General features: G+C 32.8%; 20 protein-coding genes, 1 non-coding gene and 1 pseudogene across 30 annotated transcripts in view; 9 read left to right on the plus strand and 13 right to left on the minus strand.

Annotated features, from left to right (window-relative positions):
• Window positions 1-1,867: 1,867 nt before the first annotated feature.
• On the plus strand, window positions 1,868-3,276 carry LOC100816169 (extensin-2). Its single transcript, XM_041010090.1, is given in 3 exon segments — window positions 1,868-2,650; window positions 2,708-2,885; window positions 2,888-3,276. Coding segments are annotated over 3 exon segments (1,092 nt in total). The 5' UTR covers window positions 1,868-2,125.
• Window positions 3,277-5,075: 1,799 nt separating this feature from the next.
• LOC100816689 (xanthine dehydrogenase 1) lies at window positions 5,076-16,461 on the minus strand. 2 transcript variants are annotated; one of them, XM_041009834.1, is made up of 15 exons: window positions 16,347-16,461; window positions 16,055-16,271; window positions 15,643-15,742; window positions 15,407-15,515; window positions 13,725-15,212; window positions 13,242-13,484; window positions 12,422-12,736; window positions 11,106-11,345; window positions 9,230-9,514; window positions 8,891-9,112; window positions 8,184-8,345; window positions 7,507-7,641; window positions 6,808-7,044; window positions 6,051-6,224; window positions 5,076-5,478 (listed from the first exon to the last, which is right to left on the minus strand). In XM_041009834.1, the coding sequence occupies exons 2-15, from the start codon at window positions 16,149-16,151 to the stop codon at window positions 5,236-5,238; spliced, it is 4,050 nt and encodes a 1,349-aa protein (XP_040865768.1). In that variant the 5' UTR covers window positions 16,152-16,271; window positions 16,347-16,461; the 3' UTR covers window positions 5,076-5,235. The 2 variants fall into 2 exon arrangements, with proteins under 2 accessions (XP_040865768.1, XP_040865769.1); XM_041009835.1 differs by lacking the exon at window positions 16,347-16,461 and having other exon boundaries at window positions 15,407-15,471; window positions 16,055-16,074.
• A 2,062-nt stretch (window positions 16,462-18,523) lies between these two features.
• LOC100817230 (1-acyl-sn-glycerol-3-phosphate acyltransferase 3) lies at window positions 18,524-24,116 on the minus strand. 2 transcript variants are annotated; one of them, XM_006597195.4, is made up of 11 exons: window positions 23,829-24,116; window positions 21,846-21,968; window positions 21,647-21,686; window positions 21,387-21,460; window positions 21,113-21,172; window positions 20,581-20,658; window positions 20,335-20,493; window positions 19,994-20,119; window positions 19,391-19,483; window positions 19,115-19,201; window positions 18,524-18,923 (listed from the first exon to the last, which is right to left on the minus strand). In XM_006597195.4, exons 1-11 carry the CDS (start codon window positions 24,114-24,116, stop codon window positions 18,699-18,701), a joined length of 1,353 nt encoding a protein of 450 aa, XP_006597258.1. In that variant the 3' UTR covers window positions 18,524-18,698. The 2 variants fall into 2 exon arrangements, with proteins under 2 accessions (XP_006597258.1, XP_003547001.1); XM_003546953.5 differs by lacking the exon at window positions 23,829-24,116 and adding an exon at window positions 22,495-22,823 and having other exon boundaries at window positions 18,531-18,923.
• Window positions 24,102-26,193, plus strand: LOC100818294 (polyadenylate-binding protein RBP47B'). 2 transcript variants are annotated; one of them, XM_014768046.3, is made up of 6 exons: window positions 24,102-24,410; window positions 24,528-24,658; window positions 24,817-24,916; window positions 25,445-25,603; window positions 25,703-25,797; window positions 25,896-26,193. In XM_014768046.3, exons 1-6 carry the CDS (start codon window positions 24,102-24,104, stop codon window positions 25,987-25,989), a joined length of 888 nt encoding a protein of 295 aa, XP_014623532.1. In that variant the 3' UTR covers window positions 25,990-26,193. The 2 variants fall into 2 exon arrangements, with proteins under 2 accessions (XP_014623532.1, XP_014623533.1); XM_014768047.3 differs by having other exon boundaries at window positions 24,820-24,916.
• A 914-nt stretch (window positions 26,194-27,107) lies between these two features.
• LOC100814940 (origin of replication complex subunit 1A) lies at window positions 27,108-34,174 on the minus strand. Its single transcript, XM_006597196.4, has 16 exons — window positions 33,187-34,174; window positions 32,965-33,100; window positions 32,125-32,277; window positions 31,887-32,027; window positions 31,649-31,800; window positions 31,469-31,568; window positions 31,230-31,352; window positions 30,981-31,142; window positions 30,830-30,887; window positions 30,495-30,673; window positions 30,265-30,379; window positions 29,487-29,557; window positions 28,875-28,970; window positions 28,326-28,402; window positions 28,088-28,171; window positions 27,108-27,501 (listed from the first exon to the last, which is right to left on the minus strand). The coding sequence occupies exons 1-16, from the start codon at window positions 34,035-34,037 to the stop codon at window positions 27,435-27,437; spliced, it is 2,565 nt and encodes an 854-aa protein (XP_006597259.1). The 5' UTR covers window positions 34,038-34,174; the 3' UTR covers window positions 27,108-27,434.
• LOC112999660 (small nucleolar RNA snoR28) lies at window positions 32,140-32,217 on the minus strand. The gene has a single exon (XR_003264870.1). It is a non-coding gene; the product is annotated as a small nucleolar RNA snoR28 (small nucleolar RNA).
• A 3,323-nt stretch (window positions 34,175-37,497) lies between the features above and the next one.
• Window positions 37,498-41,844, minus strand: ALDH3J4 (aldehyde dehydrogenase family 3 member J4). The gene is made up of 10 exons (NM_001367175.1): window positions 41,615-41,844; window positions 41,422-41,490; window positions 41,253-41,349; window positions 40,896-41,102; window positions 40,669-40,793; window positions 39,365-39,469; window positions 39,114-39,286; window positions 38,842-38,932; window positions 38,597-38,746; window positions 37,498-38,245 (listed from the first exon to the last, which is right to left on the minus strand). Exons 1-10 carry the CDS (start codon window positions 41,813-41,815, stop codon window positions 37,979-37,981), a joined length of 1,485 nt encoding a protein of 494 aa, NP_001354104.1. The 5' UTR covers window positions 41,816-41,844; the 3' UTR covers window positions 37,498-37,978.
• Window positions 41,845-50,823: 8,979 nt separating this feature from the next.
• MYB82 (MYB transcription factor MYB82) lies at window positions 50,824-53,397 on the plus strand. Its single transcript, NM_001248846.1, is given in 3 exon segments — window positions 50,824-50,893; window positions 50,895-51,038; window positions 52,507-53,397. Coding segments are annotated over 3 exon segments (903 nt in total). The 5' UTR covers window positions 50,824-50,849; the 3' UTR covers window positions 53,222-53,397.
• Window positions 53,398-61,289: 7,892 nt separating this feature from the next.
• On the plus strand, window positions 61,290-66,371 carry LOC100780165 (protein DETOXIFICATION 42). Of its 2 annotated transcripts, none has more exons than XM_003547114.5 (13): window positions 61,290-62,081; window positions 62,481-62,602; window positions 63,012-63,221; window positions 63,377-63,561; window positions 63,692-63,827; window positions 63,920-64,016; window positions 64,127-64,227; window positions 64,613-64,776; window positions 65,216-65,287; window positions 65,372-65,488; window positions 65,597-65,692; window positions 65,799-65,920; window positions 66,056-66,371. In XM_003547114.5, exons 1-13 carry the CDS (start codon window positions 61,891-61,893, stop codon window positions 66,099-66,101), a joined length of 1,659 nt encoding a protein of 552 aa, XP_003547162.1. In that variant the 5' UTR covers window positions 61,290-61,890; the 3' UTR covers window positions 66,102-66,371. The 2 variants fall into 2 exon arrangements, with proteins under 2 accessions (XP_003547162.1, XP_006597260.1); XM_006597197.4 differs by having other exon boundaries at window positions 61,292-62,081; window positions 63,371-63,561.
• Window positions 66,372-67,981: 1,610 nt separating this feature from the next.
• On the minus strand, window positions 67,982-70,564 carry LOC100783220 (mitochondrial import inner membrane translocase subunit TIM10). 2 transcript variants are annotated; one of them, XM_003547119.5, is made up of 6 exons: window positions 70,388-70,564; window positions 69,284-69,331; window positions 69,056-69,108; window positions 68,872-68,910; window positions 68,616-68,685; window positions 67,982-68,251 (listed from the first exon to the last, which is right to left on the minus strand). In XM_003547119.5, exons 2-6 carry the CDS (start codon window positions 69,323-69,325, stop codon window positions 68,201-68,203), a joined length of 255 nt encoding a protein of 84 aa, XP_003547167.1. In that variant the 5' UTR covers window positions 69,326-69,331; window positions 70,388-70,564; the 3' UTR covers window positions 67,982-68,200. The 2 variants fall into 2 exon arrangements, with proteins under 2 accessions (XP_003547167.1, XP_006597261.1); XM_006597198.4 differs by having other exon boundaries at window positions 69,284-69,342; window positions 70,388-70,551.
• A 1,654-nt stretch (window positions 70,565-72,218) lies between these two features.
• Window positions 72,219-77,884, minus strand: LOC100818834 (uncharacterized). 2 transcript variants are annotated; one of them, XM_006597199.4, is made up of 3 exons: window positions 76,624-77,884; window positions 72,869-75,337; window positions 72,219-72,746 (listed from the first exon to the last, which is right to left on the minus strand). In XM_006597199.4, exons 2-3 carry the CDS (start codon window positions 75,185-75,187, stop codon window positions 72,447-72,449), a joined length of 2,619 nt encoding a protein of 872 aa, XP_006597262.1. In that variant the 5' UTR covers window positions 75,188-75,337; window positions 76,624-77,884; the 3' UTR covers window positions 72,219-72,446. The 2 variants fall into 2 exon arrangements, with proteins under 2 accessions (XP_006597262.1, XP_003547004.1); XM_003546956.4 differs by lacking the exon at window positions 76,624-77,884 and adding an exon at window positions 75,876-76,530.
• Window positions 77,885-86,250: 8,366 nt separating this feature from the next.
• On the minus strand, window positions 86,251-90,091 carry LOC100819371 (uncharacterized). Its single transcript, XM_003546957.5, has 5 exons — window positions 89,644-90,091; window positions 89,335-89,559; window positions 88,971-89,220; window positions 87,690-87,806; window positions 86,251-86,741 (listed from the first exon to the last, which is right to left on the minus strand). The coding sequence occupies exons 1-5, from the start codon at window positions 89,884-89,886 to the stop codon at window positions 86,629-86,631; spliced, it is 948 nt and encodes a 315-aa protein (XP_003547005.1). The 5' UTR covers window positions 89,887-90,091; the 3' UTR covers window positions 86,251-86,628.
• A 2,617-nt stretch (window positions 90,092-92,708) lies between these two features.
• Window positions 92,709-94,187, plus strand: LOC100819903 (uncharacterized; annotated as a pseudogene).
• Window positions 94,188-96,812: 2,625 nt separating this feature from the next.
• Window positions 96,813-99,049, minus strand: LOC100500097 (uncharacterized). The gene is given in 4 exon segments (NM_001249830.2): window positions 96,813-97,089; window positions 97,195-97,315; window positions 98,717-98,822; window positions 98,915-99,049. Coding segments are annotated over 3 exon segments (297 nt in total). The 5' UTR covers window positions 99,027-99,049; the 3' UTR covers window positions 96,813-97,089; window positions 97,195-97,236.
• A 979-nt stretch (window positions 99,050-100,028) lies between these two features.
• LOC100802307 (girdin) lies at window positions 100,029-104,441 on the plus strand. The gene is made up of 15 exons (XM_003547145.4): window positions 100,029-100,181; window positions 100,338-100,425; window positions 100,535-100,581; window positions 100,716-100,805; window positions 100,912-100,965; window positions 101,179-101,256; window positions 101,348-101,416; window positions 101,502-101,663; window positions 101,753-101,879; window positions 102,381-102,418; window positions 103,018-103,107; window positions 103,225-103,329; window positions 103,474-103,605; window positions 103,847-103,956; window positions 104,060-104,441. Exons 1-15 carry the CDS (start codon window positions 100,146-100,148, stop codon window positions 104,133-104,135), a joined length of 1,302 nt encoding a protein of 433 aa, XP_003547193.2. The 5' UTR covers window positions 100,029-100,145; the 3' UTR covers window positions 104,136-104,441.
• Window positions 104,442-110,671: 6,230 nt separating this feature from the next.
• On the plus strand, window positions 110,672-116,502 carry LOC100820439 (transcription initiation factor IIA subunit 1). 2 transcript variants are annotated; one of them, XM_003546958.5, is made up of 11 exons: window positions 110,672-110,974; window positions 111,202-111,372; window positions 111,459-111,611; window positions 112,298-112,349; window positions 112,424-112,482; window positions 112,654-112,779; window positions 114,521-114,664; window positions 115,527-115,590; window positions 115,699-115,871; window positions 115,995-116,078; window positions 116,179-116,502. In XM_003546958.5, exons 1-11 carry the CDS (start codon window positions 110,852-110,854, stop codon window positions 116,200-116,202), a joined length of 1,173 nt encoding a protein of 390 aa, XP_003547006.1. In that variant the 5' UTR covers window positions 110,672-110,851; the 3' UTR covers window positions 116,203-116,502. The 2 variants fall into 2 exon arrangements, with proteins under 2 accessions (XP_003547006.1, XP_014623696.1); XM_014768210.3 differs by lacking the exon at window positions 116,179-116,502 and having other exon boundaries at window positions 110,678-110,974; window positions 115,945-116,079.
• A 4,697-nt stretch (window positions 116,503-121,199) lies between these two features.
• On the minus strand, window positions 121,200-122,517 carry LOC102666211 (uncharacterized). Its single transcript, XM_041010091.1, has 3 exons — window positions 122,511-122,517; window positions 121,547-122,317; window positions 121,200-121,408 (listed from the first exon to the last, which is right to left on the minus strand). The coding sequence occupies exons 1-3, from the start codon at window positions 122,515-122,517 to the stop codon at window positions 121,365-121,367; spliced, it is 822 nt and encodes a 273-aa protein (XP_040866025.1). The 3' UTR covers window positions 121,200-121,364.
• A 73-nt stretch (window positions 122,518-122,590) lies between these two features.
• Window positions 122,591-123,413, minus strand: LOC121173634 (uncharacterized). The gene is made up of 2 exons (XM_041010092.1): window positions 123,311-123,413; window positions 122,591-122,883 (listed from the first exon to the last, which is right to left on the minus strand). Exons 1-2 carry the CDS (start codon window positions 123,393-123,395, stop codon window positions 122,591-122,593), a joined length of 378 nt encoding a protein of 125 aa, XP_040866026.1. The 5' UTR covers window positions 123,396-123,413.
• Window positions 123,414-126,663: 3,250 nt separating this feature from the next.
• LOC100776079 (protein TOC75-3, chloroplastic) lies at window positions 126,664-131,575 on the plus strand. The gene is made up of 7 exons (XM_003546960.5): window positions 126,664-127,926; window positions 128,123-128,344; window positions 128,446-128,553; window positions 128,666-128,857; window positions 128,961-129,209; window positions 130,657-130,911; window positions 131,003-131,575. Exons 1-7 carry the CDS (start codon window positions 126,808-126,810, stop codon window positions 131,240-131,242), a joined length of 2,385 nt encoding a protein of 794 aa, XP_003547008.1. The 5' UTR covers window positions 126,664-126,807; the 3' UTR covers window positions 131,243-131,575.
• A 1,307-nt stretch (window positions 131,576-132,882) lies between these two features.
• Window positions 132,883-136,868, minus strand: LOC100812972 (DnaJ domain-containing protein). 3 transcript variants are annotated; one of them, NM_001255649.3, is made up of 5 exons: window positions 136,354-136,738; window positions 134,912-135,071; window positions 133,933-133,983; window positions 133,628-133,722; window positions 132,883-133,499 (listed from the first exon to the last, which is right to left on the minus strand). In NM_001255649.3, exons 1-5 carry the CDS (start codon window positions 136,678-136,680, stop codon window positions 133,272-133,274), a joined length of 861 nt encoding a protein of 286 aa, NP_001242578.2. In that variant the 5' UTR covers window positions 136,681-136,738; the 3' UTR covers window positions 132,883-133,271. The 3 variants fall into 3 exon arrangements, with proteins under 3 accessions (NP_001242578.2, NP_001354435.1, XP_006597060.1); XM_006596997.4 differs by having other exon boundaries at window positions 132,981-133,499; window positions 133,951-133,983; window positions 136,354-136,868; NM_001367506.1 differs by lacking the exon at window positions 133,933-133,983.
• A 406-nt stretch (window positions 136,869-137,274) lies between these two features.
• LOC100815636 (uncharacterized) lies at window positions 137,275-138,482 on the plus strand. The gene is made up of 2 exons (XM_003547166.5): window positions 137,275-137,790; window positions 138,121-138,482. The coding sequence occupies exons 1-2, from the start codon at window positions 137,494-137,496 to the stop codon at window positions 138,286-138,288; spliced, it is 465 nt and encodes a 154-aa protein (XP_003547214.1). The 5' UTR covers window positions 137,275-137,493; the 3' UTR covers window positions 138,289-138,482.
• A 704-nt stretch (window positions 138,483-139,186) lies between these two features.
• Window positions 139,187-140,234, minus strand: part of LOC100818836 (pumilio homolog 2) — a 6,270-nt gene continuing 5,222 nt past the window's right edge. Inside the window, exons 8-9 of the mRNA XM_003547171.5 lie at window positions 139,867-140,041; window positions 139,187-139,680 (exon numbers count right to left, since the gene is read on the minus strand). Coding sequence (XP_003547219.3) covers window positions 139,643-139,680; window positions 139,867-140,041 — 213 coding nt within the window. The 3' untranslated portion in view covers window positions 139,187-139,642. The remainder of the gene's footprint in view (window positions 139,681-139,866; window positions 140,042-140,234) is intronic.

Raw genomic sequence — 140,234 nt, forward strand, 5'->3', positions numbered from 1 at the left:
ATTACTTAAATCAGTTAAAGTTTTTTTTTAAGAATTAAAGTTAATAAAATCAATTTATGATATCTATAAAAATTAAGAGTTGTTTTCAATTAGGAACCAATGTAATGTATTTGAGTTGCAAAATTTAACTTGTTTAAGTAGTATGAGAATTGTTATAAACTTTGTAGAACCTAAGTTGAATTCTTACTAATAAAAAAAGAGAGCTTATATATAACATAATAAAATTAATTTAGAAAAACATATTCTTACCTCTATCTACGATTAAATAGTTAAAATTAGTTCTAATATCTCATGGATGCATTTTAGAAGATATTATCTATTTTCATGGAGAGAAATTAGGATTAAGGAGAATCTATAGGGAGGGAAGATCATTGATGGCTTCCCACTAAATACTGAATAGTATTTCCCTTCCCACAGCTGGCCACACCGACCCGTTGATAATGCAAAACAAATTTAGTATTTTTGAACCCAGAGATGCCTCTAAACAAGTACATATGACACAGTAACTTATACATAACTCTCCTGCAATATGATGCAATTCTCTTTTAGCCAATGAGAAACCAGAGGTTACCTGTACATAGACGTTCATTTTAAATGCAAGTTAAGGCTTAAGATCCAGCATGAAATTTCTTCTAATTTGCGTTCAAATTTGATGGCACAATAATGCCACTTCAAACAAAGCGATGTATACATCTTTTTCACAAAATCCGTATAGACTAATTCTTTCTTTAAGCTGATATTAAACTTGATTTTCTTTTGCATTCTCATCTTTTATAGTCTTCTTGTCAGCTTTCATGGATCTGAATTCTGTTCTCATAAATCTAATAGTATTCCCTGTACGATGTCAAGGGCATAATAAATCAGCAAGAGCAATAAGAGGAGCAAATTGCGTTGATGTTGATCTCTGCAATTAAATTATCAAAATGCAACAAATGAATCATCTTATTCTTATATATAGAATACAAGCTTCTGAAGCCTTAAAGTCTAAACAGCAGAAGCAGCCTCTATAATATGTCTAAACAATAGATATATTAAGTATAATGCAATCACTGCGTTAAGTGAAAAGAGGTCCTATCTGCAGAATTTGCACTAGGCCAGAAACGTAATAGAACATATAGAATAGAAAAGTACATTCGGATAAGGAAACAACTAAAAATGCGGCTCAGAGCACGCAGCTTCAATCTTAGTGAGGTATGGGAATTGGGAAGGGTTAAAACTTAGAAGTTAGAGATACTTTCAATGTTAACGTGGAAAAAAAGAAACAATAGTCGATCAAGTAAGCACCATGGCATTGGAGTAACAATAATACTACATCAACAGTTGACCTCCTGAAACAATAGTCACATGGGGTAACTGATCAATGGCTCATTAGACCAAACTTGTGCAGATGAGAAAAACTGCCGAAGATCTATACAATATTATTATTGGTAACTAAGGTTAATTAAAACAGTAAAAAAATGTTAATGTAGCCTGGATATATATACAGAAATTATACCAAGTCGAAGTTAAATTCTCTAAGTTACATCATCTTGGGGATAATATTAAATAAAGTCATTGTCATGACTCCAGAATGTAAGTTAGTCTATTGATAGGAATGTCTAGACATTTGGTGCTTTGACGTGCTCGCATATAATCACCGGTTCTCTAAAGTCTAATGGAAATAATCATAGCTGGCGGCTTTAACGTTTCTTATCAAAATTTGATCCAATTTAACTATTGCTTACAAAGTGGAGGAGATAGAATGATTCATTCTGAATCGGATTGTTTACAATAAAGAGTAAAACAGAAACTAATATCATAATAGCAGCAAAACAGAAAATTGAAACTTACTTGCTTCTACATTATAGAAATCATAACTACTGAAACAAATAAAAACAAACAAAATATATAGTTACAAAACAAACAAACAAACAAAATATGCAGTTATAAAGTCTCATGCCAAGATTTCAGCATAACAAGATTCCACTTAGTTAATCCAGACTGTCGATGCATTTAACAAACAAACAAACATTAAAAGCCATAACTGAAGGCCAACACTATATAAAGGGTCAGGATGCATACTTTGCAAAGCAAGCATAGAGCATAGGTCATCCAAACAACGACTGGTGCAGCACACTGACAGAAGATGGGAACTTCAGCAGGGCCGAGGCATTGGCCTCAAGTCATCTATACGTTGGCATTTTGCCTAATTGCTGTCAGTGTTGTCGCTGGTCATGATAATCCTTACTATGCCTCTCCACCATTTAATGAAGAACTCCCACCCTGCCATCACCTTCCACCTCCCCCACCGTTCCCATCACCACCCCCTCCATATATCTATAAGTTTCCCCCACCTACATCACCTTCACCACCACCTCCATGTGTCTACAAGTCTCTCCCACCACCATCTCCATCACCTCCCCCTCCTTATATCTATAAGTTTCCTCCACTCACATCACCTTCAACACCACCTCCTAGTGTCTACAAGTCTCCCCCACCACCATCTCCATCACCACCCCCTTCTAATCTTCACAAGTCTCCTCCACCTCCATCCCCCTCACCACAACCTCCTTATGTCTATAAATCTCCTCCGCCTCCATCTCTCTCACCGCCCCCTCCGTATTACAACAAATCTTCTCCCCCACCATCTCCATTACCTCTCCCCCCTTATGTTTACAAGTCTCCTCCATCACAATTCCCATCACCACCCTCTCCTTATACTTATAAGTCTCATCCACTACCATCTCCATCACCACCCGCTCCTTATATCTACAAGTCTCCACCATCACCATCCCCATCACCACCCGCTCCTTATATCTACAAGTCCCCACCATCACCATCCCCATCACCACCCGCCCCTTATATCTACAAGTCTCCACCATCACCACCCGCTCCTTATATCTACAAGTCCCACCATCACCCCCTCCATATATCTACAAGTCCCCACCATCACCATCCTCATCACCACCCGCTCCTTATATCTACAAGTCCCCACCATCACCATTCTTATCACCACCCGCTCCTTATATCTACAAGTCCGCATCACCACCCCCTCCATATATCTACAAGTCTCCATCATCACCATCCCCATCACCACCCGCTCCTTATATCTACAAGTCCCCAACACCACCATCCTCATCACCACCCCCTCCATATATCTACAAGTCCCCACCATCACCATCCCCATTACCACGCGCTCCTTATATCTACAAGTCCCCACCACTAACATCCCCATCAACACCCCCTCCATATATTTACAAGTCTCCACCTCCAACTCCTCCTGCAACAATCTACTAAGCTAACCAAACCAACTTATATTATTTCAATAAATTTATGCCAGACAATATTGCAGCTTAATATCAAGACTTCGTCAATAATATAGGGTCAACACTGAAGAGTCTTGTTGATGAATAAGTGTAATGAATAAGTGTCAATTCAAAAGTTTGTTTTGTTTTAAATTCTATCATAATAAAATTGTAATTTGTTGTTGTTAAGTTTCCATTTCAGCATTTCCTTGTTTACATGATATGACCTTAATGTAATTCGTGCCATGCTCCTTCGAAATAAAACTTTCACTGATATTTGATATCATAAAAGGACCTCATACAAATATCTTGTCGTATAACAGTTCAACATAATATTAACTCTCAGCCTCTCAATTTACAAGTGGAAACTTTGAGAATGACTAGCTCTTTGAAAGAGAAAATAATAAAAAATGGACAACTTGTTTCCCGACTTCCATATTTGTTTAAATAATAATGCATTGGTGATACTCATAAAGAGACATTGGGGTCAATATATGAGCTCATGAATTTTGAAATGTCTCTTTCGCAGCATCTTGGAAGCATTAATAATACTGATAAAGATCAACATGATGGATACCTAAAGCGAAAGGAAGATTACTGTGGAATTTTCTAGCTACTGAAAATAACTCAACTGAAATTCGTCCTTATTTATGAGTTATGACATACTTTTCATTACACCAACACACACACTTTTCATTACACCAACACACACACACACACTACTTAGACAATAGTCAATGATGTAATTATGTTTGAGAACAAAATGAGCAAAAGTTTGAATCAGATGAACCATGCTAAAGTGGAAGCTCATCCTTTATTCTTAACAAAGGAAAGTAAGAATATCACTAAGATGTCTACCTCAAATATCGTTCTTTATTCTCTATAACTCTATTTGGAAAGAGAGTTTTTGAAGATAATTAAAGCCCCTAATCAATTCAACAGGGCAATTAATCAATTAATTAATTTGAAGATGAAGCGTGATAGATAGTTAAACATTGTGTTTCTACAACTACCACAGTCAAGTTTAGCGGCTGAGCCTTTAGCTGGCACTCAGAGAAGCAATTCTTCGAAACAATTGTTGGTGCAATGCAACATAAATTATGTGTATACCTGAAAGGATACAAACATAAATTAAGTTTAGCATGCTCGCAATAACTTTTTTTTGTCTTAGTTTATCATATTTTAATTAATTCGGAATTTGATTAAAAGATGAATAAAAATTATCAATAATTTGTTTATAGAACAGTTATAATGTGGAAAAATAACCTATGAGTTTAGTAATTCAAAATAACTTGATTTTTTTATGATGATTGTGAAAATAATTCAGAATTGGATAAAAATAAGAGTTTAATAACTTTTTTATAAGTACAAATTCTGCTAATTAATTCGATAAATTGTATCTTTATAAGATGAAAAAAATATCAATAAATTTTGTAAAAGTACAAATCACAAATTTTGTTTATAACATTATAAATTTTTATATTACATATAATAAAATATTCATTCTAAAGTAATCACTAATTATAATTTAACATTTTCAATTTAATTTTACTGAGCATGGCAGGTGAGATATACTCGTGTATAGGTGTATTTGTTATAGAAAGACTCCATGTTATGAAAATTAAATTGCATCATGTTGAGTTAAAAGATCAACAAGGAGGACCAAAAGGTTAAAATATTATAACTAGAGGGACCAAAATGAAGGTCTTAAACCATAGGAACTAAAAGCAAATTTTTTTGCAACTATAGGAATCAAAAGGATAACTAAACCTAAAAACAATACAGACAAGATAGAGATGGCATGGAGCCCGTACGTTGCCATTGCTTTTTTTGTCAATTGCTACATCATATTTGTATCAGTAGGTGAGAGTTAAATTGGAGATTCTCTAGGTTTTTGGACATGCAACTTATTCATCGTGAGCATAGAAAATTAACGTGAATAAACAGAGTATCAAACACTAAGTTTGGGATGGAAATCTGAGTTAACAAATGACGATGTTAATTCATCTAAACAAGCCATTCGAATTCTCTCAGGAGTTGCTGGACTGTCAAGTGGAAACCACTCATTACGCCCCATTTCAGCTCTTGCAGCTATGATAGCATCCTTGATGGCAAATAACACAGCGGATGCTAGGAAAAATGGAGGCTCACCAACAGCTTTAGATGAATGGATGGCCTTAACATTTGGATGGCCCTACCAATTAGTGCACACAACAATAAACAGGGTAAGTTATCATGTAGATATCTTCGATTTTGTGAATCAAGAGAAAAATGATATTTGGATATCTTATATGCTATTTGATACATAGTGAGATAAAGAAATAGAAGAAAAAAAATACAGGTATGATAAGTGATATGATATAATAAGGTGTTTATAATTAAAGAGTGTCCCAATATCATCATTCGAATTAATATGTGATACATGTGTAGGGGAATAGCCAACAGACAAGAAGTTATTAACCGACAAATTAATCTTGTGACCATCTCAGAGTGGTGCGGATGTGAGAATGAGGTCAAGCCTTCAAGGAAATGTGAAAGCAATTTTTGGAAATTAACACGAACAAGCTAAAGATAAACAGGTAGCAGTGTGTTCTGATAAATAACAAAAAGAAAATGTGAACACCCAATACTCTTACGTCTGCGATTGCACTCATGACTCTACTAGGCCACTGGGCCATGTAGCATAATGGAATCATTTTCATGTGCATCGTCCACTTACCACAAGAAAAGAACAAAAAAATAATTGTTCAGGGTTCAGGAACATACCTTCAGGAGTGAGACATTGAATTTGAAGGGAACATCATTTACAGAAGGAATTTTATAAGCTCCAGGTCCACATGTGTAAAGGCACCCAGACGGGATCCATTTATGTGCTTCATCTCCCCATTTAAGTTCTTCTAAAGCTACCCAACCCAAACCTTGCATAAAAGCTCCCTCGATCTGTGAAAATAAATAGCAAGAACAAAATATGAATTTATCATGCAAAAATGCAGCAAAAAATATTTTCAAGAATAGAGAGGAAAAATTAGGAAGTTGTAATTCAAAGGAGTTTTAGTGTGTTTAATCTTCTACATACACAAACAAGACAACTTTCATCATTTCCCTCAAAAGGTCTTAGTACGAAGAAACCAGAACTATCCTGCAATGAAGACTTCCCGACAAACAGTCTTCAACAATTTTCACAATCCTCACAAAGGGAAACCGTTTTACATTAACATAAGTTATTCATCACAATCAAACAATATTTTCTAATCTCTCTGATCAACCAAAAACTCAACACAAGCGTTTTGATAAAAAAAAAATGCTTACAAATATTCAACTTATTTATGAAAGCCAAATTTCATTCACCAATACAAAATATAAGGAAACTGACTTAATTTCTTTTCTATCAAATTTTCTGACTTCCGTTTAGAGGAATTTGTATCCTCTGTGTAGTGTTTCTCCATCCTTGATAAACTTCCTTGTATATTCTGAAATTAATAACTAAAAATGAATAATAAACAATTAAAGAAAAAAAAAGTACCTGTCCAACATCTATTGCTGGATTCAGAGAATAACCTAGATCCAAAAATACGTTTGCCACTCTGGTGTGAAAATCTCCAGTCAGGGTGTCAATTTCAACCTCAGCAAATGCAGCCCCATAAGTGAAATATCTGAAAGGTTTTCCTTTACCCGTCGTCCAATCAAAACCAATATCAGGAGTAATATAAAATCCATGGGCAGAAAGGTCTATTCGTTCTGCATAGCATGCACCAACTAGCTGAAAATAATAAAAGCATAACAGAACATGTTCAATAGTTTTCAACCACAAGACACCTTGTAACAGCAGATAAAGGTTACTTGTAATGAGAAAACTTGTTGGCATAGTCTATAGGTCCTATACACTTCAGCAGGATTTGTAGTATATAGTAGATGCAATTTCTTATACAATCCTCAAACTAATGTAATCACTTCTATTTTTATTTATGTTGAAACCCAAGATACCTATATGAAAATATGTAAGATCTAATAAAATGTTTTTGTTCTGTATTTTTCAGAAATTCTAAAGAGCCTCAATATTTTCTTAATTTCTTCTCACCTCCCAACTCCTCAGCATTTGTATAAAATTTATATAAAAATACAGCGTCCATGAAATACAATGAACAAATTTGCTTATATAGTCATTTATTCCGAGTAGACAACTTCCTAGACTGCAAAGCAAAAGCTAAAAATACAAGAGTACCTCAGCAAATGAGTTGAAGTTATGCTGTGAAGCAATAGGTTCCATGCGTGCCATTATTTGCTCACATGCATCCAAAACCGCTGCTCCATACATATCAGAACTTGCAGAAGCTGCTGTTGCTGAAGCATTAGGAACCTAATTTTGCAGCAACCATGAGGATATCACAGCAATTTAGAATAAAAAACAATAGTCCCCATATTCAAGAAAGGGTACATGGGAGGAAAATAGAAAAGGATAATCCAAATGAACCAGATGGTAAAGAAGGATATTACTGTAAAAAAGAAAAATATAAACAGTGGGGTTCCAAAGACCCAGTCTCTTTCTTATGATTGCATGCAAGCTTTAGGCTGTTGTTCTTCAAAATTATTTTGAAGATTTGATGAAAGTTCTATATAAAAAAACATTACGATTATGTTGCTTTTTCTCCTCATTATATTTTGCCAACCTGTGCAACTTTCTAAAATTACCAACTGAAGTTTGGAGTTCTAAATCTTGAATTTGACTGCTGATTTTATTTTGTAATAAGTCCATCAAAAACTCAAAAAAAAAGTGGTAAGGGAAGGAGACAAAGAAAGTAATAAATTACTTATTTACTTGGTAAGTTGGTATGGTATATAGCTGAGAATAATTTCCAAGAAGAAAAACAACATAAATCCATAAAAAGTGTAACTAAATACCTTGTCGGTACTAGTATCTGATATGAAGACAGAACTAAGAGGGATGTTGAAAGCTGAAGCAGCAATTTGGGCAACTTTGGTATGCAAACCTTGCCCCATTTCTACACCCCCATGGGTAACTAAAACAGTTCCATCCGTATAGACTTGAACCAGAGCACCTGCCTATAGTTATTGAGAAAATATGAAAGTACACAATTATTACTATCTAATAATGCAATCATTTCACAACTAACAAAATAGGAATATAAAGCAAAAGAAAATTCTGAATGAAAGCACCACAAAAATTTAGAGCACAATTACCAACTGACTAATGTAGTTCTTATTGAATTAAGCACCAAAGGATTTGAATTTTGGACTGGGCTTTGTAATATATACTTAATCTATTATAAATAGCCCTTACCCTTAACATGCTGTATTCAGCAACCATATCTTATGCTTTCAAATTTGAAGTGGTTTATGAGTTATGACCATACTAGATACAATATCCCGTGCATTTGCACAAGAAACAATAATACAGTGAGCATTAAAAAAATATATGAAGCAAAAGAGTTCAAGAGGTGAGAAATGCAAACAGCAGAATAGCATACAACTCAAAAGAGAGAGAAAACACAAAACTTGACAAGCTTCTTATTTCCTTAAACTTCAGTTGAAATCACTTTTTTCTTCATTTTTAAAATTAAAATAGAATGATAGAATTCAGATTTTACCTGGTTCATAAGCTTTGTTGTAAAGGATATACCAAACTTATTAGGAATCATAGCAATGCCACGCTTCCTCCAGCGGTTGTGACTATTGAATTGGTCAACTTCTTCACGTGCCTTCGCAAAGTCACAGGATAACTTAAGTTCATTCCACAGTGGGGCTAGTGTGCTGTACTGAACTATCTGGCCATAATGCAGAACGGATCCTTCTCCTTGAAAATTAATTTCCTAGAAAGAAACTTGGTTTAGGAAGATTGACTAGAATGTCCAACATCAAGGGGATAACAGTAAAATTTCATGAGTACAACTCAAAAGAGAGAGAAAACCCAAAACTTTGTTACTTGCCCTTATCTTTTCTGGACTCATCTTGAGTTCCACAGCAATCCTTTGAATCCAGTTTTCAGCAATGAGCAAGCCTTGAGGACCACCAAATCCACGGAAAGCAGTGTGGCTAGGGAAATTAGTAAAGCAAGCTCTCCCCATTACCCTCATATTTGGTATTTCATACACATTGTCTGAATGAAACATAGCACGTTCAAGGATAGCAAGCGATAGATCCAGTGAGTTTCCAGCATTGTTATAAATTTCAAGATCCAGCGCAAGCACCCTCCCTTCATTTGTAAATCCAACCTGAATCAAATAATATCGCATTAATCACTCAACCATGTGATGATGTGAAAAAATGATGAAAATAATTGTGGGAAAGCCGCCTTAATTGCGGTCACCCCTATCCTGCCTTAATTGTAGCCTCTTTGGGGCTGCCTTAATTGCATAATCAAGGATGGCGCGTAGTCACACATCGACTAGAGATATGACTCAAATAAAGCTTATAAAGCTTGAGCAATCCGGCCTTACAAACTGTTTTTATAGGGTTGAGTTAGGCCCCCTAAGCCCAAATTATAAGAACAATGTTGTTACTCAACTTAAAACAATTGACAAGAACAATAGAGTGTACAAAATCATATGCACTCAACAGCATCTCTTGTTTATAATAATTCAGATCAAGTACATTTAATAGAAGTAAATAGAAAATGTAACTCCCTAGGATAACGATAAGCCACTAAGACTATTCAGCTTTCCTAGACTTTAATTCCAGAAAAAAAAATCCAGAATTTAGTTCATCATTCTGATCTTTCAAGTTATTCATACAAACCTGGCACATCCAAGAGACAAGAACTACTAACTCCTTTTTTATTTTATTTTTTGGTAGGATGTTATGTCCCTAGCTAATTAGTCAAGAGGTGTAAATCTAAACTTATAGTCATGAGGAGGGGCTTTGGAATCAAACCATATCTGCAGCTTAGATTGGAGTAAGACTTCGTATACGTAATACAAGTTTCAAAAGACCCAAGTTATCTCTGTTCTAGAGGTGACAATTGATGAATCCATCATATCAAGAGCTGAACAGTTTAGGTATCTTCAATATATCAATATAGTTTATAAAATGATGGGGATATTGATGGCAAATTTACACATAGGAATATAGGATTTAAGCTAGGTGGGAAATGGAAAAATACTCACTAGACAAGACTAGTGATGCTCTGTGGCAGTGAATGTTAAGGAGTTAAGTACAAACAAGGGCAAAAAATAATTATGGCAGAGATAAGAATGCTGAGACAGATAAGTGGACAAATAAAAAAGAAAAGGATTAAATCACTGTGTCAGATAGAAATTTTGAGTAGCATTACTTGAGGACAAAACTATGGAAACTCTTTTAAGGTGGTTTAGTCACGTGATTAGAAGACCAATAAAAGCTAAATTGAAAATGAAGGATCAAATGTATGATAATTCATTTTAAAAGGGAAGATGTAGACCTAAAAAAACATTAGGTGAAACCATTAAAAATATATTGGTTTGAATAGCTTTCAGAAATTTTGGTTTTTATAGAGATCAATGGTATTTAAGTGATCCATGTAACTGACTTCCACCCCGGGGATAAAGCTTGGGGGGGGTTTGTCATTGTTGTTGTAAGGAAGCAAAACAAGGGCCAAATGAACATCAAAATAAAGAAAGAACGTAGGGTGTTAGACAGTCTAAACATCACTCAGATACATGAAGAGAAGATATTCTCACTGTCATATTGTGGCACAAAGGGAGTGCATGAGTATCACCTGTTTCCATTTTAAGAATTCAAAAATTTCACAGTATTTAGTTTTACAATAAAATGTTGATGTATAAAGAAAAACACCAGTTAAAGGTAAGTAAATAACTGTAGCCATACCTTGTACTTCCCTAGAAAACTATGCCGCTGCCCAGTTATCATCATGTCCACATCTCGGTCCAGTGTGATTTTCACTGGTCGATTTAACAGATAAGATGGAACTGAAGCAGCAGCAGCAATAAAGGCTGATCTTGTCTCCTTCCCCCCAAATCCACCACCAACTCGTTTTGTTTTGCAAACTACCTTTGACATGGGAAGGCCAAGAACATGAGAAACATATTTCTGGTGCTTCTGAGGAGCCTGCAACAACACAATGTTATTTTCACAATGCAGTTATTTCCTTCAAGCCATAAATTTAGGCCAATACAAGCCAAACACTAACACTCACACACACGGGTTCTTTGTTTCACTTTTTTTAAGATTCTGGTTTGGGGAGTGGTTGTTATAGCCACTACTTTTTCATCTTGTTCAATATTTCTTTCAACCTAAGCATGCCTTATGTTTAGCTTGTTCTCTAATAATATTAAATTTAGCTTCTTCTTCAAAAAAAAAAAAAAAACTAACACTCGCACACACACATCTGTTAGGATCCAATTACAAGGTATGGGACTTGAGTCCCACATTGGAATCTAATGTGGGGTTTATAAGGCCATGGGCTCTCCAACCACAACAGCTAGCTTTTGTGGTCTGATTCTCCCAAGGTTCTTATCAAATTTCCTTGCATAGGCCTAGGCATATGTAACACAAAAGACTGAGAAGGTGAGAATGAAGAAAACAACACAGCTCCCACAATAATCTTGTAACAGAAAAACAGTGTAGCAAATGTTTCCACCCTGTCAATATGGAAGGAAAGGAGCCATCATAAAATAAAGTTTTCAAGATGTCCATATGAGAACCAGCTCTTAAGTTGGTCTTTTTTGCTGGAAATTTTCATTTTTTTGTCCTAAGAGATTTAGATAGAAACTGCTGACATAAAATCAAACCCTTTAATAGTTTTATTCAATTATTCAACTCACATCTCAGTATACTTCCCTCTCTGTATCCCATTTTGAGTTGTAGAGTATACAGAACAACATGCCATAGTTAAGAAAGATTAATTATGCCAAAGTCCAAGTTTCCAAAATGCAAAGTTGTATTCTTGAATGCCCTCTTTTTTACTATTTGCCCATTGTTTGACTCTGCTATCATCATTATATAGATCTGCAGCTCTCAACATTTAAATGTATATGAATACTTAAATGGTTCAGACATACATGGCTGAATCCTACCATAAAGCAATAGATACGATAAAACAAGTTAAAGATTTCAGACTTCAGTTTCCAAGAAATACATATATTATAAAATTTAGGCATTCACTACAAAATTGTAAAACTTACTTGAGTAGATGATATCATATGAACTTCATTTCCACCATCCACTGTCCATATCAAAGTGCTATGTGGCTCCAGATAAAAGTGTTCCTGACCTCCCATCTGAACTTCCCCTTCAATTATTCGGTCACACTGACCTGATTGAAAACAGTGATCAACATCACCTTTGCTCAAACACTTTTCTGTATTGGGGTGAAAACTTCTAGCATTGACGGCATCCCGTATTGAAAGGATGGCTGGGAGCTCTTCATACTCAACATGAACTCTTCTTGCTGCAATCTTTGCATTTTCATGAGTATCAGCTACAACTACTCCTATAACCTGGAAACATACATATATATCTCATTGACTAATAATGACAAAAGGCTAGTACAAGACTAAATATTCCAAGAGAATTCATCACCAATGCTTGTAAATCATCCTTCAATTTTGAGATTTGGACAAAAGTAGACAGAAGGTGAAAGGAAAACATTAGGAGGCTAATTCAGCGTTCCAGTGTGATTGGGAATAGGAAGCCACAGTGAATAGGCAATTCATCATGATATTAAGCAACATCTTGAAGTTCAATTTATTGTATATTTGTATGATTAGATGATGAGCTAATAGTGAAGATTGAAGACTAATTTACAGACTCTACCTCAGTTCAGCATCCAGACTTTATAGACCTATAAATAACTATGTCAGGTGTGAAAAGAAGACTGTGCGAGCAATGAGAACAAAGAGAAAAGAGTGAAGTGTGAAGATTGAAGTCAAAATTCCTTTCCCTTTAAGCACGCAAATATAATAAACAAACCACAAGTGAGATACTATTCAGTAAGCTAGATACCTGCCCCACACAAGTGACATAATCTACAGCAAAGAGATCCTCATCAGCAACAACTGCTCCAATTTTATTATCACCTGGTACATCTTTGGCCAGAAATAAGCTCACAAATCCAGGCAAAGATATGGCCCCTGAATCATCAATTCTATTTATTCGAGCATGAGGTTTTTTACTCAAAACAAAGGCAGCATGCAAACCATTGGGAGGCATTGGTGTGTCATCAGTATATTCTGCTTCTCCTGTAACCTGAATGTAAGAAAGAGTCAATTAATATGATTAGAATTTGCTTGACAAACTAAAAACAAGGATTCCATATATTTACAATTTAGAAAAAAATGCAGCCAAACGAAAAGGAAGATTATATCAAAGCTTATTGCTTTTGCATATAAGAAACTAAATCTAGATACAACATTTTATAAATAATTTAGGGCAGAATACAAAATTGTCAAACTTGGGATATGATTTTGCCACACAAGTTCAACAAACCTGAAGTCTTGCAGATAGATGAACCTCTGGAGAACCCACAGAAGTCCCACGTTTCCTTATTTCATAGTCCTGAGATCCTGTAATTGGTGGTCGGTGGACTGAGTGCACAGCAGATAGATGGGATGATGGTATACTCTCTTTGATGCTACCCATTTGATGAGACACCCACAGAAAAAATTTAAAAAAGAAACTTAAAGTCAAAGATTTCCGGAACTCTACCATTCCGCCAGGAGCATCTTCCTTGAGTAATATATCCTTTTGTAGGACTTTCAATGCATTTTGCAAGAGATCTTGGTCCCAATTCTTTCCTATGAGAAATTCCTTAGTTTTTGTTGCTGCAAGTGAATATGGAGCCACCCCACCATAAAAAATTGATGCATCAGCAACCACCCAGTTTTCACTATGTTCCTGAAGATGAACACGAATACCTGCATTTACAATTGCAATATCATCATCCCTTCTATGAGACTGTTTAAATTCTTTCACAAACTCAAAAGTCCTATTCCAGGGCAGGAATACTGACAGCAAGATTTCACCACTTGCTAAATTCACTTTACGATAACCCGGGAGGAAAAAATTTTCGGCCAGGACTGTCCTGATGTTTCCTTTAGCATCAATAATTCGAAATTTTGCTCTAGCTGCCATCCATAGAGGATTCAAATCTGATATTGGACTGGCAGTACATATATTCCCACCAACTGATGCAGCATTTCTTATCTGTGTTCCAGCAAACCATTTCAGTTGCTCAATAAAAGCCTTACAAGACAAAGTTTCATGAGCAGCTCGCTCAGTTACAACCTTTTTGAAAAAATTCATAAGATCAGATAGTCTTACTGCAGCACCTATCTCTAAGCCATCATCCTTTGAATCCAAAGCATTTAGTTCTGGCACATGCATTACAGAAATTAGAACCCGATATGGCATTCTCTTTAGCCTCATCTCAATTCCTACCTCAGTATTACCAACTAGCAACTTTGCATCAGAATATTTGTCTTTTAAATCCAATGCGTGTTGAAGTGTTAAAGGCCGAAACCACATTAGCCCACCAAATCCAGTCAAATTTAATGAGGTTGGTGTCCTTAACAACAGTTCAGGAGGAAAAATAAGTTCCCTTTCTGTGTATTTGGTACCATCTATTTCATCATAGGAAGTAGACTCATATCTCTTATCACCACCTACACATTTATCATTTACATTGTTTAAATTACATGAACAGGGTTTTCCTGTTGATGGGCAAACAGACTTGCCTTCTTCAAGGCTCAATGAAGAAACACCAGTATACAAGTCATTGCTAGTTTTTGCGAAGACCCGGAATGCATCAAATATTGGTCTGTAACCAGTGCACCTACATAAATTTCCTGCAAGGCATTCTTCAATTTGTTCTTCACTAGGCGGTGTTTGACTTGACCGTAATAATGCATACATGGACATAACAAAACCAGGAGTACAAAATCCACATTGTGAACCATGAGCCCGAGCCAGGGATTCCTGAAGAGATTACAAGGGTAAATTCACAGTATTGATGGGTAAATATAAATTTAAAATAAGAAGAAAGCTCATAGCCAAGGCCCGGAGATAAACACATTACACCATGGGAAGCAAACAAGTAATGGATTCTCAAAACAATAGCATGTAACAAGTACACAAGCATGATAAAAGATGATAGTCTGAGCATCTGTCACCTGAACAGGGTGTAGTCCACGCTTGCAGCTTCCCAATCCCTCCACTGTAATCACGTGCATCCCTTCTACAGAATATAGAGGTGCTAAGCAAGCATTGATAGCATAGTGTCTGAAAGAACATTTTCAAAACTAAAATGGTAAATTTGACGTCAAGATACAAGAAGGAAGTGCTTCACACTTCACATGTAGGAGCATCAAATCACCAAGGCACGAGAAAGAGTGAACGACACACTTACGAGCATTTCTTCAATCTTCTATCAAATTGAGAAACCATAACTGTGCAAGCTCCACAACCACCTTCCCCACATCCTAGTTTTGTCCCGGTCAGACCTATATCTTTTGTACAAAAAAAAAAAAAAAAGGTGGAAAAAACCATAAATTAGTTTAGCTTCACCATGTAGAAAATCCAAAAGGACTGGCCAAAATTGAACACCAATGAAATAACTGAATCATGAAACGCTTTTGACTTTGCAAAAAACAACAACAATAATAATAAGGAAAACACATGTTCCAAGTTAGTTGACTTTCATTTTCTAACGATCAATCAACAAATTCTAAAAAATAGCATGCAAGTCAATCCAGTCAACGGTATGCATGCCTTGCCAAGTGAGATAGTATTAAACATGAATTGGAAAGAGAAAGGGATACCTCTGAGATACTCGAGAAGAGTGAAATGAGCGAATCCATCAGGTAACACCCTGCGAACTCCGTTAACATATAAGATAGCCTCATTCGCCACCTTCATATCTTCCCCCGTCTTCAACGGAACACCTTTTTTCTTTGTCTTCTGCTACTATTATATAAAGTAGGAGATAATAAATCCTCAAACCAAAAACGCTGCTCTTGTTAGCAGAGCAAAGGACACCTGCGGAAGAAATTAATTAATGAATGATACGTATCGTCATCAGATGATAAATATACTTCATTTCATTTCACTCACAAAATTCAAAGTGCAGAAACTAAAGGCGGTATCAATAGTCGTCCCCATCCATCCACGCCAGCAAAATCTGTTGTAACTTGTAATTACTTCGCAGCCCAGTTTTTTTTTTTTCTTTCGAATTGCATTTTTTGTCCTTTTTCTGCTATTTTATTCTCTCTTTTTTTAAATCCATTATTTTGTTTATATTTTAATTATTTGCATTATTTCATATGATACTTTATGTGAATAAGTTTAGTCTAGGATTCAATTAAACTACAATAAAATAAATAAAAACATATGTGAAATTTGGTATTTGACAAAAATTACAGATTTTTTTAGAATATAGACTAAAATTGTAAAAACAAAACAAAATTACATATTAAAGAGAGAATAAAATTTTAATTTAACCTTTTGTTTTACAAGGATGATGGTCAAGTCACTTTTATTTCTCATTCTTATTGGCAACCTTGCTTTAAAAAATAGAAAGAAAACTTGAACCAACTATCAATATGTTGTATTGTTGTTCATTTGACATAAAGTTTATATTTATCATAGTTGGTTGGGAGGGTATGATGAATGACTCAAGAGTCTTTTTAGAAAGATTCAGAATCCAGAAAATCATTTTCCCATTCCCGTGAAGGTAAGTATTATTTAGTGAATTTTGGATACACCAATGACTTTCTTTCACCATGTCGGGGAGAACATTATCACCCGTGTGATTATAGAGGCCAACAAACACTCAAAAGTCTATAGGAGTTATCTAATTATATGCATTCTTCATTATTCAATGTAATTGAAAAATGCTTCGCGATTTTAAAAGTACATTTTCTTATTATAAAATTAATATTGTCATATGTCTTTGAAAAGACAAAAATATATACGGCTTGCATGTTGTGTTTTACATAATTTTATTAAAATGGAAATACAAGATGATCCTTTATTTAGACAATATGCAAAAGAAAATATTGAAGTAGAACTTAAAGAATTAGACGAGTTTCTATCCACTTTTATGTTTTACACGTGTAATTTTTTGTTTAATAGCGTTATATAACCCAACATATTATTATTAGTGTTATATTTGTGCTATTATTTTCTTTAGTTTTAAGAAAAAAAATTGTATACTTTTTAATTATTTTTATTATGTTTAATTATTTTTTATATTGCATAATTTCGTAATGAAAGAACGATAAACTTATTTTATTTATTTCTTACTTACAACCGCTTCTAACATTTCAAAATTAAAACTCAACACTCAAAATTAAAAACGAATTTAGTTTTTAATAATATTAAAATTGGAAACAGAAAACCACTGGAGACCTATGTTAACATAATAATTGGCGTAAAAATAATGGGTAGTTTACTTTCTCACGGCAGTGCATGACCTCCTTTGTTCAATGTGGTTTCACTTCCCTGTATTTCTCTCAAACAAGACAACGCATTGGAAATTTGGAAAAAGGACCATTAAACAAGTCTCATGTGAATTTTAAATTTTTAATGGATTTAGTGTGATTTAAAATGACTAATATGAACCTAATTTTGATTAAAATAATTTTTTTCTGCCACAAGTATTTTCAGTTCACCAAATCGAAAATTAATCTCGTTTGCTGGACGGTAATTATCACTAGTCCGAAGAAATTTCACTTACAATAGGGATCAAACACGGAATTATCCCCCTAACATATAAACACATGTACCTAATCACTACAGTAACTGGTCGAGTTCTACCCCTTTAAGATAAGAGTGATGCCTTTTTATTTTCACTGAAATTTTTATTTGTTTTAGTCATCACATTTTAATTAGTTGATCCAACTCAAATTTAGATAATTACTTGGCTAAAAGTATTTGATCAAATTCACGTAAAAATCTCTCTCTTAATGTGTGTACTGAAAGAAAGAAATATCAATAATTAAATTTTATTATAAATGATTAATATTTTTTGAGGTCTTATAAATAATTATTATTAAAAAACAAAAAATGTAACTTTTTATTAAAAAATGCTACGTGATTATATTAAGTAGTCAAGTATATTTAATAATAACTTATCTAAAAAAAAGTATTTAATAATATATAAAAGATGTAACATTTTATTAAACAAATATTTCTAACTTAAATTCTTGAAAAACTAAAAATTTCTCCCAAACCCACCCCTACGTTTCTTAAAAAAGAAAGACATAGACTAAGACATAAGAAGAAGTATATGGACCGGCCTCAAAAGAAAAGTATATGAATGGGGGTAATAATGTGACATTATTTTACTTACCAAATGAAATCCTGTATTTTCGAAACAGAGGATAAAAAATTACTATAATATACAGGTGTGAGATAGAAAAATGTGATGAACAACAACATTCATGCGCTGAATCTATTCCTAGCTCATGTCTGAAGAAGCTTCTGCTTCATGGGGTCTTGTGTTGGTAAAACCATGGGGGGTTTAGAACGCTCTGATTGAGACGAATGAATGAAGATTTCCATAATAACTGTGACCAGGAGCAGGAAAAGCACCGTAAATAAGATGCCTTCCCAGGAGGAGAGGAGTGAGGTCCACTGGAAGAATTCATAAACAAGGAATCCAAGCAGACACAACCAACAAACCACAACCTGCACAAACACCAAAATGATCAGGCAACACACATGAGATAAATTATTAGATATTTTATCTATTCATGGTCCTGATCAATCTTTATGCGAGTCAAATTTTTTAATTTATCATGTAAAGATTAATCTGAATCATGTAATAGTTTTTCCGCACACATGTATATATATGCTTTCTTGTTTTGCCTACATCTTACCAAAATAGATGTTTTATGCCGACGGATTTGTTGAAGATCTTGTTCACTGAATATCTCCGTAGTACTATATTTCTCGAGCAAAGCATCCTGGTAGTTTGGAAAACAGACATCGTTTGCACAGTAATCATAGTATAGAATTTTTTTAAGAATGTATGCAACTATGCATGCATCTGATTTAATTTGTGGAAAAGGATGTTGTATGTCTACTGTGACCATTATATAAACACAACTATGAGAACCACAAAAGAAAAACTCAATTTAAAAAACTTGTGATACCTTGGCAACAAACGCGTCTTTGCACCATTGTCCAATGCCATCGTCTGTTTCTGGAAGTTCCTCCATTTTGTGACGCTTAATTTGAACCTTCACCTGTATAAAACCGGAGGAAGATATATAAAGTTGTAGGAACTATAGTAGTTAACTGTTTCTTCTGTTAAACAAGGAAAACTCATCAATGATCTTCACAATACTACGAACTAATTCTAGAAATAAACTATTGAAATGACGAAAATGAAGTCTAACAAATAGTATCAAACCAATAATGTATGATTTCATATCAATAAAAGAACTCAACCGAAAAACCAACAAAATAAGTCTTTTTTTTTTGTACGAGGTCACCAACATCCTATTCAGGAGGCAACTGTATCAAGTTGGATAGGACTACTATTTTCAACATTTTTTTCTTTTCATGAGTACAATGTATTCAAGAGTTTGAATGAATAAAATAATCCTGAGATAGTGGCAGACAAATAACAATAATTGTATTTGTATCAGATAAAAGACAGAGGTCCAATAAAACAGTTTATTTTGAATGAGTACGAAAATGACGTTGTGTACTTTGTCTAATTTAGCTTTTGTCAAGGTTTTCAATTGGCTTACCGGGCAAGAAATGCCTTTAAATATTCTCACCAAAGTAGGTGAAGCCTCACTCTTTGGAACTGCATATGTGCAATCATAAATGGCTGGAACGAATGGCCGAAGGCTTTGTACTGCTGTGACAAAACCCTGGAGAAAGATTGTCAACTAAAAGGTATCAAGCTATCAGCTAAAAAACAATCAAAATGTGTAAATTAGAAACTTATGGTGTCAATGTTAGCATCAATTATTTAGCCTTTTTGGATTTTCTTCAAGAAGAAACATAGTGGATACAAAAAATCCAGTATACTACATCAAATTATACTCTCCTAAGTCCTAATATACTAATAATCAACTTCGGTCACCTTAGTACGAGGAATCAAAACATTTCTAGGTATAGGCAGCCCTTTTGAAGCAGCAAACTCTTGAGCTTGTAAAAGCTTTGTCTGCGTGAAACGAGTTCCTTCAACAAAAAGGGCCAACCAGAAAGGGAATGGCATGTGCTCTAGATGCCTAAAACCTGACTGCCACACAAAAGTCAAGATATGTATAAATAAAATGCTAGTGAGGAAAATTGAATGTGTAAATCAGGAGAAATTATTTAGATATACCTTCAGTGATGTTTCATCTTTTGCCCAGTCTCTTTCTAGAAATATATATTCAGCAAACCACATTGACCAACCTAGCACCTGCATAGATGCTCTATAATTATTTATGGTTGGGTTAGATAAGATCATTTTTCTATCACCGTAGTTAACTAGCACCAAATTATCAACAGGGTAAGCCCTTGGGAATTTATAATGCTGTTTATGATTTCTGGTGCTTCAAACACTAAAGGGTTCTGAAGTACAAGTTACTTCAGCTACATGGTCACGATTTGTGCAAGATTGAAAAATGAAAAGTACTTTGGATTGGATTACTAAATAGAATTGTCGATCTTATCTTTATGCAAGAACTTACAAGATTTTCTGCTTTATTCCCAAATCATAGTCACTTATTTATTTTCAAGGGAAGTCCCATTTCAACTTTATTGTTAATGGATTGAGAAATTTCTGCACGGAGCAGTTAAATGTAAAAGAAAAAGCCTTGATATAATTTGTAATTTATAGAAGATCAAAAGAAGAGAGATTTATAGAAACTCACGGGAAGAAATTTGACTTCTTTCTTCATAATGGCTACTGTGCTACCAAGGCAACCCGAGCGCTGTCACAAATAAATCATGTGTGCGTAATAATAGTGTATTATGCATAGTCAGAATCATTTCTAGACAAAACAAACTAAATGATTCTGAAATTACTTTAACTAATGTACTTTGAAGCAAAGTCCTCACACAAAAACAAAGATGTAATTTACTGCTATCATAACATGACTACATGACATACTTGTGCATTTTAACAAATTCACATATAATAGGCACCTGAGCTAAGACCCATCCAATAAGCCAATCAATGTCACTCCTGTGGTTGCAGATTACAAGTGCATTTTCTTTACCTAAAATTTTCTTAGATGAAAAATAAAATTAGTGAGACTTGTACTATTTTGAGTAGTACACTGTTTCCAGCAACAGAATGCAAATAATAGTGATGATGAGAAGTCGGTGATAAAATAAATAAAGAAACAAATAAACAAACAAATAAATAAAACAATGATTTATAAGAACATAAGCTATCACCTTACCCATTAATTGAAGAGTTTCTGAATCTGTGTATAGCTCAATCTGCAACCCGAAGATTCAACTAGTTAGACCAGTGTGGATAATGCAACACTAATATGCTTTACATAAATCCTTAACATGCCAAAAGATAGACACAAATAAAGTATCATAATGATAAATTAAGTTAAACGTAGATGGAGTTAAGATAACCAAACATGACACCTTGATGCCAGCCCACCAATCAATGAGCCATATAAGCTCCAACCATAGTGATTCTGTGAGCAATTTGTTTATTCTGCTATAGCAGTTCTTTGATAGTGGCCGAAGAAGGACAAAGAAGACAGCCTACAAATGCATATATATTCATTAGGTGAAACAATTAACTGATCAAAATAAAAAAAGAAATGTGATTTTGTAAATTAAGTTCTATGGTCTGGTCAAGCAATCCTTGCTGCTTCTTTCCTTTAAAGATTCTAATTCACAATAACAAAGCAGAGTTGATCAAGATGTACAAAGAAAATTAGAAATACAACAGACTTGGCGTGTTCGTAGGCAATTGTAATTATAGCTTTATGACAAATTCCAATTTTAATGGGAAAAATAATATTCCTTAAACGAGGAAAATAAGTATACAACAAAGGAATAGAAACAATTGCATTGCATATTTGCATCCTATATCAATGTATCATAATTGCTTTATATATTTTTGTTATACTTTCCTTTTAACGGATTGGAAGGAAAGCAATGTGCATGCAAATTAATTGCATTAATAAATACCAACAAGATAAGTATCAATATTAAAGCGGCCATTAAACCAAAAACAAAAAAGAGGAAGAATATAATAATGATCGTAGATTGAATCTTATCTTACCTGAATTATATTTACAATTAAGCCAGAAAGGATGAAAAGAATGCCTAAAGGAAGAATAACAATAGTAGCTGGGAACGCCATGGTTTCTCTGATCTGCTAATGCTATGTTACGTACAGAGATTAAGATGAGAGGAGAAAGAAAATAAATGTGTTTGTGTGTGTGTGAGAGAGAGAGAGGAAATAATTTGGGATGATGTTTAGATCTTTGTTAACGATGAATGGCTCTGTCAGGCTGGGGTGTGGATTAAGGACCGGTTAAGCAGCCATAAATACCGTTGCAAATGCAAATGATGATTAAATAATCAAGCACCATGTGGAATTGCTAAGTAACGCTTCTTGAGCTTGTCATGCTGAATATATTATTCAAACGGCTTAAAAACACGCGGACGAATAAACTAGCAGTATATTCTAAGGTTAAGAGATAAGTACCAAAAACACATTATAGTAAATGTTTATAGAATAACTTATGTTAAAGTATTCTATGTTGTGAAAAATAAATATTAGTTGGAATTCTTCTTAAATCACATTTTAAGATTGTGGATGTTTTATTTTTAAATTATTCATGACAGCAAAATGTTCGTATGCATTTGTCATTAACCGTGGTTCTTATTTATCATTTCTTTGAAATTGGGCTAAATTTATTTCAATGTCGTTATTAATGGCCATGCAATATGTATCTAATCAAGTTTTTTATAGTTTGGTATATAGAAATGTTTTATATTTTATATTTATGAAAATTCAAACATACGTTGCAATTTTGTTATCTTATCTGTTCATAGCCAGCTAACACAGGTTTATATGAGTAGTTAAGGACTCTCGTATTATAAGTTTTTCGTTTTTATGGGTATGGGTTGCGAAGAAGTTTTATATTCGGGGATAGTCTTTTTTAAGTAAATAAACGTATGTACCTATGCCAAAGATTAACTGAATAACTACCACATAGAAATACCTTGTTACACATAGATAAAGATATGCGATTATAGTAATGTGAAAAGTATACCGATAAATAATTAAATTCGCTCTTTAAAGTATGACACAATGAAAAATTAAGTTGAATAATAAAAAATATAAATTTAATCTCTGTGAAAAGAATAAGATAAATTAAATTTATAAGAACATTTAAAAAAATCCAAGGGTTAATAAATTATATCTTTTGATGATGAATTTAATATTAAATTATTAATTTATCATATTGAATATTGATTGAGCATTAGTGATGGGAACTTGCAAGTATGTTAATGTTAGTGGGTATATGCAAGCTATAGTATAATCAAATGAAAAGAGTGCGAGTGATGAAATTGAATCCAAATACCTAAGCGGTGGACGAGGCCTACCTGAGCCACTGCTTCGCCCCCGCCGGCGAGGTGGTCTCCATCAAAATCATCCGCAACGAGCTCACGGGCCAGCCCGAGGGCTACGGCTTCGTCGAGTTCGTCTCCCACGCCACAGCGGAAAGGGTTCTCCAGACCTACAACGCCACCGACCAGACCTTCAGGCTCAATTGGGCCTCCTTCGGCATCGGCGAGCGCAGGCCCGATGCCGCCCTGGAACACTCCATCTTCGTCGGCGATCTCGCCCCCGACATAACCGATTATCTTCTCCAGGAAATGTTTCGCGCCCATTACCCTTCCGTTCGCGGCGCCAAAGTCGTCAGCGACCCCAACACCGGCCGCTCCAAGGGTTACGGTTTCGTTAAGTTTTCTGATGAGAATGAACGGAACCGGGCCATGACTGAAATGAACGGCGTTTATTGCTCCACCAGGCCCATGCGAATTAGTGCCGCTACGCCCAAGAAGACCACCAGTGCTTATGCTGCACCCGCCGCGCCTGTGCCGAAACCGGTGTATCCGGTTCCGGCCTACACTGCGCCGGTTGTTCAAGTTCAACCACCGGAGTATGATGTCAATAATACTGCCGTAAGTTTGTTATATTATATAGAAGATGGACCTAACCTATGTTTTTTTTTGTGTGTGTGTGTGTGTGATTTTCATTGCTTGTGCTATGCTACTCTTAATACTTGCTTTTTATTGCAGATTTTTGTCGGTAATTTGGATCTTAATGTGTCAGAGGAGGAGCTGAAGCAAAACTTTCTGCAATTTGGGGAAATTGTCTCTGTCAAAGTTCAGTCTGGCAAGGGATGTGGTTTTGTTCAATTTGGGACCAGGTCTTCCTCTTTTTTCCCCAATCTTTTATGCGAGATATTTTGAAAGTAAAAGGATAATATAAGATTTTGGCATGTTTTTCATGTGGCTGTGCGTAATTTTGTTATGCATCAAGAATTCTAGATTAAATTATTTTTATTTATTCATTGTATTGTGTCAGCAGAGCATCTGCTGAAGAAGCCATTCAGAAGATGCAGGAAAAGATGATAGGTCAACAAGTGGTCCGGATTTCATGGGGTAGGACTCTAACAGCTAGACAGGTGATTTTGCTTATAAAAATGGTTCTTTTCATGCTGTGATCAGGTGCACTTGTGATACATCATGCATGCATTTCAATTTCAGGAACTCTTGCAATGTGGTATTATTTCATTAGTCTTCCTAAATTTCTAGGTTGGTCATATGGCAGGTGATATGGCACCCGTACATGGTTATAGATTCCCCCGAACAATTGTGAGATTGTGAAGATGATGTGTGGTGATGTGTTAATGCCAAATGAGGGACATTCAGAACTTTTAAATTGGGGTAATATAAAATAATGAAATAAAAAATGATATATATTTAAAAAAATGTAAATATTATATATTTTAGTTGTATAAAAATAAACATTTACTAGTATCTTGTAAATTTTAGTTGTATAAAAATAAATTTTAGGTGCACATACCAAAATACTAGTTACTAATATTCAAGTTTATATATGAATGAATTTAATATCTCTGATTAGCTTAACAAGTAGCTCGTGTAAGGAGTAATGTATTTGCGCTGACAATCTTGGCCCTAAATTGTTCTAGGACTTACCTGGTGGCTGGGGACCACAGATGGATCCAAATCAATGGAGTGCCTATTATGGGTATGGACAGGGTTATGAAGCCTATGCTTATGGGGCTGCTCATGATCCCTCATTTTATGCATATGGTGCATATGCTGGCTATGCACAATACCCCCAACAGGTAAGCTATTGATGTTAAATTCAGTTAGATACTGTATTGGTTTCTGTGCAGAGAATAATTTTATTGGGCTACTCATGCACATGGATTGTTTATTTTTAGGTTGAAGGTGCTCAAGACCTATCGGGTATGTCTGTGCCTACCATGGAACAAAGGGAGGAATTGTATGATCCCTTGGCAATGCCTGATGTTGATAAGTAATTTTTTCCCCTTGTAAAAGTTGGGACACAAATACCTTTACATGAGCATATTGGCTTCTTATGTGTTTCTGACCAATCCTTGTTTGCTTTGCCAGGTTAAATGCTGCATACCTCTCAGTACATGGAAGTGCCATTTTAGGGCGGTTGCCCTGGCAAAAAACCTGTTCGACATCCTTACAGCAAGCTTAATATCTAATTGTACTGCCTGGTCAATTATGTGCATTATATGACAATATTCTGTAGCCATAAATTTAGTCTGCATAGATTTAAATTATTGTTAATACATACTTGAGTTGATCCCAGTACATTTTTTCTTAAACCCAACTTTGCTGGTGTAAAGAATGAAACCTAGAATACAGGTACTCAGGTAGACTCAAGTAGTATTCGATCAAATCAATCCCATTATCCGTGCATTTTGACCATTGACATGTTTATGAAGCAGAGAAACTTCAACTTCTTTTTTTGTTTTTAGGTCATTTTGGGGATGAAGGTGAGATCAACCACCGTAATAGGTGGTTCTTGGTAGACCATAATTCTAACTGTTAAATTAATCTTATTATCGCACTACACTAGATTCTCTTAACCTCCTTCCAGTAACTCCTTTTACCATCATTCATCTTTGCCAAAGGCAATTTCTGGCATTTTTTTCATTCTTTCTCCCAACCTCCTCCCATTAACTCCTTGGAATCTTGCCCTTGATCTCGAACTGCTTCTTGTAGAATTCCTTTATTAATCCCCATCTCCATCATGCGGTAGCTAGGATTCAACATCTTGGATGCTTCGATGGCTTTAAGGGAATGAAGAGGAAACCCTTTGCCTTCGTTGAGGCTCTTGTGTGTGAAATCAAACTCCAAATTGAGGATTTCCTTACACAAGGTCCACCTATGCTGGATCTAGTTGTATCATCAGGCTTCATCCTTGGTTTCCTTTTCTTTGGGACCAAAGTTCTTAAGGAAGGTCTCAACAACCACCATGAATTCATGGAAGGCGAAAAATTTGGGGAGAATGTCATAGAAGGGGTGGTGGCCATAGAGAAACAACAAGGGAAAAAATATTGAAACACCATCTTTGAAAATCACCTCTGACAACAATGAACAATGATTAGAGGCGTTGTTGAGAGAAAGTTGGGAGAATCTAATGTGAAATGATCTGTTAATCTATTATTAAAGTTGGGAGAATCAGAATCAATCAAATTCAACTAGAGTTGAATTTTCTATCTTGCTATCAATATCTAGTTTTCGGCTTAACTTTTGTTTCAAAATAATTTTATAAGCAAAAAAATGAAAAACTTAGGATTGAACATGAGATACAGCATCAAATGATATATTATTTTAAAGTATCAGAGACGTGAAAATCATTCAAGTCATAAAGAATTTAAATACAAGTTCTGGGCAAAATTGTTCTGGGGAACATAATGTAATTGTTCCTTTTTTTCTGTATAATGAGGTGGCAAACTTGTGAGTCTAATTAATCTCCTTTTGTACCAGGTTGCTCGCTAAGGAGTTAAGTGCTTTTAAATATTGGAACTTTAAATTTAAAGGGGGATCAATTCCATAACCTTGGAAAAGGGATGAGAATGTTAAATCACTCGCACCACCAAACAACATTTGGTGAACATAACGTAATTCTCATCCCTACATTAGATACTTTGACAGCCAAGGCAGATCTTTGCAGTCTCTCAGCGCAAAGGCAACATCATCACTGCCAAAGGGTAAAATGAAACCAGTCAAATCAATGGAACCAACATATATGTAGGTCGTAATTCGTAAATGTAGTATAGATAAGAAATTTAGGTCTAAACATATTGCCACATCGTCGCTGCTTAGTATGCTTTCGTTGAGTTTATTTCGAAGAAATAATTACTTGTTTTATTCAATTTTTTGAGAGATAAGTTATTATTTTCCTAAATTTAAGTTAAACTAAAAGAGTTTAATGTGTTAGTTAATAAACTTTTAGAATAATTATCATAAAAATCAACAAATTTCATAGATCACAAGTTATGATCAGATGATAGTGTAAAATAATTTTATAAGTAATTTTTAAAAAAAAAAGTTTAGAAAAAAAAATATTTTATTGGAAGAGTTAGTAACTTGAAAATTTTAGTTGTCTAAATTCTAAAAACATCGAAACTCATTCCTTGGTTATTGGACTACGGCTAAACATACAACTATAGTTCGCATGCAAAAGAAAGCAAAATCGTGTTCAGATCAAAACTGCAATACCCATAATCCCGTCATTTGTTTCTGTGGGATCAGCTGAAAAAATGATAGGGGTTTTGAGAACTAACCTCGGGAAATTAAGCTGCAATTTTTGCCACCTGTGCTTGGCACCTGCTTCACATAAAATAATCCTGCATTCACCAAGCCTACAGCTGCAGAAGAAAAAACAAAAGGAATAAAAACACGTCAGATTTAATAGGACATTATTAGCATGGATTGCATATACACTTGGCCTGCAGAGTTCAATATTGTCTTCCGATATCAATAATGCTATTTCGAGCAGAAAGAAAACAATAGAAGTCTTACCCAACTTGCAGGAGCGTATCATACCCAGGAAACACTTCTCCGTTGCTGGTACAGAAGCATGAAACCCTCATAGCCAACTGCATTGTAAAGTAAAACCTTACGTAAAGACGACTATACAAATCAACCTTTTGCATAGCATCGGTGAAAGGATACGACAAAACTTAGATACTCATTCATAAGACTTTTGGTGTTTTCAAATCAAAAATGGAATTTTACTTTGGTAATCTATATTAATCTTTAATGCAAACCTTCATTAATACGGATTACCGAGGTGAAACTCTAATGAAAAGGATATTGGTTAACCAATACAATGATCAAATTAGATTCTAATGAATTCTATTCGTGTAAAAAACATATATTAGAATATAAAACCTGAAGCCACCTAGAGATTTTGTAACTTAATCAAATATGCATGGCATGCATAAAAAACACTTCATGTAATGCTGTTCAAGTGAAAAGCTGGGGACTAAGGTTTAAAGGTGTGAACTCTACGGATAATCTGAATGCAAATCGAGAAAAAAATAACAGGGAGAACCTTCAGGAGCTTACCTTTTCAAAAGTGGTTTCCCCCATTCCTGTATTATAAAGCTCGTGCACCATTGCTGTCAATAAAATTTTGCTAACTCTGGAACAGCTTTTCATCATCTTCAAAAGAAAGAATGGGGTAAATGTAAGATTGGGAAAAAATGTCAGCAGTTTTCTGCCAGATAAACGAATGTATTAAAGGTGCTTGAGATTGTATCAAATAATTTAAGTTCATGCATTTTTGCGAGAAAAATCTGGCTCATATATAAAGGACAGTGATAACAATGATTTCCTATTTTACTTCTTTACTGTGTCCTATAATGACTGGTTCCTAAATTATCAGTCAAGTATGACGAACTAAAACAGCACTCATATTAACTCTAACCCACAATCATATATAACAGAATAAGGTATTCGTTCATGTTATAATCCTTAATTTAAGAAATAGATCACGTTTTCTATTTGTTAAAGTGCACATCCAAGTTACATCAGCAACATTTGTAATAATGTACTTTAATCAGAGTCAGCTTATATGTCTCAAGACTTCGTTCACTGTCTAAGCCCTATGGCATCATCTACCATTCAGTAAAAAAATGGTATCAAGAAATAATCAGCACATTGCAAATTTCAACTCACTTGAATATGAGGTGCTTGGAACATTTCTTGAATGGCTGCTTCAACATCTACCATTCCAACAAGTCCCTTTCCTAAAGAACATATGCAAATGAATTTTAGTGGGCAGAAGCACCGCCTCAAAAGTCAGAAGTAAGGAGTTCACGCATACAGTTGATGATCGTAGTTTAGACTTTAGAGTAAATAACGTAATTCAAATAATCAATGTCAGATTTGTAAATCAACATCAAGGCTGCACACCTAGCAACAGTAGAATAACAAGTCTGGAAGAAATAAGGCTAAAAAATCCGGTTCACGTGGTTTTCATAATTTCATGGTAATATCAAGCACCAGTATACATGCAATTTCTGAGCAGACCCCAAACAAACGATACTTTTTTATTGTTATGCCTATAATACAAGATGGAGCGACTGTCGTTTAAAGCACAGTGTGTACAATAAGATAAATAGCAATCATCCAACTAGCCATCACGCAATGCATTAGAAGGTCATACGCTGTTTCTTTCGTATATGATCAATGATCAATGTGATTAAAGAGTTAAGATGTAAAGTATATGCCTTCTGCAATTGCATTTTGCAAATACCATTAAAAGACAATTGACACAAAAAAGAGATATTTCTTGACATCCTAGACAATGCCAAGAAATAATATATAAAGAAAGCATGCCGTTTTACAAACAATACAAACTTTAATTGACAAAAAGTCAAAAAGCAGGAAACATTTCGTGATCCCTCCTTTCTACCATGATGACATGCAAAATTTATAAAACATGCTCATATACCTGCAGTAACACAATCAGGATTAGAAATTAGCTTCTTCATACGATAATCTGCTATTTCAGCTGCACGTCTGCATATCTCCAAAGCACGACGTGCATCTCCAGAGATTGCTGCAACCTGAATAATCAAACACCATTTTAGATGTAAACCAATGAGCTATAATACCAAAACAAGTTCCCATTGTACATGAAAGATCAGAGGAAATCAATCTTCACAATGTCATAGTACTAACCTTTCTTGAAGCAAATTCTACAGCTTGCTTTTCAAATACATCAATTCCCTTGAGGCGACTTGAAATGATTTCTTGAAGCTGCTGATAATTATATGGGCCAAAGCAAAGCCTCTGTATGCCCATTCGGCTTGATATACGAGGAAGTAACTTCTCTGGAAGATCCATAGTATTTGCTATCCCTGAATTGATAGTACTGAAGAATAAGTTTTTGCAATGCACAAAGGCATCAAATTGTTATAATCATATGGATTCTTGTTTTCCAACTATTTTAAATTACTTCAGAAAACTGGGAGATCATAATACTGAAAAAATAATTGAAAAATGCATTATCTTACCTATGACAATTAGCTTGGAATGTGGCTTAGTAGGCCAGTCAAGAATATTGTACAGAACCTGTGAAAAAAGGAAAATTCATCACAATGTGATTGCATGTTTTAAATAATGCGACCTAATGACAAGTTTCCTGTTGTAGGATTTGTAGATTACCGACTGGTTTCTGGTTACTAGAAGATCAAGTTCATCAATAAGCAAAATACATGGCCGGTCAGCCTCATCTCTGGTTTTCTTTCCTTCTACAAATCTCTCATTTAGCAAGTGGAGAGCCTTTTTCCAGCTGACCCTGTGGCCATTTAGTGCCTCATAAATAACCTGAAAGAATATCAAGACTATAAGAAAATGACCTCGGAATATCAAGACTAACTAGGCACAAGATACTATATACTTCATGAACTTTACCTTGTAAATATTCTCGGGTGATGCCAATTTCAGACCATTAATCTCCACAAAAGTGTACGGTTTGATGTTTCCTGCATCAACTTCTGACTTCAAGCTTCTCATTACTGATAGTACACTCATTGTCTGCAGTTAGACATGAATAAAAGGACTAAGAAGCAAGATTTGTTCTATGATAGAAGTTAAAGCCTCATTGGATATAGTAGACTAAAGAAACAATATAGAAGATCAACCGAGGATACCTTGCCAGTTCCCGGAACACCATGAATGTAGAGGCAACGTCCCAGACATTGATTGTCAGAAAGAGCACCATTGATGAATGCAGTTATCTCCTCCATTTCTCTAAATAAAAGCATGTTTTGATTATTAAACTTCAGAGAGATATACAAAATATTTAAAATCATTTTCAAACTTCAACATACTTATTTCTACAAGGTAAAGATTTTGGCAGTGACGCTAACAACAGTGTAGCCTTTGCTCTCTCAAGATCAGTCTGTTTGTGCGATCTTACATGCTGTGGAATTGTTTTTGTGCCTATCTTTTGAAGTCCAAAGAACTGTCCCTTCTGCAGATTCTGTATCATTTACACATTTATTTTCTGTGGGAAATCATAAATACCAAAAAAGAAAATGCTTACAAAGTGAACAATAATATTCATACTGCAGCTAAGTGATGGCTTGTTGATGGCTTAGATTGTGTATTTTTAATATTTTCTTTTTCGTATTCAACATCTTCATCTGTGTCAGAGTCTGATTCCTTGTCAACATTCCAGTCTTCGTCACTGTCATGCTCTTCACCATTCTAGCATACAAGAATAAACTCATCAATACTGGCACTGTTAAATGGTCAACTACTTTCTTTCATAAGAAGGATCTCGCTAATATTCTGACATGATTACCTCTGTTTCATTGTCAATATCAGCAAGACGTTTGAAACTGTGCCAATGGATGTCATACTCATATTCACATAAGAAAACATCATCTCCCTCATCGCTAGCTTTAGCATATTCTTTGGGGGTCATGACATGGCAATGTCTAAGGACAGATTCCATCTGCAGTAAATATGGGAGCAACATGATAAAGTAAACGAGGATAAGTTCCTAGTACATTATGCCTAACCTGAGGCTATAGAAATATTAAAAAATAACCATGAAAGCACCAATAGTTATGTTAAATTTTAGGATATAACTTTTTTACTTCATCCTATAATGTAGTCGTTAGCTGCATCAACTGTTTCATTATTATAACATCCCAATTCTCCTTTATTTGATATCTAATATAGTGGACACGAATGACAAACATATTTCCTGGAGCATGATGTTGAAATTTAATTGTTCAACTTCTTTTCTGACTACTTAAATTAACATGGGTGTGGGATTGCACGTTATGTTCTTAACTTAACGGCTAAGCAGGAAAATAGAACTTCCATTTCTTGTGATAAAAAACAATTCAAACAACCCTGGATGTAAAGGTTTTATAAGATCCGTAAAGGCAAATAAGATTTTATCATGATTGTAGATAAACTAAACTAATCAATAATTGAATCATCTATCAAAATAAGCAACCACTCTTTATTATCCATGGATATTATCTATTAAATAAGAACTAGACTTGATTTAGTATGGAAAAGAAGACTCAAGCCATCTAGATGTACCCAAAGATTTCAACCAGAAAAACTTCACACGTTAGCATTTTACTATCAACATGCAACAACCACCAAAACAGTTAACACCCAGTACCTCAATGTCAGCAAAATCATTAGTTCGATATAGCTCCCTCCTCAGGTTATGAGGTTGCCGCCCAACAGAAGTCTCTTCTGGGATTGTATACCAGCGCACCCGACACCAATAGTTGTCATCCACCTCTCTCCATATGCTAATCACATGCCCAATGGACACGAACACAATTAGGTATTGAACAAAAGAAAACGCTGCCAATCAACAACAAAAGACATGCCATACCTTTTAATACGACCAGACCACAAATCACTGGAAAGGAGCTTCTCCCTCATAGTCCTAACTAGTTTCTTACCCTTTGGAGGCTTTGGTAACTGAACTTCCATACCCATCTTACGAGCCTCGCAGAACCCACAGATCCAATCCCCTTCAGGAACATCCTTCAATGGAGGCCTCAAGCATTTCAAATGAAACCCACCCAAACAATCGTCACACTCAATCATGACCTCATCGTTTGAGGAAAAACACATCCTACACTCCTCCATTTCGGGATCTTCGTCATCGGAGCTAGCATCTTCTCTCCTCTTCACATAAACATCATCCCCCAATTCAAACTCACCTCCATCATAAACCACCTTTGTGTAATACACGCGCCTCTGAGGCAGTTTTGCACTCTTTTCACGATTCTCCGATTTCCTTCTTTTAGCTCTGGTAACAACACCCCCCTCACCCTCCCTCTTCCTCGTGGATGCCTTTTCCGATGAAGCCGGTGTTACCGGAGCAAAGGAAACTTCAATTGAGTTCTTCCCATTCTTCTTCTTCTTTGACGCATCGACGACCGGAGCTTTATTTTTATCTGAAATTTTGCTGGTTGTGGCTTTATCTTCGCCGGAATCCTGATCGACACAATCGATGGATCGTCGTATCCTCCGCTTCGGAGTTGTGAGCGAGATTTCGAGCGGTGTGTGGGGAGGCTTGGGAGCATCGAAGAGGAGGGACTTGGCGCGCGTGGATCTGCGAGGATATAGGGTTTGTGGAGTGTCGGGGGTTACAACCGGCGAGGATTTGGGATTGGATTGGGATCGGAGTTTGGGTTTGGAGGGAGTTTGAAGGAATTTGGAAGGAGTTGCAGCCATTGACGAATGGAGGATTGAGGAAGAGTGGAGCTAGCTAGGGTTTGGTGAAGGAAGGAGGGAGTGAGTGAGCAGAGCAGCAACAACAACTGCAACCGTGCTTACAACAATGAAAAATGGCGCCAAATGTTCCCTCTCCTTTTGACATCTTTGAACATTATATGTTTTTTTGGTAATGATTCTTAGGGCCACCGAGGCTTATGCATTAACGGGCCCAATCCACGCCTTTTATTTATTTATATTTCTATGTCGATTGTCGAGTGGCAAATTATGAATAATTTAGATTTAAATATTTTTGTATTTGTGAAAACCAAAAATAATATCAAGAATATATAATAATTCACTTATTTTGTTCAACCTCCTTTCTCATATTTTTTTTTCTTTTAATTCTTTAAAAAAGACTTATTAATCTTTTGTTGTTTCTCTTTTTAAAATTATTTTACATGGTCCAAAAAAAGTTATTAAATAAATAAAAGATAATAATGATTTTACAAAATTAAACTTAGTATTAATTACATTAAAATACTAAAATCATATTTAGTAAGAGTATTAGTAAAAAAATAATTAATATTACATTATAACTAAAATAAATACCAACGACATGTTTAAAAAAGGACAAATAATTCAAGAATCTAATAAAAAAACTGTGAATATATGCAAGTTTTAAACTAGTTAAAGAACTTGAAAATTCTAAGTTTACAATCTGCAAAAGTGAGAATAATGATTTGCATGTGTGACTGTGTGAGAATATTCGCCTAGGTTGGTAATTTTTTTATTAAGTATTTGAACTATTTTAAATAAATCTTTGAATTTTATTTTCAATTGAGTTTCTAAATTTCTATTTAATTTTCAATTATGTCCCTATTAGACCTAGCATGGGCTTAATAAAAAAACAAATACAAAATTTATCAAAGACCTAATTTTTTTTAAAAAAATTAAAACGTAATTTAAAATTTGGATAAATGACCAATTTCATTGTTACACTTTGCCCTCTTGACAAATTCATCCTTTTATTTTATAAATGATCAATTTAGTCCATAATTCCATTAATGTATCAACAATTTAATGTTGTTGTAAAGTTTCCTATGTCCCAATTAGCATTGAGTCCCAATGTGGAATATCCTTGATTATGTGATAAACATGTGTAAGGGATGTTTCATGCTAGTCAATAGTATTTTGGACAAAAATGTTAGTATTTTTTTAATTTCAATTTTAAAATTTACAAAAGGTAATGAGTATTTTGATAAAAAGGTTTTTCTTCATAATTTCGTGACAATACTTTATTTTGCAACGAAAAAATGACCTCTAACAAATATAACTTAATGACAAAATGATCCACAATAACATTATGAATATAAAAATGCACATGTATCATTAAACTATAAAATTTTTTTCAATACACATAACTAATACATCTTCATCATTATCAAATGGAGTCAAACCATCCTCACACCCTCTTTTGGATACCAAATAAAACATCTTTTGAAATTGACCATATCCATTACAAGCCTTACATAGATCATGTACAATCCAAACATTCATTAGGCCAATCTCCAATCAATCATAATGAGAAATCGAATGAAAAGGGTAGTCACAAACCAAAGGCCACAACCCAGTCTCTCTCTTACAAGAGGTAAAAAAGAAAGAGGATAAATGAAAGATTAGTTTTTTTTTTTTTTGTAACTTAATAAAAGATTAAAAAAACGCACATTCTCCAATTAACATTTTAGTTCATACATATCTAATATAATGTGTACCTGACATTCACTTTTCACCATGTGAATTTGTCACATTATCTTTTACATGTCACATTAGCAAAACATTAATGAAAATGAAAAAAAATCTGATGATAGGATTAAATTGTCATTATATTTATAAAATTATAGATTAAATTGATCATTTTCATAATATGAGAACTAAATTGACAATAAATGTAAAATACAAAAATCAAATTGATCATCATTTACCGTAAAAGTTGAAATCCGGCAGAGTAATCACACCTTGTTGGTTAATGATCTTACGCAAAAAGTTCTATATGTTCAACTTTGGAACAAAATTTGAGCAAAACAAATTCGATATGAAAGGGACTTTTTTTTAATCATTTGAACCTAGGTCAAATGTCACTTTTAATATTTTAAATGATGATACTATATTCTAAGGGCAAACAGTGATGTCTTCTCTCACTCGATTTTTTTTCAGAATAGCGTTTTTTTTTTACAGAAAAAAAAGACGATGCTGAATTTTTATGTTGTGGTGATGTGGTCTGCTCAACAGTTCCATTAATATATGTTATGGGTTATTGGTATCCTTCAAATCTCATTATTGTACACGGTTGAATCATTGTCTTCAATCCTAAACATGATTCAACGTTTCGAACAATGATAAATTGGTATGAATATAATAATAATTGAAAATATATAAAATAATAGTATTAAAGAAACATAATTTTATATCACTAAAAATTTTAAAAAATATATATTTTATAGGTTTTTAACACTCAAAGTATATATAAAAAATTTAAATTAAAAATATTATAATACTTATATCTAGATTTCAATGAAAACACAACACTATCTATTAAGAAAAGCAAGTTTATCTTCAGATTTTTTTTTTAAAAAAGACAAATACTAAAGTTAAATTTTCATTTTAAAAAAATCAAAACCGGCGTCATATTAAATATTTTCATTAGCTTGTTATGAACCATTTTTTCCTGGTATTTGCCGGTTTTTCTCAATGCTTGTTTAATATATTTAGACCAAATATTAGACCAATTTACCGGTTTTCCAATTGGACTAGTTAGCACGGTCCTGTACCTAAAACATGGCTAAAAATAAAATTTGATGCTAGTACCAACTTAGAAACAATCGAATGAAATTAGCTTCACATTTTCACATTAAAAGAAAAAAAACAGCCAGAGGCAACCAGTGTCTTGGGTTACCATCAAGTTCTTTTATACACCATCTAGATGTGATCTGCTTCGCTTTTCGGATATTGTTACTTCACAGTTCACAGGGGTCTTATTCTATGAGTCCAACTAGAAACATGACAAGTAGATAACAACATGTTAGAAACATAATATAGAAGTCCTTTCACGTGTCTTCACCTAATAGCAGCTGATGAGTGAAGACCCATAAATGGCTTTTTATATTCACATTTCCAACATCCACTACCCACAGATTTGAACCCAGATCACTTTAATTGTTGTTTTCTTTTTCTTCTCTATTTGTATTTTGTTCTGCTACATATATGTTCTTTCTTACTGTTAAAGTTCATTCAAACTATTTGTTTGTATAAGATTGGAGCCAATAAACCAAATAAAGAGTGAACTATTTATTGGGCTATGGAAATTATTAAAACAGTAGGTCTAGCTGATTCTTTTTTTTATCGAAAATTTAATTTATTTGTTATTTATTTCTTATCATTAGACACATGAGATAATAAACACAGTGGACCTAATACATGTCTGCAATTCCGGATAGTTAATAGCTTGTGCTATTGTATTGATTTTGAACTGCATTGCTGTTGGGAATAGTCCTTAGCATAAATCGCATCGTACCATTACAAATTGAAGATAAAGGGCATTTGCTAGTGAAGCTTGCGTGCTGTCATGTCCTTTTCTGGTGTTCCACACGTCTCTGTGGCTGATTTCTTCTCTGAATCTAGTGGTATATACGGATCCACAAAATCCTTCTCCTTATTTATTTTTTATTTATTTTACTTCTTTGTGGTATTTTCAGTATAAAGTAATAGTAATAGAAGTAGAATCAAAGATCCTTGATACAAACCTTGCCTTACCCAAGTCTAACTAGGCATATAACACATACAGAATCAAATAGAACACACTTATTTAAGCATCATAAACCTAGAAATTAACACTAGCTTGGAATCACCAATCCTTATTAGGGGCTCACTTGAAATAGATAAGTGAAGGAACATAATGCACATCAGTTACAAGCCTGAAATAGTGACCGTTTTGATTTCTTTAAGCCGAGCAGAACTAGAAGTATTCCAAGGTAGTCTAAATTGTAAGACACCTCAAGTAGTTGGAGCTTATCAAGAGTCCATGGAGGGAACCTAAACCAAAAATCAGTCAAGTAACTTCTTCTAGCCACAGCCTTATGGTGACTGAACGCATCAAAGGAGAACTTTCCATGGTACTTGCCAAACCCACATTCACCAACTCCTCCAAATGGTAGGGTATCCGCTACGTACTACACAAAGATATAGACTAGTTACCATTCAATCACAAGCAGCCTATGCATAATGCATGTGCTTATGATTATTCGACTGAAAAATGGTACAATGCAACCATACATAAATTTGTCTTACCACCCCCCCCCCCCCCCCCCTCTCTCCCTTCTGTTCTTGTTCTAATAAGCATGCCTCCACTTATATACTAGGTACAATAACAATCCCTAGAATAAGCTCTAATACTACTATAAATTTTGGACCTAACTCAAATCCACTCATATATTCTATTTTAGCATCACTAGTCAATGTGAGGTTTCAAAAAATGCCTTTATTAAATAAGATAAAGAAAGAGACAAGCAGCAGATTAATACTTGTAGAATTGCATCGTTGAATACAAGACTTCCTGATGATGTTTCAGATACCATTCTTCTCTGCAGAGTTTGGTTTTTCGTGAAGGCATAAATAGCTAAAGCTTTAGGCCTCGAGCTTATGAACTCAACACTGTCTTCAATCTTCTCCAGCTGCAAAAGCCCGGAAAATACAAATAAAACTTCAATTGCCACATTCCCGGACTATTAATGCGAAACAAAAAGTAAAATAAAATTATGCATCTTACGGTGATTATTGGAAGTACAGGGCCAAAGATTTCCTCAGCCATGACTGCTGAATCAAGTGGCGGATCCAGCAATATTGTCGGTTCAATAAATCTGTACAAAAATTGTTAGGTGATAAGATAATAATGTGAAAGAAAATTGGTCTGTCCCATTAAGGTGGGAAGTGAACTTCACAGGATCCTATGCTAAAAATGGAAAAACAACTTGGAAGCTAGCAACTAAGAAAAGAGAGTATTGGTAGCCAAAAAAATAGAGGAAAAAGAGTACTACTCACAAGTCATTTTCGTCCATTGAACCACCATAAACCACCGATTCTTTGACCCTTGGCTCAGTGAGAAGGTTCTGGAGTCTCATGAAATGATTTTTATTAACTATCCTTGCAATGCTGTTGGACGCTTTGGGGTTTTCTCCAAACATTTTCTTAATCCATTCCTTCATTAGTGTCACCTAAATAAAATAAAAAGAGTGGAGCCATGCTTCAATATCAAAATAAGAAAAGCTCAAAAAATCTTTCAAGCTTCGTACCAATGTAGAACTGAAACTCTTCTCCACAAGGACATAATCGATTGCAATGCATGCTTGCCCAGCACAAGACCCAAATTTTGCCACCAAAATTCGCTTCACAGCCACCTTGTGGTTCATTCAATAAAAGAAACATCCAGTTAGCAATTCTTTTTGTGCCACAAGTTTACTGTTTAAATATAATAATTATATAAATATGTAATCAACTTGATTTTAAGCCGCCACCACCACACAAAATAAAATAGGCTTAATGACAAAATTTATTCCGCTGTATTTTAAAATTTATTACCCAAGTTCTTAGTGTTGATTTTGATAGTTAACGGTTAAATTTTAAATGTTGATTAAATTAAAAATTTGATCAATATTTTTAAAAAAAATAAGAAATTTAAAAATGTTTAAGGAATGATTAGAATCATAAAGTGTGAGAAACACGTTCCTTTATTAATATGGTAAGTATTTATTTGAATATTTAGTGTAAAATATAATATTAATATAAGTTTTATGTAAAAATAATTTAAAATTCAAATATTATTCTTTTTTAATTTATTATTCTTTTAAATATAATATATAAGATTGAATTTTATTTTTAAATAAATTATAATATGTATATTTATATAAGTTTTATTTTTATTTTATATATTATATCTATCTTTTAAAATAATACTTGTGATTTAATGAAAATATTTTTATCTATATGAAAATATTCATGTTACATATTATAATATAGATAAAAAAAGTACTATTAATAAATCACATACATAAAATATTTTAAAATATATAAAATAATATCATTTTATTTAGTTACCTATTTTTACTATATAATTTAATTCTTTAAAAATTTTACATATTTGATTAAATAAAGTTAAGTATAAATAAAAAATAATTATAATAAATAACAAGAATATCTTAATATAGGTTAAAAATATTGTCATTAAATCACATATAAAAATATTTTAAACGATGATAAAATATTGTCATTTTATAAAATTATAATTTGTATAAAAAATATACATTAAAGATAAAATTTATATTATATTTTTATTGTATAAAATAAGTTTTGAATAATACAATAAAAATACGTAAGATTATAAAAATATAATATGTAAAATAAAAATAAAACTTATATAAGTACGTATATTTTAATTAATCCTATATATTATATTTTAAAAGATAATATATAAGATTATAAAAATATAATAAATTGAAATATTTTTTTGATTAAAAAATCATTTTAATGAAATAAATAAAAAATGAAAACAAATTTTATAATCAAGTGAATAAAATAAAATTTTAATGACAATATCTACCTCTTTGTCCCAAGAAGAAGAAAGAGAGTCAATTAGTGCTGGACATTTTCCACCTAACTCCAAAGTCACAGGCGTCAGATGCACAGCTGCTGCAGACATAACAATCCGCCCCACCCTTGCACTTCCTAGTATTGGATCATATCATACGTTAAAAAAAAATCTCATCAAAGGTTGATTTATGAGTTATGACCGAGAGTCAGGATTATGATTGAGAAATTAAGGTTAACCTGTGAAGAAAATCTTGTCCCATCTTTGCTGCAAGAGTAGCTTCCCCACTTCTGGTCCACCTTGGATGACCTTAATGGCATTATTGTCCAAGTAAGTTGGGAGGAAAGTGGCTAAAAGAGAAGAGCAAGTAGGGGACAACTCTGAAGGCTTTAGAACCACACTGTTCCCAGCAGCTACTGCTCCGATCAGTGGCTCCAAGGAAAGTCCTGTTTTATAAAACCATTAATAACACATACTTTAATATTTTAATTATTAGACTATATATATCACTTGTGGACGGGGATCTTTTAAGAGATCCTATATGCTACTTTTAGAAGAACCTTTTGAACTTAAACTTTCATTTTGAATCAACTAACCAAAGGGAAAGTTCCATGATGAGATTATGAGAACAAGACCAAGTGGCTCAGGAACTATTTCTGCACTTGAGAGCAGTGCTATTCGTGGCAGCTTTGCCTGTGACAAACATCGAAGTTAGTAATGGAATTTTAAAAAAATCTTGTTCACAAGGTCTTTGAGCAACCTCACCTCTTTCCCCGCCATCCAATTTTTCAAAGACTTGGTTGCCAAGTTTAAGGTCTTCATTAATGTTCCAAGCTGCGAGTAATCATCATGGATTAATTTAGAAACGAAAATTAAATCCCACGTAGAATTTAACAACAGGACTTGGATGATTTCATCACGTTCATTATTCACATAAAAATGATCAAATCAAACACACCTCGTCTCTAAAAGCCTCCACGTAATGCTTCCCCAAATCATGCTTGAGGGCCGTCACAATTTCTTCCTCTTTTTCCACGAGAAAATTGTGCAACCCTTTAAGCTGTGATTCTCTCCATGGTGCTTCCTTTGTTTTTCCACTCCCGTAGTATTTCCTCGTGTTCTTAAGATCTCTTTCCAAAGTTTCCACAGAGTACTCCATGTTATAAATAAAGAATTTGATGTGCCCCTAGCTACTTCACTGCGACTAGTAGTATATATACTTTCACCACCAAGATTCTATTTGGTTAACAACCGGCCGCAATAAATTGTTCTCACCGGACACGTTCTATAGAAAAAAAAATTGTGGTCAACATTGTAACTATCTTGTGCAAAAGGTTTTGATAGAAATAAAAAGAATAAATAGTCCTTTTAGATCCAATAAGTATAATTCAGTTCATAATATACATTTTTGTGAGAAAGAATGTGGGTTAAAAAATGACAATTTTTTAAGTATGATTAAGTTCATATAGAAGATTATTCTCATAGTCTGTAGGATGGAAACTTATAAGAAAATATTAATTAATCCTTAAAAATATAAAATGATAATCACATTAGTTCAAAATTAAAAAAATAGCTTAAATGATAATATTAACACATGTTGAAAGACTAAAATAAAAGTAAATAATCAAGTTTGATCATTTATTTCACATTTCAAGAATTTATTTGATATTTTTTAGGTTTAGAGACTAATATCACAATGCTCACCAAATTTAGGGACAAAAATTACCTTTTACTAGTGATAGATATAATAAATAATATGTTTGGCAAAGAAAGAAAATATTTTCACCAAATTTAGGAACAAAAATTACTTTTTACTAGTGATAGATATAATAAATAATATGTTTGACAAAAAAGAAAATAAAAAATATGTGTTTTTGTCCCTAGAAATATTTTAAAATTTAATTTGTCTCAATAAAAAAATTATTATGATTTTAATTTTTATATTTATAATCAAATAATATGTCTTTTTATTATTATTTTACATTTATTAACTAGCTTATAATTTTGTCTTAATTTTGATCTTTCCGATTTTATTCTATTTAATTAGATTTCAGTTGCTTATAATATTTAATTTACATTTTATGCAAATCACTTTGAGGATGTACTTGTTTTAAAGGGAAAAAAAATAATATATAAGAGAAAATTTTCATTTTATAATGAGAGATTCATATTTCTTATATTTTATTATATGAGGATGCATGTATTTCTGACTCTGAATTAAACACTCGAACTCCTAGAATCCAGTAGTTTCAAGGAATTGATCGTGTGGAGCAAAATAGAACTTTGAACTTTGCATTTGACTGGTCGCACAAGTAAGTTGTGTGAGTCCAGATCATGTTTTTCTGCCTTGAATTCCCTGCTCCTAAATCTTTCTATTAAGCCGAAACTATTTTTCTATTTCGGTACTGATATCAAATAGTTCAATGAAAACCGACTTCTCAAATTATGGTGTACAACAATCAAGAACTGCCAAGATTTCCTCCAAACGCTATGATTGATTGCTTCTTATTAGTTTTGAATTGTCAATCACTCAATCGTACTACTATAATTACTACTATATTTAATATTCACTTTTGTAGTTGTATATGTACTAAAAAATTAATTCCGTGCTTTCAAACTTCAATTGAACTCCAATCACTATTAACGTGCAGAATAAACGAAGTTTAATCATCATAATTTAACAGTGGTGAATTACATAAAAGTTCATTTTGATTTTAAAAAAATTAATGTTTTCTATTGAATTTAAATTCTCAAAACATCTTTTTTAAATAGCATTGTTAGATGTTAAATCAAAACTCTTTTCAACAATCTCTCTAGTTTCTGTATATACTAGATTTGTGTCTCTTTATATTTTTTTTTAAATAAAATAAAATAAAAGTGAGATGATGGAGATTAGTGGGGTGATTTTTTTTTATGTGTAATTAAAATATAATAATTCATTGTGTTATTTATAATATTAGTTAAAGAATAAAATACTTCAAAAACATGAAAAATAAATGTGGATATCACTATTGGAAAAGAGATAAATGGAGATAAAAATATAAATATTATAGGATTTAACTATGATGTGATAAAAAAAAGATTAAAAAAATAGACATTTATGAAATTTCTGAAATAAAAAGATGTTAAAGCATGTTACTCTATCACTAATAATAACTAGAAGAAAGATGGTGGAGGTGAAATAAAAATAATTAATATGAAAGGTTAAAATTGAAGGTAATAAAATAGTTTACATAATCAATTAAATAAAAAAGGTCCAAATAAATAATTAAATGTGGAAACAAAATATAGTATATTTTTATTATTGATTATTAATTATAGATATTATAGATAAATTTCACAATGAAAACGAAAACATCTTTATAAATTCCCTAGTCTCTGTATATGCTAGATTTGTGTCTTTTTATAATTTTTCAAAAATAAAATAAAATAAAAGTAGATGATGGAGGTTAAATGTGAGTGCAGTCGTTAGTGGTGTGACTTTTTTTATATGTGTAATTTATAATACTATTAGGTAATAATGAATAAAATAGTTCAAAGAAAAAAGAAAAGTGGATATCACTATTAAAAAAAATAAACGAACACCTACAATGTTATCAGACCCTTGGTGAAAGAAAAAAAAAAACAGATAAAAATATAAATATTATAAAATGTATGATGAGATAAGAAGATAGATAAAGATAAATGAGAAATATTTGCGCAGTGTCTAAATTAAAAAGATGTCCAAATATTATTATTATTAATAACTAGAAAAAAAACGTGGAGGTGAAATAAAAATAATTGAGATATGAGAGGTTAAAACTTAACGTGGTAAAATAGTTTGCAGAATTAATTAAATAAAAGAAGATCAGGATAAATGATTAAATGTGGAAACTAAAATATAATGTCATTTTTATTATTGATTACTGATTATTAATTATAGATAAATCTCACAATGAAAATGAAAACCGCACGGTTAAATAATTTGAGTCTTACCAAAGATTTAGGCCACTACATTACTGTCGTCCTTATTGCATTTAATTATGATGTCTTTTTACCGAGCATATATGAAATTATGAATGAGCTTTTCGCACCCATTTGCACCTAACCAAATTAAATGAATGGTTAATGGTCAATTTGAACTTGAGTCTCTGTCCTCAACACGAACAAAGTCGGTGTGGGAACTGCGAAGGAATTATATAAAATATATTTTTTGAGAAATTGATAAAGGTTTTATTTAAAATATTTAATTAATATTATTAGATATATCAAACTTGGATGTTAATATATATGATATGATTATGAAAGCACACTTTATCAAATAAAAACATATATTTAGCTAGATATAATGAATAACATATTAAAAACATTTAATATTACTTTTGATCGATTATATTTTACAATTATTTTATTTGAATACATTTTTAAAAAATTTCATTCTAATACTTAAAAACATTAATGTCCTATTAACATTTGAATTTTAAAACAATTAATTAACATAATAACAACTAAAAATGAACACTATCATTATTTTATTTTAACAATTATTAGCCACTAAACAAGATTCAGATCAACCTTCCACCCAAATTCTTCACTTTACGGTTCAACATGGTGCTGTGTCAAGCCAATGGCGACAACCACTTTACTAAAACATAAATTTGGATAGGAGTTTTGGATCTTGATCGGAGGGGATCGATGAATTGTGTTTTACTGTTATTATGTTAATTAATTATTTTAAAATAAAGATACTGTGATTATGTTAATTGGTGATTGTTGCACAAACAATAATAATTAAATAAATAAGTAAATAGAAATTAGAATTTTTATGCAAATTAGCTTGTGTTGAGGTTAAACATGTCAAGAGAACCAGAATTTGCACCTTTTGAACTACCTAAATAGTATCCACAATATTATACAAGCGACAATAATTCTTCACCTCTTCCCCAGGTTTCCTCCATCTCCGTTTTCCATAAACTTTGACCAAATAAGCCTTGCAATTCTCTTTTACTTATACAACTGCCGTATATATAAAAGTATTTGTCTAAATGTAAAATTTTTTTAAAAAATTCTTTAATTTTAAAAATATTTAAGTCAATTTAATTTTTAAAGAAAAAAATTTACCAAATATTTTTTAAAGATTAAAAATGTGAATTATTTTAATCCTCAATATACTTTTATTAACAATTTTAAATTATTAGTTTAAGATAGAGTTTAATTTTCATATACTATTAGTTTAGTATATCAATTATTTAGAAATCATACTACTTGTGTCTTTTAATAATAGTTTTTTTTTCAAAAAAAAATTATTGTTACAAAATATAATAATCTTATCATATATAATAATTCATAATTAGACAACATAAAAAACTTACAATAAAAGTACACTCTATCTAGTTAAGTTCTTTAAGTTATTAATAACGCTTAAGAGATTAATTTGATATATTTTTCAAAGATTAATTATGTATTAAAAATTAAAAAACAATTAAAGAAATTCCTTTTAGATATCTACTCATTAAAAAATATTTCTTGAAATCTACATGGATTAAGTTTGGCAAAAATGATTAATCTCCTACAATTATAAAGCAAGGTTTGAATTCTCGTCGTACGGCCGGAATGCCTATGTGTCTATTATTATATTTAGGGGCCGTATGTTAATAGAAAAAAAAAATTGATTTTTCGGGAATCACATGTAAGTTGAGAAACTTCTTTTTTCCATGTTTGTTAAATATTTTAAAATTAACATTTTTTAGAAAAGATGTTTTTAATTAGTTTTTCACGCAAAAAATTTTTGAGGTGGTTGGGAATCTTATACTTTTTTGAGTTTTATTTTACTTTTATTACCTAAAAACACAAGGTTATTTTCTATTAAATTATATAATATGATTAATAATTAAAATAATCCATAAAGTATATGCATAACTCTTTAATTTTTAAGAAATTTATCTAAAAAATTATAATCACATAAATTTTATTTACTCCCAAAAATATGATGTACAGTATTCATGATTAACAGGAATCATGATATGTGGGTAAAAATTAAATTTCTCTCTTATAAAATACTTCATGGTACCCAACCACGAAAAAGTTGTCCTACCAGGTTTATTCTCTCTATATATATTCACGAAATAATCGTGCTCTACCATATTCATCATACAGTTATCATGGCCAAATGAAATGAGGAAAAGTGAGCAGCCGACAGCATTGCTAAAATTAATTATAACAAACCCTAAATTTTTATCCAAACTCCAAACTGTCCGGTTGCTGGGTTACCAAACCTTACAAAATCCATTTCCTTGTCACAGAGATGAAAAGACTGAAAAGAGAGATAACTAATGCATAAACACTTTTTATCTGTATATTAAAAGAGGGGGTTAATACTTAATACCTTAACCTCTCGTATGGAATGAGAAATAAATTGTGGGACAACCCTTCATTTAACAAAGGACCTCCTGAGCGTGATTGATATCCATTTTTTTCTCTCATACATGATAATATTGATTGATATCCTTTTCATTCACAAATTTGCCCCCACTAGGTTTACTTGTTTCATCCGCAATGTCACAAAAGAAGAGTTTGCTTGTATCATATTAGACGTTTTTTTTTATTGAATCAATTTCAATGGGATATACATTATATTTGTGCATTCTTTCTGTCATCAAATTATTGGTGGAAAAAGAGGAGTCTGCTTTTGTATATATGTTTACAATCGTTAATTACAAATTTATAATTAAATTTGTGATAAAAAAAACACATATAACAAAATTATTAAAATATCAACAAAATATTTCATTTTATTTCAGTAATATTTTACGGCGAACATAACTATTAATAGCTAAAATGAAAATTTACTTTATCAACAATAATATAAAAAATACTTGAAAACTATGCTTAAAATCTGTTCAATTGCCGTGTGCACATAAGCACATTCAGTCTGTGCCATTTACTGTCAGTACTTAGACTAAGTGCTTGTCCGGGAAAAGAAAATTATCCCAATAGCCTTTTACAGATACCCTGTTGTTCTGCTTAATGGACATAAAACTCTTCACTTTTATACAATTACAAGATGCAAGATATCAATTCCTCCTGAAAACATGCATCAAACATACTAAATCACATAAGTTCTTCTCTTAATGTTTTTTATTTCTATTTATTTCCCTCTTTTTGTTATACCATATTACTTATCACATTTTCACCTTTATCTCTTATATCTCTTTTCTCTTACTCTTTCTAAGTATATATTGACATGAGTCTCTTTTCTCTTACTCTTTCTAAGTATATATTGACATGAGTGTCCATGAATATTTTGTGTTTCTAGATACTTATTAGGCTATTACTCGACACTTTTAAAGATTCTTGATTCTTTCGTATAGCTTTCTTGACCTCTTGCTGAATGGAGAGCCTATCTTTGCTCATCTAGATTCCTTTATGCTAACCAGTTAACCAAAGCTCAAGCACTTGTTAGCAAGACCTTTTCTCAATTAGTATATACTAATAACTCCCCCGTTTTTCCAAGTCCTTAATTTTTCTAGCTCTTTTGTTTGAATGATGTAAACAAAACGTTCCTTATATGCCACCTGCTCTTTAGGCATAGGCCGTTACTATGGTGGTTGCATTTTCTTACTAGGTTTGGAAAGGAAACGTAAGGTTGGTAGGACCCGTCTTATCTAACTAAACTCATGCTTGCTTATTTCTGAGGTAATCAACACAGACGGGGCTAAGCTTTGAAGAGAGAACAGTGCAGAGAAAGCATATATAGAAAAGCCCAAGGCCTTTTTGAAGTTTAATATACTTTTCTTAGAGCAGAAAACTAAGAACCTGTGCAAAAATTTTAAATAAGTATTTATAAAAAAAAACTAAAGAGATAAAGTGAATCAATTTTTTTATAAATTAAAATTAATTCATAGAGAAGTTAATTAAAGAAGTTTTTTCAAAAAAACTGAAGTGCATAAAAAAATGTTATTTTCTTAATTTACTGAAATGATTAATTTTGTAAGTTGACCGAAGTTAAGGCCAAAAATATATATTTGAAGGTAATTATTAATTTATGAAAGTTTAAGTGTAACTTAAAAAACTGGGCCATTTTTTATAATGTGAATTTATGTGTGGTATTGGGCAAGTTTTTGTAGTTAATTAGGGGTCTTTAACTTACCTTCTAGAGCCTATATATTATTACCATAACTGTGATTAATCATTATATTATTTGAAGTCAAAGTAATATAATGTGTTGGTAGCGATATAAATTGGAACTCTGCGGTGGACCAATGGTAATATTCCCCCCTTCCTTTATTTTGTAACTTTATCTATTCTACCTACACCCAATCAAATCCAGCAATGCCACATTTCTATAAGTACATGATTTGATGACCGAATATAGCATTCTTCTTTCCTGTTTGCCCATTTAATTTGGTCCCTCTAAAGGGATGCCACTTTATTAAATTGATCGAAGCTTTAACTTTTTCTTGTGCGATCTTGAAGCTTTTTGAGGATAAAAAAGAACAATCATAATAAACATCTATAGAATGAATGAATATGCAAAGGGCTTCCATTATCATTTATTCAAATTTATTCTCCTTCTACTGATGAAGGAGTGGATCTACTTTACTCGATAAGGATAAGGATTTCGGGTGTTTCATAATTTTGATACCTTCCAATTTAGTGCTTTTGGCAATTCTACATTGGTGGAGTTAATTTCAATTTATCTTATGGTTCTTCATTTCAACGTGGAAACCCTCAATTCACCACTTTAATTAACTGTCACACAAATTAAGTCTCCATATAACAGATTTATTAGATGTGTTTCACAAACTAGGGTAAAGTAGGCAAGTAGCCCACATGCTAGATGAGAAAAATAACCTGATTGACATGACATTCTTCATAGCTACGTGGGTGAAAATGTAATAACAACCAAAAACAAAGTAGATTTTGGTCTCCCCCATTCAAGTTTGTTTTGCAGCTTGCAACTCTGCACGAATTAAATTGTCAATACATTTTGTCCTTGCATTAAAAAGATGGTCTGGAAAGTCAATGATCTGTTGCACCATTTCTTTCTTAATTTCTTACTTTTTCTCACATGATTCACCTTTGTTTGGAAAATAATGTGCATGACAAAAACAGGGAAGGCTTAAAGTACACCACTTCCTTCAATCACAATTTAATTATATACCCCTTTTGATTACTATTTAATAAGTTATCAGCCTCTGCTAATTAAATTACATTTGCTTTATACATGTACATGTACGTGTTAATCAACTTAGGTTGGTAATCCATAACCGTACTTAATTGGAGTAAACTACCGATTATACAAATGTCTGAGTAACCTTATTATTTAATTTGGTTAGTGAAAGTAGCAGTTCTATACATGTAATTGGAATTAGCTTAATAATAAAGCTCCAAAGTTTTGTAATTTAAGTATCAGGGAAAAGAAGGCCTGTATATATAATATATCGATTCACACATATTTGAGTCTGTTTTACTTTTTCTTTTTATCTGGTTGCAACATAAGCATGTGGATCTTATGCTCAAAATATTAAACGAACATAATACATATATATATGCAGGCGGCATTCATTATTGTGGCCGTCCTAGCTTTCATTCATTATTCTTATATTTGTTCCATATATATCTTAAACTAGGGGGAGAAAAGAGATTATGTGAAGTGGAAGCAAATAACTTGGCTTGGTTATAAAACAAACTCGTATATACGTTTAACATTATATATATATATATATATATATATATATATTTAGTCTGGCACCTTATGATTCATGTGTGTCATGATAACCTTGTAAGTGAAGAAAAATTAGAAAAGAAAAAAGACAAGGCCATGGAGTCAAAGACAAGACGACCACCTATCTTTCTCAATCCCTTAGGTCCCTCTCCAAACCGTTTTCTACTAGGCTCGTCAACCAACCTACCTCTCTCTCTCTCTCACTCACTCTTCCCTATTTTGTAAGCAAACCCCATAACCATCACCATCATCATCATGGTCATCATTAATTGCCTCCCCATGAAGCTTCTTTCTAATCTTTCTCTGACTTTATAAAGCTTCTCCTTGTGTACATATCAAATTAACCAGTTGGGAGAGGAAGTTGCCCTTGAGAGGAAGTACAACCATGAGGAAGCCAGAGGCGAGTAATAATAATACTAAAAACAACAACAACAATAGCAAGAAGCTTAGAAAGGGGTTGTGGTCACCTGAAGAAGATGACAAGCTCATGAACTACATGCTAAACCATGGACAAGGGTGTTGGAGCGATGTGGGCAAGAAATGCTGGCCTCCAAAGGTGTGGCAAAAGTTGTCGCCTTCGATGGATCAATTACTTGAGGCCTGATCTTAAGAGAGGTGCATTCTCACCCCAAGAAGAGGAACTCATCATCCACTTCCATTCCCTTCTTGGAAACAGGTTCATCTTATATATATGATCATTTCCACTCCATCACCCTTATATTATGATATAAGTTTATCCATAATCTTCATTACCAATTATTAATTCTATAGATCCATGCATCATTAACATCAAGAAGAACAGATAATTAGACAGTAGTGCTTTATTGCAGGTAGTAAGTATATCATGATAATGCTTTTCAAGGTTTTATTTCTTTAAAGAACTCATGATATACACACTATATAAAAATGCAATTTTATCTTTAAAGGTATGCCATTCCTGTAAGAGTGATAGAATTCTAAAATGAAAAATGAATTCTAAACTGGCATTATTTTAGGAGAGTTATATTAATTTTTAATTAAATTAGCATACTAGAGAATACAGATTTTCTAAGATATCTTAATTAGTTCAATTTTTTTAATTGCGAAAAACCAAATTCCAGAGAACTGCTACACACCTACGCCTAATCATACACATAATTAAAAAATTTATTTGCACACTATTTTTGTTATACATTCTTACATCATTAATTTTTATAGGCATTAAAATAAAAGTAAAAACACATTTTTAACACATATTTTCTTTCCCCCTCAAAATAGTTAGGTTTAACAAAAGACAAAAAAAAAGAGTGATAATATATAAACACTTTCATTATATACTCTATCAATAATGTAAAATGTTATTTTTCTTCATGTTTCTTCTATTACATTAGATTACTTTATTATACTTTTATATTTTTCTCTTTCCTCCCTAAATATTAACTAGATATCAGTGTCTACCGATCTTTTTTCCTAAAAAGGTGCTTAAGAATTATTTCTCAGTAGAAATGAAACTGTTAAATAGCCATTCACTTTTTCTTGTATTTCCTTTTTTTTTCATTTTCTTTCTATATCTCTCTTTTCTGTTCTTTTTTTTTCATTCACATCTCTTATCACTTTCTTTTTCTTTACATCCCTCTATCTCTTCCTCCCATCTTATAAATTTATATTGCATTGGTCACTTTTCCAGTCCTTTTTATCCATTCTCTCTCTTTATACACCCAAAATACAAAATGTAGTGTAGTTTTATCAGGTTCAATTCTTTTCCATATACTACTGACTAATATTTAATTAATAATATATCCATCGCTTCCAAAGGATGTAGAAAATTTAGGAAGATAGACAGTTTTCATATGTCGAAATCTAGATTTCCTTAGTCCAACACACGGTACACATATTTTGAAGTTCAAATAACAGCAGCGTATATGAATACACTCACTCACGCGCAAAACAAGAACTTCGAGTTGAAGGCACTCCATATATCTATATTATTATTATTATCGTTTTTTATTAATTTCCCTGCAAAGCAATATTCCTTTCTATATATATAGCTATCAACAGAAAGAAACACGTAGACATGATGAGTTTCAAGTTAATTTTGTGCTACATATATATATGTGCAATATTCATTGACCAGATATTTTTCTATGTATGTTTCACTTTTGAAGATGGTCTCAAATAGCGGCGCGTTTGCCTGGGCGAACCGACAATGAAATAAAAAACTTTTGGAATTCGACGATAAAGAAAAGACTCAGGAATATGTCTTCCACGACCACCACAACCTCACCCTCACCCTCATCAAATGCAAGCGAGACCTCAATATCCGAGCCTAGTAATAAAGACCTCAACATGGGAGGGTTTATTTCCACACAACATAATCAACACGCAGGCTTTGTTCCTATGTTCGGTTCATCTCCATCACCATCAATAATGCAAACCGGTACAGTTTTCAATACCTTGATTGACAGATTGCCTATGCTGGAGCATGGACTAAACATGCCAGCTTCTGGAGGGTACTTCGAAGGCACAGGTATTCCTTGCTTTTCGCAAAGTGAAGTTAACAAATTAGGTTCTTGTTATTTAGAAAACGGAGTATTTGGGAGAAGTGTAAATATCGGGGTAGAAGGGGATATGTTTGTTCCTCCCCTAGAGAATGCTACATGCAGCAGGAGAGAAACAACTAACAGCAGTTACTTTGACGATGACATAAATAGTATTCTTAATAACTGCAACATTGGCATAGGTGAAAATAAGGCTCATGATGGGGTGGAGAATTTGTTTCAACAAGAGTTAGCCACTGCCACTGCCACAGGAGAATGGGACTTTGAGGAGTTGATGAAATTAGATGTTTCCTCCTTTCCGTTTCTTGATTTTTCATACTGACCAATGAGCCAATTTTAATGGTTTTCCTCCAGAACCTAGATTTGCAGGCACACTGCATGGTGATGTCCATAGAGCCTTGTATAATAGTATACTGGTATTTTTTGCCCTTATACTCACAAGTTAACAAGCTAGCAGGTATATAGGCCTCAAATAAAAGTCCAATATATATATATATATATATATTCTTGGGTATCCATTGGTGATCGTGTAATTAGTCTTGCAGGTTATAAATTTGTGTCTTACTAAATTAAATTTTTAGATCATCACTCCGCTGTCGGAAACCAGTGTAGTAAGCAATAATAATTTGTCATACTTGTAAAAGGAGATGTGAATAGATTGTTATACATTATTATTATTTTTTTTTTGTTCAAGTTTTAATTTATGCGTGGATATATATATATATATATATATATATATATATATATATATATATATATATATATATATATATATATATATTTAATTTTAATTATTAGATTATATATATATATATATATATATATTTAAATATTACTTAATTATTGTTATATATTTCGTTTATATAACCTGAGATATGTACCATATTGTACAGGCGATAAGTTTGTGTATGCTCGTACATATATACAGTGCTTTTGATGGAATTGAAGTTCTCTTCCTCATTCTCCATTTTCCAAATTGGATGTTATTAAGTTCATAGTAGTAATAATTGACTCCGCTCTTAAAGTCTTGGAGGCAATCAGATTTGCTTTCATGATTGTTTATATACTTTGGAAAGCTTAATTAATCATAAAAGTTAGTCCACTCGGTAGAAAAAATCACGGTTAATGGTTACTCATCAGTTGTCGAGTTCATCATACTATATGGAAGTTAGTTAAGCTAAATGGTTGAATTCTAAGAGTAATAATAACTTCATGAGCTTGATTTCAAACCTTTGAAAGAGGACTAAATATAATTATTATATTGACAAACGAAAAATATGCCATAGAATATAGGATAATTATCAAGAAGTGAATATAAAGCAACTTAATTTGAAATGGACAAGTAACGAGAATTGGCTGGTCAATAGAAAGATAAGAAAAAGGGTAGTGCCGTAGTGCTTTTTTTATATCATTTTCCACCATAACATAACTAATTTGTTTTTGTCAATTATTATTTCGATAGGAAGTAGGTAAAGTTTGCATTTTCACCACGGTATGCTTCCCTATTCTTCAACATTACGTAATATATTCTCATAATAATGTTGTTATGACTTTTGAAACTAACAAACAACGGCACTAGCTAGCTAGCAGAATGCACAAGGGGTGTTTTTTTGGGAGGGTGGACAGACTGAAATTTATCTAGTTGGTAGACTATCTATCATTAAGGATGGTACGTGGTTGCTCGTTGATGTCCTATGACCTAGTTAATTAACTTAGGTTAAGTCTATACTGAATCAGTAAATCAAGTCTCTATTTACTAAATAAGTATTAAGTTAGACTTCTTACAAGTTTATGTACGTAATTGAGTGGTCAAGCTTCAGGATTCAAAATGTTTTTAAGACTTGCCAAATCAGTCTGTTTAAACAAATAATAATAATAATTATAATTATATCATTGTTATTACTATTGTATTAATGTTTTACTTTTTATAAATAATTCAATACAAGGTTTAAGACTGTTTGAATATGCCGTTTGCACACTGCAGAGGATACATCATATGGAATAGCATTGAAGTGGTTTCTAATGGAAATTCAAACATGCATATACTAAATTTACTATGTTAGACATAAATTTGCTAATAAAAATTTAATATTTAATAATTAATATTCACCCATAAAAAATTATTTAGCAACAACTTTGTGAACATTTAAAATATATTATTGCAAAATGATTTTTCGATTTAGACAAGACTCTTAACTCTTAAGTATTTCGTATTAGATCTTTATAAGATAAATAGGTTAGATAAAGCATCCTAAGATCTAACCTAAAACTTAGCTAATTAATCTTAACCATATTATGCATCATGTGAAAAAAATGGACTAAATTAGTGACTTTTATTTTCTAACTAGTAATAAAGAGAAGAAAAATAAGAAATATTTTATTTAAGAATTTTTTTACCTTTATCCTGTATTTTAAAAATAATTATAAAAATACAACATGATTTATTTATTGCTTTTAGAAATTAACAATAAATGATGAAAAAAGTTAAAATGGCATTTGATTTCATTGTTTTCTGTTCTCATTTTTTGAATAAAACAAAAAATAGTGTTAAAAATACGTTTAGTTCAAATTTTGAAAACATTTTCAAAGAAAAAATAATATTATTTTCAAATTTTTCTAAAATATGAAAACGAATGGTAAATATTTTATTCCGTTATGGTCATAATATTTCTTCTATTGTTTTTTTTTTCTATTTTTATTATTGTTGTGTGGTTGTTGCTCTTATTTGTAAATACACTATCTTCATCATTGTTACTACTGACTACTATCATTATTTCACAAATGTTACTAATACCTTGTTATGTTGGTCTTCTCTTACCAAAATTATTGACTAATTTAGGGAGTCAATAAAAGAGAAATTTTTTTGTTAAGAGAGATGAGTAAATGATAAAATAAGAAGTGGTTTTTGTTGTTTAAACTTAAAGTTTATTAAAAATTACAAACTAAAAAATTGTTTTAATTTAGAAAAAATAAAATATTAAAATTGAAAACCTCACTAAATTAGGCAGAGTTTTATTTTGTGTTTAATGCATTTTAAAAATAAAACATAACATAATATAAAGTTAAGAAATAAATTTGGATTTTACTAAATTATTGAGAGAGAAAACTAGTGTGCTTAATTTCATTCTATCCTTGTCAATTAGCACCTCTACCATTCACAGTCTTTTGGGAATTGTTTTGCACACCAAGTAAATTATTTGTGCACCCAACATCTTTTAATTTTTTCCAAAATTACCCTTGACAAACTTACGGATTCGTAATTCACAAGCTAATAGACCAATTATGACCATACGGATTTTTGATCTATATGAACATACGGATTTTCAATTCGTATGTACATACGGACTACAGTTTTTTTATAATTTTTTTAAAAATATTTTACAAATTAATTTAAATTTAATGTCCCATGCAAGATTTGAACCTGTGAATTTCAGGTTATTAACCAGTTGAGTTAATAGGCTAATTTGTTATAAAATAATTAATGTCGTTATATATAACACTAAATTTTTTAATGTATATTTAGTGAACATGTAAATTTACATAATAAATTTTATGACAATTAATTTTGTTCTAATATATTTAATGCACCAAAATTAATTGTCACAAAATTTATGATGTAAATTTACATGTGCATTAAATATATATTAAAAATTTTAGTGTTATATATATCGACATTAGTTATTTTATAATATGATTGACCTATTAGCTCAATTGGGTAGAGCATTGCGTTAATAATCACATATTCGATCCTGCATGAGCCATTAATGATCCATACGGATTGCAAATCCATAATGGGTTCTTATGAACTACGAATCTGTAAATTTGCCAGGGGTAATTTTGAAAATAACAAAAAAGGTTGGGTGTACAAGAGAAAAGTTGGGTGCGCATAGCAATTGTCTAGTCTTTTTCCTTAAGCAGATTCTAAGTCTCTCGCATATGGGATGGGCTGGGCTCCAGCTGCCGTTCTTTAGAGTTCTAGAAAACTGGTATTTACACAACTTTTTGGTTAAGTACACTCCAATCCCCCTTTTACATCCTAATTACCCATTATACCCTTTTTTACATGAAGAAATGCACCCATGGGCATCTTTTTTCCTTTCCAGAAATATATTTGCAAAACTATATATCATAATTCCATAACTACATTTCTAAAATAGATATTCTTAAAAGACATTTTTAGTAGTAATAAACTTAAAATCATTGGCGTTGTAAACACTTATCTCACACTCCAATGTTTGTTAGTTTTATTTTTATTTTATCATTATTGTTCTTTAAACAATATCTAAAATCTTATTTTTATTCTATCTTATATTGTTCTTTAAATCTTAATTTTGAACTTCATCTTCACCTCATGGTATAGAAACCTCATGGTAACAATGGTAGCAACAATAATTTTAATAATAATTACAATGGTAGAGAGGATTATTAGCAGGTAATGGCACATGGATCATAGATGTGGTGGTGACCATGTTAACAATAGTTGATCAATGATAGTAATAGCAATGATGATGGGGTAACAACAACTGATGGTGTGTGAAAAAACTGGGTTTTTTGGTACATAGAAAAAAAAATTGTAGCTTGATAATTCAATAGCAAGAAATCTTGACCACCATTTGTGTACTCATCATTGTACACGGAACAAGCTCGTTTGCTTCTTGCAAACACCCAAAAAAATAAAATAAAAATATTATATGTAGATAATCAAAATTAATTAAAAATAATATCTACTTCAATTATTATCCAAATTTAGAGTGTTCACAAGTTGATTTATATTAAATTTAGAATAAAATTCGTGTGACCTAATAATAAAAAAATTATTTTTCAGTTTAAATAAATTTGAATACAATATCCAATTAACTTAAATTTTTGGATTAAATTTAAATTTAAATAAATTTGAATACCATGATTTAATTTAGATAATAAGACTACAGAAAAAGTATTATAATAATTTGATATGTTAATAACTTTTTTTAGATAATAAAACTGAAAAAAATCACAGAATGAGTCATACTCATAAAGTATGTGCAAAAAATACTCACCCTGATTACGTTAATATATTTTTTTTAAATGAAATTAATTTATTTTAATTTTAAAGTAAATTACACCAAAGAGAGAAAAAAACAGGACTGGGATTTACCGCCTACAGTTTCTTTCTTGGATCAGTTGGATGTTTTCGGAATCCAATTGTTGACAGAAAAGTGAGACTACACTGTTTTTAAATCCGACCCAAACAAAGATTGAAGCTAACTAGTGAGTACTGAGTAGGGTTGGTCCATGGTGGAGTATTACTCACCAAAGCATTATGCAGTTTATGCTCATTATGAAACTATTATCTGAATCAGTGATTGGATTTGAGTTTGTGTCTTTGGGATAACAAATACCACTTTTTTGGTTACATAAGAATTACCACTTGATCACTTTTTCACATCTGTTTAAATAAAAAGTTTATTATTATACACATAACTTTCAAAACTGTGCCGATTAAAAAAAAAACATTTGCCAGACTTCTTGATAATATTTTTTAGAAGTATAATTATGAGATTAGTTCTAATGCAAGATTGATGGTTGGATAAAATTGATCTTCGATCGCCAAGATTTAGTTCATGATATTATAAATAAAGTTTAGCTAAAAGTTAAATATTATAAATAAATACGCTCTCCTATGATTTAGCGTAATCAATTAAAATTCACTTCTAGTGTAACCAATTAAACATGAGATACATACTAGTTTGAAAGCCGTTAGTAGCAAACTAAAATGATTAATGATTATAATTTAGAGACTAATGGTTTACTTTATCTCAATTGTTTCTTTTGAAAATCAATTGGATAATTTTAATAATTTAATAATTAAGATTTAAGATAAAAAAATTGATTAAATTATTATTTTGTCCTCTATTTTATTTTCAATGTTAGATTTGATTCTCTGATTATTAAATGATTTAATTTGATCCACTTATTTAAAAGTGTTGAATTAATTACTTCCATCCAAATTGAACCGAACGACCCTAGTGTATGGGAACACTTTTACACTTTCTTGGCCGTTTAAGAACCTCCAGTAAGTGCCTTTTTTTTTAATAAACTTTTCATAGATCCAAATGCACCACCCAAAACATAGGGGGATTTTCTTTTTGTTCTACACTCAATACACCTAATGCTTTTCGAAATATTTTAAAATGATCCCTTTTTGAAATATTTCAAAATATATAGATTGACAAAGGTAAGGATGGAGGATTTAGTGCTTTGTCTGATCTGAGAACAAAGGTTCCAGTTCGGCTGAACCATAAGAGCGTGTCTCCGAGAATATTGTCTGGGCCGAGGCAGAGGACAATGTTGCTTGGGGTCAGGTGGGGGTGAGAGGGTCAGAGGGTTTGGGTTTCCCAAAAAATCAAATTAAAATTTAATATAAGAATCAAATATTTAAAAGATTTATCATTAAATAAATCATATCTTAAAATATTTTAATATCATTTATTCATCATGATTATAGTTGTCAATCTTCTCACCATAACGAGAATAATAATAATAATAACAATGACAACAATCATAATAATAAATGATGATAGAAATAATAATGTCGTATTTATAATTTTGTTTCTTATTTAATTAATCTTTTAAAATTTTAATAATATATTTGATTTTAATTTAAAATTTTAAATATTTTAATTTTAATCATACATACACATGTACACACCAGTTATTAGGGGTTTTTAGACCTGCAAAAGCAACACTTGTTTCTTTTAGTTAACACCATTAGGTTCAGTTTGGGCGTAAAAGATTTGATTGAAATGCTTTAAAGAATTAGAAGGCAAAAACAATAATTTAGTCAAAAAAAATTAATATAAAAATATATTAAGAGAGCTCAAATTGAAAAAATAATGCATTTTTTTAAAAATAAGTAAGTTTTTAAAAATATAAATATAAGTTTTATGCCATTTATCTTTAGCAAAAATAATAAGAGGTATCCTCATAGTACATCACATGTAAAAAATAATTCATGTCATTATATAAGAGTGACTATAAAATTTGTAAATAATTATAAAAATTATTTTTATACTATTCATTATTAAAAACCATGCCAACTAAAATGAAAGGAAAGTGCAATCGAAGTTCTCCTTTTGAAGTTTCAATGGACCACGCGGTATTTTTGGCCTTCGGGGTTCTTCTTGTCAATTCCGCTTTATTTAAAAGACAAATTGTATTTATATTTTAAAAAAATTGATAGAAAGAGAAATATGTGATATGATGATTGATGAGATAGAACAATAAAAAATAATATTATTATAAAATATTAATTTGAGATTATTCGAGCTCATGAACTGCTTTTGCCCCTGTGGTTGTTAAAGGTTTGAATGTTTCAAACAGCAGTGGAAAATACTCAAACTTCATAAAAGACTAAAAGGAAGAATAGTAGTTGACATCGATGAAGTTTATAAAACAAATTAAATTAGTTAAATCAGCGAAAGATAAATCTAATTATGGAAGGACCAGATTGCATTAAATCCATAAAGCCTTTTTTGTCGGTCTTTTGATAATATTATGACTTTAGTAGAAACGTAACTAGTCCTACTACGTCCTCGTGTCATTAAATCAACATTCTATTAAATTAAATAAAAAAATAGAAAACTGTTCAGATATACTTTTTGACATTTTTATTTTAAATATAAATATTAAAAAATAATCTGTATTAATTAGAATTCATGTAAAATTTCATTCAATAATATAAACGTCAAATAATAATATATATCCGTATGATACAAGGTACTGTTTTTTCAATGCATTTATTATTAGACTATTTTTATTATTATTTTACTTAATAAAAAATAGAAGTCATAAACTATATATATATATATATATATATATATATATATATATATATATATATATATATATATATATATATATATATTGTACAGTGCTTGTATCATTGATGCTACATAAATCATAATAATGCAGGTTATGGCCTAGGCCGTGAGGTTCCTAAATTCTCATATTCATATCAGAAACTAGCAAGTGACGTAAAGAATTAGTCGAACTTTACATGGAAAAGCATTTATATGAGTTTTACTTTATTGTGTGAAGAGTTTTAACACATGATCTTAAACAGGTTTTCTCTTATTAAATAATAAAATTGAAATCTATAGAGTTATAAAAGAAATTTATTAAATAATGAAAATTATATTTTTTTTTTGTAATTTTTAACAAACTTTTACCAATAAAAAAGTGTGTTTAAAATAATGTTTTTCTAATTATTATGTTGGACTTGGAGGACATTCCACAGCGGAATGTGACAGACACGTGGCAATCGTTGGTAAGCATGCAGTGCCACTTCGAGACTTTTGACGTCTATGGATTATAGTACTGCCACATGTTTTTGGCAATTTATGGTACACAAGAGCTCCTTCTACTTCTTACCATATTATTGCTTCCTACCTCAACTCAAACGTCTCTTGTTCTGTTCTCAGAGTTCCATTATCATGCTATGGTTGTTTTTCGCCCCCAAGTTAAGGGTGTTTTATTTCAAAGCTAGTATTAAAGCCTGACTGTGGAGTTTCAAAGCCTGAATTGCAGTTTATTTGTCTTACTTGTGATGGGTTGGTTTGACTCTCTTTCAAATCCCAAATGTCCAAGTTTGAATTAAGGGGAACTCACTTTACAGTGATTTCTCATGGGGGTAAACCCTCTTTGTGTGTGTTAATCAAGTACTTTTTTTCATTCTTTATTATTATAGTTAGTGGTTTTGCTCATACATAGTGAGAAGGACTATTCTATGCAAGAGGGGAAGAATATTAAAGGGCATCTCCTTTACCAACTTTTTCATCACTGTGGAGTCTATCCCTATTCCATGATGTTATTCCATTATGATTTGACTTGATTGGTTGGTCTGTGTTTAACCACATAAATACCGAGATAGTATTATGCAGTCTCTCTACTTTGGGGCCGAAATTATTATGATGTCTTTAACTGTTAATGCTCAAGTTAAAAGTTTAACGCATGCCAAATATTGGAGCTCCTTCAGTATCTCTTCAGTTATGTATCACTAGCCTCAATAAGTTGCCTTTGCTCGTTTGGTTTCTCAAACAACACAGTGAATTTGGCTTCTCAAATATGGCTGAGAAAGAGAGTATGTATTCATTAGGTGATTGGAGGAGAATACCAATTTGCACTTTCTTTAAGGATGCCAGGTATGATATGCATATATCATGTTATAGCCTTTCTGTAGGACATATCTTTCTGAAAAATGCAAGTTCTAACTTGAAAGGCTGAACGGGTAGTGCCATTCATTAAACAGAAACTGCATAGTTTAAATCTGTTTTTTTTTTTTCCTGAAAAATTTCATCTGTTGTACGTATTTTGATGATATTAATTTCACGGCATGGTTGATGATTCCAATTTCACTCCCACCTAAATAGAAACTCAAGAGGTGGAGCTATTATGAATTATGATGAACGCATGTCTGTATAGCTTAAGGAGGCTTTACCTTGTTTATTTTAAGTTCAATTTTTGTTTTCTTCCAGCAGTTATTGATCACGTTCTTCTGATGATGTACCTAGATTTAACTCTTGATTTTCCTCTCACTGCAGACTAGTTTTTAAAGCAGACAGTCTTGGTCGGGAAATTTTGTCAATTGCATTGCCTGCAGCAATGGCTTTGACAGCTGATCCTATTGCTTCACTGGTTGACACAGCATTTATTGGCCAAATAGGTATGTTCTGTTATTCTTTTATTAACATTGAGCTTACTTCACACATTTCTCATCGGAAACCATAGGTGGGAATGACTGTCTAAATCAGTAGAACTAGAAGTTTTCGGTATCTATGGGTCTGTGATGCTTCAACTTACTTGCATATCAACCAAATTATATAAATGAGCTGAGTTTATATATTATGACATAGAACAATGGGAATTATGTAAGTGACTAAGGATTGACTCATGAGTAATGATTGAATTAAAGATAGTTCACTAGAAAATAGGGGCAGTATCTATAGGAAAATAATATGTTGATCTGACTTGAAAATCAGAAACCAAAAATCCCCATGATCAAGACTACTTTATTTATATGTATTTGAATGCCTTATAATGCATCTAGTGTTAAATATTATTGGTCCATGCAGGTCCAGTAGAGCTTGCTGCTGTAGGAGTTTCCATAGCTCTCTTCAATCAAGTATCAAGGATCGCAATATTCCCGCTTGTCAGTGTCACAACCTCTTTTGTGGCTGAGGAAGATACCCTTAGTGGAGAAAACCCTCATATAGAGGAGGGTAGATGCTTGGAAACAGGTCCACCTAAGGATGCTGAAACCAAAGAGTTATTACCACACAAAGGTACCATTCTCTCATTCTTGTGTAATAGGTTTGGTTTCAGCCATGTTTTATTGGCTTCCACTTGAGAGTAATGTCTTATTGCCGTATAGGAAAACCAATTAAAAGGTTTTGAACGTTGCCAATTTAGACCATTCCATTTTCTTGGTCAGTTACAGGTGGAAATAATCACAATTCAGATTTTGTTGGTGAATGCTTTAATATAGCTAAGGAGGAACATAAGAGAAGGCATATCCCTTCAGCTTCATCAGCAATATTTATCGGTGGCATCCTTGGACTCATCCAGGCAATATTTCTTATATCTGCAGCAAAACCTTTATTGAACTTCATGGGAGTAACTTCTGTAAGTACCTCTGCACAATATTAAGGAATGCTACTTTTAGGATGATAGCACTTTTTTAATTTTTTCCTTTAGTGATTGGACCTTATACTAGCATGGGGTGATTGCAAAATAATATGGATTATATATACAGGACTCTCCTATGCTACACCCTGCAAAGCAGTATCTGAAATTGAGGACCCTTGGTGCTCCTGCTGTTCTTCTCTCATTAGCAATGCAGGGAGTCTTCCGAGGATTTAAAGACACTAAAACTCCTTTATATGCCACTGGTATGCCTTGACAAACTTAAATTTTCATTGATCTAATGTCACAATATCCTGCTATTATTTGATTCTAGGTACTCTTTCTTTGATGTATCTAGTGGCAGGAGATGTAACCAACATAGCACTAGATCCTTTATTCATGTTTGTATTCCGCTTGGGTGTCAGTGGTGCAGCCATCGCCCATGTTATATCTCAGTATGTTCTGTGAAGTACATTTATGCAGAACTATCTTTTCCATGGTATCTTAATTTTCCTTTTGCTTCTTTTGACCCCAGTCATCCCTTGTTTTCAAATCAACTGCGTAGGTACCTAATTTCAGCGATTCTCCTGTGGAGGTTGATGGAACAAGTTGACCTTGTACCTCCAAGCATAAAGCATCTGCAATTAGACCGATTTCTTAAAAATGGTAAGGGTTTATTTTGCTTAGACCAAATGATCCACAAAAAAATAAGAACTGGGCAGGGCGAAGTAGCTGTATTTGCTTAGACCGATTTCTTGTATTAAGATTGCATCCTTGAAACCATAGTTAAAATTATTTACTGAAGATGTATTTGCTATTTCCTTTCCTAGCAATATTACATAAAAAATACCTTATTTCATGTTATTTAATCATAAACTTTGCAGAATCAAAATTTTCTTATGGAAATTGCTATGGTGTTTTATATCTTTTTCCATTCAAATTGATACTTATAATCTTCTACTCTTTTTTTTTTCTGTTTAGGTTTACTAACACTTTAGTATTGAGACTTGACACCATCTTTGTCCTTCCCTATATTGTTGTTGTCATCTAGGTTTTCTATTATTAATGAGAGTCATCGCTGTAACATTCTGTGTGACACTGGCTGCATCACTAGCTGCACGGCAGGGACCAACATCTATGGCTGCATTTCAAGTATGTCTGCAGGTTTGGTTGGCAGTGTCTCTTCTTGCGGATGGTCTGGCTGTTGCTGGGCAGGTTAGATATTACTTTGTCCAATCAATGCCTTGCTATGTTATTACATGATGGTTTCATACCAAAACAGTGGATAAAATACCAATGATATCCACTTGAATAATGTTTTCTTGTTTGAAAAAACTGAAAAGGTTTTGGATAACATGATTGATTCTTTGAATTCATTTTCATTTTTCAATGCACACTTTCCTGTGAAAAATGGGAAACTGATTAAGTTGTAAAAAAACTTGGTTGGGAATGAAATGAACTATAGAAAGCCATTATTTTCTCATGTTTTCAATGGCCAGTTGAATCATCAATATGGAATAATTACACATTTATGTTATCCAATTGATTATAATGTCATTTGCCATCATGAAACAGAAGTAAAAGGCAATGTTTTTTTCCCTAGTCATTTTTCTTCAATTAGTTTATAGCTTCCAAAATAACATGTCGGTTTCAGGCGATTCTTGCGGGCGCATTTGCTAATAAGGACTTCGACAGGGCCACAGCAACTGCATCACGAGTTCTGCAGGTGCTTTAGAATGTTGAATGAAATACCATCTTTCCTCATAGACATACATTATGCAAATGTGACACGCAATTTGTTATACTGCAGATGGGTTTGGTTTTAGGATTGGCACTTGCATTCATTCTTGGAATAGGATTGCACTTTGGTGCTAAAATATTTACACAAGATGCTAATGTCCTCCACCTCATTCAAATTGGGATCCCGGTAATTGTTCATTTTCAAATTGGAAAGGATATATTGGTGTTGTATCTTCCCAACTCCCTAAGCAAGGAGACTTACATAGTTACATTCATGTTCATTCTTTCTTACCAGTTTGTTGCAGTCACTCAACCCCTGAATTCTATAGCATTTGTTTTTGATGGTGTCAACTTTGGGGCATCTGATTTTGCATATTCAGCCTTCTCCATGGTGAGTATTTTCTTCCATTTTTTAATGTTACATGGTATTATGATAAATGGCATATTCAGCCTTCTGCACTAAATATTAAGGACTACTTCATTATGGTAACTCTCAGGTTGTGGTTGCAATTCTTAGCATCATTTGTCTGCTTATTTTGTCATCCGCTGGTGGTTTCATTGGAATTTGGGTTGCTTTGACCATCTATATGGGTCTTAGGGCATTTGCTGGCTTCTTAAGGTAATACAGATTTTTAAGGATTATTATTGCTAATGTTTTCCACCTAATTGAATTGATCACTATCAAGACACTTGTCACACTTAGAACATTGATTCAACGCATTCTTTTTTAGTTAAAGAACTAATGTTGATGCAGAATTGGAACGGGATCAGGACCTTGGGAGTTCCTAAGGAGCTCATGACTGCACATGGCAGACACCGTAGTTATAGCTTCATATTAGGCCTAGGTTTCAGTGGTGTTTGCTGATTACATTTAAGTGAAGAGAAGCTTTCCCTAGGTTTTTAAGTCGCTTAAAAAATTCTTCGGAAAGAATAGGCACTTTTCCCTGCTTGATTGTGCTTGGGGTATTGGTTGAAAAATTTACCTCTGCATCATAAGTATGTACAGAAAAATCTCTAACTCTACTCTCATAGTCTCATATATAGTGAAATGAAATGAAATATAGAATCAAGCTTCTGTTTGTAACCATGCAAATATAATTAATTGCATGAATAACGTGAAAATGAAAGATTGCATGGAATGGAACAATCACTAGTGCTGAAAAAAGATGCAGAACTCCTTTCGTTTTTAGGAAGTTTGTATATGGTAATCACATCAACTTAGTCCTCATTGCAATATAATTTGAAATCAAAGTATTTATAAGACCAATATCACATTTTAATCATTATTAGAAGATGTCAGACTTTTCGGGATAAAAATTCTGTTTGAAATATTCATTAAATTGTTCATTTACCCAAATCCACAGCATATCAGAAGCACTTTGTAAAAGAAAAATAAAAATAAAAAGAGCATATCAGAAGCACTGCTTCATTAGTGCTTCAAATGAAGAGAAATCAATGCCTTTCACTAGACATGAAAAAGTATAAGTAGCTTCAAACTCATTAAACATGTTTACCAAAACATGAAAAATTAGTATTTATCCGTCATTGCAAGACTTTGGGAAATTTCATAGTTTCTTTTGCCTTCTCTTAGTCCCATCTCCTTGCTTTTAAATCAACTACATCGGTGTGCATCTATTTATGAAGTATTGCAGCACTCGTGCATAACTTTTTTTTTTGGCACCTGAATATTTTGAAGATTCTGTCATAAAAGAAAAAAAAATTAACATGAAATGTTTTTTATATGAAAAAAGTTACAATTTGACTTTTTTTAAGATATATGTAATATTACATTATTTCCTCAACAATATTAGTCACTAAATTAGTATTTCAACAATTAAAGACATCATGATACTAGTTCTAAGTATCAAATTGAATTCTTCTTAAACAAAAATATATCAAATTAAATCTATAATTATATTAGATTCTTATGAATTCTTTTTTTTAATCATATTTTAACTTTTAATAAAGCTGAGCACAATGACATTTTAGATCCTTTGCCCAACTAACTTGGTGAGAACTATTTCAAAAACCTAACACGATTACTTTTTTTTAAGGCGAAATGGCATGCTACAACATTAAAGAAAATCAAAGTTTTTCTATAATAATATTAGTCATTTATGGATGTAATATTGTGACGAAGTTAAGGTCGATCCCATCTGAAAGAGAATGATTGTATGATTTAACACGCTATTAATAAACTTACGTTTTAACTCTCAAAATTGCGGGATAGTTTTTTTACGCAAGGTATGTTACAATACCCTCTTTATTTTCATTACTCCCGTAAATGCTACTTGCTACTTGTTTTCCACACAGCAATAATACAATTATTAAGCAAATATTCAGGAATATTTTTGCTAGTTAAATATTGAAAAAACACTAAATCTTTTTTAATTTTTAACACAGCTTTAATATTACTAATACTTTTCAACAATTGTCTGGAGAGACTTGATATCAGAACCCTAGCGACGAGTTTTTCTTTTAAACAATGAGGCATTAATATATTAATTTGAATGTGGTTAGATATTTGGTGATAATCAAGTGGAGAAAAAATCCTAACCGCATAATGTCGCATAGGGATAAAGGGCAATGCGGTTGCAAGATGCTAAAGAAAAAAACTACGATAAACTAGGGGTATAAGTATAACCAAAAAATCATGATTAGAAACGAAGAATGAACTTAATTGACTAAAACTAGTTTTATTGTTCACCATTGGCTCTACCTCAAAAGCTCAAAATCAATTCCTTTCCTAACAAAACCGATAAACCTCAAAATAGTCGTGGACAAAAATAAAGACATTGCAAAGTATTTACGCTTCCTTAGTTGTGGAAGCAACTAACAATATCGTAGATGTAGCTCACAGCTTGCTAACCGCAAAAGGAAACACAACAGTACACTTGGATTACATTGCAGGCTTCCCAGAACCAAGCAGCTGACCAATTAGATTAGTCACCTGATCAAAAAAAGAAAACTGCTTAGACAATAAGACAATCACTGTATTCAACATTTTTGCAGTTTCCCATGATTTCAGAAAACCATAATGAAGTCAGAACTTCCGTGATCGACATATAACTTGATTTGCCTTGCCTTGCATGAAATTATCAAGACTTAGAAGTCTAAAGTCTAAACAGGAATTTTCAAAGAGGAGCACACACTTAACCGAGTACTAAACCCCCACTAAAATTTCATCCTAAAACATCTATATACGAAACAATCTTAAAGCATAATATCGAATTTGATGAGAAAAAAGATAAACCAATAGATAATTCAGAAAATGCCAGACATACATCGAATAGTAAACTAAAGAAACATCTTACATGCCAGTATTTTGAAACACAGCGGTCAATGCAACTATTTTCACCCATATTTAGCTCGGATTCCTTGTACCTAAGAAAAAAGTGATAAGCAGATATTACAATAGCATTCACATTGAGCCATCATCAAAAATAATGTAACAGCGGATAACTCATTGAGAAATAAGAAACTAAGCTCCAAATTGACTGGATGACATTTGAAGGGCATCAAACAAGACACTTTCTCATGAAGTTTACACAATTAGAAAAGTTTCCTTACCTATTGTCAACACACTTATTGAAACATGTCTGGGTCATCCTGAACATTAAAAACAACAAAAGGTTAGCCAAATGAGTTATCATGCCACCAACAAATCTTCTCAAACAAAATACAGTCAGATTCTACATTATACTTGCTAACAACAGCAAACAATATCAAGGCAAGCAAGAGCAGGGAAACCTACTTGTTGAATAATTCAACCCGATACTCCATCTCCTTTTCAGCCATTCCAAATATCTGCTCCGTTACCACATGAATTATTGAAACACATCCAAAAACTAGAAAAACTAAATAATCAAAAAACACCCAAAAAAGAAAATTTAAACTTGAAATCACATTGGAGTGTCAAATTAACAACATCAACCACCAGATCAGTTTTTCCAAAGTATGAGCAAGAGAAAGGAACACCTACCTGCTCTTTATCAAAGGCAGAAGGTGAGATGTTGGAAGCCATTGTACCCTGAAAATCCCCTAAAAAAATTAGACAATGTCATGCCTTATGATTCACTCAAATATATTATTGAAGTTTGACAAAGGAGATTTTTGAGTAAATTAGTAGTAATAACTAGTAAGTTAGTAAACAACAATGTGTGTGTGTAAAGTGTAATATCAAATTCTTAAAACAAATTTGTATACTATTCAATAATTCTTCATATTTATAGTCTTCTTTTATCATCCTCTTAATTATTTTGTATAAATAATTATTGTTTACAGAGATGGGCGATGAGGTTTTTGATGTTGTACCATGACACTCTTGGACTATAAGACAACATCAATAAGATGATAGGCTATTAGAATTGGATTAGTGCTGAAGGATTGAGATAATTTGCATAAGCTGAAGGGCATCTTACCGGGTAGATTTCCATTATTTCTAATTGTAAGTTTGCAACCATTTACAAAATAAACAAAATGTCCATTATTCCAAATCAAATCAAAGTATCATCTTCCCTAAAATACAACTAAGTTGAAAATTAAAAGTGTATGGAACTGGATCAACCAAACGCGTCACTGAGTAAAGCTTATTTTTACAACTCAGGCCAAAAAAAGTACGTTGATTAAACCAAATAAGAGAACACAGAACAACTAAACATATAGAATTTCTTAATAACCTCCAAAGATATCACTTGGAACAAAAATGATTGAGAAGCGAACGAGTCATAGCAGTAATATTTTGCTTGAGTAATTCACCATTTCAACCTAACACTTATTCTCTGTATCTCTCATGCTTCTGCTTGAAACGAGATTCAACCAATAAAATCCCAAATTTTCCCAATTTTCTAATATAATGAGCGCTCTCAAGTATATGCATATATATAAAATGCCCAGCCAGCAAAATCCTTCATTATACATAGAAATCACAGTTAAGGAGTTCTAAGTCAGTTGAATGAGAAGGATACGTTAGTTATTGGAAACCCTTTGACACTGTTTTTCATTCCCACGGATAAAAAAATACAACTGACAGAACCAAAAACGATATCTCTAGCTAAGTAAAAAAGTGTGAGAAAGAGAAACGTACAATGTTAAAGCGTTGAATCTAAAATCTCAATTAACAAACACAGGGCCGTTGAATTGTTGGATCGTTCGGAGGAGAAGCAAATGGCGGCAATCGCTGGCTGGCTAGGTTTCACAAAAGAAATTTCAAAAGGAAGAAGGCCAGGTCTTAACTACCCAATAAAACTTCACCAAAATTGTTGCTACAATTATACAAAATTTTGAATTTATTTGTCTAAATAACATACTTAGTACATAATTTTTTATTTAAAACCTCTCATCGAAATATATACTACTCTTTAATTTACACAAATTAAATTTTAATGACAATAACAGATGAAGAAAACGATACTATCATAATCTAAAATAAACCAAATTTAATTTTTTTACAAAAAAATAATTATAAAATAAAATATCTCTTAATAATAGTAAAAAAATAATGTTATAATAAACATCTGAAATATCATATCTATTTTTAAATTACTACCAAAATTATTGATTAATATTTATATATATCAACATATTTTAACAATCAAATAAGTAAAGCTATGGGGCTTATACGCGTGAGATTAGGCCCAGTGAATTTGCCTAATGCAAATCCGACAATTACTTTCTGCACCCATGGGCACATTTTCACCTTTTTAATGTAATTATTTTCTTAAGACGTGAAGTGGAAGAGTGGTTCACATTTCACACGCAAGATCCATACATGTCGTCAGAAAGGTCTGAAAAAGAAAGGAAAGGAGTAGCAGCAAGCAGTCAAAGTTGCACAGTTAGCATGAATTGAATAGCCCACTTCTTTATCTGGTGGTTACCCTAAGAGTGTTGCTAGGTGCACCCAGCATTATTACTGGTGCACCCAGCATTTAATTAAAATACCAAAACTGCCCCTGTACTTTTTTCGCATTTGTGATGAATGTGTGTGAGGGTTATCCGTAAATCGTACAGATCAAGTTAATCTGTAAGATTGATACGGATCAACTTGATCCGTAAGCCTTTTACGGAACAACTTAAATGGCTTACAGATCAAGGGTATTTTCGTCATTTTATCTTAAGTGCTGGGTGCACCAGCAATAATGCTACCCTGGGTTTTTCCATATTTTCACGCTTATTGGACATTCAAGCAAACCCGCAAGAAACAGTTCTACTGGGTTCAGGAGCCCAATTTCACTGGAAAGAGATCATCCATGAAGGCATAGAATGGTTGCAAGTTGTAAACCTACAACATGATCCTCACTCACACTCCATGATAAATCATTTTCCAAGACTCATCGCTTTACCTTTTCTAAAACTTCTCGCCAAAGGCCAACGTCTTAATCTATGAATATTAAACGATAAAAGTTGAAAATCTGAAACAGTTGCCCCTGAAAATCAGAAAATCAGGCTTATCACTTTTTCAGCCAGCTTGCTGTTTTGTAAACTCTGTATACAGTATTTGATCAGCCCCTGAAAATCGCTTGTAACCAAGTCCTAGCAGCATTTGATCATTTTGAAACTTAGATTGATCCTCAACAAAAAATTGAACTTCAAAGATCTGTTTTCGCCACCAAATTTAATTTTAGTATAAGCAGAAATTCAAAGAAACCGAACATAAACCGTCATGTTTGAACTCACGAACAAGTTCCATATTAATCAAAATCATTAACATTAAAATCAAGTTAAAAAGTCAGAATTACCTCCTAAACCGTTCGTACAAGAAGCAAAATTGAAAGTGAGATTAAGAGAATGGCGGGGATAACAATTCCCAGGAGAACTCTTACCAAATTTTTTAGCCTCCTTCAGCCTGAGTTGATCCTATTATGGTTTAGTTGCACAGAATATTACTCGAAATGGCATATTGAGTGTGGTCAGCAAAGTAATAGAGATAATGAATATGCATAAACTACCGGAAGCTAAAGTACAATTTACTCGTACTATTCACACTTCAATTGATTCATGTTTCAAAATGATGATTTATGATTGAGTCATGAACCTGACTTTGACCACTATGCAGCATATATGAGTAACACATACCAACATCTTTGCTGGTTACCCACATTGTGCATTTAATGACAAAAGACATCAGACATGACTTCATGTTAATTTTAGACCCTACCAACTGGAGAGAGGGGAGGATAAGCAACATAACTTGCAGGAATGTCCTCTAATTTGCCAAAAGCCTTTAGTTCATCTGTTTGCACCAACAGAGTTTCTCTCGAATTTTTTCCTTCGATGTGGTTTCTTGATCCAGAAAGTTCATATGAGATCAAGCCATCAACTAACGCTATGCAGATGGAGAATGCTTGCAAAAGTGAGAATGAAGAATCAAAAGCTACCGAATAGACCCCAGGCTTAAAGGGAGAAAAACTGAAAGCAGGCTGGTTCTCTTGGTCTTGGTCATTCACCTGTAGTTAACAATGATAGTTATTGAAAAAACATTTCTAATTAATTATCCACAGGCTAACCAACATGATTAATCAACAAAAAGCTTAGAAAAATAACCAACTTAGATTAATCAACACAGTACCTGGAGGAAAAGCTCAAATGGATGTGGGAAACAAGCTTTTGATATTCTTGATTTTCTACATGCTTGACTTTCATCTGCGAGAATCTTAAGTTTACAAGCCATATCCCAACCACCACAGTCACATGATCCACCTGTTCTCCAGCGCTCAATCAGTGATGAAGGTCCACCATTACTTGGAAGACTGTGAACCCCAGTTGGGAGCACAACTGTTACATGTAGATCTTGACTGTCATTCTGGCAACTGCTCTGATGTGCATAATTGATAAAATTGACAGCCTTGGCTGATTTGACAACAATAGCAGCAAGCTCATCATTGGGTTCATAGTCAGTGACCTGAGCATCTCCCTGTTTTAGCTTTACAGAAAACAAAACAAACTCTTTTGTTGTAGAGGAGTTCACACAATTCTGACTAGTTGAATCATAATGGTGCGAATCAGAAACCTTCATTTGGGCAACAGCATGATGAATATAATCCGGACCTTTGGTTTTGCTTGCTTGATTCATCCAACTTCCGTTCTTCTTTTTGCCCTCCCTAAAGGTGAAAAATGTATAGATACGGTTGCACTTGTCTTCCTTTGAGACAGCCAAGTTCTTCACTGTGGCCACAAGAATGTTGCTATTATTGTCAACAGCAAATGTGAAAAGGGGCTGACCATTCTTCACAGCAATTCTTAGAAGAGCTTGAAATGTCGATGGCACATACTTCTTGTTCTTTGATAAATCAACTGTATTAATTGTTGTACAACCAACCCTCTGGTCCCTGTCCAGTTCTTTCTCCATAGAAAATTCCCCATTACCTGACCTACAATTCTTCTTTATTACCACTGAATCTTTTTGATATGACTCCACCGTGCGATGGCTGTTTGATGTCTTCGGTTTCAGCAGGGGATCCAGTAATCTCCTTAAAGGGCTACTAGACCTGCTTTTGGCAGCATTACCAGGTTTATCATTGCCTGAAAATTTTGAGCCAGCATAACCTCTCACATTTTCTGAACTAGATTTAAGTGCTGCTAAGGAGCTCTGATGTGGCACATGTGCAACCTCTTTACAGCCAGAACCTTTACCTGCAAAGCCAATGCTGAAGCTAAATCGCCGAAAAGGTGAAGAACTTCTTGGTTTCTCAGTTGTTACTTTCTGATCTAATACCTTGAGAGACCCATTTGCAGATGAAGATGCACCAATGTTGTGTTTCTTTTCCTCAGCTTTTCTAGATCTGCATGGACTTATTCCTGTTCTGACTGGTACGGGTGCTGAGAAAGTAGAAGCAGGAATTTCAACATCTTCTGGATCTATGGAACTAGATCCTGACCTTTTCGGCTGACAACGGCTTCCTCTAATTTCATCTGGCAGAGGACATGCTTTGGAAATATTGGAATTTGGATATCTGCAGGGAGGTTCCTTAGGTTTTTCTGATAATCTTGTTCCAGTGGGACTTCCTAGCTTTTGACCCAAGGATGTTTGCATATCAGGAACTTCACAATGATTATTCTGGGGAATGTCTCTAGGCAAAATAAGAACAATAGGTTTGCTTTTCCCAAGCATAACTTGCTCATCAGCATCAATGTTTGGTTCTCTGAAATTCTCCACTTTCTTTTCTGGTCCACCATCTTGAGGGCTCATTTCAATCTTAGTATGTGATGCTGCCTCATATATTCCGCCATTTGGCAAGATATCACTTTCCTTATTAATATGTGGATTCAGCTGTCTCCTGACACATCCTTTTGGTATACTAGTAGGATGGTTTTGGGAAAGGTGATCACCAACTCGAGCATCGTTGCTGTGTGTGTCAATATTACTGCACCCACCTCTAAGATTCTGACAATTTCCAAAATTCCCTCCAGATGATTTGACAGATACAGAGTAGTCTTGCATTGGAGATGCCATGAAGTGAGATTGCAGTGACGGACGAAATATTCTTTGACGAGAAGGAGAACAAACAAAACCTTTGCTAGAATTACCAGATAATCCCTCTGTTGAAACAGAAGATGATGTATTAATAGTAGATGTCGAGCTCCGGCTACTTAAGGGTACATGTTTATGACTGTACTGCCATTGTTGTAGAGTGGCCCAATCAAGCACCCCAACATTCAAAGCTTTATCAGGAATTTTTTCTCCCTTCTCCAAGTAACCTGGTAAATTCGACATATACTTAACCAGTTCATCTTCCTCACTTGCCCATTGATAAGTTGCTTGCTTTTGCTTATTTCCGTAAGGTTTTAAAGAGTTGTCTTTGTCATTTTTGGTAATTTCATGACGAAAATCAGCATATGACAAAGAAGCTTTCTCCAGTTTCAACCTGTCATTAATTTTTCTGTTCATTCTGATGGATGGTTTCCAGCATTTCACTCTGACCTGGCATCAGCTGAATAAACCATCTCAGCTGTGGCTTTGAAAACAATGTACAACCTTTTTGTTGTTCAAAGAGAGTGCAGTTGGGAAAATGCTAATGCTTCTTTTTCAGCTGCACAACTGGATTACATTTACAAATCAAACTTCCAAAAACAAAGATTTCATACTAAAAGAAAAATAACTATTGAGAATAAGCAAATATATCAATATCAATTATCAAGGTGTTTTTCAGCTGCACAACAGGATTAAATTCACAAATCAAACTTCCAAAAACAAAGATTTCATACTAAAAGATAAATAGCAATTGAGAATAAGCAAATATATCAATATCAATTATCAGGGGTGTCTTCTAGGACCACATTATTTTCATTTCCTCGTTTTAATAACCATGGGAACCATATGCAAAACCAGTAAGCAAAATCACAATAGCAGAGAGTTAAATTTACAGTACCAACTACCCAACTACATTAAAGACAAAGCTAGCAAAAACTAAACATGCCATTACAACAATTTAATTGGCAGGAACAACAAATGAGAAAATCCAATCAGATTAGTTCAAATGGAAAAGCCAATACAATGGTAAGAACTAAGAACTGATAAGACTGAAAATCTTTCTGAGAAAAAAGCATGATAAGGCTTCAGGGAAAAGGTCATTTACAATTTCTCCCCCTGCTTTTACTGGCCACCCTTTTCAGATAGAAAGTAATGGTAAAGTTTGTAGCTATAAGGAGCCTTCCAGCTTTCAACTCTTCCTAATCAATTTTGATAGCTATATAATTCAATGTGATGATGACTTAAAGTCCACATAAGCTCAACTTCCCAAGACGAGAAAAATTAGGGAAGTTGTACAACAGATTGAATAATATACGAAAACTAAATATGTTGGTTCATGAGTTAATGCAAATTTTAAAAATCAAACACACTAGTGTAGGGGCAAAACCGAAATAAAAAAAAGCGGAAGCTAAAAAACAAGATTAAGTGGTCCATGCGATCCCATTTTCAAAAACCAAAAGATAAGGCATCATGAAACAAACAAGGACAAGTATCAAAATCTTTTGCCCAAAATTAAACGGAACTGCCCAATATTCCATTATTATTCCAAGCCATTCAACAGCATTTTCACTCGAATTTCAAATAATAAGGCCACGTTTGGAGTTTGGTAAATTGGTCACCACCGCGAAAAGGAAACAAAAACAAAAAGCGAAACGCAACAACTTTATTAGAAAAACAACACTTTCACTGTCTTTTCCACGCAACATTATCTCGCCAGGACCGCACGGTTGCTGAAAATTACTCAAAGCGTCGAAACTCAAAACCCTTGGTATTGCACGTGCGTTTATAAGATTATAATAATTAAATAAAAAATAAAAATAGCGAAACTCTAATTTGGAGCTCGGAATGCTTACCGGAGAAGCGGTGGGTGAAGAATGCAGAGAAACGAAGGGTCGTCTAGCTTGGAGAAGAAGCAAGGAGTGTCGGTGCCGTCGTTTGGTGCAAAAACGACGTCGCAGCGGGAGTGAAAGTGTGGGGCGAGCAACCCCAAAACGCGAGATAAAACAGTTATATAGTGTCGTCCTCGAAAAACGCAATCTCAAACTCCAATGCTACTGAGAAAAGAGAGAGAGAGGGAGCGTGTGGTTCGGTTCCTCACTTTCTCGCTCGTATCGTTCGTATCTGTGCGGTGTGTGCAGTGATAGTCAAAGAGGGTTGAGCTGAGAGATAGTGAAGCAGGGTGGGGCCCACATGGTTTTTTTTTTTTTTTCATCCGATGGATGAAGGAGGGTTTGGTGATCGGACGGTGATGGTGGATTGCATAGAGTAGATGGAGAGCATATTCTGGGTCCCACGTGTGATTCTTGGTGAAAGGGGAAGTTTGAGTTGGTGGGCTTGGAAGGGGCCCACTTAGGTGTTTGCTTGCGGAGTATGGACCTTTGGATTGGGCTCGGGCTGGGCTTGAGATTGGTGATTGTCGTTTTGTGCCGTCTTTAGCGAGAGATCAAAGATGAATCAATCATGTTACAATAGCCGAAACAATTTTTATGGGGGTTCGCTTTTATCCTTTTCTTTGTCATTTCAACTCCGACGTTTCGCATAGGCAAAGGTGGATTCCACTTTCCACGTTAAACCCACTTCAAGCTCTTTGTTAAGGATTTTTTCTTTTTTAACTTTCCGCACCTACCTTTTCTTTTTGAGTTTTTCTATATTTTTTTTTATTTCTTTTTACTTTCAATCCCTCTCCCTTTCCCTCTCTCTTTTATATCAGTATATTAGCCAACTTAGTAGTTGATTAAATAAAGGTATATAAATTATTATAAATTTTCTTATACTATCTTTAAATTTTATGGATAAAAAATATTATTTTTTTTTTTTATCTGTCGTTGTTATTTCACTCATTTTATATATCAGTCTATTATAAAGTTTTTATTTCATATTTTCTTTGCATTTGTGCATTATTTGTCATATGTTATAATTCGTTCTGTTATTTTCCATATCACTTACTAAAGACACCTCTATGAGTAGTGCTTATTTTACATTTGCTTATTAAGGAGCACCATGCTTAATAAGACTTTTCCATTAGAATTAGTGTTTATTGAGCATTCTTCGGGCAGCAAATGTTTATATAATGATACGAAGTTATTTGTGAGATCTATTTAATAAACATTTAGTTTAATTGTAATTTTGATCTTCTTTAATATATGATAAGTGATATTAGTTTAATCTTTAATTTTATATATAATTTTTGGTTTAGACTAAGGTATGTTAAGTTAATGATTGACTAATGATGTGTCAGAATTGTGGATGAGATAAAAATGACATTTAATAATTTAAAAATAATTTAGTTAACTGTATTATAAAAATAAAAGAAATAAACATATGTAAAATTAAGAATTAAACAAAAATTATAATTTTTTAAATTTAGAGACTAAAATCACAAAGCAAAATTTACAATTTAACTTATATTTTTTTAAGTTATTGATTTAGAGAGAAAAGATACTTAAATTATAAAAATGTAAATATGAACAATAGATGTCGGCGACGTCTATTTAAGAATTTCAAAAAGTGAGAAAAAAAAAATCATTGAAATAGAGATGACCTAAATATATAAACTAAAGGGTGCATGTAAAGTCATTAGATATAAACTGCTGAGGCCACAAATTATTTTTTCCCCAAATCTGTGTAGTTTACTAAGGACTTTACATGCAGCATTATAGTTATCCAAAATTGAATAGGATTGAAATAGACTCAACTGTTAGGTGGAAATAATATTAAGTCTCGTTGTTGTGAAGGAGAAATTAAAAAAGACTCGTAAGAAGACTCAAATTAGGTTAATTCATCTTTTACTCGTTTCTCCTTAGGCTTAATTGACATATTTCTTTAGTGAGACTCATTTTCCTTGCTTCTAAGCTCAGCATGATAGACACCTATTAAGCTTCATCTTCCCGAGAGGTGTTCCCCGAGCCAAAAAGAAATGGTTCCATTCAACATAATTGAACAAAACTACTTTATGTTGTTTTCTTGTTAATTCTGTTAATATTTAGCTATTATAGGATACATCATTGTTGAGGAATTACATCTTGTACTACCCCCAAAGTAGAAATATGGTAAAGTACCATTTAGATTCTTTTGATCGTACTGTATTTCATTTCACTTTGGTTCAGTTTCTTGTGACTTGTTTCATTACGTTAAGTGTTTAATATATTAATTTTAGAAATATTTTAAACTTTATCTTTAAGTTTGAGTCTCGAAAAATAATATTCTCCCTCTACCATAAAGAAAAAAAGTCCAAGTCTCGAAAAAAATATTTGACCGATACCGCTCCTGATTGTGAAGTGGCATCAAAGATAATAAAGACTTCATTATTAGGTACCTTAAAATCAAAACATCACTATTAGGAATAAGATCCAAAAATGTAATGATGCTGCCTGCAATGCAATCCCTTACTTAAATAAACCAATTACTTTTCAAATGAATAAGATGATGATAGTGATTAATAGGCCAGTACCAGGTCTTTTTTATTTTATTTTTAACGACAATAGAGTCTTAAAATATTGCATTGCACATGATTGATCAGATCAAAGAGATAAAAATATTCTTGGGTCAGGGATCCGATCATAACTTTGTGATATTATTCCTAACTCCGGTCAAAATTCCAAAGACAACATCGAGGATACTTGGGTCGTTAGCCCAAGGTGCACAGAAAGTTGCTAGGTTTGAAAAGCCTAAAGTGTGTGATCTATGATGTGAAAATCTATGCTATATTTCGTCTCCAGAATGCATAATATGACAATACTCTCACTCGAAAATTATGAACTGATTCTTTTAAGCAAAATTTACTTGCAGTTTTTACATTTTTTTTTTCTTATAGAATCCATGCAAAGAAAAAACTTCACGTGCGGTATGGATTTCTACGTCAAAATTGGATCAAAGTAGGTATCGGGTGTAAAAGACTTTAATGAATCTCTACGAGAAAACTATGTTTTTATATATAAATAAATAAAAATTATGCTCTTATAATAAAAAATAATTTGATATTATCATCTAAAAATCATATCAATAATAATTTACGATTAGATGATAGTATAAATTATTATACACAACAAGTGTATCATCATTAAACTTTTTTTCTATTAAATTCTTTTTTTAATACTTATAAACTATTTATCTTACTTTTTGGCAGTTTAAAAATTATTGTCTGGACAGATTTAAAATAAAGGAAAACATAAATTACTGCCTGAAATGTGACTAATTAAAGCTTGGACGTGCATTGCATGAAAATAATTAGTATAAAAAAACTAACTGATCGCTATAAACATAGTTTAGAAAAACAAAAAAGGAGGAATCATTACGGCATGTGCAATGCATTATATTAAAAAAATTCAGTAGACACGAACACAATGAAATTGCAATTGCAATGTCTCGATTCCTAATTATTGTCAGCATATTGTTGAAATGATTAGTGGTGAAATTTCTAAAGAAAAAATAGTGTATAATTATTATGCAGCATCTATCAGTGGATTTTTTTCGTAGCCTTTGCATATTTATAGTTATGCGATATCGTATAATTAACGATGTCATTCCAACAAAAATATCCGGACGAACACTCAGCTTTGTGTCTAACTGTCTATTCAAGCCTTGCCAGGCTAATTAATATAGATAATGGATTTTAAAAGATATTCTGAATGAATAAAAATGATTCATTAAAAGTATTATGGCTTTATTTAAAATTTATTTTTTTTACTTTTAATAATGTAAAATTAATTATAACTTATCATAGATAGTTTTATTTAATATTTGTTTTTTTTATTCATAATTCAACTGCTACACTAACTTCAAGTACTTGATAGTTGATACTGAGGGAGGATTTTGAATATTTTGCAGATCTCTCTTTCAAATCGCTGCGTATAAAATAGAATGTTGTTAATTCGTTATATATTTTTGAAGTCTTTAAAATCATAATAACTAAAAAAAGTCGATTAGAGTCAGAAATTGTCTTTCAATAAGTTGGGCTGATAATACACCAGCCTCTTTAAGGTTGGGCCATATTTTCTCAACGAGGCCCATCTGACATATATTAATTGGGCTGAAAAGTCCTGTGAAACATTTTATGGAAGTCACTATTTTTACTCTCCTTCTTTGTTATCCACGTTCCTTTTTAATTGATTTTCCAAAAATATCCTCTTTAAAAAAAAATACACTCCTCTATTAATATACTCGCGCATCGTTCCCTATGCTTGCGTATAACATAAACACCTGTTGCAGAATTTCAGACTGAACTTCCAACGGGCACAACAACACCCGCCAAACAAAAAAAAAGAAAAATGGAAAAATCATACTTCATCCAAGGCTCAGAAGTTCACAACAAGTTTTACAAATTTCTTAGTCAACTAAAACCATGCTTGCACAAACTTTGTTAACACACTATATGAGCGAGAGAATTCTTTTGCACATATGCCAACACCCAAAAGAATTTGTAAACGAAAGAAGAAGTCTGCAATTGCCCTTAAACGAAACTTGTACCCCCAATAAACTAGCATATACGACTCCCTCTTATAGCCTAATTATATATGCACAACAACACGACCTGCATCTACTGAACAACATTTCTGTTAAGTGTAACGAGAAGTGAAGTGGGAAGAGTCCCGAAATGGTGACGATGGAGTTGATGATGAGGCAGCGAACGGATTGCTCCACAATGTGAAGGGAAGAAGAGTTGAGGCAGTGAGAAATGGTGTGTTTTTTGGATCAAGTTATTTGAGCATTGATCGAAGCTTCGAGATATGGAGGAACTAATACCCTAATTCCAATACAAATTTCCAGAACGGTTAACAAGGGAGTGTGTTCTTCAAGGGAGGACATTTTTGGAAAAGAAATTTAAAAGGAGCGTGTCTTAAGCAAAGAGGGGGAATGGAAATAACAACTCCTCATTTTATTTTATTTTGCTTATGGATATAGGAGTATTTGTTAAAGGATCTTGTTAATTACATTATTTAAGAAATTAAAAGTCAAAAGTTTTTAATGCGTAAATAGGAGAGTGAAAAAAAAAATATAATTTTACATCTATCAGTAAAAAAAACTTTTTACTCTTTGTTCTTTGACTAGTATCCTTGAGACACTTTTAGAACATATTTGATTTCCTCTTTACATAGTTAAAACTTGAGTTTTAAATCAGTCAAATTTAATTTTTCATTGATCATCGTGTTTGCCAATCAGTCATAAACTTGATTTGGGTGGCCCAAACTCAAGTCAAGTTGAAGCTATTTCTGATAACTTCTGCATCCACTCCAACAAAAACTATATATGAATATTAAAACTCATTTTGATAATTATACATCTAAAATTAATTTTGATTGTAAGTTTCTTAACAACTTTATGTGTGAAAATCAATTTTTTTAATATTTATCATTCAAACAAAAATTACTTTAGAACAAATTCACATTTATTAAATTAAATATGTTCATTCTAAATTAATTTTATAAATGCATATTCAAACACGCCTTTTGTATTTGTCTTTGTTAAAAGTATTAGTTTGACTTGGAGTAAGAAACTGAACAAGAACAAGAATGATGAAAATATGTGGATACTTTTTTGGCTATCGTGTTTACCGGATGAAATGTATTGTCATTATTTCTTTGGAGGGGTGGGGTAAGGACTTTATGAATATTTTAAAGGTGCAGCAACGAGAATCTTATCAAAGATTTTGGCATTGAGTATAGACACAGTATTGGGACGACCTATCTCCACAGCCCCTGTTTTTATCTTATCAACGAGAATCATCTTATTTTATATAATTTTTCAATAATATATACGTAATCATCCAGTCCTTACCCGTCTCTTTTTCCCCTTAATTTGTTTTTTAAACTGAAACTCATCATGCACCACGTACGTAACGTAATTCTCAATAAATTATATATCATTCATATTTTAACCCAAATAGTAATACATATATATATAGACTATTTATGTATGCTAATATGAACAATATTTGAAAAATAAATACATATTATTTTAATAAAATTATTGTAATAATTATATTAACAAGAAATTAATATTTATATTTATTTAAACAAGGGGACCTGTTAGGTATAACTATTTTTTTAATGACTTAAATATGATTCTGTTAACTAAATAATGTTTCATAAAAGTCTGGATTTTTTTGGCTAAAAAAGCTAGGTTTAATGGTCATAGAGCTTATTTTCCACTAATTGTTATGAGAAATAGGAGGATATGTAATTGAATCACTACTATTTAATTATCAGATGCGACTATGGCCAAGTCGGTGACACCAATATCTTTTTCTTGAACTCAATTATGTATTCGTGGTTAGAGACGTGTAAACTGTAAGGTAATACGTGCAACGAAAATGGGAAGAAGCATTATTAATCTAGTCTAGGTACAATGATGATTCTATATATGTCTTAGCTTCAGCAACAGGCGTGTGTTTTTATCCTTGTTTTGTCGATCTTTTGTCTTTTTCTTCTTCTTTTTTATTGGTCCATTCCTTTTCATCTATCTTGCTGTATTCTACCTCTGGATTTTATGGGCTTTGAAACTAAGAACTTCCGGTCCAGAAAATAAATAATATTTATGCTTGATCTCAAGCATCACACCAAAAAAGACAACAAAAAAATCTGAATATCTAGCATAGCATTTTTAAATTTATCAATTAACAACTTCATTGGGATACCCCGGAATAATGTAGGGTTTCATGTCTTCTATCTAAGCTTCGTCGGTAAACATGCTTGGGGACTTGGGGTTAATTTAATTGTTTTTTATTTATCAATTTCAAATTGAATTAATAACCGTTGCGCTGCCATACACTTCTTGAACTTGCTATGCTTTACGGAATAGATGCAAATATATATAAAATGCAGGTTTACATGTCAATCGGCCAACATAATTTATAAATTTATTCTTAATTTGTATTTATCAAAATTCTATTTTATAGTCATATCAAAATTATTACGTGACAACAACTTTGCATGTAATTTAAGGATAAATTCTTAAATAAATCAAGTGATAAGAGTCTCATAAGGATTCTTGGTAGATGCGTGCAAGGCAATATAAAAACATGGGGTACTGTTTCTTTTTACGGTGAATTGTAGTTTAGATTAGTATCCTTTTCTTTTTTTAGTTTGTTTCAATATGTCAAAAAAGTCTCACAATGCTGAAGAATTGAGATCAAGTATAATTCATAATCACTTTTTATTTATATCTTATTTATTTCTTAAGCAAAGTTATTTATATAATTTGACATACACATTTTTTTATTTCACTTTTATATAATTAAAAAGAGGAAAATTTTGTTTTTTTCTCTTTTTTTCTTTCTATTAAACAGTCTATAAACATATTTTACTTTCTATTAATTCTCTCCTTTTTAGTTTGTTTTCTTTATTACTTTTCAATTTTTTTTCTATAGCAGACAAATCTTAAGACCTAGAATCAGAATTATCTCTTCTTTTTTTATGTTAAACTTTTGGTATAAAAAGAAAATATCTGAATATGATATTACAAAATAGAAAGATCTTATATTAGAAACAAATCAATAATTGTGCTAAAATTGAAATGTGATAATAATCACAAGACTAAGGCTGATTGAAAAGATGGAGTCTTGAGGCAGTGCATTGCATATTTGCATTGGAGCACATAACTAAGCTAATAGTAACTGTAGACATACCAGGAGTTTGACTAAATAAATGGACCGCCTCAAAAGGCTAAGGAATCGGACACATCATACTCAGCGTTATACGCATCCGTTTCCTAGGTAAGCAATCTACGGACATGAGACCCACCTCGCTACACTCCACTACGTTGTAGTACTACTACTTGTACACATACAACAATGCAAGAAGTAAAGGATCTATTACCATTTTATTTATCACTCCATATAGTAGTTAGTAGTAGTTGTAGTTGGGTAAGTTTAATTGTTAAGATAGATTCCAATAACCATCTCGCATAAGGATCTATTATAATTTATTTATTAACATTTATTCTTAAATTTTGAATAAATTCAATCTTAAAAGCTAATTTAAGAAATGAGAATTTTGTTCATAATTCAATAACAATCCAATACAGTCTGACACAGTCAGTAATATCATTACAAAAATTCTAATATTATCTTATCATTTGAATTTAGATAATAAACTATACCTAGCTAACAATGATTGTTATAATAGACTCTCATGTTATCTTATAATTTGATTTTAAATTTTACCTCAATCCAATAAATTAATTCAAAGGTGAAAATTACACTTTATTTATATATTATTGTATCTTTGTTAGAACATTAGTTGATGTGACATCTTCTATGTTTATTTATTTTATTTTATCAGATATTTTATAGATTAATTGTTTGAATATTTTCTTGTCAAAAAAATTGCTTGAATATTTTGAGATTTTTTCAACAACTAATCTTCCAAGATTAAACTCTGGTCCGTTTAACTAAGAATAATTCGTTTAGATTTATACAAAAGTTTATTAGTACGTAGTAGTTAATATTTTTTTGTATTAACTGCACTTAGTTATACAATGCTCAAATATTGTATTTTTATTTATGTTGTTATACTATTCTGGTATTCTGAGTTTAGCGAAAGAAGAAAAATAAAAAGAAGTGAAATGAAAAGTTTGTCGATTTAGATTGACGTGTATTGTATATTCTGGAATCTAGAACTTAGTTGATTCTTGACTATGAAAATGGGGCCTGACGGCTATAAACTGTAACATCACATTTATTGAAAACATATGCTTAAAATTAAAAACATATTTTCTTTATATTTATATTTTTAAAATTGTAAACAAACATAATTGTTTATTTAAAATGTTTGGATCAATAAGTATTAGAAAACGTTAAATTTTTTAGATCAATTTATTTTTAAAAATGTTTTAACAATAAAACCTAAATAAATTAGTGAAAACACGTATTTAGTTAATTTTAAATATATTAATTTTAATTATGTGATATTATTAAAGATTTAAATTAATTAAGTTGATCGCATCATAAATTTGTACACTCCCATTTAATATAATTATTATTATTATTGTTTTTTTTCTGTTATTTAGATAAATGAGAGCATTAGAGGAATAGCAATGAAGTGAGAACAAATAATGTTTTGGAGGAGTTACATTATATGTTATTTTAAGATTTTCTTTTCTTCTATTTTTATTTAATAAAAATAATAAATCATAAGACATTTAATCATAATTATCTTTTATAAAAATATATGTAAATTAATTATTCTCACGTTAGATCACATTAAATTATAACAATGAGTATAGTAAAATTTTAGTCCAATGATTCAAAAATATTAAAATGAAGATTACATAATTAAATTATATCAAGGATTATGATTAGGTTAAAATATTAATGCAACGTCTCGGAAGTTTAACTGAAATTTATATAAATATATAGATTGTTCATTCTTATTTTACCAAAGTGCTAAATATTAAGACTGTTAGTAAGCTCAATCCAATTTAATTAATTTATAATGGTTTAGGCCATGTAATAGAACAGTGGGCGAGGTAATAATAACAGAGCAGGCAAATAAGGCAGAGGCCCATAACTAAGCTGAATTATTACAAAGGATTTTAAAAGACATCCTCTGTCACGACTCACGAGTACGTACGTACGTAGTAGTATACACCTACGCAAACTTATACCCCATAAGAAATAGCTAAACACAGACATATTTATTAAATGCGTATATTGATACCTAGTTGTCGTACTCTGAGTGTAAAAAGATTCCCTGTGTAGTATTGGAATTTCTTTTCTGGTTTATTCTTCTTCACTTCACTTCACAGTTTCAGACCTATCTTCGTTTCTTTGTTCTTCAGTTTGGGCAAAAAACTGCCAAAACAGGATTATTATTGTAAAAAGAGGAGTAATGGGAAATGCATGTGCATGTGATGTGTATTTCTCAATACGTCCACTCTTGAGGCAGAATCGTATCATTCTGGATACTTGCCGGCGCGTTCTGTGACCGGGGCTTCTGAAGTGAATACATTCCATCCCTGTTACTCACTAGAACATCTGCAGATCGTAATCATCATATTATCAAATTAAGATTCTTCCAAACAAATTGGATAAATATTAGTATAAGTTAATAATATTTGATAATATATTCACACTTCACATTCAATAACCGGGACATCATGCAACTTGCTAACGAGAATGGACTTTTGGGAACTGCTCTGCCTTCCAAAATCAAAATTGGGCAACCTAGATCCTTCCCCTTATTAGGTAGTGGGACCATCATAATTTCAACTATTTTTCATTACATGTAAAAATTGAAGATATATATAAAAGTTTATAACACAACACTTACACATTCTGTTCAGCTAATCAAACTAGGTCTTCTAGATAATTTTAACTAATCTTTAGGAGAAATATAAGTAAATATTATTAATTCTTTTTCCTAAATTAAAAATTTAAATAAATGTCACATAAAAATGGACAGATTCATAGACATTTAATGGTCTTAGAAGATCTAACAATTTTTTTTCATGAAAACTTGAAATGAAACAGTTTATTTCCCATTGTTTCTAAATTTATTTTTGAAATAAGCTTTTTAAAATTGTTTAACGATTATTTTAGTATAAACTCTTAGAACTGATTTTAAAACACAATAATAAAATTAACTGCATTTTTAAATAATTGTTTTTAAAAAATGCATGAAATTGAAAATCTCATCACATGTTTTAATTTTAGGAAAACATAATTATACTTGATTAAAATCTTAATTTTTCATTCCACTTTATAAAAATATAAGAAGATAAAAAATGCAAAAATATTACATTTTTTTTTTACAGCTTGCAAAATACTACTATTAGCACACACGGAAATTTTAAAATGCTAAACAATATAAAACAAATTAAAATTTTGATAATTACTAGTGTTAGGTTAGAAGAAAGGTAGCAATAAATACTGGGCGTTATTAGAACAAACTAGATCAAATAAAAGATGTTGAAAATAGAGTACCATGAAGAGGAGGGAAGCCACCGGCTTTGGGCCCAGACGTGGCAGCCATTTGGTCGAAGTGGAGTTGCAAAGCCTGGACAACTCTGGCAGGTATAAGAACAGTGGAGCAACCTTTACCTGACACATTGTACACGATATAAATCATTTCCGATGTAAGACGTGCCACGAATCAATTTTGTTGGCAAATGGCAATAAAGTTCTAATAAGGATAAGGATTTGTCAACATGAAGAAATTAGAATCTCCAAATTTGGTCACCAACTCTCTTAACTGTTTTTTAAGTAAATAATGTACTCAACATAAATTTAGTAAAAGCACACGATAGTTTCTGAAAATCATAAATTTAGATCTTAGTATTCTTTTTTTTTAGTGGGGCACAAAAAGATTAAAAATAAATTTAAAAATTTGAATTTTTTTTGAGATACTATTTTTCTTCCTTTTTTTTCTCTTTAAAAAAAGTTATTACTTTGTATTTCCCTCTCTTCCTTTTCTCCTTTCTTTCTCTTTCAAGTGGACCACATACAATATTAAATATTTTAAGGATCAAATTAGATTGTTATTTCATTTTCAATTTCCAAAAAGTGCATCTTGTTTGGGAGAATTTGGAATATTCTCAATAAGTAGATAAGAACCAATTCCTTTAAATACTGAAATCTATTAAAAAAAGGAATTCATCTCTCCTTATATACGTTTTCACATAAAAAATCTAAACATCTAACATGATAGTAAAAAAAAATTGTATTAATATATATCTTGGTTGTGGCAAAAGAAAAAACCACAGATCCGGAAGGATGGAGCTGGTACAGCATGTGATAATAAAATATTGGTTAGCAATGAGCCAACAACGTTCACAAGCAAAGTGGGAGGTTAGATACTAAAAAAAACTAAAGGGATATTTTAAATTTAATTATGTTATTATATTAGTTGAGACTAGATGCGAGACTCATGAAATTTCGGAACGGAAGATTAAGAGGTCCATGCGGATCTACTGCAAGTTGAAAATTAACTGGAGTTGAAGCCCTCACCATAAGTTTCTCTTTAGTTTATTTTTGTATTAATATTTTAACTGATGGTTGAGATTCATGCAGTAAAAAAAAAAAAATATTAAAGTGCAGGCAGAGTAGCGGGATAGAAGGGGTGGGACATAACATCTCATAAATAACAAATAGTAAAGGGATTGCAACTGGGATACTGCACATTCCATTACACTAACTAACTAACTGCAGAAAAAAAGTAATCATATAAGCAAGACGAAAAGATGGATCATGTATTGTATATATTACCTTGTTTGTTGGTTGAATCGGATGGGGTAGTGGCTACATCACCACGCGGCAAGAAGACGCCAGTCCCAGCTCTAGAACCGGGCCCTTTCAGAAACAGGACCCGCATCCCCGCACCGCCTTGCTGTGGGCCGGGTCGTGACGGACGGGCCCTCCGTCCGTTTCCTTTCTTGGCCTCGTATGTCTGCGCTCTACGCGTACTGGGTTTCCGCTTCGGAGACACCACCACATGCTCTGGCTTCACCCCAGACATCTATTACAAATAATAATATTCCATAACAACAAACAAGTTAGTTAGTTAGTTAGTTAATTAATTAAATTAAAGGTGAAACTAACAAAAATAGAAATAAAACACTCTTTATCTTACTTCAATGGCTCGAATCTGTTCCTGAATTAGAGATTGGTAAGAATAGAGTTCAATATTGGAGCTACGAAGAAGCTTGTTGTTGGAATTTCCTGTTTCGTTAAGCTTCATCTCCTCAACCGTTCCAAACATGTCGTAGCTGCTCTTCCAACAACACTCTTCAGGTGTAGCTGGCGCTGATGCCTCCTGAGATGAACCTTCTGGACTCCCCTGTTTTGAGTCCCGTGACTTCACCAGAAGAAACGGAATTTCCATTTTATTTCAAACTTATTAACTAATTTGTGTAATAATACTAGATAAACAAAATAGTACCGAATCAAGATCGATGGAAGAGAAATCGAAAGTGTCGTCATCTGGAAGCAAAAAGCGAGCCATGCGGTGAGTTAACTCGGAGATGAAATCGTCGTCGTTGTCCTTCATGGGAAGCTCGGGGAGCGGGTTTAAAGCTGAGGCGTGGTGGATGTCGTCTTTGTGGTTATGCTGTGACGAAACGACGTCGTGGTTGTCGTCAGGGAATAAGTGAGAAGGAAGCGAAGTGTGTAGTTCAACAGCCATAAATATGATAGGGGAGGAATTATGGGTGGAGAAGCATATAAACAGCACTGCTTCTTATGCTTGTTTGGGCAGTAAGTAATAACTGGGTTTGGAAAATGAAGCTACCGGGATTTAGTTACTTAATTAATAGGCAGATGAAGAATAGAATACTCGAGAATGAGAAAAAGAGAGAGAGAGAGAGAGGGTGGGCCCAGTGCCTGTTGGGGGTTGTGATCGGAGCTTTTTGATGCGCGGAGTTCGGTTTAGTAGTTGGACCATACATTGTCATTTACCTAGCTGTACAACTCAACTGCCATTTGTTGGACTTGGTATAAGTTCCACCCAAAACATGCGAACTACTCTAACAGTCTCCATCCCTATTCATTCTTTTCTTATTTCCCTTAACAACATTAATCATTTCATTTCAGTGTTTAGTTAGTTTGCAAGAAATTACTACTATCCATGTAATAACACATCTAATCTAACAATACCATATATATGTGCAGTTTAGGTTTTGTACTAATTGATTTAATTTGATATCTATGTCTATTTGTTTTATTGTTACTTTGTTATTATCATGTCACACAAACTATATTAATTAGGTCTAATAATCTGTTATTCTTTTATTTGTTAACCACTAAATTTGGCATTCATGCTTCTTAAAGTCAAAAGTCTACTCCCTACCCTTAAACTAGTTCCATTTGGATAAATTGTTGTTAACCAAAAAATAATATTGTTTTGCAATTAAAATTTGATGATTTTTTTTTTATGTAAAAAGTCAAAGCAACTAAAACACAGATCGAATGACAATCTTGATTCTTCAAAATTATAAAGAAAAATACATAGTAAACCTAACATTATACATACAGTTTAAGATTTTTGCATAACAAGAATGTGAGAATGGCGTCATCTTCAAATAAAAATGTGGGGGTGGGGAAGGGGGGATTGGAAATTTACATATACAATACGTATAGGTTTATTGTCATAATATAGTACCATAACTTGTGAGAGAAAAGCACACATGATAGGAATGACAACAATACAGGGGTAGTAGAAATTATATCATCAGGGTAGGTAAATTTAGAGTCTAAGATGGGTTAGTTTGAATTTGAAGGAGGAACATTAGAATCACACCTACTACAAGAGTTATTGTTAAGTTTAGCTTATCAGACTCGAGTCTATTTATCTTGATAAAAATGTCTCTTATGGTTTCTTTGTAGTATCCATGAATTCACACACACATGCGAGAAAATAATTAAGTTATAAGCTATTTTTTAAACATTTTATTTTTTATTAGGTTTTATGTTGTCTGTCATAAATATAAGGTAGGAAGTTAAAATAAAATCTCTTAAAAAGCTTATTCAATCAAAATGGTAAGGAAATTTTTTTACTCATATTGTTTAATTAATTTAAAATGTTAGTAAGAATTAAATTCAAGCTACTATGGGTGAGTTCACTTGGTTGAGCAATTGAGCTGAAGGATCTTCTTAAATTAGTGATAATGGCTGCTCATGATAGTAGAACAACAATTTGACTACCCATAAACACTTTGACAGTCAAATAAGAAGGTGATCCATTTTTTATGTCATATATGTGAGTTGTGTCGACTTGAGATTAACACATTAAACCTCGATTTGTCTAAGATTTGAGGCGTTGAGGTGTGACTTCAATTAATCTATAGTGTGTAACCTTGTTGGGTCCTAATTAGACATAAACCTGATTTATAATATATATTTGTGTAAATATATGTGAGTTTGGACGCCTAAAAGGTGTTTTATGTCCCACATCAATTATGTGAGTTGTGTCAACTTGAGATTGTCACAATAAGCCTCAAATATTTTGGGGGATTTAAGGCTTCGAAGTGTGATTTCAATTGGAATAGCGTGCAATCTTATTGGGTCTTACTCAAAAAAATAAAATTGGGTCTTAAATAGACGTAAGATTGATTTATAATGCATTTAATATTTTTACATTTCTCATACATATAAATGTGAGCTTTGATGTCCAAAAGGTGTTTCATTTTCCAGGTCATATATGTGAACTGTATCGACTTGAGATTGATACATCATACCTCAATTTGTTTGAGGTTTGACGTGTTGCGGTGTGAATTCAACAGAGTCCTAAGTGGACATAACACTGATTCATAACGTAAAGAATTTAATATTTTTACATTACACATATGTGTATGAATATATACAAGTTTTGACGCTCAAATAAAAATGTGTACCATTTCCCACTTCATATTTTAATATCAACCCTTGAGAAACATAATCCGTCAGCATGTACATGCTATAGTTATAGTTTTTGAATGCAATGTTATGGCGATATGCGAAGGCTTCTCTACAATTCAAGATTAAGAAGACCAAGAAGTAGAAACACTAAAGTCCTACTAAAAGGATTGAAATCAACTGGTTTTACAACATTTAGTCATTAAATATGCAAATATAATATAACAAAATCTTTATTGAGGTCGTTCTGTGTACTGGATTCAAGTGCGATATGCCTTTACTCGTTAAGGTTTATTGATGCATACAAAATGATATTTTGTGAATATTAAAGATGACAGAACTAGAGCACTTGCCAGCAAAAATAAACAATGCTGAAAACTGGTTTGCTGCAGTTCCTTTTGTTAAAGCAACATTGCCGTTCAAGCCAGCCTAATTATATACATCACTAAATTATCAAATGTCTACGATCTTATTGTGCTGAGGCCTAGTCACCATGTGATAGGTTTCTTCATTTCTACTTTCTTGTCCCCCTATGCTCGTGCTTAAAACTAATCATACAAATCATGACTCTTTCTCATCTAATAATTAACACTCATTTCATCAAATCAAATGTCCATGGCAAAGGATTGAAGTTCTTTATTCAGTTTTCACTAATTCTGCTACATTGTTATCATTCTTTCCATCTTATCTCTCTCTTGGAGTCATTGTTGCAGCCAATGCCATAATTCATCATACCAAGAAATATTACAAAAGCAAAACCAACCAATAAACCTCCTTTCATATCCTTTTTCATGGAATCACCTTATGCTTTCCTCAGAGCCACCTTCAAAGTTCCTTAAGATTGTACTTTTTGTCAAGAAATGGCCACAAAAGTCTCATGCACGTGGGCTCGAACGCCATGCTCTCACACTCCACCCTGCCCTTGCCAAAAGAGGCCATGATCTTCACAAATTCACCACTTCCACAAATTCCTCTTTCTCCAACTATTCAATTAACAACCTACGCTTTCACTTCTCCAAACCAACACCTGCTGGTTACCTTGACCAAGCTTTGGTTTGGGAGCAATTTCAAGCACAAAACTCAACTAGTAAACCATTTGACATTGTTCACACTGAGTGTTGGACTTAGGCACACACGATCTCTATATGTTACTAATTTGGCTGTCACTTGGCACGGAATTGCGTACGAGACCTTTCATTCTGACATCATTCAAGAACTCCTTAGAACCCCCCAAAAAACCACAGACAAAGGCTTTGACTGAAAGAGCTGTGAAGGTTGTTGAAGAGGTCAAGTTCTTCTCATATTATGCTCATCACGTTGCCACTAGTGATCATGCAGGTGATATCCTAAAGAGGGTCTACATGATTCCAAAGGAAAGGGTCCACATTATTCTCAATGGTGTGGCCCAACACGTTTTCAGGCCAGATGTTTCGAAGGGGAAGGACTTCAAAAAGAGGCATGGCATTCCGGATTCGAAGTCATTGGTGATAGGACTAGCTGGGAGGTTGGTCAAGGACAAGGGACACCCTTTGATGTTTGAAGCATTGAAGCAGACAATTGAAGAAAATAGCACTTTCCAAGATTGTAGCATGGTTGTGGTTGCAGGAGATGGTCCTTGGGGTGCACGATACAGAGATCTTGGGGAAAATATATTGGTTTTGGGGCCGTTGGAGCAAGCTGAATTGGCCTCTTTTTATAATGCTATTGACATTTTTGTAAACCCCACTTTAAGAGCACAAGGTTTGGATCACACTTTGCTATAGAAGCCATGCTGACTGGGAAGCCAGTAATGGCCACTAGGCTTGCAAGTATTGTAGGATCTGTAATTGTTAGCAATGAAATGGGTTGTGCATTTTCACCAACGGCGAGTGCTCTAAAGAAGGCCATATATGAGTTATGGGTTAGTGGGAGGGAAGTTATAGACAAGAAAGGTCAGGTTGCCATGCAAAGAGGTTTGCAATTGTTCACTGCCACAAAGATGGTGGCTGCTTATGAGAGACTTTTTCTTTGCATGTCAAGTGTAAATCATGAGGAACATTTCTGTGAATACCAACCATAGGGTAATTAAACTAGTATCAAAATAGAGGGTAAGAAGGGGTGGAAAAAAAACAGACATAAACTTGTTGTTTAGTGATCAGTATTTTTTTGAAGTCAATCAAATTAATCATTAACTACCACCACCGTCCACGCACATGCTTACATGATATCTTAATTCTTAAGGCAGTTCATAGTTAAGCCTAGGCATCAAGCTTTTCCTTAGGCATCAAGCTTTTTCCTTAGGCAACCCGCAACAGCCAGGAAAGTCTACTTTTCGTAATGCTGCTACTTGCACGGTACCCTATCTAAGCACATTAGCACAAATTGTCAAACACTACGATGTGATTGCATCTAAATTAATTCTGACTTGAACTTTTTACAATCTTGCTCAAATATGATCTCATCAGGAGGGCTCCACATGAATAAATTATGTACTTACAAAGTACATGTCTAGTTTTCCCTAGTTTTCTCAATTCTGTTTCAAAAAAACTTCAAATTAAGGGTCGGGAAAATAACATATATTTATAATTTTTGACCTAATTATGATTGATGAATGATATCAAAATATATTCTTGACATATTTTTGCTATTTGGTGTATGTAGGCATCAGGAAATAGAGGTACGCTAAGATTATTCGAGGAGAAAAACATGAAATTCGTTACAAAGTATGTTAAAAAATGTGTAAAAAAAAAATACTTGTAGTACTTATCAATCATGAATTTGAAAACTGTAATATGTATGAAGTCATAACTCTAAACTTTAGTGTAATCATTGTATAAAAAAGTCATGAATTTGAAATGGTAAAAAACTAAAAAAATTATAAGTGATATCACAAAAGAACTTGAGTTCAATAACATCAATCCCAAGACGGTTAGAGAATTAACAAAATTCATGGCTGTTTGTTTTAGATTTGGATAAAATAACTTGGAAAGAGAAAGTAAAATAATTTATTGTTTAAGAATAATATTTCAAAAGTAGATAAACTATAATAACAATATAAATGATTAATTGATTGGAAAATATCATTGGTAAAAACATTTACTTGTTTCAAAATTAATTCTACTCATCGCAAATTTGATTTAGAAAAACCAAACAAATACAAAGTTAATACTTTAAGAACGAATTCTCAATTGCAATTGAGATTTTGGGTTCCGCCAAAAAAGCCATCACTATCACATAAGATCATTATTTCCACCTGATTTTAGAATTAGTCACACCAATATCTATTATATGTAATTAAATCATGAAATGTCATGTGATTTATAATTAAATTTGAATTTTTTATTTTTACAATTCAAACCTAAGGAATTTATAGCAAAATTTATATTTATATTTTGATTTTTAATTTAATGTTTGATTAAAAGACTATTTTATCCCTAATTTCCTAATTTTGAATCTCATATGCTTCGTAGCCTTCTCACTGTTATCTCGGCACTAACGTCACGTGTGCCTCCTATCTCGTCAGCAACAACGACAGTCCTACCTCGCCACCAACCACGGTCCACGGCACACCACAATTCCTTTGCTTCTTCGTAATCTTTCTAGGTTCGCATTTCGAGTGAAAGATACGGAGTCCTGTTTCACACCGCTCTAAGTCAAGCAATATCGTTAAATATGCATAGCAACGTCAATTGGGGCAAAGCGTTGTGGAATTCTATGTCTATGTTTGTGGTATGCAAGGTGGGGCGTGAGAATAAAGAGTGACCAACTAACATGTCAGTCACACAAAATAAGAAAAGTTCAGTTTCTCATAAATCTCAAACAAACTTTTTATTATCTCTCTAAAATACTACTGATTAACTAGTTAGCTCATATAGTCGAATTTAAACTTTTTGGTCTATAGAGGATGAAGCTTTTTGTTTCCAATTTCTATGGAACCACCTTTCATGTTATTTACGGTATGGTTATTATTATGGAGATAGTATTATTGGAGTTAGGAGCCACCCCTACTCCTACACCATTGCCGTCTCCAACATGAGATTTCATTATTGAATTTTACATACACCAATCTGACTTATAATGAGTGACACAGAAATAACGATCATCACGTCATGATGACTTTATTACAACGTAGTCTGCTTGATTTTTTAAACTCTTATTGTCAGATTTTTTTCTAAGTTATTTATATAATACAGGATTTTTTTTTAACTTTCATAAAGAAAAAAACGTAAACAGCGACCTTCCATGCCAAGGCTGCAGAAATGGGGAGTTGTGGGACGATTTATTTCAAGTAACTAAGGAATTAGAGACCAGTAGTAATGTAATTAAGACGCACAGCAGTAGGAGGCAAAGAACCCATTTCTTCAGGCTGCTGTCTAAATTATGCCAGTAAGAATAGATAACGTAGTAAAGTAGAAAGGGAAATGAAAACAAAGGATGAAGGTTTGGGAAAATGATTTTTATTTAAAATTTGTGAAGGAAAAAGGAAAATTAGAAAATAATAATAATAAATCATTATTTCTTATATAAATTCTTAAAATAAAATAAAAAAAGATGAGATTTTTATAATTAAATCATTTTTTTTCTAACCGAACAGTCCCATAAGTTTTGTGTTTCATCAACTCATATTTCTACCTCATGGGAAAAGGTAGAAGTTCAAGAACCCAAAGTGAGATGAATTCCATTTCATTTTCAACCATTCCACGACTTTGTCGTACAAAGCAAAAGTAAAGAAATATTCATCAGAAGATCGTTGAGCGAATTTCCTTTCCATGTTTGGATAACAAGGTCTATATTGTTATTATGGACATTACAAGAGCATATTATGATTTAACTTATCGGGAGATGGTAATGTTCCCGTTAAATTAGCATATTTTGTTAACCAGTTGATTTATAAAGAAACATCAACCGACGGCATCTTAGAGCCACTCGTACATCAGAGTCTTGCAAGGGCACAGTTTCAATGTAAACAATAATACGCTGATTTCCCTTTGAATGCACAACTAAGCAATAGTTCCATCTGCATGAACGACACAATAAAGTAGCGAAAATAGCAGAAGATCACAACTACAAGAACAACTACTATGACTTGTTAGACTCCAGGAGAATAATAATAAAGGCTTACTATGAGGACGAAGAACTATCACCCTTGGGGAAGTCAAAATGCTTATGTATGGAGGTAATTGGCGGCCATCATTAGCTCCAGAGTTAATTCAGGTTCAATGGAAAATTCCGTCTCCTTCCCACTAGTAAGAGCAACATACTCAAGTCAATACAACCATTTTGATAGAAATTAGCATGACATAAAACGTGAGGTTTCATATCAAAGCTTTAGAGCTTGATTACCCAAAGGACACTATTACTTCCATGTTTCAACACATAAAAAACCCTCCAAAAGTATATGCTAATAATATAATACAGAGGTCATCCTCCCCCAGAGCATCCTTTGAAAGTAAGTATTTATTGGATTCGAGTAACAACAATCCATACAATAATTAAGGACAAGTTTCTTTCTGTATGATTAGGACAGGAAGAGTAAAAGAGGGGACTACAGATGGGGATCAAAAGGCCAAGAATCAAATGTTAAATTGTTCATTCAACTGTAATTTCACATACCCTACAAAGGACAACCTTTAATTGGTATAGCTATCTTTGGAATTCTTACAAGCTAAAGACAAATAAAATAAAATAAAAAAGAGGAAATAGACACCCAAAAAGCTCTATCTAACCAAATAGTTCAACAATAGATCTAGTACAAGTGCATGGGATACACAAAGAAACTCAACATGCAACTATACTAAACAGAAAGTGGGAACTCAGAGATGACTTAAGATTTATATATGCATAAGGTAAAATATTAAAAGAATTGTGTACAGTTAAACTTCTTCAATAGACCCTGAGATTATAAGACAGTGTGACACAAAGACCCAATCCCATGACACATCAAATCACGTAAAACCACATCTCTTGAATGGAGCACTAAATTCCATGATAGTTCGTGCTCCATAACATAGATAACTACCATCCAAGTAGGCATTAAAATAAACACATTTAGTCTTCTACATCAAAGAAAAATCAGGAAGAATCACTTTGTAGAATCAAATAATTCAACAAACTAACTAGAGTCCTCTTCCTCCCTGTTCTGATTGATCCTACTTTTTGTGCTTGCACAAAAAGACCTCACAATGCTTTGCCCAAATAAAAAATTGAATGCAACATGCATTGATTATGCACAGAATAGCTAGAAACAAGGTTGTTGAACATGCTAAATACTAGACCCTCACATCACAATTTACGTGGTCTAGTCAAGGAGATGTTGTTACTCCGCATTTGAATACTCAGAAAATCTTTGTTTTTTACCGAGAATCAAGCGCCGACATTTTTCATCCATAAATCATCATCGATGGATCTATTTTGAAGCAAATTGGTAGTTATGGGTGGGAGGGGGACTAACATTATTATTGCATTTCAAGGTAATAGTTTGCTCCCAATACAATCTAATATGATTTGTGAAATACACACCTAAGGCTTTTGATACAGCAGAATTCATTCATATTCAATTACAAAAATAAATAGCAGTCAAAGTGAAACGAAAGATAATGTCGTATATGGCAATGTGCGAACAGCGAAGAGGGAGAAAGAAAAACCTGGCGAATTGGAGATGCCAATAAAAGTACTGGCAAATCTTCTCGAGAATGGTGGTGCTGATCTCAGGAAAGGTAACTTCGCCGTGCTGCCTCTCAGCGAAACTCCCTATCAAAGAAATTATTATTATTATTATAGTTTTGAAACTTGGAACCCTAATTACAGTGAAAAGGGGATAAAATAAAATACTAGTATCGAACCTGGAGAAGTAAGCATGTTATGTATGGTCTGTGAAACTATTGCAGCTTCTTTGTCGACCACAAATTCGAAACCTTCGGAACTGATCAGCTTCACTGTGTCTTCTTTCTTCATCTTCTGATTCTGATTCTCTCTCACACACGCAAACCCCTCCTCTCCTTCTCGTTGCTAATAAGTAACGAATCAAATCAAATCAAATTGGAACCTAACCTAACCGATATCGTTTTTCTTTTTCTTTTTTTTTTTTCGTTTTAAAACTCATTGTTTTCTGGGAGGAATGGCTCGGAAGTTGGAACCACGCCTCGTTGGACGGACCAGTTTTTTTTATTTTAAAATTGGACCATAACCACTCACTAAAGCCCAACTATGTCTAAACTTTAAACCTTTACAAGACCAGAAAAAAAAAAAAAAAGATATGAAACTTTTAAATAAATTAACTTCTTTTTTTTTTTTTGCTGAATGGTTGCGCAAGGAACACCCCAAACCCAAAATCAATTAATAAAAAAAATACAGAAGTAGAGACATCCTCCAAGGAGTCACTTAGAAAATCAGAAACATAATTAAACAAAATTACATCACCTGGAATGGATAAACCATACTTAGCAAAACAATCATATCATCTAGCATATCAAAGCTGCTCTCATCAACAAAATCTTCATCTTCAACAACTGAGCAGTGACCCAATCTCCTAGAAAAAGCTTTTGATGCATCATTATCATCAATTTATCATTTTTATCTGTACTTTTATATTATTATAAATTTGTAAAAAGCTGGTTTTGTATTATTTAATGGGTATATAATGTTAATGTTAAAAACGTTTATCTTTCAACCAATCATAAATAACAGATGATTTGATTTATAAATTCTATAAATAACAGATGATTTGATTTATAAAATTATTATAAAATTCAATAAATTTATTAGTACACAATCTAATTTCTTTCATTTAATCATCATTATGATGAAAAGTTAGTGTTTTAATTATTATATTAAAAAAATTGTAGAAACCAAATATTTGTCAGAGACCGTGATCGAACTGAGGACCTCTAGTGTGCGAGACTAGATGTGATAACCTATCACACCACCCGAACCACAATTGCTTATTTTGAAAAAAGGTTTTATCTATTTATTTATTTAAAACAGATCGGAGACTATAAATTACAAAACTACTCGGCGTCTCGGCGGAGAGGTGAATTCGCAGACGAACATTCCGCTCCCATCGCATCTGTAACAATGGAAGCGCGCCATGCAACTCTTGGTCGACGAACGGTACAATACAAACAACCTTTCTCAATCACCATTCATTGCATTCTCTTTTCATTTTATTTATTTTCTTCTGGATTCGATCAATTTCTTCGGTTTTTGTTCGTTCATCATTACCTATATTTTTTGTTGTTGAATTTTTACGGTTGATCGCATGCACAGTTGGAGGAAATTCGGCAAAAGAGGGCCGCGGAGAGATTGAGTAAAACCTCTTCGGGACCAGATCTCACGCAGGTTCCCAGCACCTCCGGTCAGAATTATCCTCCACGAGAATGAACCTAACGTGTATTTATTATTATGATTATTCCATTTCTACGTGCCTTATTTTCTTCATTTCAAAACAATTTCTTTTCCTTCAGAGATTGCGGGAATGAGCAAGTCCGAGAGCGCAAATAAGCTCTCTGAGGTAACATCTTTTCTGTATTATTTACTAATCATCTTATTCATTCTGTTGTCTTTGAAAACGACAATTTATCGGAATCTATATCGAACAAATTTGAACTGTAACTGCGTTGTTTTTGTGCGTATACTCTTTTGTAGACAGATCTTAGTGCTCTATTGTCTCAATTGAAAGGACTGCAAAAGAAGAACACGGAGTTGGAGGAAGAAAACACAAAAATTAGTTTAAAGGTGAAGATTCAAATTGAATATGCACCTGCTGTTTATTTATTTATTTATAAATCTACGAATTAAAGGAACAACCTAGGCTGATTGTATTTTTTGTCTATTGTTGCAGCTTCAAACGATGGAAATTGATAATGAGACAATGCACAAGCAATTAAATGATGTGGTAGGCAAAAAAGATTGATAATGAATTCTCTATTAGTTTGAGTTACAATTTTGTTAATTAAGAAGAATAGTATTATCTCATGAACACCCCAGAGTTAGCATCAACTTAGTTAATTTAGTGCTAATTACTGCAGCACTTCATGTATGAATATTGGAATTGGAATAGTTTTGAAATTTATATATCAGCTATAAACCCCCAGTTCAACTCGTGCAGGAACAAAATACAGTGCCATCTCTAAGGAAAGCTCTGAGGGATGTCGCAATGGAGAAAGATGCTGCAGTTGTTGCACGGGTAATTTTATTCAAACATTTTTTCCTGTCTCCTGGTTTCACCTTGTTTTTAATCTTTCACAATTCCTATTAGACCTTACATACTAGTGCAGGAGGACCTTTCAGCACAGCTTCGTACCCTGAAGAAACGTCTTAAGGAAGCAGAAGATGAGCAATATCGTGTATGGTTGATTTTACTAAAACACTAAGTGAAGGACCATTTTTTTGTTCTTACTTCCTAGAGTCTTATTGACTATATTGGTTTAGGCCGAGGAAGATGCAGCAGCGTTGAGAGCAGAATTGAACTCAATTCAGCAACAAGCAATGACTAATACAGTTAGCACAATTTCATCATTTGGTAATCCACCCGATCATTTTCAAATTCAAAGATTACAAAAGGAGCTAGATGATTTAAAACTGGAACTGCAGGTTGTGTTATGATTATGTTATTGACATTTTGGCATCTTTTCTTTATTTCCTTTTTCTGTTATTTGTCTGATGGTGATTAAAATTTATAGCGAGAATCACTTTTGAGGCACCAGGAGCAGGAACAATTAGCAAAAGAGCAAGCCTGCATTGCCTCACTGATATCTGAAAAGCAGGAGTTGGAAGAGAAACTCATGTCCATATCTAGAGAGCCTGCAGGTTCTTCTCATGAAAACTTTTGTATAATCTATACTAAATTTGTAATGACGTAATGAAACAAAAGCATGCCACCAATCCATTATATAAGCAGTTGCACTTCTTTGATGCTTTATGCTGTCCTAGTGTCTTTGAATCTCAATGGCATATGCATGAATTCAAGTTCTTCAAAATTGCAGAAATTGTTTGAAGCATTCTTTTTTTTTTTAACTATTTGTTGATTATTACTACCCCATGTTTTCCTTATGGAATACATGCCTTATAATTACCAGGAGTGGGTCTCCTGTTACTGCCTTCTGGCTTAAATTAATGTAGATTCGCATCTGCCCATATATTTATGCCATGAATTCTTCATTGTACTTAGTACATAAGAGTGGCTATTTTGTAGCAAGGATTTTTATGGTCTCTATTTTATACCAAGTCACATGCAGTTGACTTGATATTTCATCTTGTTAAATTGGTGTACTATAACACGGCATTCACCTTGGTTTGTATATTTTGCAGAAGCCTCAGATAAAGCTGCTCACAAAGCATTTTCTTTGGTGAGAAAAACTTCTTCCATATGGATTTTTCACTATTTAGTGAATTTTCAGTTTTCTGTATCTGTTAGCTAATCAAATTTATTGACAAGAAATTTAAGTTACTATTTCAATCAAACCATTGGTCAGTTATTAGCAAAATTACTAGTATCTGTGTTCAATGTTGTCTAGTTTAGGTTATGCATGATTTAGGATGTGGAAAATAAGGAGGGGAGTGATGAAGTTAGATTGGAAGGTTTGGATTTTTACTTGATGTATGTATCATTGAGGGGAGGTGGAAATCACTTTCAATTCTTTGAAGTATAAAAGTAATAGCCAAAATTTGTGGGCTGGATTGTACATGAGCCACACTTCTTTCCAACCTTCCCATATTTTCAATATACCAAGCAAGTGTGAAATGATTTTCAATTTTCATTGGTAATTTCCAACTCTCTTGTAATTATGTGGCATGGATGTTTTGGCAATTGATGATGAATGACCTAAATTATTAACTCCAACCCCATTTGCAAACTAATATATTTGTTGCTTAATGGCCATCCAACCATTTTGCTGATGGTTAATTTGCTTTGGTTAAATGTTGTTTTGAATTTTCTAAATCTCAGGAAGACAAGCAGAAACTTGATAGGCAGTTGTATGATATGGCTATAGCCATTGAGAGGTTGGAAAGCAGTAGGCAGAAACTTCTAATGGAGGTAAACTCTCTATATCCAAATTTTGCTCTGTATATTCTCTTGTTAACAAAAAAAAAAAGCACCTTTGCCGTGTATATTTCATCTGATGGAGTGTTTGGTTTGTCATCTTGTTGGCAGATTGACTCACAATCTACAGAAATAGAGAGGCTTTTTGAGGAAAATTCTAGTCTCTCAAATTCATACCAAGAGGCAATTGGAGCAGCAGCGAGATGGGAAAACCAGGTAACAATCAGCATCACAGGTTTGACTAAATATAATTTATGGTTACTGGTTTAACCGTTTAGGGTCTCATCTGTACAACCGCGATTTACTGGATTTCTCTTCTAAAATTCTTACTGTTACTTGTGTTGACCTTTGACTCTTCAGGTGATGGATTGTCTTAAGCAAAATGAAGAGCTTCGTGGGATTCTAGATAATTTGAGAATGGAACAGGCTAGGGGTTTGCCAGACTCTTCTAAAAATGGGGCACATGAGATTGCTTCCTTGGCATCTATGAAGGTTAGTAAAATACTCATGACATATTTGTTCCTCTTTGTTGTTAGTTCATGTCATTGATTTGTTGGGTTCTGATCCTATGAGTCAAAAAGTTCATTTTTAAAATGAGTTGTCTATCCAGAATTGTCTGATTTTGTTTGAGAAATTTTCGGGGGATTGGGGTTGATTGAGGTCTCTATGTAATACTCTACGCTTTGTCAATTCATACCTTAAATTTTTGCACTTTTTTTTGTTTGCTTGGCAGGGCCAACTTGTGACAGAACAGAGCAGAGCAGAGGCGCTATCTGCAGAAGTCATGCAGCTTTCTGCTCAACTTGAACAAGTCAAACAAGCATATGATGGTCTTGCACGCTTGTAAGACTCTCTCTGTTTTTTCGCTGTATCAAAGCCCACACATTCATTCATTCTAGCATTTGGTTTCTTACATTATTCATTAATGTGATCAACAATATTGCAGCTATAGGCCAGTGCTGCGCAACATTGAAAGCAATCTCATAAAAATGAAGCAAGACAACTCGTTGGCTGTACGATGATGGTAATGAGCAGTTTCATGATGATATTCCGGTTGTAATTGTGAAGCCCTTCTTTGAAGACATTTCCAATGCCCACAGAATTGTTTTTAACCATTTGATGTTATTAGTTTGGTAAAAGTGGAACGAGATGGCTCAGTAACTGGTGGTAATGGTTCTTCATTCTTGAGCTGTTTTGTTTTGTGGTAATACTCTGCATAAGAAGCCCTTGTTATACCCAAACGTGAATTTGTAAAACTTGTCATTCTTTATACTAATATTAATTTGTAAACAAGCACAACCATTTTATGGAGTATGATTTTGATGATAGTTTTGTACAAACCAAATTTTGACGGAAAGAGATGTTATAGGGCGCGTACTTTTCAAGTTAAAAAATGTCCAAAATTTTTATAATAATTAAGTAAATATAAAAAGGACAAAAAAAACCTTTAAAAATGTGTTCTAACGATAGAAAGCATGATTCAATTTTTTTCTTCATAAAAACACTTTATTTGGAGTCACACCCTTAGCCTTTTATTATTTGAATGGTATCATTCGATGCAATTCGATTAGTTATCTACTTGTATTATAAGATGAATGTTAAGCGACTTTAAATCTTATGATACGTAAACGAATCAGTATACTTTTATATCATTGATATGAATCATACAAATAATAATTTTTTCTTCTAAAATAACATTATTTGTTCTTTATAACTTCTTTCACCAATTCTTATGAAAATAAATTGAAAAGTCACAATTTCCATGGTTAAATGGAAAAGACTAAGAAAGTACTTATAAACACAATTCTATTTGATTGTTTAATTAAATCATTTTTTCCATAATAGAAACTTTAAACAATTAATTTTAAAATAAATGTTTTTTATATAAGTATTTTTTAAAAGAAGTAAATAATAGGTGAGTTTGTTTAAACTTAAAAAAGTAACTTTAAATTAAATGCTTTTTATATAAATATTTTTTGAGAAGCAATTAGGATTTGTTTCTCAAGGTGTATGTGTTTAAACTTAAAAAAATAAATTTAAAATAAATATTTTTTATATAAGTGTTTTATTAAGAAAGAGATAGGATTTGCTTCTTAAAATAAATAGATTTTTTTTAAGTAAAAATACTTATTTCAACCTATATGAACTAATTTGTTTAAACTTATTTGTCAAGTAAATTTCAGTTTTTTTTTAATGTGTTTGTCTAAACTAAAAAAAATCTGTTTATTTTAAGAAGTAAATTATATCCATTTTTTTAAAAAATACTTATTTTAAAATTTCTTTTTTTTTTAAGTTTAAACAAATGACACTAAAATAAACAGAAAAATATTTTTTAAAAACAGAAACAGTTTAGACAAAACACATTAAAAAATACTTATTTTATTAAAATAAGCACTTATTTAATAAATAAGTTTAATTAAATTGACCCAGAATAACTAATAACAAAATAAAAAACCGTGTTGCACAAATGAACAATATATATAATCTACGTGGAACGTGGAAGGAAGTGAATAAATAAATTTAAAAAATTTAGTATATATTTAAAATTTGAAATGATAATTATATAAAACTTACAAATAAAAACTAAGAAAGACACACAAAATTTAGTACTTTTCTTGAAAATTAGGGAAAGTAACTTCTAAAGTATATCACAAAAACATTTATTTAAGAAATATATCCAAGTGAGCTTTTAACAAAAATTCAAATCGGTTGGATTATTACAGTATTCTTCCAATGAAGGCTTACTAAACACACACTCAATTACTAAACAGAATGAGTTAATCGAGTCTGTCTTTTGGGTGTTGGGTCATTCTTGTTTTCACCACTCTTCTGCCTTTCTGCTTCTATTTGAGCTCTCAGAACAACTTCTGCAGCAGTAAGTCCATTGTTCTCATCCTCATCAAAATTAACCTCAGTCTCATCATCATAGGCAGCATTCACACCACTTGGTCCTGCAACTGCAACATTCTCGTCATCACTGCCATAATGCTCACCAACATCATCTTCCTTCCCTTCACCAATTTTGACACCTGTCATATCATCATAATTAGTACTAAACTAAATTAATCTCACTTCAATAGATAATGGTTAGTTAGCAAAGCCAGTCTCATCTTCAGTATGGGGAGTATTATTCCTACCACTAGGTCCTGCAACATTCGTCTCATCCTTATCATCATGTTCCTTGATTTTATTTTTGGCAACTGGTAAGGTAGAATAAATGTCACCAGTATTGACACCTGTCATATAATATGATAATTAGTACAACATTAACTTAATCTCACACTTCAATGGATAATTAGCATTCAAAGCCATTGTAAAAAGCATTAATTTTATCAATTCCGAATGCACCACTTCTGAAAGGAACAAAGCATACATCCAGGAAAAAGTCTTTTTATTATTGCGTATAAGAAATTGCGGAAATTTGTAATAAACAGCAAAGACAACACGAAAATCGTCAAGTTGGAATGCACGCATATAGTAAGACATGTCTTCAATGATAAAAAATGAAGTACATTATGTACATATACACAAAAGTTGAAATAAGTTATAACATCAGGACGACTTTGATTTAACAAAATATTTGTTGCACTCATTTTTAATTACAAATAAAAATGTCACCTTGGTATGTCCTTCCTGTCCCTTATTGAAGGAAAATGTTACATAACGGGAAACGTAATTGAAATGAAAAAAGAAGTAACAAATACTAGAATGCTATACAAAACTCACATCTTGATAGGGTATATGATAAGAATAGCAGTAAGGAGCTCCAAATAGCAAAGCCCAAGAAGCAAAGCAACACCCCATGCTCATGAAAAACTACGTATTAGATAGATAGCCATGCACACATGCACGAATGAAGAAAACAAACATCTTCTAGAATGAATAATACCGTTAGAATCTAATGTTGTTAGAATATTATTGATTCTGTTAAAGCTCTCTGTTATGGCCATTAAGCCTTGTTCCTTCTGTAGCAACTATAAATGTACCAAATATGCAGGGTGAAGAAAGGAAGGAAGAAGCATGTTCTCTGTTTTCTCTCTCTATCTCTCGCTCTCATCTATTCTCTCTAGGGAGGTTAATTGGGCCTTAAATACCAAGCATAACATTGGTGCTTTCATTGCACAACAAAGGCGGACGCAACTCATTCTAGGGTGTCCGCATAGCGCTTCGAAGACGCAATCGCGAAGCTTACAGCGTCTCAGCTTGCCATGAATACGAAAATTGACGATCTTCTTTAGCGTATGACGCAACTTGAAGCAAACCAGCAACCACTGCAAACGCCACCATCTTCTTCGGTAGGACAGACGCCACCGGCATGTAGTTCAGTGCATCGTCTGGAACCGCCGTTGGCGCAACTTATTTCAAGTTAGGCAAACGGTACTGCGGTCCTTTCCTTCGTCACCTTGAGGACAAGGTGGTGTTTGAAGCCCACGGGAATGATACGAATAGCAGTAAGGAGCTCCAAATAGCAAAGCCCAAGAAGCAAAGCAACACCCCATGCTCATGAAAAACTACGTATTAGATAGATAGCCATGCATGCATGCACGAATGGAGAAAACAAGCATCTTCTAGAATGAATAATACCGTTAGAATCTAATGTTGTTAGAATATTGTTGATTCTGTTAAGCTTTCTGTTATGGCCGTTAAGCCTTGTTCCTTCTGTAGCAACTATAAATGTACCAAATATGCAAGGTGAAGAAAGGAAGGAAGATGCATTTTCTCTGTTTTCTCTCTCTATCTCTCGCTCTCGTCTATTCTATTCTCTCTAGGGAGGTTACTTGGGCCTCGAATACCAAGCATAACAATATATATCTCACATGCTATCAAACTATAAGAAAATCTTTTAATCAATTACAATAAACTTTAACCTTATGATATATATATACCACCATTTTCAGGTTCACAATCACCACTATCACTATTATCAGTACGTTCCTGCCCAACCTCTGCAAAATCAATGTAATTGTCATTTAAGATATTTATGTAAGAAAGGAGACATGAAAAAGTACAAAAAAATTATAAACTATTTTCTTTTTTCCATAACCATTACCATAAAAGCAAACGACTCACCCTAAAAAAAATGGTCAAAACACTAGGGAAAAGCTTTGCATGCAGGGTATTCATGCTTCTTTTAGAAATTAACCCACGCACATAAATCTCAAAAGACAAAATTACAGAATTCATTTTCCTTTTCTATGCTTAATCAAAAAGCACTTTAATTATATTGAGCAAACACAAAAAACAACTTAATGAGTAATTGAAGGATGAAAAAGATTGGGTTTTGTTTGTGGTGACCATAAAGATGGACTCCACCTAACTAAAATTAAACAAGTTGTTCATTATCATTGAAGACGAGAAGTAAAGAAATTACCTTGATGACGGAAATGTTATGTGATTCTTTATCTTCACTCATTTTCGGACAGAATTGGAAGATGGAGACAAGTAAAGTGAGGGAAGAAGAAGTAGTGTCGTACATGACTCATTTTTTGTGCACAACAAAGATAATGTATACATAATGTAAATCTGTGTTATTTAAGATAATGTTAAACTAGTAATTAAAATATTCAAAATAATGTAAAATATAACACTAATATATAACAATTATTGCTTTCCAAATATATTATGTTAAAGTATTTATATCACATAAAGATATATTTATTAGTTTAAATTAATGCAAAAATTATCGTTCGTTAGAGTAATTAATTTTAGTTTCTTTTATTACAAAAAATATAATTGGTATTCGTGTTTATTTTTTGTTAGAAATTTTGTCTATATTTATTCATTTTGGCTCATTGGCTTCAAATCAAGATTGACTTTTTATTATGTTATATCATCATTGTTTGTTGTTTTATCATTTGTTTGGATGCCTTTCTTAATCTTTATCTCAATTAATGTTTATTTGAAGAATATCGATCTTAGTTACTTTCAAATTGTTTATGAAAATTAAATGTTTAATTCTCTTCAATTGATAATGTTATTTCTTGTCTATCTTATGCATTAGTCATTGATCTTTGTTAATTTTGCATTTTCAGTTACCAATGTCATTAATGTTTTGCTTAGATTAAGAGTTAATAGAGATGAAACAAATAGAAAAGCAAAAAATGAAGAAGAATTATATAGTGAAAAGGATATGTTGTTTATATAGATACAAATAAATTATAAAAAATATAGATACAAATAAGAAGAAAAGAAGAAATTTTTTATCAACTTGGTTGGATAATGGAAAAGAGAACAAGAAGAAATAATAAATATTAAAAAAATTATATTAATGAAAAAATTAAATGTAACTTACAAATATGAAGTTTTTATCATATTATTTTATAATATAATTTTTATTTATTTTTTGTTATAAAAGTATTTTTTAAAAATATTTAAATTACTAAAAAAATGAAACATCACTTATATATTCCTTCCTATTTTATGGCTTATGACGAGTAATTATTTTCATATTTAGGTCCTACAAATTTACCTCCTTGGACCTTAATTTCCACCCAGACCATGGAAAATGATTTCATGCGTATATGTTTTGTTGTGATGAGAATTGAACTTACTGTGCGACTAATGAAGCAATGAGATATAGCTTCTTCTGCATTATTTTTCTTGGCAAAAATGATTTGATAGGCAAGCATGCCTATTTTATGCACGATCAAACACACGCTTCATCCAAACATGAAAATTATGTATGATTATTATGATATACATTATTATTGTTGTACAACCAAAACGTAATCCAATATAAACACAAATTAGTGAAAGAAAAATTTAAAATAATAATAATTTTATCATCTTAAAATTTTTAAAATGTGATTATGTTATGTAAGAAAAATAAACAAATCTATAAATAATACAAATGTTAGGAATAAATTAAATTTTTTTATTTGAGAGATGTCTTTTCAATTGAAAAAAAAAACAAAAATATATAACCCTTCGAATCAATTGAGTTGTCAAATGATCACTTTCAGGGGTCATATATGTATAAATGATTCAACAAATGACATAGATTAGTTGGATATATGTTTTTGAGGTCAAAGACTCAACCTGATTGATCTAATAATTATGATTTGACCTATAATTTATAACGTTAATTAAAAGATAAAATAATTTAAAAAATAAATTATGTGATGAAAATTTAAATATACAACTATATTATAAAAAGAATATTATAGTTTGTTTTAGATATTAATGCTAGTTTGTTTTAGATATTAATGTCTAAATATTTTTTTTTATAATTATGATATTTATATGAAATAATCTTCATCATATAATGATTAATATTATCGGTATAACTTATTTTATTTTTTGAGGCGTGTTATTTATTTTATAGAATTTAAATAAATATGCTTTTATCCCTTAATTTAGATTTTTTCCTCTAAATTTAAATTTAGATTGTTTTATTCCTTAATTTCGAAAAAATATTGTTTTAATTTAATATGACAATTTGGACGAGGAAAGTTACAGGAAATTGGGGGTGTTGTAGTAGTGGAAAGATCAAGAAGAAGCGGATATTGACACGTGGGCGTTGTGTTTAAAATCGGATGCAAACCTATTTATATTCCTCACTTTATTCACTCTTTTCTCGTCCGTCTCTTCTGTTTCTCTCTCTTCGCCGTTGGTTTCACTCAGCTCTCACTCTCATCCTAAACCCTAGCCTCGCAATTTTCCATGATTCCTCTCGATCTCTTCCACTGAAATCTCTCTCAAATCGATCGTATAAGGAGAATTATCTGAGACACTCGCGATGGCGGCTTCCACCACCAGCCAGGTCTACATCGATGTAATCGAGGATGTCATGGTCAAGGTCCGAGACGAGTTCGTCAACAACGGTGGTCCTGGAGAGGAAGTTCTCAAGGAGCTTCAAGCTGTAAATTATCTTCCCTGCCTCTGCTTTTCTCATTGGTCCATGATTTTCCTTTTATTACGCGAATGAAGAAATTAATGGGATTATTAGATGCTTATACTTCTAATTTGAAACGTGTTTTGATATAGTTTGGGGGAATTTGTTTCCTTCTCAGCTGGCTGGTTGATTTAGGGTTTGGATCCGATCAATTGTTTTGTTCATCGTTTATCTTTTGTTGGTAATTTGTTTAGATGTGGGAATCGAAGATGATGCAAGCTGGCGCTGTGCTCGGTCCCATAGAAAGGTCCAGTGCCGCTAAGGCAACTCCTGGCGGTCCAATTACTCCGGTTCATGATCTCAACGTGCCGTATGAGGGTACCGAGGAGTATGAGACTCCTACAGCTGATATGCTTTTTCCCCCTGTAAGTTTTGACGCACACCGTACTTATAAGTTCGACAAGTGATGTCTCCTTTTCTTGAGTTGTTGATATGGGTTTTTGATGTGCAGACGCCATTGCAAACTCCAATTCAAACCCCTTTACCGGGAACTGGGGATAACTCAACGTATAACATTCCTACTGGAGCAAATGACTACCCCTCTTCCGGAAATGATACAGGAGGAAATGCTGATGGAAAAGGAGCAAGACCTGCTCCATATATGGTAAATTTCATTTTGCTAGACGATCCCATGATATATCAAAGTATTTTTCAATTTACCACGTCAAATTGCCTATTTTCATTTGTTTCCATAGTTATCAATCTCAAATAGCAGCATGCAGCGGCCAACCTAGGAATTTTTTAAATTCTAGGGGGGATGCCAACTTTAACCCTTAAAAACACCCAAAGTGATGCTGTTTGGAAGGCAAAAATAGGTTTTCAAAAGGTCTACGGGTGGGTTTTTGGACCCAATTGCGGTTGTTATTTGAAAATGCACTGATATTCAAACTTTGTTGTGGCCGCCCATGGTTGCTCTGCACTGCTATAGTGTGCTATTGTTAACTATGTTTAAGTTTCTCAAATGCCATTATCAGTTTATGCAATTGATTTAATCATTAAAAACACCCAAAACGGTGCTGCTTGGAAGGCAAAAATAGGTTTTCAAAAGGTCTACAGGTGCTTTTTTGGACACAATTGTGGCTCTTATTTGAAAATGCACTGCTATTCACACTTTGTAGTGTGGCCCATGGTTGCTCTATAGTGTGCTATTGATAACTATGTTTAAGTTTCTCAAATGCCATTATTGGTTCATGCAATTGATCTATTCTACCGTGGCCAAACTCTTTTGTTTAAATTATTTGATAACCATGTTTAAGTGTACATTGATATTGTCTTTATAATCTTCTACAGCAACCTTCTTCTCCTTGGATGAACCAAAGGCCTCCACTTGATGTCAATGTTGGTGAGTTTCATTTAAAGGATAAAGTGTTTAATCAAATCGCTTTGCAGTAATGTAATGATGGTGTGGAACTGTAGCTTATGTGGAAGGGAGGGATGAGGCAGACAAAGGAACTTCTAATCAACCTCTGACACAGGTAAGCAAGTCAGTTAGGTCTGATAGAAGAATGGTTTCTCTGTCTTCAAAATTTGAAGAGACCTCATCATGGTAGAGTTATTTTATAAAGCCAGCAAACATTGTTACTGTTGTTTTGCAAAACATTTTTTATCAGACCTCATCATGTTATTGATGCTTTGAAAAAATCCAGGACTTCTTCACGAGGACGTCAGGGAAGCGAAAACGCAATGATTTGACTTCTCAATATAATGTTGGTGGATATATACCTCAGCAAGATGGAGCTGGGGATGCTGCACATGGAGTTTTTGAAATTGAGGTATTTTTTTACCCCTTATTAGTCAGCATCATATATATCTCCAGGATGTCTGCATATCTTTTGTAAGTAGTGCAGTAATGATGTTAGTAGACTAATTTCTTTTTTTTTTTTTATCGTTGTTGTCTTCTTTGTAAATGACTCTGATTTTTTACTGAATGGGAGCAAGGATAATAACTTCCCTTTCTTGTCCTTTTTTGGGATTGTGGTTGACACAAGTTGGGACATGTGGGATGGTGAAAACAACTCTTGCCATCCCATCGCTTGAAAGTGTATTCTGCTGTTATAGGTACTTTCCTTTTCTCTGCTTTTCTCAAATGGGGGTTGCCATGGGTTGGGACAAGATGGGGGCATGAGGGATGGAAGATGAAGGGGACAAGATGGTACATGGGGGTTGGTAAAAGCTAGTCTTGCCATCCCAGCCTAGAAAGTGTACTGTGCTGTTGGGAGGTGCTTTCTTTCCTCTCCTTTTTCTCAAATGGGGGTTGCCATGGGTTGGGGCGAGATGGGGGCATGTGGGATGGCAGATGGAGGGGGCAAGTCTTGCCATATATCTATCTTCATTGCATCTGTAATTTTTGAAAAATTGGTGTATATAATGCGGAAATCTCTTTAAGTTTTTTCAAACATATTGCTGGACCATGGCAGTTTACCATGAACACAAATGAATAATGATTTCTTCAACAACCACATAAAACTATGAGGCTTACTTGCCAGAGTTTTACACCAAAATGAAAGAAAAACTGCCACCCATAATTTTCGGGGTTAGCTGTATCCTGTATGAATGTTTTAATACTAGGTCAAATCCTTCAGATGACATGGCTTTTTAGTTTTGTTCAATTCTACCTAAAGATTGATTTTCCACACTGAGGCCATATATTTCTCCTTGCTCTTTTTTCCTGCTTTGTTTATTTTTAAACACTCTTTTCTCATGGTTAATTTTATCTTCCTCTTTTTCTCTATGTATTTCCTTGCTTGTATCTATTGCTCATGCATTAGACTACGAGTATTTGATTAAGATCAGTTGATAAATTATCCTTTTTCTTTGCCAGGGCCTTCAATTGTGGCTATAAATGATTTTCAACACATTGAGTTTAGCATATTTCTTTAAAGATATTCTTGCAGCCTGTATCAGTCTGGCTTGTAAAGGAAATTTGCCTAAGTAATAGTTTCTAAAGATAGTTAAGTAGTTTCTTTTTCTTGTTGGAAAACCATTCATGAGTGTTTTTCTTGGAATTTGATATCTTATTTTCACTCTTCTGTTGTAGATTTATAGTTTTGGGGGCATTTGATTGTGACACCAATTATTCAGCTCTTCAATAACATAGGTTCTGATTCAGTATAATTGTACTGATATTATAGGTTGAGTGAACTTAGTTACTGCCGGTCCATCTGGGAGCTGCTTGACAATGTGAACCATTATCTAGTATTTGCCAACTTTAGAAATCTGATAAAAAAAAAAAAAACCATCCACTCAAATTTGTATTTTTCAGATTTCTGAAAGTAATAAACATTCACTGTCACTGTGTCACAATGATCTGCAGCATGGACATTTTACTCGATTTATTGAGAAGTTTAAATTGCTAGCTTCTTTCCCATCCCACTCTTGTACTGAATATACATTGTTCTGTTAGCTTTTTACAGAGCACATGCACGCCTAATTTCCATCTGTTAATTCATTGACTTGCTTGGTTAATGGAAAAAGTTTATTCAGTTACTAAACTCTTGGAGATCAATCTTTCAGGTAAGTGGAGGGGGCATCTCCATTAATTCACATCACACTATTTCCAAAGAAAAAATGTCAGCAGATTTGGAGAGGTCGACTTCTAGAATTCCTCAACTTGATGGACCAATTCCATATGATGATGATGTGCTCTCTACTCCAAATGTGAGTAGTGACATTTGGCCCTTCCTTCCTGCACTCTTACGAGCTTTTGTAACTAAACACATTTGTTCTTTCCCTCTACCCAGGGTTGCATTTACTTTATCTACTTATTCTAGTTTCCTGTCATCCCTTATAATTTTGTGAAAAACGCATACCACCCCCCTCTTAGTTCTTGGTAGTTGGTACACTTTGGCTTTCAAATTTGCCAATTAATAACCACATTCAATGTTGAAGATTTCAATAGAACTTTATATGTATTTAACTAGTTCTCATTCATAATTTGAGTTATTCTTTTGTCACAAAACTATAAAAAGAAATGGATAATTTAGGTATATCTGTTCAGAAGTAGATCTTTTTGGTAAGTTCAGTATTGAGAAAAATCATAGTTTTAAGTATTCCCATTTATATATGGGTGTCTGTTTAATTTAGTGTGAGTATGAGCTTCATCTTCCCTGGTTTATCATTGATAAAACAGAATGACCGTAACTGTAAAAGGAACTATATAACTCTAAAAGGAATTTAAGGGATTGAAACAAGTTTTCAATTAAGTGGTTGCATTTTGAATTCAAGATGGATACTGTAATATACTGACATTTATATAATTTGGAACCTGAATAAGTTGCTTGTTTAACAATGGGATAGCTTTGTTATATCCAAACTTGATGCGACTTCTCGTATTCCTTAACTCCAATTGACTGGATGGTCTAACATTTAGCCAAAAAGAGAAGAAAATTGGACTGTAAAATTCTAGTTAACTATGGTGTTGCTAGTTTTTTAGTTTTAATTGCATTATGCTCCATTTGACACTTCCCCCACCATGTTTTGCATCCCATCATCTTACTGGGTTTATTTCATCTTGTGGCAGATATACAATTATGGAGAAGTGTTCAGTGAAGACTACAACATTTCTAATACACCAGCTCCTCCTGGTAAATTGAGAATGTGAATATATTAATTATATTTTGAAGATTTTTGGTGGCTTATTATATATTTTATCCATCACAATTGCTGAATCTTCTTTCTTTATTAATTATTAGAAGTACCAGCAAGCACCCCTGCTCTCTTGGCTCAGAATGAAGTAGGTAATGATTTTGATGATGATGATGATGATGAACCTCCATTAAATGAAGAGGATGATGATGATTTAGATGACATGGAACAAGGAGACGATCAAAATACACATCATCTTGTTTTGGCCCAGTTTGATAAGGTAACAACCTTCCTCCACTTTCTGTGAACTCGATGTCAAGTGATATAGTAATATGATGTAGGTCGTGGTTCAGGGTTGGATAAATATCGTGGCTCTAATGGGGTTGTCTTGCTACAAATTCAGGTGGCACGTACCAAGAGCAGGTGGAAATGCACATTAAAGGATGGCATCATGCACATAAATAATAAGGACATTCTCTTCAATAAGGTTTGTTACTCTTGAAGGAGAACAAATGTGATATTTTCTCCTCTTTTTTTTATTCATTCTATCAAATTGTCATGATGGATGATGTTATACATCTCTGCAGGCGACAGGAGAGTTTGAATTCTGATTTTTGTTGGAGCTGGTGCTTTCGTCAAACATGATTCGGAGGTGTCATTGAGTGTTTCATGATCTTTTTTTGATTATAATATTATTAGGTGAAAGATTGATGAAGAGAGAAATATTTTTACCCTTTGGAGACTATTTTGATGTTGGCCTCTTGTACATAGAGAATGAGCAATTTTTGGCCTTTAACTGGTGGTTAGAGACTCAGGCATTTTCTTTAAGCCGACCATTTGTCAAGTATGTGGTTTCTTTAGTTCTGTATACTTGGACATTTTGGTGAATTTAAGAATCCCTTGTATGATAATGATAGGCTTGTTAGGCCTCGCGTAACTTTTGGACACTAAAAACAGGGTGATAATGTTTGCGTGCTGGACTCTTGAAGTTCGAGGGATATTCACATCTGAAACTTTGACGTTAATACACCGATTTTAGGGTGACAATTTTAAGATTCAAAAATATGTTTTTCTACAACGTTCTCATGTATATGCTCTTCTGGATTAATAACCGATTTTAGGAACTGGTTTTCTTTGTATAAGAAGGATGTTGTGTGCTTGTGACCGTATATCATGTCGGTTTCCTAATTGAGAATGATAACCCTATTGTCTATCGACTGCCATTAATTTGACCATTGTCCATTGGGATAAGCAAGTTCGTCCTACTGAAATGTATGTTTCTACTATGATTCACTAGTTCATCTTATTTTATATAAATAACAGAAATCACAACTGGATTTGTTGATAAATGTTACTAATATATTTCATTTTCTTACGGGGTGAATTTTTTTCTTCAAATTTTACTAAACTGTTTATTCATTAAGGTACGTGAGTTGTGTAAATCTATTTGTATCAGTTTTTTATTTCTATAAATAAAGCTGTTATTTTGTCCTTTATTTTTCAATAAGTTCCACATAAGTATATTTAATTAATAAGATTGTATTTGACAATGTCCTGTTAACAAACAATAACAAATTAACAACACTCTTAACAGTAGCATAATGTATTTTTTAAGTCTTGATCACTTGTTTTTGTCTGTTACTATTTCAATACTAGAAAAATCTGTTTTATTTCAATACTAATTTCAGTTGGCAGTGACTATGTTAAATGGTCAGGATCTGTTTAAAACATGATTTGCAGGATTCTTGGTATCTAATTTAGTGGGCCATTTTTTATCAAAGAAATATTGGAAGACTATTTCTTCCACTGAACAATGATTTTTTAAAAAAATAAAAAATAATAGCCGTGTATAGTCAATCAAACTTGTACGGTCAAGATTCACATAATTTAGATGGCAGTGGATTTAAAAGAACAAAAACAATTTTTCAATGTTTCTGCTCAGGCCAGCTCAGGAGGTGCTTACACAATAATTTGTGATAAAAGAGATTGGAAAAAAGAAGAAAAAAAATTGTAGAATAAAAATGAGTGATATGATATAGGAAGAGAAAATAAGTCTTGTGAAAAACTATTTTGAGAATCAATAGGTTAAACCCTTCGACATTGCAATGCATGCAGTTTTGGGTTTATTTTTTTTTACTGGAATAGATTATTGTTGAAAATAATTTAAGTTCCACTAAAGTAATCTCACATTAGAATATATAAGTGAGGGACAACCCTCACCTCTTGAGCTAGTTTTTGGGGTTGAGTTAGGTATCTCACATTATACACTCTAAGATGGTATCAGAGCCAGTTCTGATCCTGTGTCCACACTTCCGCTAGTCCTTATGGTGACAAACACCCATCATTTGTTGTTCACACCCTGAGTCCAGGAAATGTTTGGCGAGAGGGGGTGTGTTGGAAATAATCAAGTCCCACATCGGCTAAAAGTAATCCCACATTAGAATATATAATTGAGAGACAATCCTTACTCATGAGTTAGCTTTTGAAATTGAGTTAGGCCTCTCACGTTACACACTCTAAAATTACAAAATAAGAAAATACTTCTTACCGAACTTAACACTAACTGCATTTAGAATTAAATGGAACTGTATCAACATTTGAATTGAAAGAATGCATCTGCAATTGAACCTTTAATAATTCTAAACAACATTGTAATTATTTCCCTAAAGGCGAAGAAGTGCACTGCAGGAGTTACCTTCCTCCTGCAGAAACCCCCCACACCACAACACAAGACAACAAACACCCTTCCTTTAATAATAGCTAGTGATGAGGTGAATTAATTTCACTGGGCATGGTTCATAAATACGCATTGCTTTTGGAAGAAACTACACAAAGTAGATGGCTCGGGAAATGAAGCAATAGCTGGATGTTCCCAGCCTCTGGTTGGAGTACTTTTACCCTCATTCATACCATTATTCTCATTCTTCTCTGATGTTCGAACTTGAATAGTGATATCTGCATAAATTGGCTGTGGAGAAAGAACGAGTGGAGATAACAATGGTATTGCCCTTGAAGCCTCCCCAAAAGGGTTTGAAGGACGATCAATGAGAACCTTATCAATGTCAAGAGAAGCCGGTGCATGTTTCTGTAACCTTGTAGGGCATCCTCCCCCTCTATTCCTCCTCCTCTTTATGATCATGATGTTCGCTTTGTCTACCATTTCCATATCAATATTTGAGCTCTATATAATATATGTGTTCTTCCCTCTTAGCTTGTTGGGTAGAAAATTAAGAGAAGACAATGATAATGTGGAATGAGTGTCATGTTTTGATGATGCTTTAAAAACGAATTGGGGGGAGAAGACGAGAAGACAGAGAGAGAGGGTGGTGAACTTGACTTTTTTCCTTCCTTAGCGGTCATCATCGCCTGAAACGTAACTAAACAACTAAATGATACTACGTTTGGATGGCTTGTAGCTGTTGTAGGACCACATGTCCCTTTTTTCCCTCGTTCAAACCTTTTGTTTTTTAGTTTCTCCTTCAATGTTTGTTTTCTTCTCATGTCCCTGGAAATATGGGAATGCGTGCGTGTGCGTGTCATGCATATCCATCTCTCTACTCTTTTAGTCGTATAGCTCCTTGTTCTGTTCTTGACTATCCATATTTAGAATCATTACAGCCATTGTTAATAGTTGTAAACGTTTTCAGGTAACTATTGCTGCTAATAAAATTTAGCTGTCCTACTAAGCTAAATCAAAACATTTTCGCCTGTGTACATGCATTTGTGCACATGTGTGATTATGATTAAATTTATTTCTTTTAGATTTATCTTGGAATTCATATGATACATAGAAATGAAAAATTAGACATAAACTACATTTGTATGAAAAACTTATCTTTAAATTGTTCACCCTAAATTTTAAGGGATGCTATATTCTTTCTTATAGTAACTCTTTTACCTTTTCTTAAATATAAATTTACTTGCCTTAAAAAAAGTTATAATTAATAACATCTTATTAAAATAATCAATGACTTGAAATAATGGATTGGATTATAGGTGGTAATACAGATGATCATTGTGGTTATGCTTGAATTGAGAAACTTAACTTATAACAAACACCTGCTCATAGAAAAGATGAGAGAATCTCTGCTACTTCAAAAGTCTTATGATTTATAAGTGAAAAAGTTGAACACCATATAAGTGAAGAGAAGAGACATAAACTTGAGCTTTAAGGTTTTAAGTTAAAGTGTGGTGTCAGATTTCCTTACATGGTTGATTGTTCATGACTCAATGGTATAAATCTCCTCGATGTTTATTTTCCTCAATTCCTCAACATTATCCTTGTTGACTTAGATTCAAATGCTATTATTGCCTTTTTATTCTTATTATCAAAGTTTTGGATTCTTGATTTTCGTATTTTTCTTTATATTTTTAATTTTAGGGGAGCTTTTTGCATCAGATAACCTTTTCCTCCTTTAGTCACTTTTGTGGCTAATGACTATTTGCTTCACTATAAGTCCTTGAAGTGGCAACTTCAAAAATATATATATATATATATATATATATATATACCCTGCGATCCTGTTGTAGTAATAGCCTTCGGTGAGTCTTGTCACCTTGTGTATATCTTTCAGTTAGCGATGACTCAATTATAAATTATTCATTAACAAAGTTTTACAGACTGGTTATCGAACACGTAAACTATTACCAATGAAAAATGTCTGTTTGATCTTCACAATATTCTTTTGAGAGATATTTTCAAAACATGAAGACATGATTTGTTTCATTTCTTTTCATAACTCCGCGCAAAAATTGAAAATGGAATTGAAGAGACTTATCCTGTTTTGTTTAAACTTAAATATTCCAAATGATTATAATATTTCACACTAGTTATAAACACAACTACACAAGAATAAATAATATATCTAGTTTGTAAGTTTTTTACATTGTCATTTAATAACAACCTATTATATAATATTTATTTTAAAAGTCACATGAAAAATGATTTCCGATTATTTGTTAGTGTAAAAGCTTTTTCAGTTACTTACTTATTAAACTAAAAACTCAATTTGAAAAAAATGTATGTTCTTATGTGAATAAACAAAAACTGAAATAAGGTGATTGTTCATAAAATAAGCACCAATTAAAATGATAGTCTTCATGGATAAATGCAAATGTGTCATGTATAAGGGTATTCGACAACAAGATACATTCAAACTCATAATATGATGGACATAGAGACTTTTATTTTTTTGCGGTACAAAGAAACTTAAGAGACTTTAGAAATATATGTAAATTCATTTGTTTTTATTTTTGAGTGCATAAAAGATAAAAAAAACACAAATTATTATTCTGTAAACACTATATCGTTGTTTTAACTTAAGTTTCAAGAATGAAAAACATACTAAAGGGACTTCATTATATCTGAAAGAAAATTTATCATTAGCCCAATTTAAATCAAAGGTAAAGAAATACTTTTCCAAACCTTGAGATCATTTTGTGCATTGTTTTCCTTCTTTCTTTTGTTCTATTCGTCGGAGACCATACCACCAACATTAAGCAATAATCAGCCAATCTAAAAATGTTGGTGACAGTAGTGTTTTTCTAAATGAATCCTTCTGTATTAATTAACGAAAGTGCACACCGCACACGTTTTTTTGTGGATAATCATGGTACACAGTTTATTTCATACAAATTGAATTTTACAAAACACTGGAAATGATTTCCAGTCTAATTATTGGATACATAAACAAAATGGCAAAAAAGAAAGTACTAGTATATATTAGATACATGCAGTCACATAAAATGTATAAAGAACATCTTTGGAGGATTTTCAATTTGCCTGTAGAATTCTCCCACGGTTCTCTTCCTGATCAACTGCAAAATGTGGAACGATCACGTGAATTATGGTTTTTCAGTAGCGACAAAATAGTTTGCATGAAAAAAAGATGATAGTATCAAACCGATATGATATCATATAGCAGAACAGTGGATAAATAATAAGAGTGCCTTTACCCTGTTGAGTTTGCGACGAAGTGCGTGTAGTAGAAGTTTTGACTCCATATTGTTGTGATGGTTCCTCATTTCCGAACAATGAATTCACAGCTCCTCTTACCTTGTCCATCACACCTGCATTACTAGAAGTTCTCGTAGGACTCGTTGCTTTAGATATCATCTGAGGCTGAGACACATCAGTTTTGGCATCTTCCCTTGGCTCAGACTTGTTCATTGAATAATCTTTAACTGAAGCACTCTTTAGGCTTGTTATATTCTTATTCCCACTCATTGAAGCAGATAAGGATGATGATTTTTGCATTGTAGACACATTTCTGGCTCCATCACCTTTTTCAGACTGGTTCATGAAATGATCTCTTAGAGAAGCACTCTTTTGGCATGTATTCTTCTCACAAAGAGAAGCAGATGAATTTTGCATAGAAGATGATGGAACTAATGAGGTTTGTGAGGACATGTTGGTTGCAGGAGCAGTCGTGGAACCAGAAGCTAGAATTTTGGAGGATATAGCATTAGCTGCATTTGACCCTCCAGCATAGACAGGTGCCAGTTTCTCAGCTATGTTTTCAGATGTCATGTTTGAAGTTGTAGTAACAGGTTGAGTTGTTGTCGTGAACCTGGCATTGACAGGACCACGTGATTTTTTTGAATCTTGCTCCACTCCTAATTTGACAGTGTGGTGCAAAACATGCTTCTCAGAGATTACTGGATTTGCTCTTGGATGTTGCCTTGCATTTTCTTTGTATCCCTCAGGTGCCAGCTCTGATTCATACACTGAAATGTAATGTTCATACAAGAGTTGTTATATATAAAAAGATGAAAAAGCATAGAAGAAAGAACAAGTCCTAATGAATAATAAACTTAGGGTCAAGGAGAAATTGTTCTATGTTCTGAGGACTACATGTTATGGCCAATCTGCATGTGACACCTTATTAACTATTTTTGGTAGATTAAAAATTGTAGTAACCCGTCATGTGGACATTAGATAGGACCATCATGACCATATAATAATTTCTCAAGGCAAAGGCCTTGAATGATGTGTATTAATTAATTACTTGGGGCTCCAAGGTATTCAGGGTCTTCTTCTTCTTCCTCATCATCTTCTAAGCTAACACCCCAAGAGGGTGTGACATTCTCGTCCTCCATTCTTCTCTTGCTGAGGCTGTAGCGGAATTTCATGGCCCTCTCCTTCACTTTGGTGAGGACTGATTTCTTCTGACAGAGACCATTGTCTTCTTCTGAGTTATGGTTCTTCAACCTCTCAAAGTAAGGAGAGGAAGGGGAAGACGAGGTGGGAGAGTAGGTTGGTGACTTTCTACAAGACTCCCCTCCTGATGTAGCTGCAAATAGGAACACAGAATATGATTTTGGAAAACAATCCTTAGACACCTAGGTGCTAATTGACATATAGAGAGAGGAAAATAAAAAATGATATGTATAATTTGTTTTCAATCGGCAAAGGATATGTATAATTAATACGTGATATAATGTGACAAAAAAAACAATAATAAGTATTTGACAAAGTATATGATGTCGAATATCATCACTCAATGATTTTTCTCTGCACATTCATGTCATTAATCAAACATCTGCATCTTTCCCTTAAGGGTTTATTTTTTTTCGGATATCTCATCTTTCCTTAATTAGCTTAATATTTTGATTGTTTCATGGTAGTGACATACCTTTTTGTTAGTAACTAGCTTATATAACATGGTTAAGGTTTGTCTAAAGCCATGATATGTTATTAAGTGTTTGACAAATGATTACCTCGAAGGAATTGTTCCACGCTTGCGACGGCGGTAGGACTTCTTGAAGTATTAACATGTCCGTACGAGCGTTCTGGCAGAGGCATTTTCTCTTACTAGTTCCCTTCCCTCTGTTGTTGCAATTTGCCTCTGCTTTTTAAATGACTCTGGTTTTATATTTGTTCTTTCTGTGGTTAGTAAATAATAGGCAGAGTTTAACACAAAATGAACCGTGGTAAAGCAATTGGTTCCGGAGTTCTTGCACTGTGCAATAATCTAGCGGCTCACATACTATGGAGGACATACTTGAGGGCTCATTTTTTACACGTGGACACTAGCAATTTTTCTTATTACTGAACCTCTCAAATACGTACTTACCTGATATAGAAGTTGACCAGGCCCGAATGAGAAAATTTGTTATTGAAACACCTTAACTCGCAAGTAAAATTGATAAATTGAGAAGCTCAACGGTAAAATATAACAATTTAAAACTATTTAAGTATAATTATTTGTGTACGAGGGGAAAAAATAAGAGCATGCCATCAAATCTCCATGAAAATGTAATACTTTTTCTATGATTGAGGAGACAATGATAATTTCATCTATATGCATGTTGTGTTGTTTGAAGTTACTCAAAATATGTTCAACAATTTCAACATGATAGATTTTTCATCAACAAGTTCTTTTTACTTGTTACCTTATCTTAGCCTTTATTTCTCTCACTGTTCCTTTGCAGAAGTTGAGTCTTGATAAAAACAAAAAATTGTATCTTTAAGTCCTGTGCCTAACACATATACAGTCATCATTCTCCCATTTTCACCTTTTTTGTTATTTTAGTCATTTTTTCCTCTTTCTCTTTCTTAAGGTTTCAGGGTGGTGAAGACATAAACTACCTTTAGGAAGTTGTCTCCTTCGAACCTGTGCAAAATTAATGAAGTAGTACATGGTGTGAAGAACTGTACAAATATAAATATTTAAAGATTAGGAAGAAAAAATTAACAAAATATATATACCTCATAACCATGAAAATTATGCATTAATGAACCTTAGACTGGAAAAGGGGATTTAGCTCCTCATGGGAACATCAAAATACAAAGAAAAAAGTAGAAGAAAACTTAAGGTAGAAAAGAACTTGCCATTAGAAAAATAGAAGTGAAAAGTTCTGTATTAGAAATCTAAGAATAAAATAAAATATAAGAAATATAATGTATTAGAAATCTTACTTAATTTCTTGATTCTTTCCTTCAAGCAATTCCAATCAATTCTTCAGTACATATATAATTTTTATTTTCTTAACGATAATAATAGTGAAAGAGATGATGAAAATAACAATATCAATGATAATAATAACAATTGTGATCATGATAATGGTGATGATATTATGGTGAGAAGGACTATTATTAAATATTGTGATATTATGTTTTTTTATAAAATTAAAAATTAACTCTTCAAAATCTTTTTGTTTTTAAAATGAATATAAAAATATTTTAAAATTGAAATAATTAACTCCCTCAATTTTTTTTCTTCATTTTGATCCATAGTCGAAAGATTTAAATGATAATAATAATATATATTTAAGGATCAAAAATAAAAAATAGGTTAAATGAAATTTTAAAAAATTTAGACACTCATTTTTTTTTCAGTTTAGGAACTTATATATAATTTGAGAGAGTAAATTAATTATTTATTATTTTAAAATAATTCTGCATAGGATTTTGTTTATGATTGAATTTCAGAATAGATAAATCCTTTTTTTATGAACCCAAAGATTAAGTAAAAAAAATCATTTGTTATTCTTAGAAGATATTCTTTTCTTGAGAGAAAAGGAATAGATATATTCATCTTGTAGTAACTTGGTTTGTCTCTCAATGTGTAATCCGTTCATAAATGTGTTCTTGAAAGATAAAAAATACAAAATTTACTGCCTAAAAGTGTAAAAAGTGCGATAAATATATTCGGCCGTTAATTTTCGTCCGTCAGTGTTAATAAAATGACCTATATGACACAGAGAAACAAATTTGTCACTGAAATGATTACAAACGTGATATTTGTTATAATATTTTTTTTTACTTTTCGTCTTCCCACTCCATTGACAAATGTGTCTCTGAAAGATGAAAATGCAAAATTTAGTTCCCAAAAGTATAGAAAATGCTACAAATATATCTGGACGTCAACAATGGATTGTATAGGAGAGAAATAGGGAAAAGTGAATTAAAAAAATAGTAAAATACAACTTAAGATTTGAACTTTTATACTTTGATTATCTATGTATTTATCCATCTATCAAATTGTTAATTAGTTTTTTAATTAATCAATATATCTACTTATTTTCCAAAAGAAAATAAATTTCTTTAGTTTTATGATATAAAAAAACTGAGTTACCATTTTAAAAAATAAAAGCCTTTTATTTCTTACAATTGCTTGTTTCTTCAACGAATTATTTCTTTATTACATATTCTGTTACATTATGTCAAATGGAATGTAAGGTCGTTACTATTCCTAAATCAGCGAGACATACAACTCTATGTCCCAAGGCAACAAATAAATCTCTGTATTAATTTTTTTTTTGAGTTAACCTCTATATTAGTTTAAACATTATTGTATTTTTTATTTAAATTTATTTGGATTCTTTATTTGCTAATAATTGTTTTCATTTTATTCTATTTATAATAAATGTTGTCTTGAGGAGTGGAAACACGTAAGGTTTGTTCAAGAGATTCTTTCATATTTGAGGTATATATATATTTTATTGGTTAAGGAAAAAGACATATAATTTCACTTTAATTTTATCTAATTTAAATTTTGTGAGACTTTTTTTTAAAAAAAAATTGATTAAATTCTTTTTTTTAAATAAATAAATGTGATATTGCAGCCGAACGTGTTTTTTTTTACTCAGAACTCTTGACATATTATTTTCAAATATAAGGATACTTAAGTTAAAATTTGAATATAGAATAATTTTAAATATTAAAAGTGAGAAATTTGATAAAATTATAAGATATAAGATAAAGTTTTATTTTAACAGTAAAAATTAATATTTAACAAGAAAATCAAAATAATAAAAATATATACTAAAAGATAATTTAAAAAATATATTACATAAATACTAAACGAATAAAGATAATAATAATAATAATAATAATAATAATAATAATAATAATAATAATTAGTCACAATTTATTATTAATACAATCGTCCAAAAATATTTATCACATCTGAAAGTTAAATTTTATATTTTCATGTATTTATAAGGAGAAATTACATTTAAAAAATATTATAACAAATATGTTAATACCTCATTTCAATAACAAAATTCGTTGCCAGTACCCATAGCGTATATTTTATTAAGGTGAGGGAGGAAAGTTGCTGAGAACAAAATGAGTATTTATGTTATTTAATGAATAGCAGTACCTAATTACATATTGGAGTGGAGAAACATAAACAGAAACCCCATCAAAAACCCTCCTCACTCACTGACTCATTCTCTTTCTCTTATCCATCAATCTGGCACCGTCAACCATGGCATCCTTCGCTGCCCCCAACAACCTCGGTAGCGCCGTGCTACCCTCTCGTCCCCCTCCCGTCAAATGCACCCTTTTCCCTTCTTGCAACAACAACAACAACCATTCACTTTCAAACCCTTCTCCCTCTCACCCTCCGCCGCTCTTCAAAGCCATCGCCATCTCCTCCGCCGCCTCCATCCTTATGCACTGTACCCCTCTCTCCCCCTTCCTCCCTAACCCCCTCGCCAAACTCGGCGGAGGCGGCGGAAACACCGGCGGCGGCGGCGGAGGCGGAGACGGATGGTTCGGCGGTGGCGGTGGCGGAAATGGAGGGTTCTGGTCCAGAATGTTCGCCGCGGTGGCCGACGAATCCCAGTCTCAGGAGTGGGATTCGCACGGTCTACCCGCGAACATCGTGGTTCAGTTGAACAAAATGAGTGGGTTCAAGAAGTACAAGGTTTCCGACATCTCCTTTTTCGATCGGAACAGGAAGATGAAAGTGGGAACGGAGGATTCGTTCTTCGAGATGGTTTCTCTTCGGCCGGGCGGGGTTTACACCAAAGGGCAGCTCCAGAAGGAGTTGGAGACGCTGGCAACTTCGGGAATGTTCGAGAAGGTTGATTTGGAAGGGAAAACAAACCCTGACGGCTCAATTGGGGTTACCATTTCCTTCAGCGAGAGCACGTGGCAGTCGGCAGATGGATTTCGCTGCATCAATGTAGGGTTGATGCAGCAAACAAAGCCTGTTGAAATGGACGCTGATATGACCGATAAGGAGAGACTGGAGTACTATTTGAGTCAGGAGAGGGAGTACAAGAGGAGAATCGAGAGGGCCAGGCCCTGCCTCTTGCCTCGCTACGTCCACAATGAGATCCTGGACATGCTCAAGAGACATGGCATGGTCAGTGCCCGCCTGTTGCAGAGGATTCGGGACCGGGTGCAAAAATGGTACCATGATGAAGGCTATGCCTGTGCCCAGGTCGTTAATTTCGGCAACCTTAACACCAAGGAGGTTGTTTGTGAGGTTGTTGAAGGCGATATCACACAATTGGATATTCAGTTTCAAGATAAGCTTGGTAATGTTGTTGAAGGGAACACTCAAGTCCCTGTCATTCAAAGAGAGCTTCCCCGGCAGGTTTCTATTGGAGATTTGTTTCCTTGGTTATGAATGATTGTTATATGTGCAATTGATGTGTTTAGTATGATTAGGAGTTAGTTTACATGATTACATTTTGTTTTCCCTGATTATGTTTTCTGTTTTGTTTTATGGTGTTCTACTTGTTCATTTGTTTGTGTTACTTACTTGATGGATGTTTCTATTGGATTAACAGCTGCGCCCAGGTTACACCTTCAATATTGAAGCAGGGAAGCAAGCTTTAAGAAATGTGAACTCCCTTGCTTTGTTTTCAAATATTGAGGTGAATCCGCGCCCTGATGAGACTAATGAAGGAGGTATAGTTGTTGAAATTAAGCTAAAGGAGTTAGAACAAAAGTCAGCTGAAGTCAGTACCGAGTGGAGTATTGTCCCTGGACGTGGAGGGCATCCCACTCTGGTATTTATTTCTGTCTAATTGAATTTGTATTCTCTTTAACAACCGAGGAATTTTTGGCCTGCCCAATTAATTTGTTTACTTTCTATTTTGACTTTGTGTAGGCTTCCCTTCAGCCAGGTGGCACTGTTAGTTTTGAACATCGGAATCTGCAAGGGCTGAATAGATCTATTAACGGTTCTATAACAACAAGCAACTTCTTGAATCCTCAGGTAGGTACCCTTGAGCTAGTCCTTGGAGTTTCTTCATTTGATTCTATGAATAGTTTTATGTCTTATAATTTTGGCATTGTTATCACAATGTCTCCCTTTTGTTCTGCCTCAGGATGATCTTGCATTTAAGCTAGAGTATGTGCATCCATATCTGGATGGTGTATACTATTCACGCAACCGTACTCTCCGTGTAAGCTGCTTCAATAGCCGTAAGCTGAGTCCAGTATTCACTGGGGGGCCAGGCGTGGATGAAGTGCCACCAATATGGGTTGATCGTACTGGTGTTAAAGCTAATATTACAGAGGTAATTTCATTGGTTCTTTTTAAGTTAAATATATGAACCTTGAGTTGGCCATTTGGGCTAGTGGTATTTTTCAATTAATTTTTTTGTCTTGTGTGCCATGCAGAATTTCACACGTCAGAGTAAATTCACATATGGACTTGTAATGGAAGAGATAACAACACGTGATGAAAGTAGTCATATCTGTGCAAATGGTCAAAGAGTATTACCTAGTGGAGGAATTAGTGCCGATGGACCTCCAACCACTCTCAGTGGTACTGGCATTGATCACATGGCATTTTTACAGGCAAATATCACACGTGATAACACACGTTTTGTGAATGGAACTGTTGTTGGAGACAGAAATATGTTCCAGGTGACTCTCATTCTACTCTCAGTGCCTTTGAAGTTGTGTGCATGGATGCATTACATCTTCCTATCAGTTTTGTGATTTTTGGAAACACTGAAAAAATGATTCTCATATATTATGGGAAGGGATCAACTTATACCACTAAAATGACACCAATTCTTACATCTTCAATAAGTTTGTTTGGAACATGATTTTCATTTATCCAACTTTTAAATTATAACTATATATTACTTTGATTGCCTGTGTCAAATTTTGTCAAAATTGAACAATTATAAGTAGTCAAAGGGATCTTATTTTTGTATGTTTTAAAAGTATATATTATGCAATTTGATGCATATCAATGGAGTATTAAATAATTTGTGAATATTATTTATATGATAACAATTGTAAATTGAGATAAATTTATCTAATAAAAAGTTATTGAATAAGTTGATCCCTTCCTATACAATTTATACCCAGCATTTTGTTTTGCTAACAATTCAAATCTTGACTTGGGTGGGGAAAGACAAAGCAAGAAGTTTGAAGAAAAGACAAAAGGGTGCATCAAGCAGGGGCAGAGCATATAATTTCTATGCAGATGCCATGTCTCCCTAAATGTTTATCAAAATCTTTTAGATTATCCATTGTATAAGTATGACTTGGCCTCCATAATTTATTCATTTTGGCCTTGCAAACACCTCACACTGACACATGTTCATGGAAGCATAATCTACCAAAGATAATGAAATTCTCAGTTCTAACATGGGCACAAGTTAAAGGACTATGCTTAGTTGCTCTTCTTTGCTACTTTTTTGTTTTTTTTGTTTTACAAACACACACACACATAGATAGATATTATCAGCCAAAGAAAAAGATATATTAAAAACTTATGTAAAAGTGGTATATTCATCGAACAGAACACTAGTGATGGTTTTTATGTTATATATAAATATTTTATATTTTTCTTTGGTTGATTTGACTAAATTTAGTATTAATTTGTGATGTGTCTGGTAGTATTGTTTTCCATTAGAAACTTTCTTGCTGCGAATAGCTGAATTTATGTTATGATTCTTCATGGAGGTGGCATATAAGAGCCTTGCAACTAAGATAGAAGTAGCAGGGAAGGGTGAAGGATGTTCCAATTTTTATTTCAAGTATAGCTAATCTTTTGATGATAATTAATGCAATCCTTGTTAGAGGATGATACCTTGGCTAGAGTTATCAGTGTGCCATCTCTGCCGTGAAAGCGTTTATTTTAACCAAGCCTTATCCCCTCATATGGTGTTGGATACTTGGATAAATCAATACCATTGAGTTCCATCCAAAACACATTTTCAGCCACACCTCTTAGGGCAAGCCTGCAAGGTCTAACTTGCAGTACCAACAAGATATTGGTGTTTTCAGAATTTCTGTTCTTGGAATATGTTATGTCTATGTTTTCTGATAATGCATTGTTAACATATGCAAACTGCAGGTAGACCAAGGCCTTGGCATTGGCAGCCAGTTCCCCTTCTTTAACCGTCACCAACTAACTCTGACACGATTTATCCAGTTGATGGCAGTGGAGGAAGGGGCTGGTAAACCACCTCCACCAGTGCTTGTCCTCCATGGCCACTATGGTGGTTGTGTAGGTGATCTCCCCAGCTATGATGCTTTTACTCTTGGGGGGCCCTATTCTGTAAGGGGCTACAACATGGGTGAGATAGGAGCTGCCAGAAACATCCTTGAGGTAGGAATGAGATTTTAGTTTAGTTAATTCTTATAATCTATATCTGTCAAATACTTGGGAATTAAGTTTAACCGTCGATTTCTTTCTACAGCTTGCAGCTGAGTTAAGGATACCTGTTAAAGGTACGCATGTGTATGCATTTACTGAACATGGCAATGATCTAGGGAGTTCAAAGGGTGTCAAAGGTAATCCTACAGAAGTCTACAGACGAATGGGTCATGGTTCATCCTACGGTCTTGGTGTCAAGCTTGGTTTAGTGAGAGCAGAATATGCTGTTGATCACAACTCAGGAACTGGTGCATTGTTTTTCCGTTTCGGAGAGAGGTTTTGAAGTGCAAATTACTGACGTCAGTATATTGTTCACTGGGGTTTCTTTTCGTTAGCGGAAGAATTCTTGAGCGGGGAAGGGAGATTATAGATACTTGAAAATTACATTGTACTAGACTAGCAGACTCGGTGTTTTTGTTTGTTTCCCGTAAAATTGGTATAGGGTTCTTTGGAAATATTAAGATGGGAGATAATCTTGATGTCTGTTATGAAATGGATTTAGTTTATCTTTGCGGCTAGTGATCACTGCACAGTTCATGAGAACAAATGGATCCTTATAATCTTTTAAATGTTTTTTTTTTGTTAAATATGATTGTCAAATTATTAGAGGTTAAAATGTCGATCTTTTGTTTGTGTTAATTTTTTTTTCGGTGTACATGCCAAAATTTGTTTGTTATTTTTAATTTTAGTTGTAGCAAAATAGCCGTTTAAGTACTTTTATTATTTCAAAATTGTGTTGTGAACAACAAATCGAGTCTTCTCTTTTTGAATGGAGTAGATTATATGATTAAAAGACATCATAATGTTGTTATTAAGAATATTTAAGTCTTAAATATTCATAATAATCTTTTCTTTCTGAATGAAGTCCTTCACGAATGTCCGAGCTATTTAAGATGAAATTTTAACATGGTGCTATTCTACCTTTTTTTTTATGTGATCGACTCATTTAGTCTTGTCAAGTATGTCTATACATTCAACCTAATATTCTCATCACATCTATGTTCTGCACATTAGTATCAAAATATATTTAATGGTATAACTTGATCGTTAATCTATTTATAAAAGCTGTACTGTAAATTGTAGCGGACATTTCAACTGTAAGATTTTTTTAAAACCCTCCGATTCATTAAAAAAAAATATGACTAATATGAAGTTCGATTGAGAGCTAAGTAAAGATTGATCAAAAGTTATTTTTATCAAAGATTGAACTTGAATAATATATGAAAGATTCAACCTTAACTTCGACACATTAATCACTTGTATCTAATCACTTGATTTTTAACTATAAGATTGATTTAAATGTTATCACACTAGTATTTTGTCAATTCTGTCATGTCTTAATTCATTTCACTTCATCTTTTTGAAATTTAATCACATTTCATTAAATTAATCGCTTATATTTCTTAATGTATTATTGTTTATTTTATCTTATATATTAAGGTGCTTCAATTACTTGAGTAAATCAATGTTATGACATTTTTTTTTCTTCTAACTAATTGTCAACCATTAAAATTAGATTATTTTTTTTACTGTCTATTTGTATCCATCCAAAATAGAGGTAAAAAATGCATAGTAAAGTTAGATAAAATTGAAGAGATTAAAGCATTATATATCTCTTTTTTTTCATTAGAACAACAATATGTATAAATTGAGATAAAAAAAAAAAAGAAGAAGTCAAGGCACTATGTCAGTTTAAAATTATTATTAGAATGGAGTTTTATTTTACATGTTACGTTAGGTTAATAATTATAATAAAAGGAAAATGTTTAAGCATTCACGTGATGTGCGGATACATATCTAGTTTAATAGTATCAACTTGTAAGATCATAGTTTATAATCACATTATGAAAGAGATTTGTATCAGAAAGCTTCCTATAGATGGCAAAAAAAATAATGGGGAAAGGTAAATGGAAATTCAGAATTCACGAAGTGGACCCTTTACATTTGTTTGTAAATGTCCTTAGAATCCAAATAAATTTGTCAATGTTTCGAGTTCCGCATAAAATGTTTCACAAACCAAATAAATTATAATCCCTTTACATTTCTCTTGCATTCATCTCACCAAATACATCCATGATTTAAGTTTTAGTGTTGTTATACTGCCCCTACCCACCCAACTAACACCGAAAACAAAAAAAATAAAACAGATGAAGCCCTAGTGTTACATAGTCAATTTGGTGACTTTGGTTCCCAATGGCCACCAAGAGATATGCCTTCACATAATTAAAGGCCATGTCTTGTGCCAAGAATGAGAGGCAATGAATTCTGTGACTTTTTCTCTCTACCAAATGGAGGAACCTAATCCTTTTATGCTATAAACCTAATTCCTTTTTCAACTGAGCCAGAGTAGCTTCTATTTCCTCAATGTTATCGTCAACGCTTCTGTTTCCCTTGCTAGCTTCACCTTGACTGCTATTGCTTGGTGTCTCCGTCCCAGAAAAGTTGGATGTATTTTCTCCCTGAGACGTTTTATAATCATCATTTTGATCAGTAATATTAAGTTCTTTCTCAAGGAACTCCACAAATTCTTCTCCTATTTCCTGAAAGGTAAAATTTCAAATATTATGAATCCTCATTTAGGACCTGTTGCCAACTATATATCTAGATGGCTCATCTACACATCATAATTCAAAAACAAACAGATAAGGATGTAAGCAGGAAGTCTCACCGCCAATTCCTCCCATAGACTCTTTGGCTTTCCTTGTGAAGCAGCGTTTGCTTCCCAGTTCTTGAATTCTTCTTGAAGATCCTTAAAGAAGTCCTCTGTAATAACAAAACCAAGAGGTCTCAAACACTAAAAAGAAAGGAATTACAAAATTAAGTTGCAATATACTAGAGACATACATCCCTTTCCCCCTGTTGATAGATTTATATGGGATAATCAATGCCCAGCAGATTTTTTTTTTGGTCATCAAAAGCCCAGCAGAATTTGTAATAAATACAGGTTAAACTTATGAGCAACATGATGCCTACCAGAGAGTATGTATCTACCTATTGTTATTTGAACATCCCTCAAAAAATTACCTGCATCATTAAGATGTTGGACCATAAGAAGATTAAAATAAAAATTAGCTAACTTTATAAAATGATAGGATAAGAAACCAAAAATAGCAAGGATTAAATATGTTTTAGTCTTTGGGACAATACACGCTTATAGGCCCTAAAAAAATCATAGCCTTTTTACCCTTCATTTATGGAAATGTGTCAGTGTGATCAACTGGTCTCTATTTCCATAAACAAGGGACCAAAAAGAGATGATGTTTTATGTGATACAAGGACTTGACACATTTGCAAAAAATGAGTGACCAAAAGGAGACAATTCTTTATAGGGACCAAAAAACAAATTTCGGTATATATATATAGAGAGAGAGAATAAAAACATATTTAATCCTAAAATATAATATTATCTCTCAGACAGTGTTAGGGAAAAAAAATAGTATTAGAACTTAGATGAGTGTATTGAAAATTATCTCTCAGACAGTTAAAGGTCAACAATTAGCATCAGAAGAGGGTGCAAGGACAAAAAGGAAACATATAGGGCCGGCAGCTTAAAGTTTTAACTAGCATGCGGCATGGTCAGTACTAGTAATCACTAATGAACCTAATTAATAATATAAATAGGAGTATTAGATTAAGGTATGCTTCACAACATTAAATACTGTCAATAATATATTTTAGTTTGGTACTTTGAGCTGTCTTTTTTCTTTTACTTCTTCCCTAATCCTCAACCCATAATTCTTTGACATTGTATCAAAGCCTAATCATTCACGGAGCGTATCTCCCTTCCGCTATTTTGAGTTTATAGAACTCGGTATATTTCTCTTTTTAAAAGAATAAAAAGAAAAAAATATTGCAGATGTGTAACGGCAATTATAAAAATGAAGAACATATTCAAAAGTGACGTTTTGTAGCTAGATTTTAAACAATATTGCAGATGATTATTAATCTTTACCTAGTCCATAAAATTCTTCTTCAGTTTGTACATTCCTACTTCGGCTTCCTTGAGAAAAATCATAACCTCGACTTCCAGAATCATATTTTTTGCGGGAACTAGAATTTAGCAATGTATTGTATGCATGTTTTATCCTCATAAACTTCTCCTGTGCCTTATCCTGTGAAAAGAAACTTTAAAATTACATAAATAAGCACAACATATTTCAATCTTCTGATGGTTAATTATTAATACATTAATTAGAAATATAGTAAAAATCAATGTGAGCAATCACTAACACACAATCCAAAATAGAAGTGTTACATCATTGAAGCACTTTCAGCATAATGCATACAGCAAGCTTTTACAACTTTGTCCTTGTGAACAAGTTTACATTTGTTTTTTCTGATTTCTGATTTCTGATCAATTTACATCATTGAAGCAATATTATAATTTTTGCCCAAAATTTTTAAGTAAAATTCAAGATTGGAAGACGATATTCTGATTACAAGTGCTAGGACATGAGGGTCATGACCTGATATGTCACATTCAGTTAATTAACCATCTATATCCACAGTTTTTTCAACTTATGAGAACTAGTACACATGTAAAAGGGAATGAATGTGCTTTGCTAAGCAGGAGAGTCAATAATCAGGCTACATATTAAAGGTGGATCTAGATCGGTAAATGCCCATTCATGAAAATTCTGGTGAAACTTATAGTTTCTGATGGCAATGGAACCATGGATACAAATCACTAAGACCTTGTGACACAGCCGGATTATGTAATTCATCTTTTCATTGAAGGACAATAGGGCATACAATCAACACAGTAGCTGTGTTTATACTAAAGTAGAGAGTGCCAAACTATACCAAACTTGTTACCACAATCGAAATCTTGCATATGCAGAAAATACCATCAGTGCAGAATACTCAGTAAAGAGTACCATCACATAATTCAACAGTACTATACCTTTCCATTGGAGATAAGCAAAGTCTGAGTTATGTTTTGCACAAACCAGTCAATCTCGATGGGACAATTTTGATCCATTCCAGACACAATGATAACCAATAACACACAACCTCAATCTATCCATAGAGAAGTATCCAGCTTTGTAAAGAGGAACCCCCCACCCCTGAAGCTAAACATTAGAGAAACATACAATAAAGAGGAATTGGGACAATATGGCTGCAACTTGAAACAATTAACATCCTAACAAAGGATAAACCCCCTAATTATAAAAAAATTCCCTAAATCATAAACAATTTCTATTCATTTCCCCATATAACATGGTAAAATATTTACTTTTGAACTTAAATTTGGATAACTTAACTCTAACAGAATAAACCCACCAACAATTGTCAAATCTCTAGATGTCTGGTCTGCTTATTAACCTTAACATTTTCAAAACACACACTAATGAGAGAGCAATGACATTGACAAACGTCAAACAAAGCAATTACCTCTTTATTAACATCGGGATGATACTTAAGAGCAAGTTTCCGATAGGCCTTTTTGATTTCGTCGACGGATGCTGATGGAGACACTCCCAAAACATCATACGGTGACTCGCTACGCCTTGCTCTCACCACCATCGTTCTATTCCTATTGCTCCATCCTTCTGTTTTATGGTGCTTCCACTGAGAATGGTTAAAACGAAATCCGTAGCTAACTTTACAAGTGGGTATGAAACAACTTGGTAGAGGAGATCTCAAAAGGAAGCTATTTGCAGTTGCAGTGAGAGGGAGAGTTATTCCATGCATTTTATCTCCAAAGCTTTGTTCTCTCATCTCTTATCGTCATTCATAGGAGGATTCTGGATCAATCTTCGGAACACCAACATCGCTCTCTTATCACCCAAACAAAGTCCCAAACATTTTGGATTGAAATTTCGTTTAACTTACTCAACCCACGACCAATTTTATTTTTTATTTTTTTTAAAAAATGGTAACTATTAACTACCTCTTTTTCTCCTCCCTTAAAAAAACAGACAGACAATAATAGTTTTATACGTTAATTTAGAAAATCCATAATTTTAATTAATACAATATTAATTTAAAAATAACTTATAAATATCATATTATATTTAATATTGATTGAAGAAATTAGAGTATTAATTAAAAAAATCTAAAACTATAAATCTCTTTTAGATAAATAACTCATTAAAAACATATTATATTAATTTGGTACAAAAGTCTATAAGTCAAGTTATCAAATGAAGAAAATATACCTAATTGTATGGGAAATATATATATATATATATATATATATATATATATATATAATAATTTTTAAAATAATTTAAATAATAATTTATAAGTAAATAACAATGTAAAAACCTGCATCATTAAAGTCTAAAAACAAAATGTTTAGATGCTTGATGAAGATGTAGATATGACTTGTGAGCCTCTATGTTATTGGGCCTATGGTAGGAGGAACAATTGATGCCCACAAAGAAAAGAAACCTTTTAGTTGAAGGTTATCTGAGAGAAAGCAGAGTAGAGTTGTATTAGAGCTGCATCCAAAATCCTGTTGGAGAGGTTCTCCCACCAATCCAAGGTGCCACGTCAGAGAAGGAAAAGTGCTTGGAAGCTGAGGCAGTGATGAGGATTGCAGCAATGGCCACCACATTTGCATCCTCATCTCCACAAATTGCAGCTTCTTCTTTTACTCTTCCACCCTTCCAATCCAAAAAGTTCATCCTTTTTCACAACCCAGTACTTCAAAAAAACAACATACTCCGACCCATTCTTCTTCCTCCTCCTCCTGCTGCTGCTGCTGCCCAAGATGCGGTGGATGCTGCGGAACAATTGTACAAAACCACCGATCAAGGGGTGGCCACAGTCGTATCCGCTCTTTTCTTTATTGCTTTCGTTGGCCTATCCGCTATCACTATTGGGGTAAAACTGTAAAACAACTCCCTACTTAACTCTCTTACACTTTGCTAAAATTTTAGTCTCTCACAGGTCACAATTTAATTCTTGAAAGAGTATAAAGTGTGACAATTTTTTATTATATTTATAAGATCATTTTATCATTGTGTAATGTTGATCCTATCAATTTGACAAGTTGTCTTTTTTTTAGGATGAATTAGGTATTAAGTTATAAAATTTAGAAACTAATTTGTCACACTTTTTATATATTTAAAAATTAAATTAAGAGACTAAAAATATCATTTATCCTTTATAGTTCTGTTCTGAATGCGCCTAGTTCTGTTTGTTGTGTTGCAGGTTATCTATCTAGCAGTGACGGATTTCCTGCAGAAGAGAGAGAAAGAGAAGTTTGAGAAAGAAGAAGCTGCTAAGGGCAAGAATAAGAAGAGGAAGAAGGTGGGCAGAGCCAGGGCAGGACCTAGAGGATTTGGCCAAAAATATGTTGAAGACGAGGTTGATGAATGAACCATTTCAGGTCCTCTTGCCTTGCATTCAAATGAATTTTTACTTTAACCTTTCTTTTTCTTTTCTTTTTGTCTTTTCCGTGTTGCTATTGCTTAGTTCTCATCACAGTGTGATTTTGAGTTTCCAAAACAAAACATGTGTTTAACGGCGGAATGCGAGTAATTAACCTTGTTGGATTAATTAGTTAAATTAAATTCATTGCAACACAGCATTTCAGGAAACGCTGAATGGACCGCAGAATTTATTGAAACTGCCCCATGCCTACGTTGTGGTTGTTCATTATTGGTTTTTTGTTTGAAATTCATATGATATGATGAGTCGTGGATGTTCCTTTTTTATTTTTTATTTTGTATCTGTAGTGTGAATCATGGGCGGTTCCTGGTTCATGGTTATGCACTTATCCTATGCGTCTAATTTTTTTCAACAAAGATAAAACGTGTAATCTGCCAATCGAATTTGACTAAAACATAGTAATAAAAGTTTCATTTAATTCACTTATTTGTTGACTTTAGTTAACCATAATTACATGAAAATGTGTTGATAAAAATGAACATTTTCAATAATATTTATATGCCTTTGAAAAGAAGAATAATATTTATAAGCTGATTTCTGTCAACCCCTTAAAAATCATTTTCTTCATTGCAGTTGCTTATTCCACTCTCATCAAAGATGAAGAAAAGAAATATGAACACGTTGATCACAAGAACTAGAATGTCACTATTAAAAAAAACTCGTTTGTGTTATTGTTTGATGGATTTGGTTTTCAACCACCAAATTTAATTAGAATGTGTATCGAAATTAATTGGTCAAATTTTCCATCAAAACATGTGACACAACACGTGAAATTGACTTTGTTAGTACTAGTTTTTAAGACATGATCGCTATCACAAGATATAAATGAAGGGGAAAGTAAACTTGTAAAATTGGGGCATAATAAAGTCAATAAACATACATGAAAGAAAAACCCTGCTCTCACCTAAACATAAACAGCTCTCCACATGCCAACATTTTGTACAGTCGCGTCAACTTATAAACTACCTCACCGTTCGTTTTATAAAACTTTACATCCTTAAAAAGGCTCGTATTGTCGCTTTATCTCCTCTGCTGCAGGGGGGCATCAGGTGAGTATTACACATCTGAGCCTCGCCTCACTTAAATTCTTCTTCTATGTATAAACTTTGGACTACAAAATGTACAGTTCTTCATTAAAACCGATAGTGTTTTTATTTCCAATCGGCCACTACCCATCACGACAGATTGAGATAGGAATAAACATAACCTCCGGATGCAGGAAAAGAGAGGAGGAAGCTCACACTAGCCTCAGTTAGCTGTACAAACAACTTTCTATGCCCACCTAAGCAGGATGAGGAGACTGAGCAGCAATTCTCCTCTCTGCAACAAATTACATGACCCAGTTGGCAAACTACACGTAATGTAACGTAATACCTTAGCAGATCAAAAGTAAACAGTAAAGTATGCAACTAAAGGCATATAATTGGCAGGGTAGTTCAGGTGTGTATCTCCTATTCATGCACATATTCAGAGAATGTAGCGGTAATGCAAGCAAGAAATAATTACCTCCAGCAGCAACAAGTTTCTCTACACGAGCAACAATATGCTTCCCATAGGTGTACTTTTTCAATGCATTCAAATGAACTTTAATTCGTGAAAGAATTAGCTCTCGCTGTTGGTCATCACAAGTCTCCAGCACCTTTTGTACAACATAGTTGGCGAATTGATCTTTCATCATTGCCTGCATATAAGAGGAACAAGATATATATCATAAGAAGGAATGAATGAGTCCTACTATCAATTTTGTCAAGATGTGCTGAGAGTTTGGTATAACTAGAGCACCCATTACAATTATCATCACCAGTGTATTAAATTATAAGAAAAAAAAATTAACCATATTTTTTCTTGACCAGAAAACTTTGAGGATCAAAGTT

The sequence above is a fragment of the Glycine max genome, chromosome 15 (genome assembly GCF_000004515.6).
Source record: "Glycine max cultivar Williams 82 chromosome 15, Glycine_max_v4.0, whole genome shotgun sequence".
NCBI lineage: Eukaryota > Viridiplantae > Streptophyta > Magnoliopsida > Fabales > Fabaceae > Glycine > Glycine max.

Coding starts and splice junctions, on each gene's coding strand:
- LOC100815636 (XM_003547166.5), top strand. CDS start 137,494: ATGAGGATTGCAGCAATGGCCACCACATTTGCATCCTCATCTCCACAA. Junction 137,791..138,120: donor TATCCGCTATCACTATTGGG/GTAAAACTGTAA, acceptor GTTGTGTTGCAG/GTTATCTATCTAGCAGTGAC.
- LOC100818834 (XM_006597199.4), bottom strand. CDS start 75,187: ATGAACAGAAAAATTAATGACAGGTTGAAACTGGAGAAAGCTTCTTTG. Junction 72,747..72,868: donor CATTTGAGCTTTTCCTCCAG/GTACTGTGTTGA, acceptor TGTTAACTACAG/GTGAATGACCAAGACCAAGA.
- LOC100783220 (XM_003547119.5), bottom strand. CDS start 69,325: ATGGCTTCCAACATCTCACCTTCTGCCTTTGATAAAGAGCAG. Junction 69,109..69,283: donor CTGCCTTTGATAAAGAGCAG/GTAGGTGTTCCT, acceptor GTAACGGAGCAG/ATATTTGGAATGGCTGAAAA. Junction 68,911..69,055: donor CGGGTTGAATTATTCAACAA/GTAGGTTTCCCT, acceptor TTTAATGTTCAG/GATGACCCAGACATGTTTCA.
- LOC100818294 (XM_014768046.3), top strand. CDS start 24,102: ATGTTTCGCGCCCATTACCCTTCCGTTCGCGGCGCCAAAGTCGTCAGC. Junction 24,411..24,527: donor ATGATGTCAATAATACTGCC/GTAAGTTTGTTA, acceptor TTTTTATTGCAG/ATTTTTGTCGGTAATTTGGA. Junction 24,917..25,444: donor GGACTCTAACAGCTAGACAG/GTGATTTTGCTT, acceptor AAATTGTTCTAG/GACTTACCTGGTGGCTGGGG.
- LOC100820439 (XM_003546958.5), top strand. CDS start 110,852: ATGGCGGCTTCCACCACCAGCCAGGTCTACATCGATGTAATCGAGGAT. Junction 112,350..112,423: donor TCCACTTGATGTCAATGTTG/GTGAGTTTCATT, acceptor GTGGAACTGTAG/CTTATGTGGAAGGGAGGGAT. Junction 112,483..112,653: donor CTAATCAACCTCTGACACAG/GTAAGCAAGTCA, acceptor GAAAAAATCCAG/GACTTCTTCACGAGGACGTC.
- ALDH3J4 (NM_001367175.1), bottom strand. CDS start 41,815: ATGGAGTACTCTGTGGAAACTTTGGAAAGAGATCTTAAGAACACGAGG. Junction 41,491..41,614: donor TGGAGGCTTTTAGAGACGAG/GTGTGTTTGATT, acceptor GATTACTCGCAG/CTTGGAACATTAATGAAGAC. Junction 41,350..41,421: donor ATTGGATGGCGGGGAAAGAG/GTGAGGTTGCTC, acceptor TGTTTGTCACAG/GCAAAGCTGCCACGAATAGC.
- LOC102666211 (XM_041010091.1), bottom strand. Junction 121,409..121,546: donor TTCGTCGCAAACTCAACAGG/GTAAAGGCACTC, acceptor CACATTTTGCAG/TTGATCAGGAAGAGAACCGT.
- LOC100814940 (XM_006597196.4), bottom strand. CDS start 34,037: ATGGCTGCAACTCCTTCCAAATTCCTTCAAACTCCCTCCAAACCCAAA. Junction 32,278..32,964: donor ATGATTTTGCTGACATTGAG/GTACTGGGTGTT, acceptor TATTTACTGCAG/ATGGAATCTGTCCTTAGACA. Junction 27,502..28,087: donor TTGCAGCTTAATTTCCCGAG/GTTAGTTCTCAA, acceptor ACCCTTTGGCAG/TGATGATGTTGCCTTTGCGC.
- LOC100776079 (XM_003546960.5), top strand. CDS start 126,808: ATGGCATCCTTCGCTGCCCCCAACAACCTCGGTAGCGCCGTGCTACCC. Junction 128,858..128,960: donor TTAAAGCTAATATTACAGAG/GTAATTTCATTG, acceptor TGTGCCATGCAG/AATTTCACACGTCAGAGTAA. Junction 130,912..131,002: donor CTGCCAGAAACATCCTTGAG/GTAGGAATGAGA, acceptor TTCTTTCTACAG/CTTGCAGCTGAGTTAAGGAT.
- LOC100780165 (XM_006597197.4), top strand. CDS start 61,891: ATGCCAAATATTGGAGCTCCTTCAGTATCTCTTCAGTTATGTATCACT. Junction 62,603..63,011: donor AGCATTTATTGGCCAAATAG/GTATGTTCTGTT, acceptor TGGTCCATGCAG/GTCCAGTAGAGCTTGCTGCT. Junction 65,489..65,596: donor TCATTCAAATTGGGATCCCG/GTAATTGTTCAT, acceptor CTTTCTTACCAG/TTTGTTGCAGTCACTCAACC.
- LOC100819371 (XM_003546957.5), bottom strand. CDS start 89,886: ATGGCTGTTGAACTACACACTTCGCTTCCTTCTCACTTATTCCCTGAC. Junction 89,560..89,643: donor CTTCCATCGATCTTGATTCG/GTACTATTTTGT, acceptor CTTCTGGTGAAG/TCACGGGACTCAAAACAGGG. Junction 86,742..87,689: donor TGGCTTCCCTCCTCTTCATG/GTACTCTATTTT, acceptor TACGATCTGCAG/ATGTTCTAGTGAGTAACAGG.
- LOC100816689 (XM_041009834.1), bottom strand. CDS start 16,151: ATGAAGGTGGCGAATGAGGCTATCTTATATGTTAACGGAGTTCGCAGG. Junction 15,516..15,642: donor AGAAGATTGAAGAAATGCTC/GTAAGTGTGTCG, acceptor ATGTTCTTTCAG/ACACTATGCTATCAATGCTT. Junction 5,479..6,050: donor TCAATGTCTCACTCCTGAAG/GTATGTTCCTGA, acceptor ACTAATTGGTAG/GGCCATCCAAATGTTAAGGC.
- LOC121173634 (XM_041010092.1), bottom strand. CDS start 123,395: ATGCCTCTGCCAGAACGCTCGTACGGACATGTTAATACTTCAAGAAGT. Junction 122,884..123,310: donor CGTGGAACAATTCCTTCGAG/GTAATCATTTGT, acceptor TCCTATTTGCAG/CTACATCAGGAGGGGAGTCT.
- LOC100817230 (XM_006597195.4), bottom strand. CDS start 24,116: ATGGGCGCGAAACATTTCCTGGAGAAGATAATCGGTTATGTCGGGGGC. Junction 20,120..20,334: donor TTTTGATTCCTCGTACTAAG/GTGACCGAAGTT, acceptor ATCTTTCTCCAG/GGTTTTGTCACAGCAGTACA. Junction 18,924..19,114: donor GGCATAAAACATCTATTTTG/GTAAGATGTAGG, acceptor GTGTTTGTGCAG/GTTGTGGTTTGTTGGTTGTG.
- LOC100802307 (XM_003547145.4), top strand. CDS start 100,146: ATGGAAGCGCGCCATGCAACTCTTGGTCGACGAACG. Junction 100,966..101,178: donor ACAAGCAATTAAATGATGTG/GTAGGCAAAAAA, acceptor CAACTCGTGCAG/GAACAAAATACAGTGCCATC. Junction 101,664..101,752: donor ATTTAAAACTGGAACTGCAG/GTTGTGTTATGA, acceptor TAAAATTTATAG/CGAGAATCACTTTTGAGGCA.
- LOC100812972 (NM_001255649.3), bottom strand. CDS start 136,680: ATGAGAGAACAAAGCTTTGGAGATAAAATGCATGGAATAACTCTCCCT. Junction 133,984..134,911: donor AGAAGAATTTTATGGACTAG/GTAAAGATTAAT, acceptor TTAATGATGCAG/GTAATTTTTTGAGGGATGTT. Junction 133,500..133,627: donor GTCTATGGGAGGAATTGGCG/GTGAGACTTCCT, acceptor TTTACCTTTCAG/GAAATAGGAGAAGAATTTGT.